At 40.2% G+C, this 144,179-nt stretch overlaps 2 protein-coding genes across 3 annotated transcripts; both read right to left on the bottom strand.

The window, feature by feature from the left end:
• Nucleotides 1–63,941: 63,941 nt before the first annotated feature.
• On the bottom strand, nucleotides 63,942–92,372 carry LOC101870121 (solute carrier family 22 member 15-like). Of its 2 annotated transcripts, XM_031053204.2 has the most exons (12): nucleotides 92,175–92,372; nucleotides 89,200–89,346; nucleotides 82,629–82,761; nucleotides 81,799–81,963; nucleotides 80,148–80,277; nucleotides 78,202–78,423; nucleotides 77,114–77,254; nucleotides 75,308–75,393; nucleotides 71,556–71,664; nucleotides 67,157–67,229; nucleotides 66,521–66,679; nucleotides 63,942–65,422 (listed from the first exon to the last, which is right to left on the bottom strand). In XM_031053204.2, exons 1-12 carry the CDS (start codon nucleotides 92,247–92,249, stop codon nucleotides 65,399–65,401), a joined length of 1,464 nt encoding a protein of 487 aa, XP_030909064.2. In that variant the 5' UTR covers nucleotides 92,250–92,372; the 3' UTR covers nucleotides 63,942–65,398. The 2 variants fall into 2 exon arrangements, with proteins under 2 accessions (XP_030909064.2, XP_030909065.2); XM_031053205.2 differs by lacking the exons at nucleotides 89,200–89,346; nucleotides 92,175–92,372 and adding an exon at nucleotides 83,872–84,010.
• A 1,194-nt stretch (nucleotides 92,373–93,566) lies between these two features.
• REEP3 (receptor accessory protein 3) lies at nucleotides 93,567–136,899 on the bottom strand. Its single transcript, XM_005153667.4, has 8 exons — nucleotides 136,828–136,899; nucleotides 115,086–115,158; nucleotides 110,575–110,651; nucleotides 109,940–110,060; nucleotides 108,365–108,478; nucleotides 100,998–101,145; nucleotides 98,380–98,531; nucleotides 93,567–97,603 (listed from the first exon to the last, which is right to left on the bottom strand). The coding sequence occupies exons 1-8, from the start codon at nucleotides 136,857–136,859 to the stop codon at nucleotides 97,547–97,549; spliced, it is 774 nt and encodes a 257-aa protein (XP_005153724.2). The 5' UTR covers nucleotides 136,860–136,899; the 3' UTR covers nucleotides 93,567–97,546.
• Between the last annotated feature and the right edge of the window lie 7,280 nt (nucleotides 136,900–144,179).

Genomic DNA, 144,179 nt, shown 5'->3' with positions numbered 1-144,179 from the left:
GGCTCTGGGAGAGCTTGCTTGGTCCCCAGAAGCAACGTAAGTGTACTAATAAAGCATGAGAAGCTGAGATACCTCTTGCCAATACTATATTTTGCCATACTGATACATCACTTGGAACACCATCAGTCTGCTGCCCATCATGGTTAGGGCAAATGATAATCCTACCACATTTAGTACAATATGTCTACAATTGCTACATCACCACTACTGAAAGGAAAATATAATTTGGCTGGTGTACACAAAAGAGTCTTGAACCTGCAATGTCAGGCAGTCAGTGCGACACAACTGTACCTACAGCATTGTCAAAAAGTGCACAGCAGGATTAGACTAAAATGCATTTAAAAAATCAGTAGTTGCAAGCAGGTTTTAGAGTCAATGTGCACACTAGCAATTCCCCTGGTGCTCCTCTCTGCCTGCAAAGTCAGCATAACAATACATGTGGGAAAGCATTACTTCTACAAAGGAAAATCACCATCTTTTTTTTGTTTTAATTCATGAAACACAAATAAAAATAGAGTCCCATGAGAGACCAGGAAAGTCTACATTACAATAGCTTAATAATAATTATTATTATTATAATTTATAATTAATTATAATAATGCTTATTATTATTTTAAAAATGCACAAAAAGGGAGAAAGGTTTGATCCTGCAAAGTTAAAAGCATTCTACCCTTGAATTAACAAAGCATTTCTGTCTTTACTCTGTCTTTAAGTTCATGAATATTCCTCACAGAACTCAGCTTAGAGGTAAATACATGCTTAAGTGCTGTGCTGGGTGAGAAACAGCAGTTTGAGCTCTGCAGAATCAAGGATTATGTTTAAATCTTCAGTGGCTGATTTTGTGCTAGTGCTTACCTGAATGTCTTATTGTTTCATTCATTTCTGATACATTAGAAATGCATATAGTTATATTGAAGACTAAATACATGCTCCTATGTATCACAATTGCAGACTTCATGATAAAGGAGAAGAAGGCTTTTACAAGGCTTGGAACTACTCATTTCTTGACCTTATTTCTAGTATTATAAGCTGAAAACTTTTTGCCACTGGCAGAATCAGTGCACATTCTCTGTATAATTTCAGTTTTCTAGCAAAAGACTTTTATAAAGGAGTAAAAATTATTCTGTTTCTAAACATTAGAGATAGTCAACTTGCATGCTAATTCCTTTTCCTACTTTCATTTTGGTTTGCACTGAACTGATACTGAAGCTATAGTGTGCCCACAAACCATCTAATTTCCATAGAAGATACCCATGCCCTGGATACACATGTAAAAAGAAACTGAAGTAGATGTTTTCCTCTGCACAATGAGGATGAAATCACATGGTTCTTTGATAGCTACACAGCTGAAGCACACTTTCATCTCAGAAGAAAGTATTCAGTAGCAAACAGAGCTACCAATGCTAGCATTCTAGCTACTTACTACTGCACAGAAAAATAAGCCAAATACAAGCAGAGAAAAATGCCACAACTGATAAACCAGTTACAGTTGATAAATCACATGAACAAAGATAAGCAAAGGCAACAGTAATGTCATTACTACTCTGACATTGCCCTTGTATTGTCTGTACATACTCACTTTTAATACACAGTTTCTTTCTGAAGAAAACTTCAGTCTTCACTGATGGCTGATTGAAGAAAAGCAAAAGGAGACTTAGACTCATGCTATTTTACCTTAATATTAAATAAATATTCAGGCAACAGGAAAGCTACCTTACAACCATGTTATCAGCCTCCCAGACTTGAATTCCTTTATTGTAGCTGAACATAGTAGGTTGCGTATTTTTGTTTGGTTGGGGTTTTTTATATATGTGGACTTATAAGAAACCTGCAACTAGTTAACTTATTATAAAGGTTCTCAATGCCTGTAAGGAAAAGACTTACAAGAATGAAAAGAGTGAGAAAATGCAATGCACATAGGGTCAAGTTTGAGCCTTGAGGTGCTTAATGCATATGAAAAGAATATTTGCGAAGAAAACTGAATTTATATTCTAATTTTTCAGTGTTACAAGGAATGAAACAGGAATGCACTCAAACAGTGACCACCTTGTTAAAAATGCAAACTTGTCACACATTGCAAGTTGAATAAATTACTGAATGTGTGGCTGGTGCCACACACTGCTCTTATCCCCATGATTTGAATAAAGATTCAACCAAAGGCCCAGACCTGTGAAGTCGGCAAAAATGCCATGCAGAATTCCATAAACTACATGCACGTACACTTAGAGAAGATGCCAAAGTCAACCTGCATAGATACCTGAAAACACTAAAGGTCTGGAAAAGTTAGCCTTTTTAACTTATATTATTCTACAATGTTTTAATTCCCAAGCAAAATAGTTGTTCCAATATCCTTGTAGCCTATTTTCCATGAGCAGTGCCTGTAGAGTCAAAGATGCCTCACTCTTTGATGGGATTGTAAGTTTTGCTGATAAACACAAAAGCAGAAATACAATATATTCTGAATTCTGTAAGGTTTTTAAAGTTCTAAAGTATATAGTTAATGAATTAAATACTGACTAAAAGACTTGTTGAAAACAAAAAAGAAATTTTAAAAGAAAAAAACTGTTAGAGGTAATCATGGCTCAACTAAAGTCAATTCCATTGACAACAGAGGATTTACACTCTGGAGGTAAATACCACATCTCTGCAAATACAACCAGCAGCAGACAAAATCAGACTGATAAACAATGAGAAGGAGAGGGTATTCATGGACGCAGATGTTTTTTAAGCTGAATTTACACAAAAAACCTGTGAAGTTCTAATGAACCCCAATTTAAAGTTATAAATCTGTGAATGAAGACTGTAATCCACACCTACAGAGTAGGGAACCCAGCCTTGCACAACAGCAACTCTAAAATAAGTGCCAAGTTCCAGTGTGACCTTTGGTTGAATGAAAGAGAAGTAACACGAGATCAGGAAGTCATTCTGCTCACCTCTGAAGCACTGTTGAGATCCATAACAAAATACTGCACATGCACTTCTTATGTTTTAAGGACATTGAAAAATTCAGAAGGATACACAGAAGAGGTTTTAGGAATCAAACTAAGGGACAAAGAATAAAATATAAAATAGCTGCTTTAAATATGCTTTAAAAAAAAGGAGAAAATACCTGTTATCATGGCTCTTAAATCCTGCAAAATAAGACTAACAAGACCCAGTGACAACAACAAATGTGAGACACATTGAAATTAGATAAAGCTGCTAATAGTAAGAATAATAAACTATCAAAATAAGAGAAGAAATGGCAAGCTCCTGGTTCCCAACATCTTCAAATGACTGAACACTTTTCTATTAATGCTGCTTTTCTCAAACATGATGATCACTAGGTCAAACATGGCCTGTATTCCCAGGAGGTTGGAAAATTGGTCTAACTATAGACACTAACATAAGAGGTGATTTCAGCAGTTCACAGCCAACAATGTGAGCTTCCTTTTTTATGTCAGCTCTATAACTGATCCTGTGGGCAGTTAGAAAAACTGCCACCTGAAATTGAGTTTGAACTAAGCAAAAATTTTCTCTCTCCCCCTTCTCCTTAACTCTACTACCACAGAGTTTCTCTGTGCCCTCTCCAAACCATCTTACTCCCCACAGCTTTGCTCAGACAACTCATCTGCTATTCTGAGACAATAAGTATACATTAAGCTTCTTCAAAATGAGAATCACAGGTGAAGTTTATGAGGTATTTTTAAAAAATATTCATCATACTATTACAACATACTCGGTTTATATTGCAAATGTGTCTCCCTACTCTCAATTTTCTTTAATCATAAACAAATGTAATTTTGCACATTTCTATCTGAATATTCCATTTTATGATGGCCAAGACCAAAACTGTCTTAAAACAGTCAATCATCACAGAATTCTTACTGTTTTGCCTTATTTTTTCCCCACAAATGCACATAATAAAACAGAACTAATACTGGTATGAACCTGGATAACAGAACTTGACTTGAGAGCTTATTTTAGTGAAAGAAATGCTTCATTTCAACACAGCATTTGTGACAACTACCATATAAAAAAAAAGTTAAATTGTGTGATTGTGGCTGTCATGACTTAAAAAGACTTCTTTTCCCTCCTGCAGGTATCATAACATTAGGTAAATCCAGACAGAGAAATTATGTAGACAGAGAGAAACAGTAGCTAAGGAGTTTTCTGAAAATCTCACCAAACTCAGATGAAACTTCCCAGGTATTAGACAAGACCATGTGTCTCAAAGTAGAGTTTACTTCCTGCCTGGTTTTCATCTCATACTTACTGAGATTCTGCACTCAGTAACTGCATTTCAGATTTCTCCCTTGAAGCTGGAGGAGACAGGTCCCAACCAGAGCAAGTGAAAGTGCACTGCTAGCTGCAAGCATTAAAGTATTCCCTAGGGAGCAACAGGGTACTATGTTCCACCTTAGCAGTGTGAGTATTGCTCTCTCTCTCTCTGTGGGAAAGTAGCAGTAAGGCAGCCCTTGCACTGCAAAGAGCTCTCAGATTTCACTGACGTTTGCAGTTCATTGCCAGGAAAGGATAAGAATGTTACATTGTCCAAACAGACTGGTTACTCTTTCATGCTGCTTACAGTAGTAAGCATAGCTAAAGCACACCAAGCTGGTGTTCTCAATACCTATGAGGGAGGACAACCAAGCATCCAGGCACCTTTATGTTTTCCACCTGTTTGGGAAAAGTCTTCAAGGGCATTCCCACATACAATCAAATCCAGACTAGTCACAGAGGGAGCAATCTTCGAGAGCAAACACTATGAGAAATCAATTATAAATATGGTGCCAAAGAAGCGAAGGCATTATGGCTGCCATTACACTTGACTTTTTGGTAGTATTCAAGAAGCCACAAGCATGGTGCACCCACATTCACCTCTCCAGAGCACCCTCAGAGAGTCTGCCTCTCCTGTGACACAGCTACGCTTAGCACCATTCCTCACCTGACCTTTTCTTCACTGATTTCTTGTCTGGTCATTGTCTCTCTCCTTATAGGGCTATCCATTCCCATCTCCTTGATCACCAGCTTCCAGACTTACAAGGGCCTTCTGGACATGTGCCTTTCTTCTCCACTCTTTGCTGTCTTGTTTACTGAAGCCTCATACTTTATTCTCTCTGCTCTTCTCAGAAATTTCTTCCCTCCTTGTGCATTCAAAGGGTTTTCACACTGCCTGATCTGAGTTCTTAAAAAGATCAAAAATAAGGATGAACAGTTATTTACATTTTTTTTGTCTGTGTGTGATTGAAATCTAGATTAAACCACAGAGAAATGACACAAGTAACAGCATCTCCATTCAACAAAATGCCTGTTTATACTCATATACCAAGAAACACAAAATTTATTTGCAAAAAGCAGTACTTCCAAAGCATAGTTCAGTGTTTTTTCTTAAGTTGTGTTTAATTTTATGTCTTTTACTCTAAAATACTTTCCTTTCTTTTTTAGATGTTACCATTATTTTACTATTATGATGTAGTCCTCACTCCTGTCTCACTTGGGAATGATCTTGATTCAAGTCTAACTCGTCAAATTAAGCACAAGCCTGTTAGAAACCAATCCCCCACAAAATTTGTTTACAATAGTTCATTACTTTCCATTACAGGGAAGGGAGATGTGAGAGGGGAAATCTGCTACCTTTTGGGTGCCTAGTTACATCATGCCCTGAAATAAAAGAAATACACATTTTATAGGAAAATACTTCTCCTGCATTCCTCAGATGCATTATTTCTCTATGCCAGACAGACTTTACCAGCTGTCTCTCCAGACTTCCTTGTCTCCATACTGCATTCCTGTTCAGTAATTGAGCAAAACTGTGCTTTTCTTTCTACATAGAGAAGACTGTTACCAGTGCAAAGGCAGCCTGGCCAGGAAGTCCTGAGGGAAAAACACTTTTCTAGTATCACCCCTAATTGTATTACTCAGCAAAGAGCGTTACTTCTCTATGCAGTGTCAGTAGCTCAGATGACTCCTGTTTGCAGTGGAACAGGACTGGAACACAACATTAGGCTTTTTACAAAGACCAACCTCAAGGTCCAAGCAGAAGAGCTGCCAAACCAGCCCTACTTCATGAAGCTTCATGCTTTTCTCGGGAGGATACAAGATCAGTCACTCTGGGCTTGCGCTTCCCAGTGGCCATTCTCCAAGGGCTGCCCTGTACTTGCATGTACAAGGGGTTAGAGAGTAGCACAGAGCAAACCCTTCTTGGCCCATTCATCTCCTGGCTGTCACCAAGTCCTGCTCTTAGACGTTAGTAGAAATGTTCTTCTCTTAGTAGTCCCAAGTTACAGCCTACAGGACACACTGTCCCCTGACAGATTAAAAACAGCATACCAGCCACCTCAGGAAAATGGCTTCTGCCTCAGGCAAACAGCCAGTTCATGCCCACCATACAAAAGGAGCCTCAGACAAATAGCCAACTGGTTCAAATGGTCATCACAAATGGAGAACCTCAGGCAAATATCAGCCTCAGGTAAATGGCCACCACATATGGGTCTCTGCAAGCAAATGGCTGGCTCCAGCAAATGGCCGGCTCCAGCAAATGGCCATCACATGTGGGGCAATACCGGCAAATGCTCGCCTCAGACAAATGTCGACCACATGAGCTCCTACCTTTGCCTATGTACCTTGGAGTACTGAGAACTGCAGGACACACTGAAGTCAGCCAGCCCAAAGAGAGAAGTTCTCCTTTTGTACCTTTCACAACCCCAAACAGCACTTGGAGTCCTGTGCTGGAGCAGCTGTACCCAGTGAGATGCCGGCCACCTCTCCCCTGCCATAGGGCCACCACTGTCACCAGACCCGCTCTGGGCTCACTACCCTGCCTCTGCTCTGCAGACATGCTATCCACGAGTGACTAGCATGATCTCTCCACAGCTGGTTTTTGGGCTGAGGTTTATTTGAGGCAAAAGAGTGACAGGGCTGCCTTGCACACAGGTTTTCCATCACATTTTCAGCTGCAGAGGCACAGTGTGTTTCCTCTCCCTCCTCCTGACTGCCCTGAGGCATCTATCACCAGCGACCAAGCAGCAAGCCACCCTTGTCTGGGAACTGCGCTCAGGAAGTTTGCAGTGTGAAATTAGAAATGGAGAAATAAATTGTGGAGGTATACCCTGCTCCCAGAGGCTAAACCCATAGCCACAGTGATCCCAGAGAAACACAACCCACATCTGAAAGGAGGAGGGAGAGCTGTGCTGTAGATTTTTACAGCCACTCAATATAACTCACTATGAGCAGCACATCCACTGGGCTGGAAAACAGGGGGATGAAGGGGAAATCACATTCCTTTCTCAGGCCATTTTAGTTAATACCTGCTGTGACCATATGTTCGCTTGTAAAAACAATCTCTGCATCAAATATTAAAGTATTTCTATGGAAATCTCTAAGTTCTGTACTTACAGCACTCAATCTTTTTTGTTCATTCTATCACCCCTTCTTGAATAATTAACACCAGGTATAAAATATCTTTTACATTAATTCCTACTACCACTAAAAGAGCAGCTCCATTTAATGTCTATCACTTAGTACCAAGTGATGTACAATGCTGATTTACCCTTTATATTCAAGTTTTTACATAAAGTGCAATATTTTTCTCACGGCTACAACTGAAACCTTCCACCTGAACATGCTTTCAAGAGACTTGCCACCAGAGGACCAATGCCTGGAGAGAGATGGGCATCACAGCTGCCCTCAGCCCTCTGTTCTGTGGCATGGCTAGCTCCTGAGTCTTCAACTATTAGCACTTTCACACCTTTTGTAGCTCTGCATATTCACCTCCAGGCATCTGCCTCCTCTCAGGCACCACCAGCTTTCTGCACACCCCCAGTAGGGCATCAGGTCATTGCCCCAAGGCCAAGTGCTCCTCCAAGAACATGCACTAATCCTTGGGACAGTTCATCAGCTCCTCCTGCTGCCTCTCCCAAGTATTTTCTTTCTTTTACCTTCGCTTTTTGCCTTGGCAACTCCCCGAGGTTGTTGCCATGGAAATCCCCAATTACCATCCCTCCTCAGCCTCTCTGCGCCCCAGTGTCCTGGGTTCAGCAGTAGCAGTCATTTTTCTTCTTCTTGGTGACTGGTGCAGTGCTGTGTTTTGACTTTCGGGTTGGGAGCGGTTACTGGTGGTGCGTACATTTTGAGTTACTGCTTAAATGTTTGGTTTTGTCCAAGGCCTTTTCTAAGCTCATGCTCTGCCAGGGAGGAGGAGAGGCCAGGAGGAGGGAGAGATAGGGAGCCTGGCCTGGGCTAGTCGGGGAGGTATTCCATACCATAGCATGTCATGCTCAGGGAGGTAACTGGAAGTTGGCCGGAAGGGGGGGGGTTAGCTCTCTTCCGGGTCGGGCTCATTTCGGCAGGTGGTATTGTATTCTCTCTCCTTGTTTATTTCCTCTAACATTGATTTATTAGTGGTAGCAGTAGTGATTTGTGTTATACCTTAATTGCTGGATTGGTTTTATCTCAATCTGTGGGAGTTGTATTCCTCCGGTTCTCCTCCCCATCCCTCTGGGAGTGGGGAGATGGGGGGGGGGGGGGGGGGGGGAAAGGGGTGTGTGGTACTGCGAGAGACTGAGGTGGGGTTTTAAACCACAACACCCAGGAACCAGCCCCTGGAAGTTTCTTTCTCCTGCTAGCAGGATGGCCCTGGTTCCTGTGAAGGGGGACCCTGTTTTCCCCCCTGCAGAGCAGCTCTCTTGGTTCAAGATGTACTTTAGTCAGTCCCAGTACTGTTGCAAGACGAACCCCACCCCACATCACAGTCTGTCACTGTACACCATAACAAATAGCTCATATTTTTTCTTACAGCATAGCTGAAATGTAGTTAAAAGTGTTGGATAATTCAGTTTTACCACAATAAAGTAGAAGAGATTTCCAAAAGGAAAAAGAAATGCTAACCTACATACGCCATTGAAAATTTTCCCCATAAATCTTTATTTTGGCTTTCTGCACATTTGATATTGCTGTTGGTGAATTTTGTAAAAAGTATTTGTACTTAAATCAGGTTAAAGAAGTTAATATGAAGGAATAAACCTATATTTTTCAGTAAAAGTACAAATAATATTTTTTAATTTCTTGATTAAAATGTCATAGAATTGAAGAAAATCTTATTTTCAATGCAGTGATGCTAATGCTGTCTCTAAGTAGAATGATACATAATGCAATAGGAAAGACAATAAGAAGTGATCCATATGTATCCACCACAATTCACTGACAGGTGCTTTTTTTTTAACCAATATAGCGTCTAATGGGCACAATAACCAGAATAACAAAAAGCCATTTTCACTTCCAACACACTTTACAATGATGCTTTTGCAATTTAAGTACTATTCTTAATCCATTTTCACAAGCCTTTACCTTAATGCAGCAAAATGAAAGTGACCCTAGGGACATTTTCTCCTCTCCACTACAGACAATACAGGCAAACTATGCAAACTCAAAACCTTGAAGACTGTTGCTCTTAAATGGGACTGTCTCTGTCAGCGCACAGACACAGTTTATAGACAGTGAGGCATAACTATGTATTTACTTTACCACCAGTGTAATTTGCTACACTGTAATTCGTGCTGCAAATGCGGTTTATAAAATCATAGTACAATTATTTAATGCAGTTCAATTTGCAAAACCCTCTTTGGCAACTGGTTAATAACAACTGACTCAATCTGAGCAAAGCACTCTCAATAATCACTGTATTGCCATTTTTTTTCAATTACTTCTTAGTTAAGTGCAAATTTCTTACCTCTGAACAGCTCTACTTGAACTTACTTGATAATGATCACCTTTGCCAGTTACAAAAGCAACATGTTAACTTTTCTTTCTCTTACAGTGAAACATAGCAATTTCCAATGTTACATAATAATAAAGAAACCTAACAGGTATCCAAATGTGAGACACTGCCAAAAGGAAGTAGTTTTAAATTTTCTTCAAACAACTGCCATTGAAAAGCAGTGTAATAGTCAATTATGTAGAGCAACATACAGAAAAAAACACATGTATGCTTTCTTTCAATTAAAATGATACATTTCAGTCATATAAAAAGACAAGATTTGCCAAGCTATTTCACTCACCATAGGAAAAAAAATTGAGGAAAAAAGGGGAGACAGGAAAAAAAAAGAAAAATAATTACAGAAACAGTCATTTCAGAGCATACATTTCAAATTTTGTTTTATATAAACTTATTATGTGGTTACATTTTCATAACTACTAAAAGCTGAAATAAAAACCATTTTATCTAATAATTGTATCTTTTCTCCAATCTCATTTTATAGAAAAAAAAAAAAAAAAAAAAAGCTATTTTAGAATGAACTCTTTTCAGGGTGCTTGCTACCTGGTATAGAAAAAAAAATCTAATTCAAAAGCTGTGTTTAAAAGATATGTGTTTGTCATCTTCAAAGAAAACCTTAACACTTTCTTTTTGCTTTTCATATGACAGTGCTTTGAAAGGACTGAGGCAGAGCTCAGGAGTTTCACATTCCTATCTACTATCTCTATCTAAAAATAATTAAGTAATTATTGTGACCCAGTAGTTTCCTGGGAAACAGGAATTGGTTTGGGAGCTTCAATTAAGAAAGCATGGAAGACAGACCTGCTGTTTATATCCCTATCTCTTTGAGGACTGGTATATATGTATAAATAAAACATATATACATTTTATATGTTTAAATTACCCTTACCCATCATACTTGCATCACTGTTTTCCCCTTGTCTGAAAAACTGAATTGCAAATCCCTACATAGGCACCATGGCGTGGCAGGAGACAGGTACCAAAATCATGATATGCATCAGAAGAATGGTTCGAAGTGTACAAGGCCACTTCATTTCCCCTTTTGGGTGAAACCCGGCTCTCAAGTAGCCAATGAAACATTTTCCCCCTGACTTCAAAAGTAAGATCATGTCCTGCTTCTCATGATCAGGTTCTGGGGATTAAAAATGAAGAATGTACCCATCCCTGTCTGCAATCACAGCAGAGGTGCCAATGAATGAATTAACAGGCAGAGATTAAGCTCCCCTGCTCATCTTTTAAAAATCATTGTGCTACCAGTAAGCAATGCCATCTCTACACCTTTGTCTACATGGCTGTCTGCCATTTGTTACACTGAAGCTGTCAGCAAGTTGAGACAAGGGATGGCAGAAAAGTGGGCCCTAAAATACCCCTTAATTTGGTGTTTGGTCAATGTTCTGACAAAGGTTATCAAACAGGTTGGGTGATATTCATGGTCTGCATGTTGATTAGCAGTTTGACAGAAATAGTGACAGAAAAAAAATCTTTCTCTTGTCACCCTGGATAATGTTAGAGACATCCCTGTGCAGTTTTACTGTCGTGGGATAAGTGATAAATTATGCATATGGCACAACATCATGCTGATTTTGGGGAGGGCATCATGAAGGTGAAATGCATGCCTTCTGCTCTTGAATGTCAATGCAACTGAAGTCTTGGAAATGGATACTGCTGTCAGACTGCTACAAAACAAAAAGGACAGAAGACTGGTTGCCTGGGTGCTTGCCATGAATGAGGACTGAATAGAAACTTCACTGTTGGAAAAAGCAACAATTGGAGATCAAAACAAAACCATGCACACATCTTTCCCTCATGTGTGTTCTTTTATTAATTCTAGTCCCAAGGTCATTTCTCTTATACCAATAATTGTCATTATATGACATAGCAGTAAATTAGTCTGTCCTTTCTAATATTTTTAAACAACTTTCTAGATACTTTGCTGCAAAGTAGAACATTTCATCAGAGAGAAGTTGCTGACAGATCACACAAATGCACATGTTGATACCTGCTTTTGGCACAGACAAGAACATGAATGTAAATACTACCACATCAATAGCACCCTTATGCCACCCCAGGTACCTCCTGCCTGTGACTGGTAGCTGGAACAGAACCCCAGAAGTCAGCTCAGAATGTGACTGTAGGTCACACACAACAGCCTGAGATTTTACTGACCCTGTAGAACCCACATACAGAGCTTTACAACTTAATATTACATTGATTATACAACATGAAAATATACATACAAGGGCTGAAGATAGAAGAAACATTAATATTAGAGGGAAAAGGAATCAAAGACAAAGACAGGATACCACAGAACAACACCTTTAAAAAGTCTAAAATATGCTTGGGAGTTGGGCTTGATTTTATCTTCTGACATTAACAGAAGATGCTGGCATCACTTGATACTACATTCTGTGCAATCAAACATACAGTTGTAGTATCTATGATGCCAAATATCCCTTAAAAGCTTAATCTGACGTGTCACTCATGTGAAAGAATTTTATACAGGCATTGCATATTGAGCTGCACAGACCCATGAATACAGTATCATTGGCAAAAGGTCAGGTTTTACTTCTTTTTATTACCTATGCAGTTTCAAAAAGAGCAGAACAACCACTTTACTAATGTTCTCTACACCTAGGTGTTTCGGTCAAAGAAAGCATATTTGTTTCTTTACCCTTGGTTAAAAAGATATTTTGTGCTCTCAGGAAATGACACAGGACAGAGTCTTCGGATGGCTCTGCCCTTCAAACACAACAGCAGTTCTAAAACCACCTTCACAAAACACATCACCTTTGATTCTGTCATGCAATGTACAAAACAAGACATATCCAGTGTTAGAAAATCCGACAATGTCTGACTGCTCGCTGAACAACAAAACCATTATAGTTCATGGTAGAAGAAAAGGGGTGGGTTCATGTCACAAACTGATCTCCCCACAAGAAAGCTGTTGTAAAAGACTGAGCAGTAGAACCTGAGCTCTAACTAAACATACCTAAAATATGTTTTTAATTGTGATACCAAAGACAGTGAATATGAACCCTGATCAGTGACAGAAATCTTTCTTTTTCTTCCATTATAAGAATATATTTCTTTTCATTACAAATTAAAAAAAAAAAAAAAAAAGAAGAAAAAAACCTAGCCTGAAAGCAAATGGCTTCTAATGGACATCCAAGATTTAAGTAAGTTGTATTGCCTGAGCTTTGTGTGCCTCCATTACAGTCCTTTACAAGATCGAAAGAAATGAAGCTTTTTAGTTCTTTGGTGGTTGGGAGCAGAAGTGAAATAAAAGTATTTAGATCCTCAGGCAAAAGTTTGCATCTCTTCTCTACCTTCTCTGTATATCATGAAAATTAGAGTGAGAAAAGGACAGTGGGTTCCTTATTTCTTAAACAGCATGCTCCAAACAAAGAAGCAGCATCTGTCATCACTACAAAGGAGGAATAATCGTATCAGCTAAATTCCTATTTCTGTGAGCAGTGTTTTTCCTAAACTGAGGTTTTGTAACATTCATTCATTTTTTACTCAAACAATTTACCAAAATTCAGGATCCTGACAATTATTTTTATAAGCAGGATATCGTGATGAAGCCAAATAATTTTCCATTGAAATCATGTTTACTTAGGATGTACAAAGTTCTGTTTCCATGATCACAGGATCAGACACTAGAGCCTGTCCTTGCAGCTTGAAGCGTCATCACAGACAAAGCAAAGTGTTCTTCAGTGCCACAAACTCAGTGACACGTCCCTCTAGTTTTTTGCTCCCTACAACACTCCAGTTATGTAATGTGTGATGTACCTTGCTTTTCTCAGACATTTTTTAGTACAACGCCACCTTCCCTCTTAAACTTGCTAACATGAAAATAAAAGCTCCTTTGGACTGTGTAAGTAAAGCCTTACACCTCCACCCAAAAGGATGAAGTCTGATGGGGCTTCCTGTCACTCACTCTAAAAAGCATCTCCCATGCCTATATTTTACACCCGTTGCTCGCTCCAGCTTTTTTTAGGCTTGTCCTACCTCATAAGTTTAAAATTGTAACAGGTTTTATATGGGATCGAACAGTTCAAATCTTCTCCCAAAACATGTTTCCATTGTTCTAGCTGGAACAGCCATCCCAAGATAAAAGACCTTACATGACCAAGATTTCAGACAGAATATAGAAAAAGCTATTACAGCACGACAAGAATAACAGTTCTGGAAAGGAAGACACTAACATGGGGTCAGCAAATCCAGATAGGAATTTCAGTCTGTTTAGCGATTTTATCCAAAAGGTAAAAAACAGTAAATGAGAATTAAAAAATAGTAATTTCCTTGGGGTTGGGGAAGACAACAGTCATAAAAAAGTACGTCAAATTGGCACCCTACTTGTCAGTGGCGGGGTTGGGTACATCTCAACTACCATTCCTAACAAACATCTGGCCAGCCTTCACAGCACCTCCAGAAGAGAAACCCAGAGCCCTTCTGAGGGATCTATTCCTATTTTCCATCACATTTTCCTAAACTCCAATCTGAACTGATTTCTTCAACATGAAACTGCTGTTTTTCTGTTCTGTCCCAAGTATAAAAAGAGAACAATTAGGTGCCACCCCTTCTATGAAACTCGTTGCAAATTGGGATACTGTTATCCTGTCTATTTTCTTTATATTAAACATTACCACTTCTTTCAAGTTACATTCCACACTTTCTAAACTCTCCTCTGAGGTACCTCAAATTTGTCCACATCTTTATTACGCAATGAAATATGTTTTTTTGCAAGAACACCATCTGACCTATCCTCAGCTATTGTCTACTCCAACACCTTTTCCTGCCATTCACACTGCCCTGGCAGTTACTATTCTCCATTTTTCACTCTGGCTTGACCCTTATTTTTCCTAGGTATAGGTCTTTGAAAAGCTGAACCTGGTATTGTCGATTTAGTACTTTCTTTCAAATTAACAAGACCCTTTTGAATTCCAGTTCTGTCTTCCTCCATCCTAACAGCATAACAGCTTAATGTCCTCTGTGCATTTGACCAATATAACTTCTATTTTACTACCTGAGTCTTTCATGAAAATACTGAATAGAAATGGGCTACTTTCTATATAATGCCCTCTCACTCTGACCGTGACCTACGAGTTTTGAGTGATTTCCACTCCAGTGTGTGCAGTGTTCTTATGCTGGATATACTTCCCTGTGTAATTTATAAAGATATCATGAGAAAAAGTCAAAAGCTTAAGAGAAGTCAAATCACATATCCCACTATGTACTGCATCCATTATCTTGGCCAAGAAAGAAATCAGATTAGTTTGATGTGATTTGTTCTTCACAAACTGTCCTGGGTTCAGCAGTAGCAGTCATTTTTTCTCCTTCTTGGTAGCTGGTACAGCACAGTGTTTTGACTTTCGGCCTGGGAACTGTGCTGATAGCACCAACGTTTTTAGTTACTGCTCAAATGTTTGGTCTAGACAAGGACTTTCTGAGCCTCATGCTCTGACAGGGATGAGGGGAAGCCAGGAGGAAGCAGAGACAGGACACCTGACCCAAACTAGCCAAAGAGGTATTCCATACCGTAGCATGTCATGCCCAGGATGTAACGGAGAGTTACCCAGAAGGGCTAGTGCTTTGAGGGGGTGGAGGAGGTATCGGTCAGTGCTCATGCAAGTGGGGTGGGGTGAGTTATTGGTCTGTGGGTGGTGAGGTGTCGTATTCTCTTCACTTGTTATTTCCTTTATCATTATTATTATTATTATTGGTAGTAGCAGTAGTGATTTGTGTTATACCTTAGTTATTAAACTGTTCTTATCTCAACTCATGGGAGCTGCATTCTTTTGATTCTCTTCCACAGCTCTCCGGGAGTTGAGGGAAGAAGGGGGGGAGTGAGTGAACAAACTGCATGGCTGGGTTTAAACCACAATACAAACCCAGAGGGTTCATAAACTTCAGCAGCTGACAAACTGACTGTTTCATCATTTGTCCCAGAACCTTTCCTGGGGCAGAAGCTGTGCTAACTGCTCCTGTATTTCTCAAGATTAGCCCATTTTTCTGCCTTTATTCCACCTGAAATCTTCAAGTGAGAACTTTGTGAAACTCAACCTATTAATAAAACCAATTATACAAAAAAGATAAATATAACTAATGTCCCAGAAAGAGATCTGCATATAAAGAAAAATACTATTTATCTGAACAATCCCAGGAGTATCACAAAGGACCATGGCTCATCTAGTGAAATTGCCAGAAACCAGGAACAACTGGGACTGCTTATTTTAGTAAGAATATGAATCAGAGGGGACATGCTGGAAGGATACAAATCAGTGCGCAGCATAAAGAAGTTAAGCCAAATGCTCCAGTTAATCCTCCTGTGATGCAAAACAAACAAGCCACCACAACATCTGAAAGGCACACTTTCAAATGATAGAAAGCCCCACGTTCTCCTTTTTAAAAGGACAGTGTATAGACTCTTGTGAAGTGTTGCAACAGTCAACAGAGAGGGAAAATGCCTAGCAGAGAGGATTAGACATTTCTGTTGATAAGAGCCAGAAGCAAATGCCACCCCCTCCACAGAGGATCAGCAAAACATCCGTTTGCTGTTTTGAATCTAAACCAAGAGCGCAGCCATAGGGAATTGCTACAGTGATTAACTCCAGGGTCTCTGCACTGCCCTTGATGCCAAAGTGCTGACTATGCCCACCACAGGCTTGTTCTCCCAGCTTGTTCCTACACTTCTGTTTCTGCCAATGATTGCTGGCTACATTCTTCTTCATCTCTCCCCCTGTTTTCCTGCAGTTTCTTCACCATTTTGCAGCCATATAGAACCTGATCAGCCAGAATCACTCTGCAGGAAGTACTTGCTCTAGGACCAGAAATTTAAGCTACATGACCAGCCCCCAGAAAGCTGTGGTTAAAACTTGCCAAATTGTCCCTTGCTTATGACTTCTGCATTTGGTCTATCATTCACATTTCCATGCATTCACTTCCACAACTCATTTGGCCTTTTCTCCTCCTTCAAAAACCACCCCCTTAACTGAAAAACTGAAGTGAAGGACCCATTTAGGCTGGGAGCACCACCTCAGCTACCATACTGCTCACACCCCTCTACCTCCATAGCAGCCCACTTCTTTGTATGATTAAACCAAAACAGCTTTAAAGCCTTTTATTTCAATATCTTTGCAAAGTCCACCTCAGCACAACTTTTATTTGCATTCTCACTTAGCCCTATATGCCTTGCCCACCAAGACATATTTACTTCACACTGTTCAAAGCTTGCTCCAAAGACAGTTATTAATTTCCTCAGGGCTTTTTATAGCACCTGACAATATTAGCATTTCATAAATATTAGAGATGTTGTGAAATAAATGCCATTAGTTTGAAGGGAGGAGAAGGGGGGCATGGGGATCTTCCCCTACAGACACTTCCAGGCAAGGGACTGACTAAAAACTAGTGCCAATATTACACAGGACATCCTTGTGCCCAAATGAGACACCTCATGCCTGACTTTTTGAACCAGCTAATGCAACATCGTGGTTATCAGTTCAAAGCACATCTACCACTGACATGATCTGCAGCTGCAGGTCAGCACTTCTGCAAATCAGACTCCAGGGTCTGTAATGATGCATTACAGAAAAGATCACACAGGCAATCACAAAGAAAGTGCTTAGCTCACAGAACTTGTTCCATAAGAGTATACTGACAAGGGCACTGACCAAAGCTAGCTCTCTGATGCACTGTTCAGGTCAGCCTTCATTGGGATGGCACTGCCTTGTGCCCTGCAATCTCCAGCTATATACAGCGTAGACCACTGGTCCACTCAACATACTCTCACTTCATTTTTTTTGACTGCCCCTGTATTCCTCAATTTTTTTCATTATCTGCCCCAAGAAACAGCTTGCAACTCACATCCATTATTCATTCTTCCCACTCTGATGCTTCCATTCAGTTTGCAGTTTTATATTTAAAGGCCATTTCAGATGGCTGCATCAAGGTTGCACAAGTTAATGTAAGAGCTTGACTTTTCAAATTTAATGTCTTTTGCAAGTCTGTGGTCACATATGCCTATACTACAGCAGAATTTACAACCAGCCATGCTTTTCACTTTTCTACTTGCTACCTTATAAGAAGCATGGGAAGAGCACCACATATCCAGTGCTCCTTCTCTCACCCTTTTCTTTGTATGCACACACCCCTAGGCTAAGTGGGTTGCAACCTGAGAAAAAGAAGGCAGAGCACAGGACCGTTACAAAGTGGCAAGGCTTCTGTGGTTGGGACCAACATTCAGACACTTAGCCCCACACTCTTCCCATTCTCAGCAGCAGTAATTTTTTCCTTCTCCCTCAGGATTAGGAAAAACAAGAAATACATGACAGACTGCAGCCCCAGCCAGTGCATGGGGTTTGCACATCAGTTTCAGCCCTGCTTCTAAGGCTCAGCCTTGTGCTGGGATCCCACAACCAACTGGGACAGCTCCGCCAGTCAAGCAGAAGTGGTCCTGGGACCAAAATTCACTGCTACAGCTGAACATGTGAGGATGGCCATGTGCTGAAAGGTCCCTCCTTTTGCCTGAGGGATTATGACATCAGCCATCTGTGCCCTACTGCAACTGGGCAACAATTTACATCTCCACAGAGCAGAAAAGCTACAGCAGTTTAGCCCAAAGTTTTCTCTTTTGCTGAATATATCATGCTGTCCATTTCCTCCAGCTCACTGCTGCAGATTCCCAAACCAACTACTGAGTGAAAAGACCAGAAAACATCTAGGTCATGGAGAAAATCAAGCACCACTTAAATAATTCCATTATGTTCAGCAATACCTATATGGAAAACCAACAAAGTTTCCTCTTCACTGCTGCAAAATCCTAAGCTAGTAGGTAAAAATAAAGGGGAATTTTTAAAAAAGGCAAAGAAAAGTGTAGGGGCAATGGACAAGAATTAAACTTGTTTTTACACCCAAGCTTTTAGTGGGAAAAAAAACCTAACAACCCAAAACCAACAAAAAAAGACCCCAACAAACAAAAATTTGCATTGCTCCAAGGGCAAAGACTCATTACTAAGATTGTATATTGCTGGGATGTTTGTGGGGGAATGCGATAGGCAGTCTGGGCTTTAGTTGCAGTTAACCACACCCATCAGCAACCAGTGATTCAGATCATTTTATCCAATAAGCAGCCATGGGTATCTGCTGAAGAGAGACACTGCAGTTTGTGTTTGCAGTGTTGTTTTCGGTACATTGACCTAACATCACTGTACTGCAGACAATCAACATATTTAGAGATTGGCAGAATGATGAGGTTTAATTTTTTCAGTGCCCCAATTCTAACTAGAAAGGCATGTGTGAAAAGCAACTGGCTTTTTTACAAAATATCATTGATTGTGTTATTAAGTGCAGATCTTAGTTATTTGAAGTGGATTTATTTCACTAGAGAAAGGCGGACTTCTCTACTTGGCTACCAACAGAGCGCATGCCCTTGAAACATTAATGTTTGCCTGAGGAATTTTCACATTCCCCAGCTGGAGGCTTTGCTGTCACACCACTGCTTCTGAAGTTCATGCACCATAGTCAGCTGAGAGGCTTGCAGTACACGGCATGTAGTATAGCCAGTACCCCCATGCTCCCAGCAGTTGCACAGGATCCCAGTCTCCATCAAGATCATGTGCATCCAGCCACCACTGAGCAATGCAACCTGTGTGGGAGCTAAGGTGTGTGTTACGGCCCTGCAGTATTCCCCTCTGGTATCTGATGAAACTCAGCTGATGTCAGAATTTCCCTGTTCTCAACAAATCTCACACTGATAAACTCAGTCTCCAAGAAGCTGACCTGGAGATGACTATAGTGGTAAATCCTATTACTTGGATAGCATTATTTGTAAAACATTAATTGAAAGGGCTGTTTATTTTGGAAAAGTAAATACATATATATATACACATACTACAGTGAAACTACTACTGTTGGATAATAAGCACGTATCTTCTATTTAGGCCTTGTGGGAAAAATGGACAAACATTTTTTGGAAGGAAGTGAGACATCACCCTACCAAGATAGCAGTAATTAGCACGATCCTAAAAATACTCCAATATGAGTAATAATCCTTCAGCCAGTGATCTGACAAATCTTATGAACCACTGGTTTAGAGGAAGAAATTGAGGAGCCTGAGCTAGGCAATCTACACAAAATCACATGGTAACTGCAGCCTGGTGCTGAATCCTCAGTTGGCAGATTTACTCTGAAGTTTATTGCGTCTTCTCTATATTTTGTTCTTGAACATAGAATTTAGTTAGCAAAAAGGTATTTACTGCTCACTGGAAGGATACATGAATACTCAGCAACTTGCATCACTGCATGTTTTTACTGTTTATTTCAGTTGTGACACTTACAAAAGCCATTGCTTTTGGCAAGTCAATAAAAAAGCTCCCATCATTCAAAGGTTCAGCCCTTGACTTTGTCAAATCTATTAGAAGATAGATCCTGTCATTTACAGCACTTTTCATCTTGTGTAACCCTAAACACTAGTAGCTAGATTGAGATTGCCTTTTCAGAGTTCACAAGGGACTTTTACTGCTGTCAGATCTAAGCAAGACTTAGAAACTATTTCTCAAAGCAAGATTTATTGGAGTGCTAGCATCTGGTGACAGATGTTGAAGTAATAACAAAATCTTTTGTATTGTGGGGTTTCTTGACCTGCCTATTTATTAATGTTCATCTTTCCTCATAACTCAAAAGCACTGTGTTGTGCTTCTGATACAGACTTATGGAATCAAACAAAAGGCTGCTGCTGCTTCTCCTTGTCCACATCAGAAAAATCAGCTCATTAAAATGTTAGTATAGAAGTTGCCAGTAACTGCATAGCATTGCTCCACAGAAAAACTGATGCCTTCCAGGAGTTAACAGATTATATACTTCTAATATTTCTTAGTTTTCTATTTAGAAGCTTCTTTAGAAGCTTCTGTCATGGACAGGGACACTATGCAAGAGTTCATACCACTGTTACTACATTTCAGCTTCAAAACCTGAGTGAGGGACCTGGCCTGCCATACATGCTGGAAGTTTATGATTGCTAGCAATGCCAGGTTTTCCCTGAATCTTTTACAGGCCCAGTATGCTGAAAGAAAAAAAAAACAAAAGAGACTTTCTGTATGTCCTTATTCAGGCAAAATGACGGAAACTTTTAAGAAGAGTATTCTGCAAGGCTGCTTATCTAGAGTCCAAAAAGGGGTTCAAATCTTCTCCCTTGCTTGTACTTACTAGCTTCCCCTATACACTTTCAGACATTTGTGCCTGGTTTCCAATGTAGAAGAACTTAGTCTAATATGACACCAGCACTGAGGATCCCGGGGCTATATGGCAGTAGCCCTTTGAGTAGCCTACCCTCTTCCTAACAGGACTGTTACTTTGTCATCTGGGGCATGGCCAGAGCAGCGATTTCCACTCTCCCAGACTCCAATGACTGAATTTAGAAGACAAAGCTAAATCAGATCTTCTCAAACCAGCTAATAGGATTGCTGTGCTTCACCAGTCTTGAAGTCCCTCCTCTTCTGTGAATATCTTACTGGGAATAATTCATCAAAATAATACCCTAGATCCAATCACAATTAATCCCTTTGTATAACGCAGGCACATAGTGAAAGCTTTCGTTCTCTCTGTGTTCTTACATCGTTATCAGCCAAAACTGATCACTGCAGCACTTCGGTTCGCACTAGCACACAGCTAGCTGTGCCTTTTAATTGGCTGTAATATTGCTGCTTTCATGGTTTCCAATTTGTATGGGAATAAAATTTGTATTTCTATCTGTGCGTTAGGCATAATATTCATGTCTTGGTCTCTTCAGTGATACACTCACAGACTCCATTCTGTTACAGATGCAAGCATCACAATATTTCAAAAACAAACAAAACAAAAAACCCCACCAAAACATTAATCAAAACTGGTTGGAATTCCTACCTGTTCTACATATATGGCTATCATCTGTACTCACATGCTTCTCTGAGCATCTCCCAGAATAATCTGTTGCCTGGAACCTTCTTAAAAGTAGGTAATTCTAAAGTAAGCCACATATAATACTTAGGGAAATAAAACTTACATTGCAAACAGAATCTGATTCAAGAAAATATTATTTCCCATCAGGAACTGAAAAGAGCTGACATGTACCAGCAGAAACGAACACAACCTGAATTTCAAAATCTTGTTACAAGCTATTTTCAGGCAACCTGTTCTACAAAGACTTGCAGATATGTTTAATTGATGCTCAAGACTAATCCTGTTCTTTTCAAAACATTATATTGTGGCACCAGAGCTCTCTCTCAGGCCACTATTCCACACACTGCTTTTGCAGGGGGACTCACTGTAAAGTTAAGCTCTGATACAAGTTTTGCAAAACCAATTCCTCACACTGGGCAGCAGCATTATACACCAGGGTCTCTCGATGCCCTTATTCAAAATATGGTATAAGGAGTTCCCAGTCCTGGTCTTTGTGAAAAATAAGCCAATCTCAACTCAGAAATATGGCTGAGTTGTTATTGCTTAATTGCATAGTGGTATAAGCAAGTCTTCCTCAACACACTTATGAATCCCTAATAATAAAGGAGTTGACTTATTTGTAATAATTACTAAGCAATTCATGATGACCTAGCAAGTAATTTTAAAATCACCACCTCATTGTTCACTACCTGGAAACTTGTCAACATAAAGAAATAAATTCATCAAAAATTATCCCATATGAATTATCTGAGTAGCCCTGGTAAGTATATGACCTCTTCCTGATTTTATTAAATGCTGCCCAGCTCTCTCACAGAAATGCCAGTGTTGGCATGTGCAATAAATATTAATGGTTCATAAATTAAATAGCATCATTCTTCTTGACATAACACCACTTTGCAAGGCCCCATGGAAAAGGTACAGGTGTTTTGTTGAGCAAGCTCTGATAGAAGAAAAATATGCCTTTGTTTTTACTTTTAAAAGCATTTGTCAGGATTTATAGGGTATATCCAGAAGGCAATTAAGGCAATATTTTACAGAAAGCTACCATATGCCATCAAATAACAAAGAGCAATAAAAAGTGTGATCTGTGAAAACAATTTGATATATAGAATTACCTTTACAAAATGTAGATACTTTCAGGCTAAACAATTTGTATAGGAGGAATTAATGCGTATAGATAACCCAGAATCTTCCTAGGAAATAAGTTGCATTGTTCATACTATAACAGTGCAATAAAGGTTTCATTTTGGGGTGATAAAAGCAAGGTGGCTCTGTCCCCTCAAATACCTTCCTAGAAGACATCAGCACTGGGGCATAGACACAAGCCAGAACAAGCAGAGCACTGGGGTGTCTGCTGTCATGCAGGCATTACTGCTAAGTGGAATTTCAAGGCTAGCCAAGGAGGCACCCAACAGAGCTGCCTTGCTGAGGTTACAAGAAACTTTGCCCACCATGGCAAGAAACATAAAAGGTGAAGCAGGAGGGTGCGAAAGATTGGCAACATCTTCAGGGCAGAAACAAGAGTTAACAACTTCATAGCCTCATGGGGCAGGGCTGGAAGGGTCTTAAAAAGCAAAGGATGACAGTGTATACAGGGAAGGAAAGCAAGCCTTTGGAGAGATGCAAGAAGAGTGATGAAAAGCTTAATTTAAGAGAAGGCAAGAAATCAATCTCAGTAGCAGCATTTTGCACAAATATAAATGGAGCTTGAGCATGAAACCCGAGTCAGAATTTTAGTTGTGCAGATACAGAGATAATGCTGCACAAAACAGAGCAGAACTGGAAATTACAGGTGACTTGGAATTAGGGTGGGAAGATGAGGGAAATAACAGTCTCATTGCAGGCTGGGCCATGACAAAGACACTGGGTAGTCTTGTCTTCAGTACCTGAAGAAGAAAAAAAATGAGAGTGTAACCTTTAACAAGAAAAGGGCAAAAGACCGAATGTTGTTAACTGGAAAGGTTGCCCAAAATGCTACAGCCTTTGCTTGCATTTGCTAAGTGTGCATAGATTCTTGAACCTGAGTCCATTTATGAGCTTTCCAGAGATAGAACATCATAGGAAAAAAGGAAAATATAGTTAGACCTCCACTGAAGATATGTCACTGCTGAAGGTGTTTCAATTTAGAAACAAGGATAAACTGGAAAGTATCTACAATAAGACACCAGAAAGCAGTTTATTTAGCTTTAGGATGAAAGAAGATGGGATGGAGAGAGGGAAATGGACCAAAGGATAGCTGGTTTATTTTAAGGTATAGGAGGTTATGGTGAGATCATACTTTGTGGAAGAGCCTGCAAAATTTTACCAGTTAAGAAAAAGGATATGGAAGGAACTGCTAACTGAGAGGCTTGGGGTACTAACAAGCATATAAAATGTGCTAAAGGGTTTTTTTCAGTCACTCAGAAAGCAAGCTTAGAGTTGCTAAAATAAACAACTCAGTCAAGGGAAATACTGAGTTCTCTGCAACTCTCTCTGCTGTTAGGACGGACCAAACCAGGTCCCTGAGGAATGATCAAGTCACCAGCAAATAAGTTTGACAGTTTATAAGCTGTTCATTCCTCCTTTGAGATGGGACTTGAAGTGGTCAAGAAGACTGCAGACTGAGAGATTAATAAAGAGTAATACAGATATGGAGATATTGGTTCTTTGTCTCCCTTTTTAGCACACACGTAATAAAGGATGGCATTTGCTTTGTATCTCACAAATATTGATTCACTACACACAAGCTGAGTTGGGGATCAGCACATTTGGGAATGTCTGAGGAAAACACGTCTTGCCTTGGGGAAATAGAGGGGGATATTAGGTGCAGAAAACACAGAGAGCACGGAGATATGGAGCTGGAAGACATTTCATATCCAAGCTGAACTCAGAAGCACTTGCTCAACACTAGCACATACTTACAGAGGACACAATGCATTTCCCCTAATATTTTAAAGAATTCTGGCTGCTCTGGTCAATAAGCAAGAGTTCAAGGCTTCATCCTTTCCTAGCGGGTTAATGAGAGGGCTTCAACTGATAAAGCATCTGTGGAGACACTAAGGAGCAGAAAGATCTTGTGCATATAGTAGTGCAAAACTAAAGGATCTTCATACCTTCAGTTTTTATGAAGCTGTTTCTTCTGCTTGCTTAATTTATTTACAGCATTTCAGCAGCCTGTGGGACCGAAAAAGATACTGCCAGACCTGATGAAGAGAAACATCAAGTAACCCTAAATGCTATTTATTTGGACTTAATTTAGTTTCAGGTACTTGACAGTGAATTACAGAGCTTCCCTGACGTCTCTGCTTCTGCAGTTTTACCATGACACCAAACTGGGCTGCAGTGTTGGTACTTTGGCATTTAATTCTTTTATAAATAGAATATTTCCATTTGAATTCACTACCTAGGTCGTAAGTTATGTATTCAGCATACAAAGAATCCCATGTGCCACTGTCATATTTTACAATCAGCAGAAAACACAACACAACTACATTGTAAGTAATGGATATAAAAGTGCAGAACACCTGCTTGCTACAACCACAAAAAACGCCTCACTCTGAACTGATGAAACATGGCAATATTCAGTAATTTATTGAGCAACAAAGACAAAACAGTAGGAGGTTGCACTTTCATGACCAACAAGCCAATAAAACAAAAGAAGGGGAGGAATGTGATTTGAGGTTGTCAGACCAAAAGGGACACAGATATTTCTGCTTCCTGCAGTAAATAAAATATGCTGTGTCAGCTGGAAAAAAGCACTCCAGCAATGCTGTCCATCTTAAAAGAAAGGTAGTAGTGAGGGAAGGTCATCTGCCACAGCTGCAGCATGTTTAATGTGGAGTTTGTTCCTCAGAAGGAGCCTGCACTAAGACAGCCAGGGTCTGACTAGCCACAGGAGCTGTTCCTCATAGCAGCCTTGAGGGCAGCTCAAGGGCAGAGCTTGCACCTGAACATGTGAGAAAAAAACCCAAACCACTATTCCAGAAACTACAAGTTGTTTCCTCATATCATAGCACTGGAAAAGAAAAGAATTAACTTCTTCTAATGTGTCCATGGGGATTTCACTACCTTCACCTTTACACATGCCCTACAAACAGAAGGAAATGTTTTCCCCACACCAAGCATTGTTGATCTTATATCTAGAAATGCTTTCCATCTCACAGCCCAGAGAGAAGTCCATTGATTTTAAGGAGTTTCACCAATATGCAAAACCTGGACAAGATTTCAACACTAGTGCACACAATTTCAGCATAAAGAAAAACCAAATGAATACATCAAATACCTTATAGTTTCCTCCAGCCAACAGAGGAGAGCTTAAGCCATGTGACCTGTACCACCACATCAGCCAGAAATGTATTTATTTCTCATGGCCAAGAAATAACAAATTATCAGAGAGGAATAAGCTGGTATCTTGAACTGCCCAGCCTTTCCTGCAGCCAGGACCTCACTGCTCTGCGTATGTGATGCATTGTCCAAGCTATGGAAGGGTTCCCCAGGCCAGTCTTTATCTAGCCAGTGATTTGCAGGCAGTGGAAAACAAACACACAAACAAATACTAAGATCACAAATTTCCTGAAGCTATGAGAAAAGTAGGCATTGTTTGCATAGTAATTACCCTGGTTCAATCACAGTAAGAATAGTCTTAAAAGAAAAGTTGGTCTCCTTCATCTGGGGGCAAAAATGAGTAAGAAACTATAATTATCTTCCCTACTTATTTCCATGAGAGTTGAAGTATTTCCTGTAGAGGATGAAAAAGACAGTACTTAACAAGAAAATAAGACATTTATTTTCAAGAGATATGAGAAATTCTACACACTGCACCTCTAAAACTTTCTGTTCATTGCCCCTAATGTTCAATAATTTTTATCTAAGAGTAGTACTTCTTCTTAGATAGACTATCAACTGCTCTCCAGTCACATTATTATACACCAGACATGTTAATAAAAACTCGCAGTCATTCTGCTGAGGTCCATGTTCTAAAAGTGGTCTTGATTACTTTTCTATACAGTCTTAGTGTAGTTTCACAGATGACACTGATAGTTCTCATTTACACAGTGAGAATAAATCCCTAAGATCATAACAGTATGCATTTTGATACCTGCAGATGACTTTCCCCAAGAAATTGCACAAATAAATCACCTGAAAGCAATAACAGTGTAGGAAAATTATACAGCTCCAGACAATGTGCAATCAGCCAACGCACACTGTATATATTCCTTTGCCTTTATCACGTCTGACAAGCGTACGGTTTGAGACTGACAACAGAGACTGTCTGCTCATCAGGAACAGGGCAGAATTTATAGAAATACCTCTTGAAAGGAAGCACTCCAGATGGAGTGCCAAATCTCCATGTCAGCTCCGGACCGGTAATAATTCGTGCTCTATTTTCCTATAAAGCAACATTTTCTCATAAGAATATTTGAAGAGCATTTGCAGCTGAGTGAAAATGCTTCAGCTACAGTAATTCTACTAAAATGACATAGCACAACTACAAGGAGAACAAACACAAATGATTCAGGATACAGCAAAGTACATAGAAGTACCTTTTGCCTCTTGCCTTTTGACAGCTGCTGTCAATAGCACAAACCCACCGTTTTTACTATCACTGCCAACCATGGGACTAAAAATTCAGCAGCTCAGCTGAGAGGCCAAGGACTATGCTGCACTTTCATATTCACTGCAGTGATACCTCCCAGGTGTTATCTATACACCATATAATACACATTCGGGCTGTGAGGAGTTCCAGCCTTTGCAGGTAAGAGCTTCCCCAACAGGGGATGCAAAAGTGCATCTTAGCTGTTTGGGGTATTTTGTTGTTGCACCTTTACAAGATTATAGGAAGGTCTGTCCTGCCTTCACATGCCAGTACTACTATGTGTGGGGTACTCCTGAATTCAAGTCTTTCAGACAGACTCCATAACTACAAAATGGCAAAAGAGTTTTTATCTGGCAATGAATGTATGCTCATAGCAGTGAGGCAAGTGGAAGACTGTGGAAACCCCTCTTTGGAGAGAAGCTGACTTTTAGGAAGTAGGTCAGCGCCCAGGTTATTTCTTTGTGGGTCTCTCCATGGCACAGGTCATAGCTCTTAAACATGGGAGCACAAAGGGAATTTGACCTTTTGCAATGCCAGAATCAGTAGCAAGCTGAGAGGTGGCAGGAAAGGACACTCTAGTCTGGTAGCTTTGCACCACAAAGGCTTTTTGTGGCAAGTGTTTCCCTGTGCTGCCCTGACCATGAGCACTAAGCTCTGCTTCATCAAGTTTGAACAGGAGAATCTGAGATAATAAATACGCATGCTCTGGGTCAAATTCTGAAAAGTCACCGCACTAGAAGAAGTACAGGGGAATGCAGTGGCTTGCCAATAAAGGAAATTACATGCTGGGCAAATAAAAGGAGCATCTAAAAAGATTCAAATCCAAACTATCTGCAGACATCCTGCAGGCAAGGTCAGATGGCATTTGCAGGCAGCAGGGAAAAACAGCCTCTACAGCTGTAACCATTCAAGCAGAGGGAAGGAACCACCTTGGGGGAATGCAGCACAGCTCCTAACATCTGCCACCATAGTCCCTGTGAATAGCTGCCCCCAAAAATGTATCTTACAGACACTGACAGATGGCTAAGCAGGAAATTATTGGCCTCAGGACCTGAGCTCAGACTGATGCATGAAAAACACCCACAGAAAATCATCTTAAACAGCTGGAGTTGGAATCAATAACTTATCAACACTACAGAGAAGAACAGGAAAAAATCCCAGCTCTCTCTGTCCTGGTGGTTCTGCTTACTAACTAGGGCTGTTCTGCAGCAGTCAATACTTTTGCAAACCAGATGTAATTCATGCATGAGTACAATATGGACTGAGGGTAGCTGAGGAGAAAGGTAGTAACAGGACAAAAACTGTGCCTGGACAGCATTTGGATATGGAGAAGTACTGAAGCACCTCTATCAGGTGAAATTATTTCTTTTTCTGGGGTAGCCCGGAAGACAATGGTGGGTCACAAGGTCACCATGAACTGTGTTCCCAAAGACAAAAGAAGTGTTGTCATCATCACTGGAGAGGAGAGACAAAAAAACACAAACAAATTTAAGTCCTGCTTTTGCAAGCTCTTTGTTGCAATTGTTATTATAGCTTCCCAATATGTTGTTCAATTCCCATAAGCAAGTATTACGTGTATCTGCTCTGGAAGAATTTTCTGGCATGCTTAAAAAGCACAAAATTCAAAGAGAATTGTTTTTTAAAGGAGTTAATAATGTCTGAAAACTGTTTCCTTTACAGTCCATAGGAAAAACATAAATACCTTATCAACCCTCAAACTGAATGCAATTTGATACACCAGTATCAAGTTAAAAATTACTAATTCTGTGCCTAAAGGAACCAACTCTCACTCGCACTTTATGTTGAGGGTCATTTACAGGAGTTGTGTGGATTTATCCAGATAAGATTATAATACACACTTGCATTAAAAAAAATCATTTTTTGTAATTCTATCAAGTTTTTCATATTGTCAGAGAGACAAATAGGTTCTGTATCCCTGAGCCATGCTGCATTATGCCAGGGGAGCAACGTACATCCACTGAGCTGTGGGGGAGTAAACTCAGTGGGATGGAAAAGGGAAAAAAAAAGAAAAGAAAAACTGATGAAAACCATCAATTCCCAGCTGAGGTTGTGGGTGGGCTCCAGGATATTCTGGTAACTCACTTGCACGATATACTGCTGCAATGTGCAGAAAAGAAATGATGCCAGAGTACTGCAGACACCATGGTTTTAACCTTACGCAAACTGAGTCACACATGTTGGCTGCAGTGTTCACCTGAGTGGTGTGCAGTGATCGAGCAGGGGTGCCCCGTCCTGCTGCCAGTAGCAGGCTGACACAGCAGGCAGCATGCCCCCAGGCTCCACCATGTACAACCCCTACTGCAGCAGCACTGGGAAGTGCCACCATTCCTCATCAGCACAAAACTAAGGGGACACTGCTAAGGCCCTGTGCACCCATAGACTAGCTTAGGTGCCCGTGCTCATCTCTCCAGTGCCAAAACCATGCTGGCAGTGTCCCATGGCTGGCCCTAGGAGAAGTCCAGCTCCCAGGACAGGCCCTTGGCTCCCCCTGCCTCTGCCCAGCACCAAAACTGCACTTGGGGAACTTCCTCTCTATTCAAACCGATGCACACACTGAAAATATAAAACCATCTCCTTACCTGCTCTGGATGTTCTAAGTTACTCTTAGGGAGGTCCAAAAACTCACAAAACCCCACATCCTGCCCAGACATTAATACAGAGTCTCTTGTACACACCTTTGATAACTTTCTGCAGTGAACAGCAGGGACATACATTGCAAAATGTGAAAATGGAATTAAAGAAAATAGCACTTCTGTAATGATGAAAAAGTGGACAGTCAAACACTGCTGTCGCCTATCATTTAATACAGCCTAAAGGAAAGCAGTGTCACAGCATGAGATTACATTTCAATTACAAGATGCACTTGGTGTGTCAACAGCAGTTGCCTCTGTTTGGTCTCAGTATAGTAGTGATACTTGGCTTTTCTACATCATTATCACAGTAATTTTAACCAATGATAAGTACTGGTGTCTGTGAAGTAGAAGTTAGAAGGAATTTATCTGGCTACTAAGTGCAGGTTCAAGGTCCCTTAAGATGTTGTTTCTCACCTTGTAATAGGCGCTTGTTTCCACATCACGAATATTCTAAAATAGCTAGGTGAATCCAGCTTAAGATCATAATCCACTTCTGAGCTCAGAGCCAGACTATCACACTATTAGAATGCCTTTTAGGGATCATTACATGTACTGACAAAAAAACATAAAAGGAGCTATACAAGAGCAGAATGCTCTCAAACTTCTCATCTCAATGAACTTCAGCTATGAGAGAAGAGTGGCTCAACATTGACAGAGAGAAGGCAGTACCATAGAAAGGTGTCCAAACAGAAAACTCTATCCCAAAGTTTCTGTGATGGTCTTACTCAGCCCTGTGGAAAATATTCATATAACTGGTATTCCTAAGTTTGTGACATTCTGATATTTAAAACTCATAACAACTGGACTCAATACAAGTACTTCTAAGTACATGCATGTACCATTTCTTTCAGAGTAATTTTCTTCTATTATTACCAGGATAACTTGTTATGCGTATAACAAAGTCTCTGCGTCAGCACAGTCTAAACCTTACAGGAACAGGATTATACCAGAATTAGGTCTTCCATATCAAATGCATCTTAGAGAGACTCAAGTAAATGAGGTACAAAAGTTTAACATCGTCTGAAACTGAGCACAGTTGTCAGCTGCTGTTTTTCAAATGAGCCATCCAGTACTCTCACTCTCATCCTTGGAAAAACAGACATACAGAGCCAGAGAAATTAACTGTATCCCAAGGGCTTGGAATGGAATGCTTAAGAAAAAAAACAAACCCAACCTTTAAAAAGAAATTACCATGGTTCTTCCTATATAAGAATTCAAGAAGACAGCAGTGAAAATTATTAGAGGCTTGTTTGGAGAAATTTTTGCAACCAAGCAAGTGCATAGAAGATGGCTCATACCAATGAAAATTACTAACATAATAAAAATGAAAATGTTTATATGCTGCATGCAGTTATCAGTAAAACTTCAAAATATACTACCATGGCTGCTTTTAGCAAATATCACCTCTAGTCTCACCAAAAGCTGCTCTTGCTTCCACTGACTTGAACTCACATGAATTTATCAATCTATCTGTCCTAAGATAATAAGACCTTGGAACAACAAACAAACAAACAGAAATCCACAGAAACCCACCCTCCAGTTACAGGATCACAGAGCCAGATCAGAGCCACAGGATGTCCCACACAGCAGTGCATTTCCACCCCCATGCCAGCTCCACTTCCCAGCTTTGCAGTGCTCTGTGGCAGCATGCCAACCTCGAGCAAGCATTGAACAGGATCCAAATACTCACTATTATTCGGTTTCAGCTCATCTTCTATAAAATCATGATACAAAGCAGTTTTTTTGCTGTAGAGAGTTTTCAGCTAATCAGGCCTACAAAGAAATACTGGCGGGGCAGAGAGGGGTGGGGTGGGAAAGCCAAGAAAACAAGGGGAAAACCAAACAAACTAAACAAGAAAGCAATCCCCCCACAAATAAAGCAACTATGTATTCAGCAACAGTACTGCCCATGGCAGGGGGGTTGGAACTAGATGATCTTGAGGTGCTTTCCAAACCTAACTATTCTATGATTCTAAGTAACAGTATTGCCATCGTTTCTGAGAGGGGTGCCAGCAAAGGAGCAGAAAAGATCATCTCTGTTTGGCTGCAGGTTTCTCTCTGTTCCAAGCACCTCACCACATGCAACGTGTACAGAAAAATGCATGGTGTGAAAAGGGAAACCCTGCATAACAACATAGTGGCTTGGCTGATACAGCTTAGCAGTTGTCCATGAAAACAAACAAACAAGCCAGAACTGTGCTTGAGAAATGCCTGCTTGTCAACTTAATTCTTATCATACAGTCATATCAGTCAATTGCAAGCACAGTTACAGATATCTGTAATAAAATATTAATAGCTCTTGTATACTGCTTCCACAAGGTAATATAGTAAAAAATGTACGTTGCTTACGCATTTCCACATTTTCACTGTTACTGCTGAAAGCTTGCAAGTGAGAAAGCCAGTTTACTGCAGCATTATTCCTTCTTTTTTTTTCTGGGCAGTATTTTTCCTTTAAGCCTTAGAGAATAATTGAAATTCCTTGCACAGGACAATGGTAAAGAAGATTAGGGTATGCATTTCAAATGTAGCATACTAATGGCATTTTTGGACTTGGCAATAAATCATCTCTATTCTCTGCAAGCAGTAGAGTAAATGGACAAAATCTCATACATACATCCACATGTACATGTCCCATCATTCTGTCCCATCACAAGTAACATCACTCTGATGTTACCTTTCCACATCTCTTGACTTGCCCAGACATCTTGGTACTGTAGATACAATATTAGCTTTTTTTTATACATCACACAACAAACCTGTAATCTCATTAACTGCAAATACTGTAGGAATGCAGCAGCTTGCTGATACCTGCAAAACCATTTCAGCCTTTGCCAGGGCCGGCTGTCAGCAATAAGCAGCCAAACATACATTGCTCTATCTGATTCACTTTATCACTTGTTTTTACAGTTTCCGTTTAGCACTGTACTGATAGAAGAGGAATGTTTTAGCGTTCAATATGAGTTTCACTTATTTCAATACACTGAAGTTGTTCTGGGTTTGTACTTAACCTTTGGGTGATCTCATCTTTCCCATAGGTTTCTGACATTTATGTTTGTTCTGAGCAGCTGCAGTTTACCCTACTGCAAACAGTAAGATTGTAACTGGGTATTTCCATTATCTGATAGGTTTTCTCTCAGGTTGCTTTTCTTCTTCTTTCCACATAACATTAACACAAACCATTGCTGTTTTCCATTTTTCCCGTGCTATATCACACTGTATCTAGCAAGACAACTATGTATTTTGCTTCTTGGTGCAGACAAATCTGGTTCTCCTGATTAAACTTTGAGTTCAGGTAAACCCCAGCCCTCTGTTAAACCCTGAGGGTGAAATGGCCAGGCCTATGCTATGTCTGATAAGCCCTGTGCTAGTTTGCAAGAAATCCTACTAGTTTTGCATATTAAATATTTCTTAACATTTCTTTCCTCCAGGAATGGCTTTTGGCTAAACAAGGATAACAAATGAATTTCATTTTCAGTTTTCTCAACTAGTAGAAATGAAAAATTAATAAAAGGTTTAGGATATGAAGTGTGAGTCCATTTATTTTAAGAAAACAGAACTTTTTTCTTCCAACAAGCATTCTCCAAACCCCTTTAATTTTCTGCTGTACTTCCCAGATAAGCATTCAGTACTTCTTGGGTTTAGCTCATGCAATCAATATGTATCAGAAAATTCTTACCCTCTAAATGCTAACTTACACACTCTCTTCGATAACTTCAGGCACAGGTTGCTGTGTGGTAGTTTCACAAGGATGAAATCTTTACTATAGACTTCTGTTACTTTACAATCTTTACTACTGAATTTCATGTTCCTGTGGCAATGAAAAGGCTGTCACTTTGGGGCCATCCTTCAGAAAACCTGACCTTATTTATAGCAGCACGAACTGAGGCTGCCAGCTGACTTGTGCCTTGTTTTTGTGTTTGAGGGAAGCTCCTTTTCTGCAAGAGAAGCACCACCAACATCACACCAGCCATCATAACGTGAGGACAGGCACAGACCCCAGTGGGGCTGGCTGAGCTCCCTAAAGCTAGTAACAAGTAGGCAGCTGGAAGCTGTGAAGTTTAGTCAGAAATTTTGATGGAAGTTGCCAAAAAGATAACTGAAAGTTGCTGAGGCTTTTCTTACACCAGGGACTCAGAAGTTCCATTTAAGAGAAAGTGTAGAAGCAAGATCAGCAATTTAGGGAGCTTGAGAATTCGACAGTATGGCAGCTGAAGTATTGTAACAGCAACTCTATCTGAAGCTACCTGAACTACTGAACCACTTCCCAGGTCATCTCAACTGTTCAGGATGTGTCTGTCAGGATGTGTGGAGGATCTTGTTCAGAGAGAGCTGTTAACTATTTTGGGGAAGATTTTATGGCAAGCCAGCAAAGTTTGCAATCAAATGATTTTAACAGAGTTCTCTCACACAATAAACCAATTAAACAGATAAATAAATGCACATTCATTTCCCAAAATACAGCATCCATGAAGTCCTCCCCTAATGGATAACCACAAAAGCAGGTGCCTGAATCATTTCAGTGACTTTCCAGCACAAAGCATTGTTATATACAAGACTTGGTCACAATTTTCAGTTCAGTACTTGGAAAAAGTAGTGACTTGCTTTGAAGGGAAGTCAATCCAATAATTAATAATGGAAGACAAAGTAAAATCTGGCAACGTTAAAACAACATGAGAAGGAAGGTGTTACTGAGGTCCTGTTCACCTAGACACCGGCAGCTCCCAGACAAGCACAAAATTACACATATACAGGCTGGTGTGACAGCCACATGAGCATACTCTGACCCCCTGCCCAAAACCCTGCACCTCTGGGGGTGTCACCACACACTGCCCACAACACTGCACCTCCAGGATTTGTCCACAAAGCTATTCCAGACACAGCAAACCCTACACACTCCTCCTGAAGCAACTCAGCACTCCTTTTTGACCCCCAAACAACCTGATGTTACTCTTGAAGCTATCCAGCTAGCACTCAAGCTCTGAAAAAAACAGATGCGTCACAAACAAAAATCCCTTCGGATGTCCTAAATCACCACAATTTCTTCAATTTGTGATCCAGCCTTACTCATCATCTAGATACAGCACACTTTAACAGCTATAATCCATTTAAATACAAAATATGAATCCAAGCCACTTCTATTTTTCCCCTCCTCAGAGGAAAGCTGTCTCATTTAACTCACTTCATAGCTTAACCTTCTGACCAGACAGCCACACAACTTATCAGAAGGAGCAGAAAAGACAGGAATGAATTAAAACAGAGGCAGAAATAACTCTTCTCAAAAACAAATGCCTGCATTTCTTCCAGAAATTTCAAATGTTATCATTCTCTTATTGCTAGACATCCTGCTCACCTCCTTCTCCATGCAAGTGTGAGCACCAGCAAGTGCACAGGTCTCAGAGGCACTGCACAGAGTGCTGCTTTATAACTGTCGTTTTTGATTACAATCTGCATGTGTATCCATCCCACTCAGGCAAGGCTGGATCTCTCCCCAGGACTGCCATCCGTCTGCATAAGGCCTCTACATAAAAAAAGGGGGGGGAAAAAAAAGGAAGAAATGTTGCAGCTTTTTGTGTTCATCTGGCTCAGCAATGAACATCTAAATATAAAAGGCTTATTGTCATTTAAGGTGAGCTCTGTGTCCCAAGCCAACGCGTTGGCATTCTGCAAAGCCAGGCATATATTCGCAATTGTTGCCATCCAATAGTCTGCACTGTTATGAACAAGATTTAATGGTTACACTCTTTATCCATTACCTATTGAAATTACTCTTCCAGCATGTGAATATTAAACACTGGAAGAGGCAGATGAATTCTTGTACAAAACTGCAGAAGAGTCAAATGAACATTGTTATAACAAAATATTTAATCAAAGTAAGTAGCACTCTGACTCCAGTGGTGTTTCACTCCTCTCTGCCGAGCCCAGAATTGGAGGACATTGTTCCAAACTTGTTAGGCTACTAAATAAAACATCTCTACCCTTAATACTGTCCCATTTGAGTCTTGATTTACAGAGTCAAAATTTTACACATGAAAATATTCTTAAGAAAATCCTACAAATTTGTTCTTCAATCTAAACAGCAATAAAAAAATACCAAACAAACAAAAAACAAAACAAAAAACAAACTAACAAAACACCAAAACAAAATGGGATCACCAAGCTGCTTTTGGTAACTCTTCCCCATAGATTTTACTGCAAACCAGGTGTTCTTCCATGTTTATTTTCAAACCTTTCTTCCATCTTTCAAGCTTTAAAGAAAGAGATTCAACATTTCTGAGCATGATTACTGCACTGAGGAGAGAGGACTTAACTTTCCCCTCAAGTTTGTTTTGGTTTGTTTTTTTTTTAATATGTGGTACCCAGGACATGGACATCTTTCCATAGACTATTTCTAAAGCTGAGTGCTTGGAAGAGTCCTGTCATCAGGACACTGCAGCAGTTGTCCTGTCATTCTGCACTGGAGAGTCCAATCACCAAAAACTTCCTGAGAAATTCTGAAGGAAAAAAAAAAATCCCTATTTTGATTTTAATAGACAACATCGTTAGGAGTAATTAACATCAACTAATCACTCCTTTTATACCAGGCAAATTAAGCTGCCTGTCATAACTACAAAACAGTCTGTAATTATCCCTCATTTTTCTCATTCTCCTCTTTTGCTTCCAGGAGGGAGACATCCCGCTGTAGCTCTGTCATTTCTTCCTTAGCATGGACATCACATATCTTTGTGGCAGCACAGTTAATGTCCTGTGGAGGACAAGTCCAAGTCACCCCACCAAGAGACACTGTAAGGACATGCTGCCATGGCCTATCCCTGCCATGCAAGGAAGAAAAACAAGCCTAAAACATTTTACTACTTAGGATCCCCCTCAAGACAGGGAAGCAGTTTAAAACTGCAAAGTTAATTGTGCAACAGGGATGACAATTCCTTGGTACAAGTCCTGGGCACAAATATCTTTCATAGGACTGGGGTGGGAGAGAATCATCTATCAAGCCCTTCCCCTTATGGATCCTTTAAACTATACCCCTGATCCCTCCTATGTACCCAAACTGCTCATCTGGATTTCTACAGCAGCTGTTTTCACCTGCCATGGGCCTCCTCCCAGCCAAGCTCCCCAGCACTTGCAGAGTTGGCTTTACATCACCAGGCGATCTCTGCCTCCTTTAGTCAATTCTCCTAAATCTACCCTAAAACAACACAAAACAAAACCAACTAATCAAAAAGCAATGAACAAAGATCCTCACATTTGGTCTCTGGTGGATAAGGGCAGGGTGCGGATTATGGGATGACAGATCCTCCATGAACGAAGCCTGCCTGCTTTCTGCTCTCATTTTATGGCACAGCATCGCCTGCTGCTCCTGCCTGGCAGGAGCCACTGCTGTACCACTACTGCACCTCTTACCTATCACCGAAGAAGGAGGCAGGCTCCTGTAGGGCTTGGAGAGATTTTCTAACACATAATGACAGTAATTCCCTTTCTCAGTTACTAATTGAAGTTTGTATTGCAATTTTCCTCTCTGACCTTCAGATTTTTGCAGCACAAGCATCACTGTAAAAAATTCATAGCATTGAAGTATGACCATTACAGGTTCTTATTTTCCACGATGTGCTCCCAGTGTGACCCAGTGACAATCAGCTGATGCAACAAGTGCCAGAAATATCTGTGGTAGCAGATGTCCCCCAGGTTAACAGAGTGGATCAGCCTGGTTTGGTGGGAGACCCTGCTAAACATTGCTAAATGCTTCTCCTCTCTGTACCTCTGATCATGCCCTCATGAGTGCTGTGGTCCCAGGTAACTTTCAGACAACAGGGCTCACAAACCCTGACCCTGGCTGCAGCCCTGTCCTGGGGAGTTGCAGGGGCACACCAGATAAATGTGTGCACACACATGCCACCCTCAGAGATGGGAGCTGCCAAAGTTCCCAATGCTGCAGTGCTCCCCCTCAGGTGCTGGATAAAAGGGTATTTTAAGGTGATTCCAGACAGTCTTGTAGGAAGGAAATACCTTAGAAAATGTCCTAAACATTTATGCAAACACCATCAACCACAGGGAAGTGGTGCATAAGTACATACAGAGATTTTAATCTGCAGCTAAAAAAGACACAAAGCACACACCACCACTCAGAACATTTAGATGGGGGTGAGCTTTCAACTCCTCTGATTTGACAATACCACCCAAAAATAACCCACAACCACCGTACCCTAATGATCATCAGGAAGAAAAATTGAATTTATTTTAAGGCCTCCCCAGTATTAAGTTCCAATCAGATAGTTCAGGCACTATTGCTAAAAATAGATAGAACTCCACTTTTTCTTCTGAAACAAGTGCAATCATTTAAGCTACTGTTAATAATGTTATTGCCAGGTAGTTGCCCTCACAAGCTATCTGACACCGAATCTATTACCATCAGCTTATATTCAACTAAAAATGAGATGCAACATCATTTAAAGCCATATAGATCTCTTTCAGCTGGATAAAAAAGCGCGAATGAAAAGCAAATATGCATTTACTTTGCTTATCTCTCAGTCTGCTTCATACCTCAAGGCCTGCACAGGTTGCAGGGGGTAATTTTTAAAATCCTACGCTTTTCTTGGAGTTTAAACTTTAAGTTAAGAAAAAATAGACTGGAGCTACCAACACTGCAAGATACCGCAGTAATACAGCATCAACAGTCATGCTGTTTCAATCAACGGTATTCCTATTCATGGAAGCACATTTCTGATCTTCAGCCAAATCATGAAAGAGAAAATTGCATTCATACACCCCAGTACTGCTGTCTTGCAGTAATCATTACTGCATTGAAATAGATTGAAAACCCTTTCTCAAGGGCATTTCTTCCATCAGATATTCAGAAGAGGGGCAGAAGGGGCAAAAAGCAGCACATCTCCAGTCCAGTCATACTGAAGATCCTTTACTCACAACTAGGAACAATCACTGAGCTCAGGACATCAGTGACAGAGTACAGCAGTGAAACACCCTCCACACAGAAAAGCCTTCTCACATCTCCAGAAAAATTAAGCCAGACCTGCCTAAAGCTGAAAACAAAGCTGTGAAAATGTTATTCTCTGCAAACCCCAGAGTGCCATTCACTGCAGAGGGAAAGCTCCTGTCTAGCTGCCTGCACAGGCACATACCTGGGACAGAGAGCAGGAATCACAGTTCTGCATCTCAGGCAGGGACACAAGAATCCTCTTCTCTGCCTGATATTCAACATGATGCCAAGTCAGGCAATGTCTGAGAGTCTGAATCATCTCTGATAATCAGAAAGTAGCTTTACCTGCATCTTCCGACCAACAAGCAGACAGCCCCTTCAGCATCTGGGCATTTTGTTGGCAGTCAAAATCTTCATAATCCGGAGACTTCAACTCCAGTTAAAATATTCTACTTACAAACAGCAAATACCTTTAAGTGTTGTAAGTACTGGGAAGGTAAACATCCAGTATCTCTGGAAGAGAGGCAATCCACAATCTGAAGGAAATACAGCATGGCTTCTTCTGACTTCTTCTGTATTTTATACTTAATACATTATTATCAGCCTACAGAATGTGCATGATTTTGGTTCAATAATTAGGCTTTTTCCCCACAGTTATATCTGGGAAGGCAATCTCTTCTGGAAATTGTCTTTTCTGTCAGTAAACAATTAAAGGGGTATTTTAAGCAGGACATTTTTCTCTCGTCCATCATCTTGGGTTTTGTTTTGTGGTTTTTTATAACCAACCTCTTGTTTCCAGCTTTTGTACCTGCCTGTATTTGCACTGTGCTTGGTCAACAACCAAAACCCAGACATCACATTATTTGCAGTCTTGGCAAGTTTTATGGGTTCTGACAAAAGTGTAGCTGAATTTCTAACTAATCTTTGCACAGGACTATAACCCTCAACACCTCTAAAAGCACTTTTACCCTAAATTCCTGGGGCCATGTGCAGAAGAGCACTCCACAAAGCACTTTTAAACCTTTAAATTTTCAGGAAGTACATACAAATTTTATGCCACATTTAAGAAGAAAAAGGGGGTTCAGTAGCAGAGACAAAACAGATAATAATTGGCCAGATGACAGAATTGATTTAGGGTTACAGCAGATCACTGACTGTACCCAAGTCAAAAAACTCAATGAAAACAAAATAAATCTCTTCTTGGACTTATTAGCAAATGTGTCTTCAAAACAGATTTCTCAAACCAAGATCCTAAACCTCAAAAATGTTTGGGGAGTTACATTCCCTCCCCACCACAGGAATATTGCTTCTTGCAGCTCTGTCTTATTTTTAGCTTCCCCCTTTACCACAAGATCACAAGTTTAAAAGACACCAGCACTCTAACACACTAAGATTTCCCCAGGAGCTGTGGCATTAGCACCAAAAGCCATGGTGCTAGTAAAGTCATGAGAGTCGGCAGAACTGATAATCAGTGGAGTTCCCTAAAACTGCCTTTTCCCAGAACCCTGAACACCCCATCCGTGCAGAGAATAAACCAGGCTTATTGCAGAAGCTTCACATTTCTTTCCTATTAACAGGAGCCATGTTGTACAGGGGAGTGGTGGGAGGAGACCCTGAATTTTAAGTCTCCCGAATTCACTGTGGTGCTGCAGTGCTGTAGTCGCATTAAATTCAGGTTTCTTAGGTCACATGTGTAAAATAATCTCAGCCTCATTTAAAACTCCATAGATACTCTGCAACCTCTGATCCATAAAAAGCTTGAAACCACTGCAAATATGTGCTTGCAGGTTCTCGAAGTACACTGGAAAAAAAACAGGTGTTGCTGTGGGTTTTGTTTGATTTTTTCTCTCTTTTTGGTGTGCGTTTTTTTAAAGCACTGCTGTATGTTTGCAAAGGCTTAAGGCCAAAGTACTGTACAGAGCACCATAATTTCATTCTTAAGCAGTAGAACAGTATAAAGAACAGGAGGGAAAGCCAAGGCCCCACATTTTTCTGGATGTTCTGGCAGAGAACTATGTTCCCAACAGAAAATCAATCCCTGTGTTCTATCTTTAAAACCACTTCCACTATGGTCAGGCCAGGGAATTAAAATCTCAGTTAAGATCTGTTCTTAGGGCATGCTTTCACTTCCAAGATGTTCTAGCTAAGCTCATCCTAGGGACCATGCCATACTTAGGAAGCCATTGACTGTTACCTGTCATGTCCAATGGACACGGCCTGACTCATACAGGACTTGCACACACACACCTGCAGCAAGGAGACTGCCTAAGATCGAGCCACACTCATTTAACTTGACAGCTACATCTTCAGCCTTAGGTAAGAGCTCCTCAGGGCTGGTATTTCAGACAAGAACAATTTCTCAGCATGTCTTTCCTCTGGGGAAAGCATTTTTGGTTGGGTTTCTGCTTCCTCGCTTTCCAAATGCTAGTGTTCTCTGCTTAAAGCTGGGGTTTTTTACAAATATGTTGTTCACTGCCCAAATCCCAATTCTGCAGCTTAGCTGCTGGTGGGTGACCCTGGAGATGACAAACCCCACAGAGGCACATCCAGCACACGCAGCCCAGGTTTGCATGGGCTCATACCACCTGTAAAAACAATTTGTTCCACTCTGGTGCATCCTTCTCAAAACTGCTGTAAGTTTAAACAGCTGTAAAGATGCTTTTAGCCATCAAATAATAGAGGCTGTGAGCTTCTTGCTAGAAGGCACAGTGAAAGCTATGCCTACCACTTGAAGACAAATTTCTGTTTCCAGCAGGGGTTCCCCAACTTGCTCTGTTGCATCCTTTCTAAATAGCTATAAATTCAGGTTATTGTAAGACACTTAAAGCTTTCAAGTAGCAAAGTTAAGTTCTGCTCTTCTCTGATATTCACCCTAAAAGCCATACAGGAACATGTAAGGCAGCTTACAGCAGGTCTTCCCAAACTCACTTTGCCAGGTACAAGAACATCCTGAAAATCCTTGTCTGATTGCCTGTTGTCTGCATGATCCCAAAGGGAACATAAAAACAGAGCAGTAAGGAGGAATGGAGAGAGAGAGATGCAGGTGGGATTAGAGAGGGTTTTCCAGGTCATCCTTCACTCATCATACCATTTACTGATTTTTCAGCTCTTGCCACTTTCCTATTCAAGCTTTTACCCCTTTTTTCTCCTTGCTTGTTTCAAGCAGCCATGGATGTTTCCTTACCTGGGCCCAGCATTGTGCCATCAACAACAGTGCTGCACTGCACCCAGCGGCAAGCTGGAATGATTTAGTATTGAACAACAAAACCCTGCAGGAGCTTTCCTATAAGCATCTGTGGTTCTCAATGTCTCATTCTCCATACTATAGCCATCAACCAGCTGTGAAGCAGTGCCTGATACTCCCCCACTCTGCCTTCTCAGCTGTTCTAAGTGGATAATGAGGATGTAGTGATGGTTCCTTCCTGGCCCCTATTAAATACCAACAGAGGGACACTGCGAAGTTCTCACAGCCACATAGCCTCTGCTCTGCCTGCAAAGTTCGCTGTCCAGAAGCCCTTCTGCAACTAGAAGCCAGCAGTACAGACAGACTGCAGGCTGAGAAATGTGGCTGTTTTCTTGCCTTTGATTCATACTGGTCTTTGTTTTGCTGCAGGAGACCTTGCAAACTCCATCTCCTGTGTCACAGCTGCCATCTGCAGGTACCCAAGCTCCTTGCTGGGCAACAGCCTCTCCCAGGCATGGAAACAGCTATGTGTCTGGCAGAAAGGCTTTTCTTCGCCTTCCACATTACTCACTATTTTTCTACCTCCCATCTGTTCATCCCTTCCCCTTTCTTGGCCTCTTTGCTTTCTACATATGCTTCCACCGCTAACATCTCTATTCCTTCTCACCTCCACATATGTCTGTCTGCTGATGCAATGGAGTTGCAGCCTAAGCTTTCAGCCACACCAAGCATCAGAAAGAAATGTAATCTCTCATCCTTTCTTTACCTCTCACTCACCCTCAACAGCACCAAGGAAACCAGCTACCAATGCTGCCCACTTTATACTTCACTGGGACACTACTACTTAGCACAAAACCACCAAAGCCCCTACAATTAACAGGCAATTCCCTCCTATCCTCAGTATTTAAAGTCCTGTTTGAGCACCATCATTTAGCTGTTCCCTAGTGTTAGCACACCAAGCAGAGTTAGGAGCAGTCACTGGAAGCCTCAAAAGCCTCTGAGACTGTTCCACACCTGAGGCCAAAAAGGAAGAGACACCCAGAAATCCAGCTCAGATCCTGCCTACCCCCTAAACTACTCCTTCAGTAAAGATCAATCCCCTCCTCTGTAACAGTGTGTCCTCTCATTGCCTTTCTCAAGCAGAGCACTTTTTAAATTATCTACCTACTTTTGGAAGTGAAGTGCCTATTTAACAAGGCACACACACCACACTACCTTTCATCATCTTGTCAGCAAGCTGAGAGTGGAAACAGCAAAACATGATTCTGTTAGAGGGAAGTGCTCATTGTTGCAGCCCAAAATGTATTCAATTACCTTCTCTCCCTAACTGCAAAACCTAATGAAACATGCAGACCTCAAAGGGAAAGCAGGTCCCTTAGCATATTATAAAAGCAAACAGGCAAATATTGGCCCAATTCCACTTCTAACCATCCTTCTTCACAACCAGATGCTTTTTCTGTGTGTTCATTATGCAACAAGCCTCCCCCTCCCTGAGCAAGTGTTAAAGCGTGAGACAGTTCTACAAACTGCAGTGACAACTACTCTCATTTTCTGCCTCCCCACAATACCACGCACCTCATAACAGGTCTTCTCATAATAAGTAACTCAGAAACATGGTAGATGGCAATTAAACTCCATTATTTCAGTTTGCCTTTGCTCCTCTTCTGGCTTTGAACTCTATTAGGGTAAAGACTTCTGAATAAAGAATTGGCAAAGAATAAAATTCAACATTATAAAGTGCTTGTTTTTGTCAGATAAACCCAAAATATTATCATGACTTATGTTTTCAGTCTCTCTGTCCACTGCCTAAAACTGCTTTTTTTCTGAAGAGATAACAGAGTTATTTGATATTTGTATCTATACCTATTGTGCAGGTTGGAATCATTGAGTCTATCAAATCAAATGTTAACACTCAAAACCAAAGTTGTGTGATCTCTGATTACTATGAATATTCAACAGAGGTAATGTACAACAATGCTCAGCAGTAGCTCTGCCCCTTAAACCTTACTCTTTGCATAATTAAAGATTTTCTTTTGATAGTGAATCAAGGCACTGTGTGGACACTGAAACAAACCTGATATAGTTTGTAACAGCTAGAAAATCACTACCTAATCTAACACAACAGCAGGCAATATTCCTTTTCCTCCTCCATTACCTTAACTATGCAAGGTAAGAGTCATGCTTGAACACCACCAGGAAGCAGCGTATCAGAAGAAATGTGCCCTCCCTAGCATGTCCCCTGGAGCATCTCTCAGATGAGCACTCTGGCTCACCCACACAGGGATCCATCAAGGTATAAAAAAAGAAACAGGGAAAATGACAAAAGCAGAATATATCTCAAAAATTAGCAGAGGAAAGGGAGACCCACAAGGCTTCAACACCACCATCAAGAGAAGCTCACCAACCATATTAACTATATGCCTTGCCACTGCACTGCATGCAAGTACCAAGGGGTGGGAGGACTCCCTACTCAGAAAAAGGGAAAAGAGAGATTAAAGGGGGGGGGAGGGAATATCTATCTATATATATAGCTATAATACATGTTCGCTTAAAACTTCTTTGTAGTGCACAGCTTTTAATTTTCCTCTGGATCTGAACACACTCAAATGGTCAAACGGCCTCATGTCTGCCAGGAGATACACAGTGCCTGCATTCTGTGTCTCCCTCCTGGGGCTCTCCAGGATCACCTGGATTCCTACACAAGCTCATCAAGTCCATCATAATTAAATAGCCTCCTCATTACAAAAGCTCTACTGAACAGAGGTTTATCAGAATGCAGTACCTCTGACTTAATAGTCCTCACCATAAAAGTCACTGCAACCACAGCTGGCAGGAGAACACAAGATGCAAGTGCCTTCTTACACATACAGCAGGTGACCCAAGCAGAAGCTCAGTTAATACTGAGAGCTCTTCAAATAACATTGAACCAAGCTGTACTATATATATATATATATATATATATACACACACACATACACTTCTGCTTTTGTGAGCAGGAGCCAGGTGAAGCTCAGCCCCTGGGTGCAGCTCTCCAATGATGCTAGGAGCTGCCAGCTGGACCTTAACCCCCTGCACCTTAATCCACTGCACCCCCTCCATTAATGCAGCACCTTGGTTCAGCAGTTCACTTGCTGCCTGTCCCCAGCATAGTTGTTATGACAGATTTATTCCAGTTTAATATTAAAGCCTAGAAGACTATTTGCATAATTAAACATTGATCAGTTCTCCCTCTCTGAATGTGCCTCTCATTCATGTGAAATACATTAATTAGGCATCTGCCTCAGGACATAGGTCCTGTAAGACATGATGTGCTGCCTGTCCCCTATGGAAAATTCTATCCATCTTTAGAAAAACATGCTAAACTTTTTTAACATAAAACCAATGCAATAAGCCAGAAGCATTTTTCTTTCTACCAGGGAACAAAGGAAAGGAAACAAAGGGACATGGGGATTAGCCTCCAGGCTGGCACAGAAAAGGGGATATAATTGCTAGGTTTTCCTCCTGCAATGCCCATAATCTTCAGCTGTGGGTATTTGGACAAATCAGCATACCCAGAATACGAATCAAAATAAAAATTTCAAGCAAGAGGGGTATTACAGAGCCAGCTTTCAAAATGTATTGCAAGCTACTAACAGTGGGCATCACTGAACACACTTTTTTGCCCAATGGTATTTCAGAAAATGCTCAGGCAATCCAAAGTAATTCTTTATTATTAAGTATTTTTGACAAACCAGAGGAGCCTGCTTGACAAAAAAGAAATGAGACCCTAAAACCCGTAATTACACAGATATTTATTGGGCTACTACTGGTCAGCATGCTGTCCCACAGCGCACTGTCCTTCCTCGACTGCTTCTCAGTCAGGGGGTGAGTGGTTATTTTGTCCCCTAGCAAAGCAAACCAGACAGTGGTCTAGGAAGATAACTAATACTGCCACAGAAATGCAGTTGGTCACAGATGGGAGTCTTGCAAAATCCTGGGGTAAGCTTACATAGCTTTGCATAGCTAGGGGCATGACAGAATTCAACTGTCATTTTACAGAGAATCAGCCTTAGATTTTCCTCTGGGAGAGAAATTACACCAGCAGAATCAATGACACAGCAGTTCCAGGTGCTCTCAGTAAAAGGAAAGAAGAAATTACAGCCCATGATAGGTGGTGTGGGAGACATATTCTAAATGTATATTAAAGTTAAAATCTCTATGATAGTTCTGTTGCCTAGGCAAAATTTTTGCTATTGTCTTTGTTACTAAAGCAATTCCAATGGGTCACACATACACAGGATCTATGCTGAGAGGGCTCTGCATTTGATAGTGGGAAATTAATAAAATACCTCTCTCTCTCATACGTATAGATGCTGAGAGAAGACAAAACCAAATCTCCATAACCAAATCAGTTGACAAGAAAAACTCAGAGGATCCCTCACAGCAACGCTGGCATCCGGGCAAATCCTTCAATTCCAAAAGAGAGCTGTTCCAAAAGAGAGCTGTCCCAAAGTCACCAAAGTTTGCAAACATCCATCCTCAGAGAGGCATTGCCACCCCACTGTGGCAGCACCTGGCCTCAGCCCCCCAAGAAGCACCAGTGGTTTCCTTCAGCTGCCGGAATTGCCCAGGTTTCACGTTCACCCACAGGCAAAGCATATTGCCTTTGCAGCACAACCTGCTGCAAACTGGAACCAAAGGGGCCGCAAGCTGTTTTCCTTACTCTTTGCAGAACCACGTGATGGGAAGAGAATTTTTGCTCATGCCAGGAAGGGGCTAGGGCAGCTGCCAGGCAGGATGAGAACATAGGTTCTCCATGGGCTACTCCAACAGGCAACCCCAGCAATGCCACTTTGGGGAAATTTCTGTACTGTATGAGATATCATTTGTAAATAAGCAATTTCTCTATGCAAATTGCATAAAATCATTTCACAGAACGCATGAATAGACCTAAGTGCTCAAGTAAATTGCTTAGCATGGGAGGCAACCAGTAAATAGCCAACATTAGTTATTTGAGTTCCAATTTCTATCTTGTGCTACCATAAATTATTTTTGCATTTAAATAACAGACTTGTATTTAAGCTAATCAAGGTTTAACAGTTGAGTCACAGTTGAAAAATATCAGGAGAATCTTACTTTTGCTGCTAGCACTGATTATTCTGTATTTTCAAAAATTGTAATTGGAGGATTGCAACCCTTCCTCCCCTTAGCTATCACAGAAGAAAATTGTGCTGGGTATGTTCCTTTTAAATTATTTTTTTCCTTTATCTGAAATTTTTATGAGACCTATCAGAATGCCTTTTGTCTGCATCAGGCCTTTTACTTTTTACGTATGCTCACATGTATACGTAGTGAGACTGTGGCAAGTAGTTGAGGGATTTGTAAATCTTGTTTTGCCTTTTCTTTTGGTCCCTTGCTTAAAGGTCAACAAGCATCATCACACCTGATCTGACTTGCAATTACCCTAATAAACATGACTGAAGAGATAAATGTCAACACATTTAAGTATATAAGATTAAACACACTACTTTCTGTTCCAAATGTACTAGATAATAAGAAAAACAGAAATATAGAACTTTTCTAGTGCTGATTTGTAAGCCAGGATGAAATGGAATTCATGGGTCTTTCAACTGGCTAGAAACACCCTTTTACCTTCACAGAACACTCCCATTTCTCCTCCCTACTCTTTTTCAGGAGCTGTGGAAGGACAAAAGGAAATAGCTGTTCTGCATGAGCAAGGAAATAACCTAAGCTGCAACAGGTCAGCTCATAATGTAGTAAATCTAGCATATCAGCTTCAAGGGCCCACAGGAATTTTGGCAGTCATCCAATATATTGATCAGATTACCTAGTGACAGTAAAATCCAAAAGATGGATATTTCAGAAGCTTCATGGATAAAGCAAGCCAATGAAGTAACTATCATCACACCCAAACAATGTCATATGCCACCAGATAGCATACCCTTGCCCAAGGTCAGGGTCACCTCCTCCTAGGGGAGGACAGCAATAAATCCGTGAATCTACTTTAGTGAGCTAAGATGAATAAATCAATGAGGAACAGAAGAATATGTGTATAGGGAACACAATAAGGCTATAGGGAGCTTTCCCTAGCACCAGCTGTAGGGCTGGGCAAGAAAAGAGACCTATCACCAAAATGAAGGGAAAGCCACAGGGAGCTCCAGTTTGGAGGCTACCGGCATGAAAAGTCCCTGCTGACTTCTGCTTACGGGAAAAGAAGACCCTAGAGACTACATTGGATGCTTCCCTCCTCAGCCTGCTCAGACACAGCCCTCCTGTTGAGTGAGCTGCAGCAGCATCTTTGCTGGTCTGGCTTCAAAAAATCACATATTGATTTGTCCATGTTCACACCATTCCCAGCCTGTTTTTCCCATATGATCCCTGTAATACCCATAAGGGCCTGCTGTCCCTGGAGTGTCATCCCCTGTAACTTCATACCGGGCAGGTCCACTAAAGCCCAGGCCAACAGCAGCTGCAAGGCTGCATTTCTCATTCAAGCTTTTCTGTGCTATTTTCTCTGCAGGAGGGCAGTGGAATATAATTTCCATACATTAAAAAAATCAAGCAAATAGCAGACAAACCTAAGTTCTTCCGTGAAGCTTCTTCACTCTCTGTGTCTGTAATCAAAATATAATTTTTCAGTAGCATTTGTATTCCTCCTATGAGAATGGAACATAAAAGCAATTCAAAACCCTAACAAAAGGAACCACAGGTTTCTGTGTAAAAACAAATAGCTCTCATCCCACGAAACCCCACAGCTACTGCAAATCACTTGATACAATATCTAATACAAATACCAGACTCCAGTCCCTGACTGAGCCAGGATAAAGAGCCTACTTAAAAAAAGAACCACCATATATATCGCCCCACACACCAATATTAAGTGAAATGAAATAACAAAAGAAAATCTTAATTTCTGAACCACAACTCTTGTCAGAGCCCAGCCTAAGAAAATTGCCAGCCAGTATTTGACTAATACATTAATTTTATTGAGCCCACTAAAGACTGCCGTGAGAGTGTTAATATACTGCACCACTGCCACATGCCAGGATAGAAATAGCTAAATAAGATCAAGACTAGTACATTGTAAGAAATGAAAATCTCCTGTCAATCTACAAAATAACACAGTACTTTCCCCCATGACTCTATCAGACATACAAAGCAGGCACAGTAGGACCACAGGCACATTAATTTCAACATTAAATATCCACTTTCTATGCTATGGTTTGTGTTGGCATGGTATCACCGTTCTCCTTGCCACAGTCACCACTTGCTCAGTACAGATGCAGAAATGGTGCAATCCCTAATGGGCTGTAGTACAGGGTGGCCAAACCGCAGTGAAGGCTGCCAGAGTTTGCTGCCAGCCCTCAACATTTGCCAACAGACCTATATGTGTTATGGAGCCACCGTAAGTTAGGTTCATAACTTCCTACATCACCTACCTCTTACTGATTGCATTACCAGCTGTGCTGGCATTTCACATGGCAATGGCACCTCTCCTATTTCTCTCTTTTTCCAACTGAGTTGCACAGTTATGCTTTGCATTTAATTTACTTATATGCAAGAAGTTTTGCCAAATGGCTGTATTACCAGCATGGCTCCATTATGACACTGACTGGGATTCTTTACCAAGAGCTTGGTGACAAGGGAAATATACATTGACATGTGTACCAAAACTGGAATTGTGCAATTTCCTATACCTCAAAGCTGATGTATGTCAGTCTCACCTTAAGCATCATGAAAACGCATCTACATAGTCTCTATTCAGCTATGCGTGCACTACATCTTACTCAGATTTTGTAGTAAGTATGCATATGCAAAATGTGATTGTTTACACATTACTTAAGTTTTTACATATCCCTAAGAGCTGAACAAATTAATACTTTGATTAACTTAGCCATTTGCTCACATGTGATTATTTTCTAAAATTAACACATTATTTAAGTTAATTCAATAAAATAGCTTCTGGGATGTTTCTTCTCTGGGTTGCTTATAAGCTCTGAAGATCAAACATTCATAATTTGAGCTGTGTGGCTTTGATTATAATTGTTTAGATAAATCACAGGATGCTCCAGTTCTCCCTGGATTGGACAAGTACAGGTGCATTCCTGCACACAAGCCAAATCTGGCACTCAGGGCAGGCAACACAACCTTAACATTTGCTTTCACCAGACATTCAGCCAAATAAGTTCAGACGGATGTTTGTGATAAGGGAATAGGAAGGGTCCATAACTGCAGCTTGTGCTAATTATCTTTAAGCTGTGTTTGAATATGTGCACAGAACACCTCTCTCCCTCCTGAGCCCGCTCCTCAACAGCGGCACACTGACAGTAAAACCTTATATGCACAGTCTGAGATTTCCCAGAATTGTTATAACAGGCAGGAACCATTATTAAAATGCTTCTTGTTCTTTCTTTAATTTATAACGTACTCTCTTTTCTACGTGTCCTAAATAATTGCTTTTTAATAGGTTATACTGTTTGACATCATGCTCTATGCTAGTATTTCCCACCAGAAGGCCAGGACATGCTCTCTAACAGTGTTGGCTCCTGTGTGGAGATTCACTGATGCTCCTTCTCTGACCAGGAACAAGTACACAGATGTATGTGTACTTATAACGTGATATGTTATAAGATGTACGGCTTCTAATCAGCATTTAGTACCAAGGAGAAAGAGTAAGGGGAGAAACAACATCAGAGAGCTTCATGCGAGGGAAAGCTTTCAAAACACATAGGAGTCCTCCACAGTCCAAACTAGCTGTCATCTTTTTTGTGTACATCTGAGAAACTACCAACAAAAGCAATTAGCTCTAGAGAAGTATTTAATTCCCAGCAGTACATTTAAGTACTTTGCTATTGCTCTTTAATTGGAAAACATGCTACCAAGAACGTTTACTGCAGATTTTGAACTGACCTGCCAGTAACAGAATGAGTCCCTCTGGGATGTTCACTTGCTATGGTATAACTTAGTCAGTAACAACAATTAGTACTTTTAAAAACCCCATTCTTCTGTAGTCTGCCTCATCTTGGAGATCAGAAATAGCAGCTTTTTTGAAAAGTTTTACCAGCACAATAATCATCCAGTGCACTGTAACTTAAAAATCACACACACCCCCCACCAGATGATCCCAGCATATATACAGCACATGGGCACACGTCTGTTTATACAATGAGCTGTATGAACCATGCAAGTCCACCTTTATTTCAGTGTATTGTCTCTCTTAAGTTCCCCATGGCATGCAATAAGTGCATTATTTATTACAGCTGAACCAGACAAATACATGTGTGTATCCTAAATGAGAAAGCACTACATGACAGATAACTTCTACACCAAAAATACACAGAGCATGGAGGACACGAGTCTGCTTATTTCTTTGCTAATCCTTGAATTAAGGTCTTCTCAATGACTAGAAACCAAACTGAGCTTGATAAAATCTGTGTTTATGTTTATACAGATCTATTCAAGGTTTTTCTGTGTAACACACCGGACTTCAAAGTCTTATGGTTAAATTACAGCAATTCACTTTCTTCTTAAATTCAAATGGAAGTAATTTTGCATGTGATAAATGTAAGTAATACACTACTTAATTTACTTATCCGATTGGAACAAGGTAAATAAAAGCAGAATTCAATGAGCATTTATATATCAGTGCCCATGCTACAAAACAACCACAAGAATCCCATGCTGGGGGAAGGCAATGCAGGGCATTCCAAAGGGAGCAGAAGTGACATTACAGTTATTGAAAACATTACACCTAAAAGGAGCTGACAAGTCCTTAAAAATATGGAGGTTTGGCTTTAAATGAAGGCTTCTTGCAGAGATTCAAATTTTTGCCATATGCCAAGCTGCTGTGGAGAAAGGAAATTTAATACATTTTTTTTCCATAAAACTTAGCCCCTACTGCCACCTGCAGTTCCCATAAAATACACTCTCTGATCAAATGTTTCCACTTCCGAAGAAACTCTTGCATACCCCTGGGTATGAAACTGGGATGCCATCTCAAACCAGGCAACAGTGAAGCTCACCCTTTCCACAATTAATACTTAACTGTTTTGTACTTCTATGAGAGTTGGCTGCATCCTGTTCTTACTCGCACAACCTCCCTCTTTCAAAACCTATGAAATCAGTGGGGATGCGGCCTAGAGGCATGCCAGGTTAAAGCTCTGCCCTTGCAGTGTTTGCTGTTCCTTGTGCAAGTGAATTGTGCATAGTCAAATATGCAAACCCTGATGACAAACAGCATCTATGCACTTCTCAATTTCTCTCTCTGGCCTTACCAGTCTGGCATGAATTTTGGCAAGGCCATAGTCTCTCCTGCTGCACTCCTGGAAGCTGCACCATGCTCCTTGCCACTCTCCCATGCCACAGCCAACACAATGCTGGACCAAAACCACCTGTTGCAAATAAAAATAAAATTTAAAACCAACCTAAAATACTTTTTAAACATCATTAATATATATGTAAGTGATCCAGGCATTGCTTCAGGGAAGACAATTTAATATCTAAGCATGTATATGGGTTCCTGTACGGTACAATTTGCATACCTGGAGAAAAGTGCCTCAGTGGGCAGCTCCCCATGACCATACACATACTGAAGAGCACAAGAAATCCCAGCAGCAGTCGCTACCAGAACCTCTTCTTCTAAACCCCACTGCAGTTATCTTTAGAAGTCCAGTAAGCATTTTTTCTCTGTGGCAGGTTGACCACAGCTGGCAGCCACATGCCTGCTCACACTCTCACTCCTCCTCCTCAGCAAGGCAGGGGAGAATACACAGTGAAAAAGCTCATGGGTCAAGATACAAAGCAGATATAGACAGGGAGATCCCTTACCAATTACTGTCACAGGTGAAATAGATTCAACTTTAAGAAACTAATTTCTTACCAATTAAACTATGTTTGGGTGATGAGAAACAAAGATAAATTACTCTCCCTTGCCCCCTTTACCCCATCTCACTCTCCCTCTTTAACTCCCAACTCCTCTGTCTCTCCAGGCTCCAGGCAGTGTTTTCTTCTCCTCTCATCTCCATCCGCCTGTGGTGCCATCTGTGGGTCTTAGGGTCTCAGCGGGGCCTATAGCCATGGGGCCACCAGATCTGTCCATGCCAGGCCCAGGGCAGCCCCAGCCTCTCCTCACAGTCTCAGCCCTGCAGCTGCCCCGGGTGCAGGCACCCCCACGTTCCAAAGGCAAAAACAGGGAGTAAAGCACAGGCATTACAGACTTCAGATTCTCTCCTGGGTGCATGAACTCATCTCGTTATTTTAGGAATAATTATGAAGCAGTGTTGCTTGCATGCATAGGTGGCACATTCCCATTTTGAGACACTGAGAGCAAAACTACCCTCTGGCTCAGTGGAGAAGAGGATGAGGCCGAACTGTCACACACCCACTCCTGCTCACCTGCACCCACTGCTATAGTCAGTGGCCTTTATTTTTTTCCCATCTCTCCTTTCTCTGCATGGCCAAATACGGCAATAATCACTGTCTCAAAGTTTTGTTCATTAACTTGAGGCAGAGAGCAAGGTTTCACAAACCTGCCTGTGCATAAACACCTGTTTATGGTAATTCACTTCGTGTTTTCAAGTCATTTTCTTTCATCTTTTACTCAGCCTTTTCCTCAGTCATTAAGTGGCTTCACTACAGCTTCTTCAAGGTTTTCATGTGGTTTATTTTACCTTTCTTTTTTTCTTTCTTTCTTTCCCCAAGCTGTTTTAACAGGCTTCAAGCAAGCAGAACCTTGTGCTTGCTCCAACCTCTTAAGCTGGTCCCAGAAACCTGAAGGCAAAGATCTTGCCCAGAAGACAGCAACTAGCACTAGCATCCTCATTTTACCACCAAAGCTTGCCAAAACAAGAAGGCACCTTTCCTGGAAGAGGGCAAAGAAAAGGAATTGCACACTGCCAATGAGCAAGATCAAAAACAGTAATCCAGCTGTCATACAAAAAGGTACATGCAAATAATCGTCACTGCACATCACTGATCAGGCGAAACCACAGGGCAGGAACAGGGAGAAAACCAGAGTGACACAAAAGCAGGGATTTCATTCTGAAAGCAGTAAGACAAAGCTCAAAGATCAAGCCTGTATCAACAGAAGACTTTTCAAAAGCCACATTTTGAGACTTTCCTTTTTTTAACCCCATCCCATCACACTGTCTTTGCATATAATGCAATTATGGTATAGTGGGAAGCAGAGACCAAAACTGCCACTCATCTGTGAAGGCAAGCAGCTATGTTCCCTATGGAGCAGAGGTGAGGCATAGCCATTGGCATAGCCAGGCTGCAGCCCTGATCAGACAGGGCTAGCAGCCCAGGGGAATCAGAAGCCAGAAAGGAAGGTCCCCTCTACCTAGACCAGGTGATTTATTCCAGACCAGATAAACAGTCTGCCTGAATGGATTTTAAAAATTCATGCAGAAAAATGTGGCTGTCTGGGGTAACGTGTTTGTCTGTAGCATCTGCAGCACAGAAAAACCTTCCAAATGAAAACATACATCAATATATGCATATTAACATAAATGGAGAATCTTCATATTGCTGACAACAGCTAACAAATTACCTAAATGAAAACATCTCAGTGTGATAATGTAAAGGTCATGGCTCACATACAGACTGACAGCCCACCAGCGATGGAGCCCTCATCCGTGTTATTAACAGAGAAGCAGAAACCATCATGCTCTTTTTCTAAGCTAGCCAAATTTTTACACAGTTGTCCCAAAGCTAAGAGCTTCTTCTCCCTGCCTAGTGCTACTCTGATGTGGCCAGAGGTGGGCTACAGCACCAGTAGTGGTCTGAAGATCAAAAGGACATTTACATCCCTTTTCATTTTTTGAGAACAAAGTTACAGTTAGATTAAGTCATAGGGATTCATTCTGGTTTCCCTTGCACAGTTCCATTAAAAGTCTATGTGTTTTAATGCTCTTCAACAAAGCCTCTGAAGTATACAGACCCTTGTATAGGCACAAAGAGAAAACCCACCTTTCCGCCTTTTTGTTGGTTTTCCCCAAACTCAAATTACCTTTTTATATAACAAATGCAAGATGAAGAGACTATCACCACTCAGCACGAGCCTCCTGAAGCACAAATACACTAGGTAATGGGCTGTTCACAAGCTGCAATGGCAATTAAATACACAGAAAACATGGTATGAGGGACAGTACACCATCCTATCTTAATCTCATCAAGGCACAGGCAAACAAGCTCATTATAGTTTGCTTCCAGCTCTGCCATCCTCTTAAAGCCAGAAAAGCCAAGTGAATTTTCCCCCAGCCCCTCTGAACTGAAAAGCTAACAATGCTTAGGGCACAAGTGAATTGATTAACTTTCAAGAGCACTTAAGTAAAGACCAGACACTTAATCAATATTTATTTTGCTCTTTTAGCCTTCTTGTCAGAGACAAGTATAAAACTGCCTAAAAGGCACAGTATAAAATTTTATTTTCATCCTCTTTAATTTCACTGTAATTTGTTGCTCATGAAAAGACAAAATTAATCATAATAACAATAATAAACTTTTTAATGCCACTTCCAGACCTTTATGGCATAGCAACACACATGGGGCTACCAGGAGCCCTGATGAAGAAAGTATTGATTGAGGAGCACATCAGCAGGCACCAGAGAAGTCCCTGTGCTTCGTGCACAGTGCACTCCTATGGGCATCAATGCAGATCCTACAGGTGTCACAGGCAGCTACCCAAACACTAGTAACAGTACAAATTCAGGGCTATCACAGTACCCATCCTGACACTTTGATCTCCCAGGCATTCCCACATACATCATTAGTTTCTTTGACCAACTAACTGTCACTGGAATAAGTCGTTCAAACAAAACTTATTTTTCTAGCAACTGGAAGGGAAATGGACATGAGCCCAACAAGGCCTGGGGCAAGAGCAAAGCTGCTCCACCCAAAAGCCATCTCTGTATTACCTGCAACATGGGAGAAAATGTCTTTTCACCTCAAATGAGAGGCCTTGCCAGGCTGCACACTCACCTGGCACAGCCACACTGGTCCTCAATGCTATATTTGACAGCCCAGATGATTGTCTTGGGCAAGACAGGAAAATTCAATACAAAATTCCAGTTTAATACAGGACACGAAAATTCAAGCAAGTTCATTTCACACAGTGCTCTCCTGTTTTAGGAAAACCCAGAACAGTTATAAATCCATTGCAGTTTTAGTATTTACAGTATATCCTACTGGTGCTAGATGTCTGCACAGAGGTAAATTCCAATTAGAGAAGGAACTGTTCTTACTTTTTGTTGTATACTTGTGCACACAAAAAGAAAGAACAAGACTTGAAATAAAAAAGCACCCAGTTACTTCAATTGACATTCATTTGACTTTATTACTAATGATTAGGCTAACTCATTGATGCCTATGGAAGAAAGAACATGATTCCTTGAGTTGCTTGATATTCTTGTGGATTTCCAGTTGTTGCCTGAAACCACTGTGGATTTGAAATGGCATGGCTGTGAAATTGTGTGCAAAGAGAAGGACTCAGCATACTCCAGTATATTCATCTGGGTACCAGTGACACATCCAAAATACACGAACCAAAAAGCAAGCACTACATTCCCATGAATGCTCAGTAATCATACAATAACCAACTCAAAGTTTACCAAAAAACTCTGTGCTCTGCATCTCAAACAGACAGTGGTAAGCAAATTCATTAGGACATATCTGATGGTCAACAGCATATACATTATGACTGGAAATAAAGATGTTTAAGCAGGAAACATTTCCTTTCTCCAATATGCAAACCACCTGGTCATGCCAAATTAGAAAGCAACCCTGATGCAGCTGTCTCCATAATACTCATCTACAGATTGCCTGAATGTTTTCTATTGTAGAACACAGAAACAAGACCACTGTATTTATTATATAGGTAATGGTATGGGAAATCCTGCAGAATTGACTTCACCTGTCGTTAGCAAAGGTGAGCACTGGTGCTTGGGGACAAGATGCCAACCCTCAGCCCAGGTGTGCTCACACTGGCCTCCATGGCTCCCCCTGTCCCAGGGGCACAGCCATTGGAGTAACCAATGCCTCAGGAGAGGCAAGCACTTCACAACTATGTTAAACCACCACAATCCCTTCACACACTAACACCCATTTTCCTTGGTGTCCCTTTCTCCATGGTTCAAATTAAACAGAGTTTTAATAACAACTAAAGATTAAAATAACCGCTATTACAAGCATAGCACACAGCTTTCCTAACAAAAGCACTCTTCATAATTAAGTGGGACATTTGTCCATCAGGACAGGAATTAAGCCTAAAATAAAAGACTACTACAGAGACCTCGTACATGACAAAGCTATGAGGCACTAATCGAAGGGACAATAACTGACAGCAAAACCAAACCCCAAGCATCAAAGACTTAATTCACATGGTAACTTTTTAAGTCTGAAGAAGGCACAAGCATCTATACTAGCCTGGGACAAGGAAGAGCAGAACACTTTAGGAAGGCGGAGCGGTGGGAGGGCACCGCCGTGACTGAGGGACTGATTAACCGCCCTTATCCTCGCCGCATGTCTCCTCAGCGGCTGCTCCGACCCGTGCCCCGCAGCGCCATCTTGCGGGCAAGCGGCCATTTGCCCCGGGTCACTTACCCTCATCCTCCGCCTGCAGGGACCGGTCGGGGGAAGCCGGTACGAGCCAGTTCGAGACGTGCTGTATTTCACACGCCGCAGTTACCGCATTCAGCAGATTCGGTTCGTTTTAGAGCTGGCTTCAAGTACGACATTGGTGCGGGGGCTGATCCAGGCGGGATGTCAGCAGGATGAGCTCTCTCCACATGCCCTGGCCACGAGTCTGGCTGATAACAATCAGTGCTGCGTGCTTCACACGGGCTTGACAGAGCGGTTTGGGTTGGCAGAGATCTTAAAGCTCACCCGGTTCCAATCCCCTGCCACAGGCAGGGACACCTTGCACTTGACAAGGCTGCTCAAAGCCTCCTCCAACCTGGCCTTGAACACTGCCAGGGATGGGGCAGTCACAGCTTCTCTGGGGAACCTGTGCCAGTGTCTCACCACCATCACAGTAAAGAATTACTTCCTAATATCTAATCTCAATCTCTTTCACTTTAAAGCCATTCCCCCTTGTCCTGTTGCTACATGCCCTTATAAAAGGCCCCTCTCCAGATTTACTGTAGGTCCCTTTGGGCACTGAAAGGCTGTTCTAAGCATCTCCCTGGAGCCTTCTCTCCTCCAGGCTGAACAGCCCCAGCTCTCTCAACCTGTCTTCATAGGAGAGGTGCTCCAGCCCCCTGGTCATCTCTGTGGACCTTCTCTGGACTCCCTCTAACAGCTCCATGTCCTTATTACATTGGGGGCCATCTCCCATCTCCAGCAAAAACACCACAGGAGCCAGGACCCCCAGGAGAGCTCCAGAAACTCATCTCAGAGACTTTCAGTCTACCGGTAAACACCCCATTCTCTCATCAAATCTCTCTGAAGCAGGTGCTAACCAGCAACCTGGAGAACCCAGTGAACACTGATCTTGTATCAAAAGACTTTGCTTCTGCTTTAACATCAGGAGAATTTAAACAGTAAAGAAAAATCAGCTTTTATTAATTCATACAAGACTTACACGTTCAAGTTGCAAATTCTGAGCGGGTCCCCTTCCTTTTCACCTCCCACCATTTTTATGGTTCTTAACTGATCTGTTAATTCAGTATCTCACTACTTTTTCACAGTATATTTCTAGCTTAAAAACACAGCAAACTGTCAAAACCTATATATTAACAAAGAAAGATATGGTAGTGTCTTACAAAAAGCAACTTTTAAAAATTACATACATCTTGCATGATGTGTACCATAAACCCACTAGAAGTGTAATTATGTATAATTAGTTGCATGTCTGTAAACCCAACAGTTTAATCATGTTTAATTAACCACATTGTAATTAGAACATTTGACAGTTAAATGTTGTCTTGCTAAACTGATGAACACCTGGAACACACAATTAGCTCCACCACCAATAAATTAATTTTAACTAAAATCTGTCATTAGTAATTATTTTCCCTCCTTCCTGGTAAACAACTAGGATTAAAGATAATAAACAGTCAAATCAGATCCATAGCGATTTAAGACCATGAGTGCTGGAGCCCTCCTGCTGCCAGTTTTACTTTTGGGTGACATTCAACAGAGGTGAATAACTGCTGCATAAGTCACAGTTCTTGCTTTTTCATTTCAAAGATTCATTTTCACCTGTGCTAGTTTTGGGTTTTTAAAAACTACCAGGTCAAATGTACAAAGTTCCCTCCAGCTGAGAAGTGATCGTCCCCTCAAGCAGCCAACTGTTCAGAGAAATAAGCTGCTGGTTACAAGGTTTTTATTGAACTAGTCCTGCAACTTGTACCCAGAAGGCCCCTGAGGCAGCACAGTACAGTGCACAAGCACACATTGCTCCAGCAAGAGTATTTCCATTTCTACACCCAAAGGATGCTGCAACAGCTGGGACAAACTCTGCAAACCACAGCAGAAGGAACTTTCTCTGGAGCTAAATACCAAGAAATTGTTCGGTAAAAGCTCAATCCCCAGGAAAGCTCAGAAATTTGGCACAGCAGAGCAGACCAGCGATGATAAAAGATGCAGGATCAGGCCAGCCTGGCTGACAGCTGACCCCAGCCTGCTGCCCTGGGGAGTGAGAGCATAGCAAGGGGGGCAGAAGGAGCTGCTTTCCAGGTCTGACCACAACCATCTGGGTCACTATACCCATGGGTTAATCAGTCAAATCTCAGCATTGAAAATGTCCCTCAAATCCCATCAAAGCTTAGGAATTCACCACTGAAGAGCCCCCCTCTTGTTAAAAGGAAGGTTGAGCAATAATTCTCTCAGACACGCTCCTACAAGTCAGAGTAGCCACTCTGACACCCCACAGAGGCCATGCTACTGGTTTATCAGCAGGTCTTAACACAAGTAAAACTGGGCTCATGGTGAGGGAGTTTCTTTACACAAGCACTTTCAGCCATTTGCTTACTCGTTTCAAGGCACACAGATGTAAAAATGAGACACTCTAGAATAGTGTCCATTCAGAGAAGTAATTGGAACATTCTCAAAACAGGAAAAAAAAAAGACAATATAAAACACACAGCATTAAACTGCAGGGTGTAACTTTAAGTCAAGCATCCCTATTTGCTGTCATTCCTATCATTGGTGTCTCCAGTGGAACCAAAAGGTAGCCAATCTAAAACAATAAAGGGAAACAAACATAATGCAATGACAGACTGCTGAATTGTCATATTATATTCTTGAAAACAAGATATCAGGAGACCGTAAAAAAGGGTCAGACATTTGTATTTGAGACAGATGAAATACGTCCAGAGCTGCAACAGAAACTAGTGGAGGGAGCAGAGCATAACATTGCTGCTGCTGCTAGGCTTTCCTGCAGCAGTGCTCAGAGCCAGCTGTCACTGAGTACTGACACCAACATTTATAAAACTGACCAACCATGAGATATGGGATGGTGAAAAGAAATAGCAATTTCTTTCAACCTGGACACATCTGGAGTAACTCCATTTGGTGTAGAGATTCTAGTTTCCTTAGGTGTGCCAGCAATATACTGCAGCCTCTTTCTTTTTATTTGCATGCTGGTACACAGAGATGAGGATTCAACCTTGCCCTGCATCACTGTGGATGGGATAGTAGGGAAAAAAGTACAGTGGAAATCATGCAAGTGAGGCTGTGGCAAACAAATTTGCAGATGCATAATCTCTTTGAAAAAGAATTAACATGCAATGACCAGTTTTTTCCTGGAGCCTTTCATGACAAGGACACTTAAATACACAACAATGTTGGCAGTACTGCTACCTAGCTGACAAAAGCCCAATATAAAAATTTTCAGCACAAGTGACTAAAGCTGGTGAAAAAGTTAGAGCTGGCCAGTCCATTCAGCCTTACCTGCCATTAGCATGATTAGGTTGCTATTACCTAGGAAGATGTCACTAAAGCACTGTTTCATGCACTCTTCCCTTCTGTGAAAGCCATCAGCCTGCACAGCTTCAAACATCTTTGGACCACTGGAGGGAACCACGCTGTCAAACCAGTCCAGGCAGAGCTGTCAAAATTGCTGCACTATGTTTGTTTTCTGGTTTATTCTTCCCAATCCTAGCTTGTTTCCTAAACCAGGAGACTAATCAGAGGAACAGGAATGTATCTGGTATAGAAAGTACTACCACTAATACCAAGTTAAAATGAGGCTGGCATAATTCAGGATCATGTCACAAGTATGCAGGAGTAGTGAATAGTTTGATTGCCAAATCTCTGCTACTCTTCAGCCACATTCCCTTTCCCTCACAAACATCTCCAGCCACGGTGGTCTACCACTCTGCTCAGGTGAGCAGTCAGCGCTCCCACTGCACCTTACAGCCCAAACCTTTCTTCACAGATTCAGAAGTCTTGGTATAAACAAATTGTGCTATGATAAGAAAAGATCATCCCAGATTTGCAGACAGTTTGCCTATAGTTGTACATCTGTCTACTATTTTCACAAATTTAACTCTAATGGAAAGGCTGCATCTATCAGAAGTCATCTCTGGGAAACTTTACATCTCCTGTAGCAAGTGACAGTAAAAAGATGACCTTTCCAATGAACTGCTGATAACTCACTGCAGAGAAAAAAAATAGATCTCTTGCATGCTGTAATACACGACACAGTTATTTGCCTCAAGCAAACTAAAACTTAAATGGCAGAACCAGCTGGTTACAGATGGTAGTGTGAAGAGTTCACCTCCTCCTTTCTCAGCTCTTTAGCTGCACGAGTATTAGTCAACAAAGCAAATGATTATTTGTACTTCACTCAGATTAAAAAGGATAAAATCTAAAAATGAATCCCTAGACTTCACTTCAAGCAATAACACACTGTGCTCCAACAATGGAGGAAACAGCTTTGATGAAACATCAAATGGGGTGATGAAAAAGATCTGAGATGAGCTTAAAATGAATATTGGGCAAAATTTACTCTCCAGGAAAAGGAACTCAAGCCCTGTCTTTATACCTGACCTGCTTTTTAATATAGTGTGTGGGTGTATATTGCTGGCTGATGACAAAATATAAAGCAGAGGATATTTGCCAGCCAGGAAAATGTATATTCAGCTGATTTCCCATTCATTCTCAGTGCCAACTGGGTCACTAGGAGGGCTGTGGAACCACAGAATGTGAAACAAAATACAAAAGACAGCATAAACTGGAGCAACAATGGAAAAATATTTTTGAATATTTAAAATTTATGTTCTTCCTCCGATAAGAGAAAAACTGGGATTTAAGCAAAGCTAACCAAGAATTAAAGGAGAAATACTGTATAATGACAGGAAATGGCATTAAAAGGTAGGTGGCATAAATGAATGTTCAAGCTTTGCCTCTGCTCAGCACTCGTAGCACCTAAAACAAAAAAACAATCCCAGCACTCCTTCAGGAAGAATACAGTGAGATTAAAAGTGAAACACAGAAAGGACTGAAAAAAAACCCCTTAAATTAGTTCAGACTTCCCTTCTCGACAACCTGTATCACAGATGTATTTCAGAACAGTGCAAATCAGCCACCTCTTTTTTTTTCCTAAACCTTGACATTTGCAGCTGAAACATAAAAGCCAGAAAGCAACAGGATTATCTCAAATGCTGAAGTAGAAAGTCTTCAAATCAATTTAAAAACAGATAAAGAAAAAGGCAATTTCACAACTAAGTGCTTAAGCACTGAAGACATTGTTCTAACACAAACAGATGAACAGTACAGATGTAGAATTATAATCAAGTTTCTACACACAAATAAAGCACAGGGGAAGAGCTAGAAGTGGTACTTAAGGATGGTGATTGTGACCTAATGTGTATAATTAAACCACTTAAATTAACTCAGCTGCCTTTGTTCTTTTTACAGAGAAATGGAAAGCAATAGGTAATAGTTCCACACTGAGTAAAGAATTTATTAGGACATCTCTTCCCTAAACTGCTTTGTCTTCATTAAAAAAAATATTAGGAAAAAGAGTTGCTCTAAGTGGAGAATTTCTAACTCTACAAAGTTAAAAGTTTACAATACCTATTCCAAAAAGCAGTTATTTGGCAAAAAAAATGTTGCCTTTTCTGATTTGCTGTGACATATAACAGCAATGAATGACACAGCTGTTTTTTTAACTTTAGGACCTAATGCACTGGTCACATTAGTCCAACTGAAAAAAAATTCTAATATAGCTGCAAATAGTTTCCTTTTTTCTAAACATGTAAAAAAACATGTTTTTCTAATCATGAAAAAAAAAAAAACAACTTTTTTTTTTTTTTTCCTAAATTGCATCTTTTTAGCCAGCAATAGCAAAATGCAGCAAGGATAACTTAAAAATCAAACAAGGTGTTGAATTGAAAAGAAGCAAAAACAGAAGTCAATGTTTCTACCCATATCCTTTTTTCTATCTTGGAAACAAAATATCAAACCAGCTTCCACACTAGCTGCAGGTACCATGAGTAATGCCAGAGTGATGAAAAGATCATTAACTTCTTTTCAGGGGCAGTTTTCAAATTATCAGTCCACAAAATTCACACAAGTCACCATAGGTAAAATTCCAGGTCAAATAAGGCAGAAATAAGGATGTTCAGAATGTAAATTATCTTTGTTACCCATTTTTCACGACGTCAAATAAAATGCAGAGGGAAAATGCCATGGTACAGCCCGATAACATGTGGCAGAAGGGAGACAGACTCCCACCACATAATGGTACCTTTACAATCCTCTTGTTCCAGTCTTATCTCTGCCTTGGGAATACAACTTTATAGCATTCTATTTCTTATTAAATTTTATTTCTTGTAACAGAATTTGAAGTCAACAATAACAAAACTTGCTCTTTACCATATCCCTGCCGACCCAATTATCCTCTGAAGAGGTACAATCAGTTACTGTAGTTATAAATATTCATGCAATGGAAGGCATTAATATTCAGAAAAAGGAAATTCACAGATTTAATTCTAATCCTCATGAAAGTGAAAAATTACAAAAATGATGAATAAATAAATGAGCAGAAGATAAGGGTTTGCAGCATATTCTGTAAGTTGTTTGCCATCAAGCTTCAGCCCCAAAGGTTAAATAAATGTACATGCAATCCTCCTGTACATCAGGATTATCTAAATGTTGTTCTGATTGCCAATTGATTTTCACCTCTTGGGGATCTATCAGGCCATTTGTACAGCACACACAGACACAGCACAGATTTCTTTGAGACATCTCGGTAGAGCAACCTGCTTATTTGTGCATACATGTATGCATAAGTCCACATACACTTGCATGGGTGCATGTTCATTTGCAGAACTATTATATGACTATGGAACTTCCTCGAAATACAGAGGACTTTAATTGACCTTTTCCTATCAGAAACATTAGATAGGGAGCCAAAATCAAAGTAATACAAGTGGTCTTCAAAAAAGTCTGGGTAAACGTCCTGGAAAAAGCAGCACTCATAGTACCCATGTTACATAATTTTCTTTTTTAATAACAAAACTGTGTTGGCTGTCAGGAAATTATAATGTGATGCATCTATTTCAACATATATGTATTAACTGTTAACCAAACACTCCCTCCCCTCTTGCAGGAACAATTTCCAACTCATATGTAAACGTATTGGATTACATATTATTATATATATTATACAATACATGACCTATTCAGTAATTTCTAGTTCCACATTTACAACTCGAATTACATAACCTTTGCCTAGAAAGTTACTCATTCTCTCCTTTAAGCGTCCTCTTAAAGGCCTGACATAATTTTTCCAATATAGTATTATTTTTAACTTTATATATCTTTTCATGTACAACTGTATAAAAAAATTATATACTCCCACAATAAAATCTGTTTATACTCCCCTTTCAGATCTCCTTCTATTCAGGTTTCTTATGCTAGCTACATTAAGGCAAATAACCTATAGAAATCTTTGGTCTCTTCAAGTTGTGAGGTATACTGTAATTTAGAGGAAAAAAAAATCTGTAGAGAAAATTAGTATATACAGGATGCTGTTACTTTTCACGATTACAGCTTGCCTGCATATATAAGGCCATCTAAATTTTAAATTATGCACATAACTTCAATGACAACATTATAGCTTCATCTGAAGCAAGCAATTGCATTTTGTAAAATAAATTAATACTTCATTTTAAGGAGCAGTAAAGAAGTCCAAACATCTCCAGTCTGCCAAGTCATTAATGCACCAATTTGTCATCTTTTCTCACAACCTTTGATCAACTTCTTCCATCTTCTCAATTTGCCTCCACATAAAACTGTTTAACATGCTACAAACAGCATTATGGCACGAGTGCTCCAACATTTCCTGTCAGATACATAGAGCGAGAATCTTGTCAATGGAAGCTGCATTTTCCATCACAGACAAGCCTTCTGAAACTTAAGTGTTTTCTTCTAACACTGCCTGTCAGACAGAAGAAAAAGAATTACTGAAAACCAGTCTGCATGTCTGATTTTTCTTGTCCTATTTTATAGGTTAATATTAAATATGGAAATGAGAAATCTTTTTAAAAAAATGAGAAGTTAAAAACTCATTTTTTCCCATTCCAGCTGAATGCAGATTACTAAAAAAGCAAGCACAAAAGCATGTGTCGTATGACTAAAATGATTAAGTACAATAATTACCAGACAATTAAGCTAACATATAAAGGAAAAACATAAGAAACATATCTACACTAAGCCTACTTAGTTCTAAGCAAACAATTCCTTTCTTTCGGGAATTCCCCTCTCCCTCCCCTTCTTTTAAAAGTAATTATTCTGGGAAGCCATTCCCAAACTTAGGGGGTGTGCTTCACATTTTCTATTCTATTACCTGCTGAAACAAAGAAAACTTTCATTTCCCGCTGCCTAAGTTTTATTTAGTGCATATCAGGAACAGGAAAACACTTTAAATGTGTCTAACCCAGGAGACTAATGAAGGATAAAACACTTCCTCAGGTATATAGATTATGTTCCACTACAAAACAGGCACAATCCAATATATGAAAAATATGCCTAGTTGTTTTACTGTAAAACCCAGGAATGTTGCCAAATATATTGTTCCTACTATTTCAGACTGCCTTTCTACCATTTGTTTTCCTTTAAGGAAACAAAATAACATTAATTTACATGTAATTTAATACATACAGGTGACAGGAGTCAGCCTTTTCATCTTTACAAGCCAAATAAATAAATTTAATCTCCACTGAATGCGAGAGAAACAACTTTACAAAACTTCATGTACACAATCATTCATGCATAATCTAACCAATATGCATTAGATCATATAGGTTTATGTAATAGAATCATAGAATCATAGAACAGTTAGGGTTGGAAAGGACCTTGAGATCATCTAGTTCCAACCCCATTGCCATGGGCAGGGACACCTCACACTAAATCATATCACCCAAGGCTTCATCCAACCTGGTATAGATCATACTAGACTCATGTACAGATCATACTAGGCTCACATAAGATAGAGGGGGAAATAATGTAAAGCTACAGCTGCAAAAAGAAAAATTACCTCTTTACTTTTAAGCACTTGGTATTTGGGGCTCTGGAGTTCTTCAATGCTTTCAGCAATTGGCTTATTCAGTGTTTCTGGCAGAAGGAGAGTCAGGAATCCCGCTGACAGTCCAGTGATTCCAAACACCACAAACGGTACAGAATGACTAAGAGATTTCTATAAATAAAAATTCATAGTAAAAAGCCAGCATTATTTCCTGCTCTTAAAATATATGATCCATATGAGCTCCAGGCAAAACCAGAAGACTACAACTTTTCACTCCAGCAATCTGTGCAATTATTCATATACTCATAGAATAAAAAACCCCAATAAATGTCATTTCACAGAAACAGCCCCATCCCAAAATTTTGTTTACTAAAAGAACTCAGATACTGAGTGAGCTTTAGCAATATTGAATATATTGTGACAATCGTTTCACTAACAGATGAAATATTAAACACAGAACATTATCTGACTTCCAAAAAAAGATAGAATTCAAGGTATTTCTAAACATCTTGTACATTAATTCTTGAAATTGAGTGAATGCTATTTAATTTTTCATAAACCAAATCTTTTTCAAGAAAAAAATCAGCAAAGTGCTTTTGAGACAATTTAATAAATCTGAGTTACATTGTAAGTAGAAAATAATCTTACCATAGATGGCACAAATGGAGCCAAAATGCCTCCAAATCTGCAAGACATGGAACAGACACCCAAGCCAGCATTTCTGTTTCAAACAAAGAGCAAAAGACTTGTAGTTTCACAATACACAACTGAATCACGTATGAACATGTGGTGGCACTGCCAGAACCAACTTACACTATATTAAGTTATCAATGGCCTTTATTTAAAAAAAAAAAAAAAAAAAAAGGTTTTCCAAAGGCCTCCACCAGTTACAATGAAGATTTTCTAAGAGTATTTGCTAGTAAGGTGAATCACTCCCTTTCAAACCCTCATAAAGCCACCCTGTTGTGCAATCCTTCACAAAAGTTTGAACAAAGAGAGGTTTTCAACCTGCCATATAGGGCAATTTAACTGGACATCCCTATGCTGGATGGGGCATAATTTCAAAACCTGGCATGATCTTCAGACAGAAGATCCTGAATGCTATCTCTGGCTCAGGCTGTCAGTGGCAGCCTCTCTTCTGGTTGCACAGATGAAACAACAGTGCTTACCTCCAAACAGAAGCTAATTAATTGCCAGTGTGAAGCCTGCAAACATCTGGCCAGATGTGTTACTGGAGGGGCTGCTGAATTCTGCAATCCCTTCAATTTTCAGCCAAGTTTAAAACAATCCCATCTAGACTGTGATAATCAAAGCCTAGGTTAGAATAGCAGGAGTCTCTTCAAGGGTCCTTTTCAAAGAAAGTTTAAAAAGAAACCAAAACAAACAAACAAACAAAAAAAAAATAAAAACAAAACCGAAAAAAAAAACTTGCTGATAAATACAGAAATCTTCCACCTCTGTATCACTCCTAAATATGGTACTTAAGAGCTCCTTCAGAGACTGGAATTGGCACCAGTCATCACTGAGACAGCAAGAACCAGTTCACAGTGGCTGTTGTTCTCCCTTCATGTCTCAGTTGCTTCCTCTCATTCATCATCATCATCTTCGATCACACCACTGAGCTGAGCTGCTTTGGCTCACCCTCTTTCCTTTTCCTCCTCCAAAGACAGGAAGACAGTCGCAGGATTAAAGATGACAAGCAGAGAGGTGGCATGGGTCACTAGTATACCAAAACCACCCACCTGCACATCCCTTCCTAATGGCCCTTTGCACAGGTTAAAGGAAGCAGATGACAATGAGGAACTTTGAGTGACTTTGCTATAAAAATAAACAGACAAAGCAACCTTCTCTCTTATCAGGTCCTCCTGGGAAAAGGGAATTCGCAACCCACACTTCCTCACATTAAGGCAACATTAACCCAAACCCCAAAAGACAAGGTCAAGCATCTTTCCCTGTCAACAAAATCCCTGAACAGATGACACACCAATCTGCATGTGAACCATTCATTTAGAAGCAACCTTCCCACAGACTCTAAGCCTGTTCATATCTAGAGATGGAGAATTCCACAATTTGGGTTATGCAGAAGAATGCCATGGTACCCAAAGGAAAAATGTTTTGTTGCCCAAAAACTACTAGCAAGTATTCTCGAGATGCTGCACTGCCAACATCTGACCACCCAGTCTTACCTTACTGCCCTGGTTTCACCACTCTCACTAGAGCACCTACTAAACCTGACTGCATCTGCTCCTGCAATCCCATGGAGCACCCTGCTGAGCTAATGCCAGCCAAAATAGCTCTACAACCAGGGTAATCACAGCTCTGCTCAAGCCAGTTATTCCTGCTGCAGCAGCCTGCCAAAGGACACATGCCATGCAGCACTCCTCGAGGGGCATTCCAGCAGAAAAAAATTGCAGGTTGTTTCTTGTAAAGACAACCAGAGATCAAAGGGGCAAGTATTTTAAGGGAATACAAACTTTACTTACTACCATGGACATTATGTGAAAACACAATAGTTTCCCCACTGTGAAAATAGGCAAATGAGCTTTCCAAAGCTACCCTAGACAGTCCAGTGGCCCCACTCCAGTTTAACTCATCACATACAAATATGTCATGAATCATTTTCGCATGGGGAAAAAAAATCCCCAAGACAAACCAAACAAAAACAACAACAAAAACACCCACACCCACAAAACCCAAACAAACAACAACAAAAACCAAACAATCCATGAGTTTGTTCTTAAGTCTATATTATTAGAGCTATGATTACATCTTGTTCCCAAAGACAGTCTTCGCTTCTGTCCAAAATGCAATGGTATTTTTAACTTTTGTTTCTAAACTTTTTGTTCCCCGAAAGGTATTTTAAAGACACGTCAAAAAGGAAAAAAGCCCAAAGCACATACACAATTTCCGGCTCGCAGCACCTCCCCGTTTCTAAGGTGAGGTGTAGCTGTCATTACTCCATGTATCAGTTAAAGATATGCCTAACAGCTCTCACACTTAATGCTGTAAGGAGGCTTAAAGAAGGAGCAGTAATACTGGAGACATTTCATTTTCCTGCAAAACATCCAACTGGATTGAAAAAAAACAAATAAATAAAGTGCATTCCACCTCCCCTCCACTGGCTGTGAACGGTCCGTGTCTCCTCATGCGGCGGGCCTAAGCTCCGCTGTCAGAGCCATCAGGACAAAGCTTTGCAAAGAGCACCAGATGGTGCTAGTGGTTCATTTTAAACACTCACCCATCACTGCTTTTCTTGCATAAACTCCTGATACTTGCAATTACAGTACCAGAGAGATATCAAACATTTTTAAACACATAAGTTGTCACGCGAGGAATTCTCATACGGTTTAAATTAACAGCTTGCCACATTACTAAACATGAGTGGTCTAACAATGTGCAACTTCTCGAACTGCCCTTATTCTTGCACTTTCTCCATTGGCAGTCTGTGTATCTGACACACAAAGTCACTTTTTTTGCCAGAATCTTAGTGCGGATTCTGAAGTGAAACAGACCTTTTCACGATTGATTTTTTTAAAAGAATCTTCCTAATCACAAACACTTGGTTTCAAATGCACAGACACACTTCTGAAATTCCTGCTAGGTTTGAGCTGCCACGTACTTGGCACTGAACATCAGTGTGACTCAGGAAGACCGCACCGCATGGAAACACAGCGAAACAGGCAAAAGTATTTGAAATTATCAAAATATTAAAATATTTTGAGATTTATTTCTCTTGATTCTCAACTCCAGGAAAGCAGAGGGGACAGGAAGAGTCACAAACTGCCCACTTCAAGAAGAGTACAAAAGTTTGGACTGGGAGAATGTAAACAAACCCCCACACCCAAATTCCATCAGTGTGTTTGGGACTTGCATATTAAATCTAAATCTGTGCCAAGAACCACAAGCTCAGTATCTGAAAACAGACAATCCACCTCCACCCTCACAAGTTTGACTGCAAAACACAAAACCTGCATTCAGAGTCTAGCTTTTTATGCCTCCAGAACATATGGCAATTTGTGAACCTCACAAGAGAAAAAAAGCCAATCCAAGGAGTCACCCACATTTTTATCTATACACACCCCACGCCCATACTTTCCCCCATCAAGACCTCAGTGTCATAGAATCAAGTGATTTATGTCACTGCTTTAATTGCTTCTGCAATGCTACAGGACACATCCACCAAGCTGGAATGCTTTCCTACTCCACATCAGCTTTCAACTTTCCTGCTGTCTTTAAAGGACTCAGTTTCTGCAGTAGTTTTGTAGTTGCTGCTTTGGAGCAACTTGTGCAATATGGCTAAAATTTTGAACACAGAGTACAGTTCAGAGAATCGTGTCAAACCAAGATGGGGTGAGAAGAACAACATTCTGTGGTACTGTATTTTCTTGTCTCAGGTTTATCTTGGGACAACAGGAAAGAGAGTAACCTCACAAAGAGTCCAAAAAAACTATGAAAAACAAGGTTTTAGCCCCCTTGTTCATGAATTACATGGTATAAAGCAAATTACTGTCATACATAAGCTAGTAAAATTAGTTACATTATGAATATTTAATTAAATAACAGATACATATCATCACTTCCTTTTTTCAGCAAGGAAACAAACATAATCATATGGGAGATATAAGTACATGGATGTAATGTAAATAGTCCTTACTGCATAGTCTATGTTTATGCTTAAGTCAGCATATACTTTCATCACATAATTATGTTTGGTTCTGCATCCTGTAATTTTATCCCCCAAAATCAATAGTATAAATGAGAAATACAGCACCTAGCATTGCAGTATAAGAAGTTGTTTTTCCTATTTTTATTCCAGATTCAAAGCTAAAGGCAGGTGCCACAAACAGCCCAGGAAACTGCATTGGTGCAAAATGTGTGACTGATACAAAAAACCCATTCAAGCCCTGTCAAGCTGCCTTAATTACAAAAAGAATTCATACCAATATTTCAGGTAAAAGTCATTACACATAAATATTAAAGCACACCAGTAGTCAGTATCACCATGCATGAAAAGGATTTTCATTTACCTAGATGCTCTGCTAATTACCTCAGTACTGTCGGGTACAGTTCAGATGTATAAATATACAAGATGTTGAAAGCAGCACTGACCATCATTTTTCCACACAAAGCTAACAAAGTAGGACTGAAGAGCAGACCTTTCAGAAAAAAAAAGAAAAAAAAACCAATCAAAAAACAGAAAAAGCATAAATATTCTGGTTTCTTACTTAAAAACAAAACAAAATAACTATGTTGAAAAGCATTATTTCAGTTCTTCCCAACCACTTTAAGAGCTAGAATCAGAACTGCTAATAAAATTATACTTAGCACCAAGAAAACTGGACCCATTTTGGTGGGGGAAGTATAAAACTATCACAGCTGTAAATGGAAGGGCTAAGACTTCCAGCTCTGCAGTCAGAATACCTTACCAGGTAACAGCATCTTTTGACAAATACAAACAGACATCATTGCCTCCTTAACTAATTTATTAGAATAAAACCATAAAACTTGATTCACCTCAACAGTTTATTGGCTCCCCAAGGACAACCTTTTGGGGCTTAAAATGCAACAGCTTTGTTGCTGTTGGAAAGAACAAGTGCTAATGCAGCCCAGTTTACTAATAGACAGAGCTACATTGGCTAAACTGAAGTGTGCATCATTTAAAGGCCAAAAGAAATCTGTCTTTCATTATCCTGATTTGATTGCATTAGCATCATCCATTTTAATTAAAAAAAAAAAGATAATTTAATTTATATTTTTTAATCATAAGAAAGAATGAATGCTCTGATTAGCTGCATTTCAGGTTCTCTTCCCCAGCACCAAGTTCAGTATGTTTTGGTTTGGATCAAATTATGTTGATTAAGTAATGGAAAATCTGATTGCTTCTCAACTGACTTTTAATTTTTGCCCTTCTGTTCATCTGATCAAGTCAGATTCTATTTCAACCAAAGCAGAAATTCATTTGTACATAAGCTGAAATCCAGAAACTTTATTTAATGTCTTTAAGTGTGATGCATTTCTGCAGTTATTTCTATAATTCAAGCAAAACAGATACAACATTTTCATCCAAGTTCCCCTTTTGCTCAGTGGAATGTTGCATACAGTCACAAGATGGAGAGGTGTACACCTGGTCCTCAGAGCCTGTCAGAAAGCTGGGATATCCCTTTTCTTCCATCAACCAAGGTGAAATGATGAAGAGATTTGTAATTTTCAAACATGTTTTAAAATTTGCTGTTTCTCTCCCAGGGAGAGTTAAATTAAACACTGCACATCTATATATTAGAAGTGTAGCACTAGTGCACTTGGGAAGTTTTGGTCTTACTATCAAAACAGAAGAAAGAGTCTGTCTAGACAGAGAAATTAGCACTCAAGCTCAGGAGCAAATTTAAAATGCAGTCTTCTCCACGTTCCCTCCCTCAGGGGAGGCTGAAGGCTGGGCACATGGGGAATTATTGCAGGATCAGAACCTGTGTTAAGTCTCTGCACATCGACTTTCCTGGGTAAGCCCAGACATTGACATTACATCTTCCTTAGAGCCTTGGAACACATTTTTTGCAAGTCTTGCGGAGAAAACAAATGGTTACAAAGATGCTGATGTTTAAGGCCTTATGGAATAGGAGTTATGTCATTACTAGTCTCATTTGCAGTGCCATTATGTAGATTCACCCTCTGGCTGTCATCTTCATGAGTAAAAGTTCTTCTAAGAAACTTAAGCAGTACTTCTAAAACTAAGGAAGTCTTTAAATTTACTTCAGAAAAAATATCCACCAAGAAACGGTCGTGCTCAATGCAAAAGGAAATACCTGACATTAACTCAATTTTGTCTCAGCTCTTGTTAAAGAATTACAAATTTTCTTTCTTCAGTGAAAAGTGTATCAATGAAAGTCACAAAAAGTTATGTTTTCAGCATAAGAAGATAAATATAAATTAAAATTAAAATCTATGTACCCCTAGGCTAGAAGTCTCCTTTGCTTGCTATAGCATAACGCAGGCACAAAAAGCGATGTCTTCATGCTTTACAGCAACTTTTGAAAAAGGGTATTACAATTCCATTCCCCCTCCACTGCCACTGTCCCTCACTGTCTTCCAATCTGATACACAAATTAACTGTTGAGTTCTAAGTGATAAGGTAAGAGGAAGCTGAGATATATCAGTTTTACTTAACCACTGAAGAGATTTTTAGTCTCAACCTCAGTACAGATCTTTAATAACAGTGTTCTTGGTTTATTCCACAGGGGAAATTACTTTTATCAGATTCTCAAATCAAGTGAAGGTTACAGACATGAGAGCCAAGTGCCCAATCTCTCATTAAAATCTTAAATCCCTTGTAATAAAACCAAGGATCTTCTTGCTCAGAAGCATACGGACTTAGACAAATGTAAGAAATGCTCTCCTTACTGATAGGAGCATCAGACTAGAGATGCAACAATCCTCACCTATCATCATTCATGCTTGGAGCCAAATTTCTTCCTACTTAATTGACACAGATCACTCTGAGCCAAGAACCAGCTTTACTCATACCACAGTGGAAAGTAAGACGTTTTAATGGGGTTAAAGTTAAGTCAACTGGAAATGACAGATTTCCTGAAATTCAGCAGCTCTTCAGGAATTATTACCCTATCCTGACTAGTCACTACTGCTTTTATTTTGTTTTAAAATATAGAAAAAGAAGCTCAAAGAGCAAACTTGTTGGAACAAAGGAAAAAAACCTCTCAATAAAAGGAGCAGCAAAACATCCAAGGACTTGAATTAATACAAGCATGGCAAACAGGATTACAGCATTTTTTATTTCTCTCTCCCTTTTTTCTTCTTGAGACTTCTAAGATCAGTTTGAACTGGATGCCAGACAGCATTTACAACTGTTAGGGATAAACACAACCTACAGAAGGCTGCCTTGTAATCACATCACTGGTGCTTCTCAGTCAAAACATTTTTATGGTTAAAGAATTTCTACTGAAGCAGTTTTAAACAACATACAAGAAACCACTTCTGTTAGTGTCATACAGACATGAGTTTTCAGTACCTAAGTATTAGTAAAGAAAAACTGTACTTGAAATGGAAAGTGAAAATACAAAACTGAACATGTGTCACTGACAATGTTAAAAAAAAATTGTATTTTGAGATGAGAAATATACTTGATGATAGATACTCCATGTTACCATGACATGTCCTCACAACTGCATAGCGCAGCAATACGCATCATGAGACTCAGAAAGGCAGCAAGCTTCTTGCCATCCCCATGGCTTCCATATTGCAAATCTTCCATTTCTAATTTTCAAGTACCAAATTATTTTTTAAGCTTTCTAGTTGTTTGGGGTTTGTAATGATGAAATAACCTTCTAATGCAGGAAAAATTCCATTCCTGTTTCTATAAATATTACAGGCCACCAAAACAAAATTAAAATTAAGCTCAGCATCCCACATCGTCAAGATCCAATCAAACTAACATTACACTGCACTGCAGTCTGGCTATTAAACCCAGTATTTTAAGATAAGTTGCTTAATAGTGATAAATGAAGGCAGTGACAGTATCTGAGACAGAATGTCATAGCTTGGTCAGACCTTCAAAGAGCCAAGAGTCAGACAAACCTAGTCAACTAACAGGATCAAATTATGCCTGCAACAAGTTAAAAGCAATATAGACAAGACCCTGGCTTCCTGACTAGGCCCAGAAGAAAAAAGAGGTATAAATGGATAGACCTTTAGGCCCTCATATACTTGGTCACAAAATACTCATTAATTTGTTTTGTTAGCTTTTATCTAAATTAACAAACATCTACTTTAGCAGCATTACACACTTACCTGCATTTGTTGGTACAAACATGGTTAATACACAGGCAAATCCTGCAAATATCAGAAAACGTGTCATAGTTTTACGTCTTCCAGACCTAGAATCAAAAGAGCATCCAGACAAAGATGGAAACAAAGTCCTTCTGTATACTTTTAATTTGTATGCAAGATACCAACTAAACCTATTGTAACTTGGTAAGTGCTTCAAATCTTGCATTATTTTCCTAGTTCTGGTACTGAAGTCCTCCCACAAAAGTTTTCTAATTTCTAGCAAAGCTCTGATTTTCAAGCTATTGAATATGTAGCCTTGAGAAGAACCCATCTACTGCAGCAACAAGAGCTCCATCTTTCCTTCTCTATATGGGCAAGGCAATGGACCCTGTCACCAAAAGGGTACTACAGTGCATACATGCAAAGATCAAATTTCATGTTGGTCAAGAAAACGCAGTTCTAATGGTTCCTAATCTGAGTTTCTCTTTTACAACTTCACATAAATATATACAGTCATGACACACAGTAAAGCTGTTTTGTATGCATTTCTGTTTAGTATATGCATAGAAATAAGCAAAGGTTATTTCTACTGCTTACTGCTTTAAAAGACAACAATGGGATGGAAAACCACCAGTCCATCTCCACATCTGCCATATTACAATTTATTTCATTATTTGAAAAGGATCACAAATAGAGATATGCACAGTAATAGTTTGCAGGCATGTAGAAAATAGTATAAATGCTTCTTACTCTGTGAACTCTCACAGCTGTTTCTAACTACTGCCCTACAGTAGCAGAATCACAGCTTATCTATAACAAACAATAATAATTCTAAATATTTTTGCAACAAAAAAAGCTATATTTTAAGGAAAAACTGAATGAAAACAGTGCAGCTGGCTTGTCATATTGTTTTGCATTAAGCACCTAAAACTACACACATCCTTATTTCAGGAAACCAAAAGCTTGCATTTTACAATTACTTCGACAAATTACAAAGGAAATAAAAGGCATAGAATAGGACTTGTGCAGTTTGTGCTTTAAATGCATGTCCTTGACTCAGGCTTCTTGGGCTAGAGGTGAAGGTTGGCTAGCTGTTTTGGTTTTCAGCTTCACAAAGATGACAGATGTTTACTGCCCAAGAAAACCGAAAAGGTGACATCCTCACCTGACTGAAGAAAACAGGATTTTTGCCACTGATCTCAGTGAGACTAGTTACAAAGATACTCAAACTGAAGTTACATAAAACCTTGAATAGCTCTGGGTTGCCAGACTGTTTGGCCTTTGGAAATAGCTACCCACATAAAGGATGGCCTCCAAATAGCACTGAAATGTATGAAAATAACAAGGTAATTGACCATTCATAGCTTAACAAAAACTGAATGGCTCTCACTTCAAAGTTCTCTTTGAAAAGTTTAAGTAAAAATTACCAATGCTGAAAACTGGTTTCAACTACAGTTGATAGGCAGTACAAAAGCAAGTCATTCTGGACAAAATATGTAAGAGATTTACCTAAACTATAGATACTGAAATAACTAGGCTACTCACTTTTTTTCCGTAAACACCAAGCTTTTCTTAAGAGCATTAATCATTTGAAGTACTCAAGAGATAAGCTTTTCAAAGATGAACAAAACTAAAAAAAGAGAAGAGGTAGAAAAAGCAGAATCCAATTCCTGTATCAACTGCCGAAACCCCTGCAGCAGAGCAAGTTAAAAAAAATCAACACTGTTTAGAAAACCAGGGAAGTTTCTTCCTCAGAAAAAGGTTAACATTGTTCTAAGCTATATACAGAAAATATATGCAGAAAACTAGGAAATAAGCTTTTCTTACCAGGATTTCTCAATAAAAAACATGCAGAGAGGAAATGCTGGAACTTCCACAAGACCAGAAAGAGCCACATTTAAATACAGATTTCCTCTTAATTCACCAGCATTTAAAGTTAGTCCATAGTACACAAAGCTGCAGACATACCTAAAAAAAACCCACAGAAGTTACCTTACTAACATAAGTTGTCTTTAGGACTAAGAAAGTATTTAAAAGGGAAATTATGCTGAGTTACAGATTAGCTACATTGAGTTACCTGCTAGGAAGAGAGCTCTTAGTTCCCCCCACAAGAGAAACATGGCAAAAAGAATAGTTGCTATTTAAGTAAACAAAGCAACTTCTTGAAAGAAAAAAAAACATGCATCCATACGCACAGCGCTACTTTCAGAGTTTACTGTTAGCTTGCCTTTTTTCCCCAGATTATTCAGCAAAGCTAATAACTGTAAGCAGCTGATGCTTAACTGTTGTACATACAGATTTCTTTCCTAGGATTGCTTTGCTACCATTGATTTACACAAAGTATCTTCTCCAAACCTTAGAAAGGCTTCCCCAAATTTATTGTCATTTTCCTTGGAAAGAACTATGCCCACACATCCCCACCCCACAGAAAACAACACTGGCTTTTCAAGACAGCACCTAATATAAACCTATGCAATCTGTATTTTATTTGCCTCCAATTTTCCTCCACTGAACCTGTGTAATGTGCTTTTGGGCTATTAATGCTTATTCTTGCTGCAGATCTCTACTCTTGTCTAACCCACACAGTCCTTTTCTTACTAAGGCTGGTTCAAATCCACATCCTCTCAGTAACTCCTGCTTCAGCTTCTCATTTCACTCAATGTAAATATTATGTTCTCATTGGATTACTTCTTAGTAGGTTTTGAAGCAGTTTCTAAGTAACACTGAAAATAAAACACAACAGCTATAATAATAAAACTTCAACTTTAAAACACATCATTTTAGATTATTATTGTCTGCCACCAACTGACAAATTTGATTTAGTTTTGAGGACAGGAGTTTTAAAAGGATAAAAATTTCTAATCACTTCCTTGTGCCTGACTCTGTCACAGCCTCAGTACCTTGTTATTACATACCAGATGTACATCAGTATGACAGTTCGCCACCGAAGGATGGGGTGTTTTACTAAGTTAAGGATACCAGGTGCTGATACATCCTTTCCCAAAGTTCCTGCATTTGGTTTTAATTTTAGATTTAGTCTCTCTTTTCCATTACCAAAGGCAATATATTGCAAAACATCTTCAGCTTCTTCCATTTTCCCTTGGGAATACAACCATCGTGGTGATTCTGGGAGCATACTAACAGGAAAGAACAGAAAAATCAATAATGACAAGTTCATTCCTACTAACACAGCACTCACTGAAGTCAGCCTTTCCACTTTTCAAATCAATTTTTAAAGTATTCACAGAAAATTCTGAGAAATCATTCCAATTACATTGTTTTAACTACCGAATTACACATACTTGAAAATTATACAATCATCTTAGACAAGGATTGTTGGAGATGCTTCGCAAAGCACTAAGGCATGCTAGAGGAGTTTAAATGTAAATCTTGAGTTCTGCTGAACTGACTTCTTAGTAAATGCTACACTAGCATTATGCAGGAAGCATCTTGCAACCTGTCTGAACAGCCCAGGCAGAACTTTCTTTTCATTAAGTGTATTTCAAGATTCTCCATTACGGGAAGGCTGCAAGTTGGAGTGAAGAAAGAAAGAAATCTTAAGGGGAAATTACTTCTCAGGCTCCAGTACCAGCTCATTGGTGCCCACATTAAGTTGTAAATCTCTTATTCTCCAGTATAATCAGAATATCCTTACTTACCACAACTTCGGTTCATGATTACTGATTTGTTTTGGTTGGTTTTTAGGCCAGAGAGTGTGCTGCTACTTTTATGAGCCGTAAAATAAATAATGGATTACTTTTAAGTGAACCTTCATTTTCTCTGGTACTCTTAACAAATATACACCCTACACCCAAACTAAGCTTTCACTACTTTGGAGGATCCCAATGATTTTAGTACTGGGAGAAGTAATTCTACTTCACCAGAAACAGAATACCATAAAGGAAAATACATTATGAAGAACTTCTTTCCTCAGCCCAAAAGCTTTGTTTTCCTTGACTACAGGAAGCAGGGGGTTGGTGGATTTTTGTGTATTCTTTAGACTTATTTCAAGACCAGATCTATCTAAAAAAGAATTGACATTTTTAAAACTGAAATAAAAATTAGGTTTTTTCTGTGCTGTACGCTAAACATTCCCTGTATTAACATGTAGGCAACCTACTGAACTAATACTTTAATATCTTCTACAGCTTTCACTAGTGTCAGAAGCATACAAGGTATATTACTTGATATGCTAGAAGAATATTTTGTAACACACAGTCAAGACATAGCTAGGCACTTGCAATTCCTTAAATACAGATGCATTCCATAATTGTTTTTATGCTCATGACTGTTTAGGAATTCTGAATAGGAGCACCTAAGCACAACAATGCTGGGAACATACACAAGGGACCTCAAAAGCAAGTAGATACATAGCGTATCATGCTAAAAAGGCAATTCCAAGTGCTCTCATTTATTTCCCTTTGCATGCATATGTCTCATGAAAAGAAACTCTAAAATCCCTCTAGGATCACTTCCAAAACTTCTCAAGCGCTGAAACCCTTTCTTGGCAGAAGGCAGTGTTCCTGGCTGATGCTCCAGCTCACAGCCTCTGGCAGGCCTTCCCTTCCCCAAGCAGATTTGTAATCGAGTTTTATTGGGCAGCTGGCACACAGCTGCTCTTTGCAACATTGGCCACCACAATTGTAACAGCATGCAGAAACAAAAGCCTGTCTTCTGAGTAATCCTGACCTACTTCATTTAAAACCACTTCTTCCCCCACAATAGGATTTTGCTCTTGCTTGGTTTGTAAAGCCATACAGAAAAATGTCATCCACCACTCCCTTGAACAATGACAAGAAAAAGTAACTGTTAAATTGCTGCATATTTTTCCTTATCACTATAATTCACATGAATCACTTACAAAGAAAGAAGAAGGAAGATGACCCCTGGGGTATTCGATACCAGGGTAAGGTAGCGCCATTCTCTTACACAGTAACCCAGCAAAGCATAAACAGTAATGCCAACTGCAAATGTCAAATTAGTTAATGAACCTGAAAATACAAGACCAAAGTGGTGACTACAAAAACCATTGGCAAAAGAACACAAAACCAAAAAAAACCCAACCAAAAGAACCCTAGCCCATTATAATTAAGTATAATATGCAATCCCAATGAAGAATAACCTCATATAATGTATGGGGGTTCTCCCTTTCAAAAATATAGGGTGGTACATAGGAGAGAGCAAGGGACGAAAAGAAACCTACAGACTAAAAAGAAAATCTGAGGAGAGGAAAGGAAGTGTTGCAAATGAATGATTTACTTTGGTCTATTATGTTAATCTTCAATAGAGGTAGCAAGCTGGCACAGAAACTGGAAGTTGTAAAGTTCAAGGACAGCTCAGTACAAAACCAGCTGCAAGCCAGAGGTTTATTGCATCAGAATTCTGAAGAAAAAAATAAAGGTGTTAAAAATACAGGATCAACTTGAACTCTAGAAGCCTAAAAACAAACCCTCTGCAGACTAACAAGAGATCTTGTACTAACCCAGAAACTCTTGGCTATCACCCACAAAGCCTAGCTCACAGCCAAAACCTGGGAGAGTGTCTTTAACACAGCTGAGCTCACCCAGCACCTCCCCCTCATTCAGCCCTTCTTTCTCAACAGCTGTGCAAAACTAGAATAAAGCACCTAGAGTGATAAGGAGCAGGACTGTGGTTTTGGTCCATCAGGATGCTGGCCCTGCAGGGAGAAAGGATGGCAAGAGCAGAGAGAAACAACAGGGCAAGGGAGAATGAGGGGCAGAGGAGATAGAGGGTATGAGTCAAAAATTGAACCCAGGAGAAGAAAATAAAGTACTTTAAGTGGGAAGCTATAAGTGAACCACAACTGTCTCATAACTCCCCAGGAGCCCACAGAAGAAATAAGAAAAATAGTAGCATTAGGCAACTGAAGAAATGAGAGAGAAAGAAATATGCTCACAGGCAAAGCAAGTCAGCATTTGGACCGTGTTTTTCCCCATGTTGTGCTAGCCAAGAGGGCGTTACACTCTGAGCTACTCTGGCTTTACAGCACTCTGATGTGCAAGTATTACATTTTTTTAAGTCTTGGCAGTGGCACATGAAAAAGGAGATTTAAAAACACTGGATGGTCAGCACATTCAGCAGTGGAAAAACCACTACCCAGGCACTAAGTCATTTCATGGTCCAGGGAAGCTTCAAAGAACACTTTGAATAATACCTTCCCCAAGATACCATACAACATTGTTCAGAAGGTGGCAGAATCTGCCAAAGCATGTATTCTTTTTTTAATATAATGCACTGTAGAAATTGAGAAATTTTAGGACTCAATGTACTGATTTTTAAACCCCTCCATTTTGCTATTTATCAAACTCAATTCCATCTCCCTCAATTGGCGTACCTTTCCCACACAAAGAAGAGCTTGGATCAATCTCACCACACTCGTCTGACTTATGCTACAACCAGACAACCTTGGTACAAATATAAAATATAAGGTATTGATAGAAGGAACAATACATTGTACAGTAATAAAAAGATTAAATATTCCCAAATCCCACCTGTAAATGACCAAAATGATTTTCCTACATATTCTTGTGTTAGGACAAAAGACACGAGAGCCATTCCACCATTCACAATTCCAACAAAAAAACGTGAAACTGCAAATATGTCGTAACTTGGGGCTAATGCTGTGACATACCCAAAAATGACATCCAAAAATAGACCTGGAGAGAGAAAATAAAATCAGTAATTAGTACTCCTGCTGCAAAGCTTGAACTCAAAAGAAAGGCAGGAACCACAGTCAGTTACTGACTGTAATGAGTAGTCTACAGTACTCTTGTCTCTCATCTCTCACATCTGACTTCCTGAAATCATACCATATGAAAATTACAATCATTTTCGAGTCACACACTTGAGGTTTGCCATGCCGAAGATGATGTTCTCTTGAGCTGATGTTACCATTAAACAAAAACACCCTTCCAGCTGCAAACACAGCTGGGAAACAGAACCCAGGATATGAGTAACACACCCTAAAGATGTTCAGTATTCAGGTATTAATTTTCCTCCACCCCCTCCAAACAAAACCTAATTATTGAGAACAATATGTCTAGGCAGTGTGTGGAATATGGTGCTCCAAAAGTGACAGGCATAGCAAAATCACATTACTTTTCATCTCCCACTGATATTCTACTGACTGCTATGCTGCTTAGCACAGTCATAGAAACCAATCTTAGTGTTGCTCTACTCTATGTGAAAAGCTTCTACAGATCATTGACTCTGTATCACTGAGAGCGCAGGTGACCCATGGGTAGTCTTCAGGTAGAGTGGCCCACGGGCAGCAAAGAAAGAGATGATGTTATCCATACAAAATGCCTTTCAACAATCTTACCTGAGATATATACTGGTTTCCTGCCCAGCTTGTCTGACAAAGGGCCAAACGTGACATTTCCAATAAGCAATCCAGCAAAAAATAGGGATGAAGCAAGGCTTACTTTATAGGCTTCTTGTTCAATTAGGTACCACTGTCAAAAAAAAAAAAGTCCTCATTGTTGAAAGTATCAACACCAAGTTGTTGACCTCCTCAAACAGACAAAAAACCTATCAAAAGCTATTAAAATTCTTCTCTTGCCATTTCCCACTTGCTTTATATCTGATTCAAATTTGTTCAAAGTAAGCCAACAGTAGTCCTGGTTTTTCCGTAATAGACTCTCACATCTCTTTCTACTTTCTCTTCCCCAAGAAATTTCATCACAATATAAACTTTCAACTTAATGGGTGTAATTAGTTATACCCCAATTCCCAAGCTTTGGCAAGGCAATCTATTTTGAGTTATTAAAACAAGGGAAGCCTGAACTGGTACTAGCTTAGCCATTTCTACATTGAACAAGCTTAACTATTTCAATAAGTAGGTAATAAAAATTATTCATTAACAAGAAAAACACATGTGCACTACTTCAGTACTTAGAGAGTTAATGCTGTGCAGCTCTGCTTCCTGAACCATGAGTAATCCCTGGCACCCTTCCTCATCATACACATGTTGAACTGTTGAAGAAAAGCAGGAAGAGATTATGGAAAGATGCCCTTGTTTTGTAGTTATCAACTACTCATTGGTACGTTAGTATCTTACTGTGCACATGCATTGGCAATCAAACAAAAGTTAGAAACAAATGAGGGATTTCTCTATAAAATGTGCTTTTACTTCATCCAAAAGCTAAACCTATGCAGCATAATCAAAAACTGTGAGAAGAAAATAAACTGACAGTTGAAATGAAACTTGCAGTGATTCCTGATGGGGCAAGGCACAGAGGCAGCCCCTCCGCTACAAACAAGGAGAATCAACACTCAGAAATGCACTTCTGAGACTACAAATATTTCTGACATCATGAACTTGGGAAACAATGGCAACCAGAAAATCCCAAGTGATTTTCCAGGAAAATAATTTAACTGTTTAATGCAAAATGTTATCCAAGCCAATATTTAATCACTAAGTATTTCAAGTAATTCCTAGTGTATTTACTGGAAAATTTACTTACAGCAACCTCACAAAACACATGCTTTTACTCAATTGGAACTCACATAATTGTGAAGTACAGAGAAGACATGGCTCCATCCACCCAGCAACCCACCCGTACCTGAGCTCTACCCATCCAGCAACCTGACAGACTTTGGTAGCCGGAGCAGATTCGACACATTTACAGATGCCTTCTTTAGTCAAATGTATCCAGTGTTCCAGCACTTCAGAGTTTTGGGGAACTTCTGGATACTTTGTGGTGGTAAAACTCCTGTGCAGCAACATCTGCAGCTGGTTTCTACTATAACCCAACCCAGTAGTAGATTCTACCCTGTCTCATTGGATAAATATGTAGCCCCAGAACTTAGTCTCTTAACTTTCTGAGGAGACTTTAGTAATTAAATATTTCTGGGCACAAGTCCTCAGGAAACTCCAAGTATAAAAATATCACAGTGTGTGCTCTCCAAGGCACAAAGCACTGCTGGCAATGTCCTTCTCCATGCTAGCACTCCACAGCATGCCAATTTCTTGTCTGGAAAGTGTTTCAGGCTGATACAAAGAAACAAAACAACTTAATGCTCCTGGATATGGCTGCAAAAATCAACTTCTCATAAGTTACTGACCATTTCTACAGCAAATGCAAGACACTCCTGGAGGGGCCTTCCTAAGCACCATCACTTGATAAAGTAAGGGCTGATGCCAGATCAAGAAATAATTTTAACAACTGTATTTTCCACACCCCAAGCCCAACCTGTTATTTGTGAAATCTTAGTTGTGCCAAGATTAATTACAACAATTAGTTCTTGAAGCAGAATGGAAGACCTGCTCTGGAGCATTGTTGAGCTCCAGAGCAGAACAGTGACCCTGCCAAACCAGAACAGAACTGAAAATACTTAGAGATTAAGCTCCTTCACTGTGGACTGGCTGCAAAGCGGTGGACATGTTGTGCCCAATCCCGATGTTTTAGCGTTATAAGATGGCATTTATGATGAGTGCAGGCCACGATCCCAAGTCAGCAAGTGCCTATGTGGAGCTCGACATGAACCGAGGATGAAGAAAGCCGTGGGTAAAGAAGCAAAAGTAACAGTGCAAACAAGATAAGAAGAAACTGGAATGTGCTAAGACACAATAGTGAACTGTTAGCAAGTTTTAAAGGCTAGGTTCCCATATGCTTAATTTAACCAATTGTATACTAGTCACTGTGTGCTACATTGCATATGTATCCACTAATACAGCAAGCTATTGAATATGTATCCAATCTTAATACAGCCAGTTATTGTGTATGTATCCAAGTATAATACACTAAGCTATTGTAAGCAGATGCAGACAACAGTATAAAAAGGATAGATGCTTTGTAATAAATGGCATTCACTTGATCACATTAGTCATTTCTGCGCTGCCTTTAACTCCCGCGTTGTGACAAGTGTCCCCCGAACAGGGATCCTCAGATCAGCATCTTTTCTGTTTCTCAGAGAAGGAAGGCCGGCAGGAAAGAGGGGGTGGTGAGGCAGCCATAGCGAGCACTGTCCCGGTGCTGGAAAAAAGACATCTGCAGACATATCATCTGGGAATCTCGCCCTGATCAGGTGAGCGGCTGGGGAGGAGATGGGGTCCACGCTAACCAAAGAGGAACAAGGAGTGGTGAAGCTCCTCCAACATATTCTCTCCAAAAGAGGACTGCAATATGATGGTGCCGCCTTACAAAGGCTGTTAAAATGGTTCTGTGATCGTGGCTTTATCCCCATAGTGCAATCTGCCTTTGAAGTCCCAGAATGGGAAAAGATAGGCCAGGCTCTGTGGGATGAGATCAGTAAAGGGACTAAAGATGCTAACAGATACTCTATGCTCTGGTGTTTAGTTTTGGAGACACTGCAAGAGATGAAGTCGGAGCAGGCGGCAGCTGCATCTGTCTTTGCCGCTACAGCCCCTGGCACTGCAGGAGGCGACAGTCATGGGGACAAAGTCACCGCAGTTTCTATGACTTTTGCACCACCAGTGGTACCAAGCACGGTCCCAAAACGACCCCTGCCTCGCTTACCTATGCCTGGGGGTCAACCTGGTCCTCGTTATGACGTGAGGCAGCAGAACTGTTCAGGGCATGCTGGCATAGCTGTCCCTGATTTATGAGTTTATAAGGCCAACAACGACGCTGACTGAAAGAGCCTTCAGGGAGATGCTGATGATTTTTCTGAACCGCCGAATGATGATGGATATTCACCTCTCCCTTCTTCTCCCTCCTTGCTTCCTTCATCAGTGTCTGAGTATTCTGTTCAGTTGCAAGCGGCTATGAGCTTGGGCAATGTCCAACTTCAGCAATTACTTAAGAAACTGGAAGCTTTGGAAACATGGATGGGTCATTCATCCTTGCCCTCTGCGTCACTGCCATATCCTCCTAATAATCCTTTTTACCCAAGAGGGAGGGCAAGGTCTGGGGGGAGAAGGGGTGGCAGTGAGGCATTTTAACCCAGAACATCGCTGACCCTGAGAAGAAGCCTGTGCACATTCATCAGTCCACTGTTGCTGATCCTGAGGTTCTGACACCTGATGATTGTCTGGATTTTGTGTTTTAAATATTGTAGTTATGTGGAGTGTGGTTGTGGGATCCCATACGTGTGTGTGTGTGATGAGGGCAGATGGTGTTCTGTGTATTTTTTGTTGTCAGGTTTGCATAAAAGTTTTTAACAGGCAGCAGTTTAACATTTCAGGCAAGAAAGGGTTACCTGCTGGCAGCCGTGCTTTTGCATTATTTGTTGCTGCTGCTGAGCACACAGGCATTTATAGCTGCTGCCCAGCAGGGTGGTGTTTGTAGCTGCCAAAGCAGGGTGAGCAACTTTGGAACACAAACAATCAAACAAACTAACTAAATTTGCAGTTTACTTCTGCTTTACATTCCTTTTGCATCAGAATGCTTCTGCTTTAAGGAATCACTTTAACCTGTCTACTTCTCAAGAACTGATAACCTAGGGGAAGGGGTATATTTGTGTCCTCCTACCTACAGGTCCATGGTGGCTGCCTGCAAAGTTTGTCAAGCCACACTGTGAGCTGGACAGGCAAGTGGAGGAACCCAATGCCTCAGCTACAGATGCTAACTGTGAATACCCCAAGCAAAATGAGATAGAGGAAGAGAAAATGAATGATGGCAAAACATCACTTGGGGGCAACTGAAAAGTAACAACTTGGATATGCGTGCTTGTAAATTATTAGAAGCTGTGATTTTGTGTATTAAACCACCTGTATTTACTAGCCAGTTGCTAATAAGAAACTATACCTTGTATTGTATGGATTTATCACGTGTAAAAGAGATGCTTGTTAGAGCATGCAGATTTGCAGCAGCTGCTAGAAAATGCTAAGGCAAAAGTTACAAAGATTCTGATACAATGGTAGTGTTATGCAGCAGGTAATGGAATAAATTAAGAGGGTGGGAGAACTCCACTGGTAAGAAATTTCTTTGGCTAGTCCCCTGCTGCCATCAGCATCTTCAACATGCTGCTGCACTCTGTAATAGTTACTCTGCTAATGTAAATCTGTGTGCGCTTTGCCATAGTAGTGACTTGTTACTGGATGAAGCAGGTGAAACCCGCATTGACAACAAGGTGCACGGGCTGAGGTTGACCAAATGCCTGCTACCACAGTCAAGGGCAAGACTGGGTTGGCCTGGTGGGTCCTCCGGTAGAACTTCTAAAAATGAATTGCACAAGGCCAGAACGGGAACTCCATGCCCTGGAGCGAGCTTGTAACTATTCAGTTAAACTGATTGGAAAAATAGAAAATGTCCTTGCTAGTATTTTTTGCCCTGGGTGTGCTGTAGCTATAGCCAATGCAAATTTGCAGCAATTAGCCTGCTGGGCAGCTAAACAGGCTAATCTCACTGCTGACATTTTGACTGATCTGACACATCACCAAAATAAGGGAAATAAACTTTGCAAAAACAGCTTCTCTCTCAACACAGAACAAGAGAAAAGATTGCTTTTGCAAACCGTTATTTGTGCTGCTTAGCGTGTTGCTGGAAGACGCTCAGATTTTAGCAAGTCTGGTATAATAATTTGTGAAGAATAACGTTTAAAAGCATGTCTATCTACTTTATTTGCACAAAAGGAACTTGTTAAGTATTTGTCAAAATTAACTGTAGCCTGCCAACACAAATGTTGCCAATTTTGCTATCACCAAAACAGGCATCCTCTCAGCTCTTTAAATCCACATGGAGCTTGATTTAGTTACTAGACCACTAGCACGCAGCGAAATGTTGGCCAACATCGAAAGACTCCATGAAAAGACTATTTAGCAATATATTTTTAAAAACTTAAGTTCAGTTATGTAAATTAAGGGCAACATAAATTTGTTTTGACAACTCTTGAGAATGACTGCATTTTGGAAATGGGGACACTGCCTTTAAAACATAGTATTAGTTAAAACTTGCTGATTTCTGATTATAAATTAAGCACTACCCTGTATCACACATCTTGCTGAGAGTCTGAAACTGAGGGGTGTTCTTGGAAAACAGGCTGTTTCTGACAGGGGACATGATCCAATATTGCCTCACTCCTTATGTCAGGTCACTACATTTTTCCAAGAAAAACATTATACCCTCACATTTGGGATAATGGGAAGGAAGCGAGAATCTGGCACCAGCTACAGCAAGTGCTAACCTGTCTTATCCAAGTTTACTGACAATCACTCCAAGAATTTAAGCAGGAGGACTCTGACAGTTCACGCTACAAGCCAAGCCACCCACACAGTCTTTTTTCTGGCACTGGCAGTGATGCTTAGGTCACTCCTGCTCGCCTGAGTGATTATAGCCCAGGGACTAGCAAAACACAAATGCAGCCTCCCGTGTGGAATACATAAGGCATGAGGATAAAGGTTCAAGCTTCTGTCCCACTCAGCAAACTTCAATCTGTTCTATCTCCTGCTTTCACCAAACATCAAAATACCCAGACCTGTGGTACACGAATTTCACTCTCATACAAGTTTTAATCTTTAAGATACATCTTCTGTTGGAAACTAACACAACCTGGTAAAGTTACATCCGCAGCAGATTGTGGAAACACGCCAAATTGAACCTTTGCCTGGTAGAAAACAGGCACTGGGAGGAACTCATCCTAAATTCCAGAGTTGTAAACTGTAGTTAAATAATCATTCTTCTTTAGTGATGTCTTTGTTCATTAGTAATGAAAGAAAACTGAAAACAAAATAAATAATATACAGAAAGTTTAACATAAATTATTAAGTATTAGATTTATGCTAGGAAAGCTAAACTAATACTTTCTTTTTAAATCTCAAAGTATATAAGTAATGATGAAATAAAAGAGCCAGAGGGGTGAGTTCCAATAATTCTTAACAGCATAAGCAAAACTTTACACTAAGCCCTGCTCAGCTTTTACAAGCAGCACATCCTGCATCTATGACACAAATCCCAGGAAGAAATGGTTAGATGCATGGAATTACTTGCCTCAGTTACTATAGAGGTGAAGTTGTCCACGAAATGAATATGCTTGGAAAGCTCAGCTCTGTTTGCTGGAATTCCTTCTTGGTCTATATGATATTCAGGCACAGCTCCCACAAGCACAATAAGCATTGACTGACAAGCCACATACACCTTAAAACAAGACACAATCATTTACCCCAAACAATCCCAAGAAACATTATGGAATACTGTATGATTTTCATTAAACTGAAAACTGACAATTTCCCTTTACCCAGCACCACAAAGAAAATGCAGTCAGTCTACTGTGTTTAAATTCCCAGATGTGGTCACTGAGGCTGCTGCTAGCAGCAGGTACCACTCCAGAGTACTGGTACATTTCCAGTGAAGACTTCATCTTGATGCCCTCCTTCCTATGGCAAAGTTGTTCCATTTGTTTTTGCAGTTCTGCAGCCAGGCACAGGAAAGGAAGGTATTAAGAACTTCATCACAGCTTCCTAGCTGAGATCTTGAGATCTAACAGTTAGATCAAGATTATTATTAAAGAAAAAACACAACAAAAAATAAAAAACAAACATATAAAAGAAATCTAAGGTTATATTTCTATAAGTCTCCATTTGTTTTTTCCATTGCAGAGACTGAAAACTTAACCTGGTCATTATAAAAAAAAAAAAAAAAAAAACGAATATGCAGGAACAAAAACCATTTTCATAAAGAAACCCTTATGAGAATATTCATTCATCAATATGGGTGTCAAGGTGGTCTGAATATCTTCCACATTTTACATCTGACTTTTTCACTTCACATCTCATTTTTTTTGCTTAAGGTAAGATAATACTAACCTCAAGCATATCCACATATTGGTGACTTTCAGCATGCTACCATTGATGGAAAGGTTTTGAATCTTGAATGGCTCCGTACATTGGGCCACAAGTCTTTGCGTGGTGCTTTTGGTTGGATGTTGGTTTAATTTGCCATTTTATCCTGTGCTTACTCTGGATACTCCTCCAGAAACAACATACAACAAGAACCTGCACACAGCACCATCTCCCTCCCTCACAACCGCAGTACGACTCGAAATGCAGGAGAAAGCTGTTAGGAAGAAACTAAGCAAGTGAAAGTGTTTGCACACCGGGTGTGGGCACTGGTTAAAGGCAGGCCCCGAACACCACGTGTCGCAAGAGATGAAAAAGGGAAAAACCCCAAACCCACAGTTGCTGCGGTCAGAGTCCATTTCCTTCCACTTCGCCGACGCTTAAAAGGCTCTCTTAAAGTGAAGGAGCAAAAATGATGGGCATAGAAACAAGCATCACAAACTCTGCCAAGCTGAGATGTAAGCCAGCACTCGGGAGAGAAAGGGGTTTGAAAGGCAACTCGCAAAATGAACAAACCCCACCAAATCCTTCCTGAAACGCCCACGAGCCTGAAGGGGGTCCCCGAGGGGGTCACTTCTCCGCCCTCCCCAGGACACCAGAGCCCTCTGCACAGCTCCGGCGGGGCGGTCAGCGCCTCCCGCCCCATCCCGCCGCCGGTCCCGATGGGGCACGGGCATCCCGGTGAACACGGAAGGGGCTCTGCAGCCCGCCGCGCCCGGACAGGATGCTGCTGCTCGGGGAGCGAGAATGAAACCAACCCAAGCCCGAACCCACCCAGCGAACAGGGGGAGCGGGACCGCCGCTAGGAGCGGCTCACTCTCACCTGCAGCAGCACCAGGAAGCCGGTGAGGAGCCGCTGTCCGCCGCCGAACTCGCCCACCGCCCCGAAGGCCTCCTCCAGCCCCACAGCCATGGCTGAGCTGGAGCCCCCGCCCCGCCCCTCCCCGCCCTCACCTCAGCTCACCTCAGCTCACCTCAGCTCAGCTCAGCTCAACTCAGCTCAGCTGCGGGGTCTGCGCCCCAAAGCGCCCGCCGGCTGAGCTGAGAGCAGGGACCTGCTTGCAGCAGACACTTCCAGAGCAGCCCCGCTCTAGGCACAAGTATCAAGGCAGCCGCTCCACGGGGTGAAGTGTTCAATCAGTTAAAAAGCGATCCGGAAGGATCACTGCCTCTATGTGCTGGGCAGAGTGGAGAGCATCGGCAGGTGGGGAACAGTCTCACTACCACTCCAGGAAGGAAAGGCTACCAAGATACCGGGTTGCTCAAGGTAGGATGCAAAGGGATATGGCCAGATATCCTCTCCAGCAAAAAGGCACTCGAAGTGGAGCTCCAGGAGACTCCCCTGCGAAGGGCAGAACAGCTCAGCAGCTGCTCCAGAGCTGTTTTAAAATGGGAGCAATTCTCCACCTTTCATGACCTCAACTTTAAGAGAAGCAGGATTTTTCATCAGAATTAATTAGCCTAGTTAATTACAGTTTGCTAGCAAAAGGCAATTTTGCCCTGTAGCCTTCTTCCCCAGGCTGCTGTCTGTGGCCAGGTCTGGTAACTGGGCACCTACCTATAGATCAAGACAGTGCTTCTTGCTGATTCAATAAAAAAATTAAACTGCCGTAAACACTCTGCTCACCCTGTGGCTTCCATTCAGTTTGCAGAGCATCACCTCAATGCTCCACCTCCTACAGACAACAGGAGGAACTCCAGTGAAATTGGCGATTCTAACATTAAGAATAGAGATTAACTATTATTAATTGAACCTGGGGGAAGGGGGTTTGACAAAAGCACAGCAAGCAGCTGCCTTTGGTGTCATTCCATCAAGACCACAGTATATGGGGTTATGTGTTTTTTCTAGCATTACATTTGAAGATGCAACTTCACTGTCACACTAGCTACATACAGGGCTTTTGATTTGATTTGGGGTGTCCTTCTCCCTGATTAACCATATCAAGAAATTCTTTCCTTCGAGGCAGTAAGTTAGGGTGACCTCCCCTTAGTATTCTTACCAAGGAGAACTAAAATTACTAGAAAGACTGGATGGGATGGCACAGCTCACTGAGGAAGCAGTGAGTCCCATGCAACATACAGGATGTTGCCCAGGAAGAGTTAATTGAGGGTCAAAGTGCTGCTTACCTTGAAACTGTGACAGTGTGGATAAGACTTTCCAAAACATTTCTGAGCTTCCTCATCCATGTAGTCACTGTACATTAGCAGGCAGTCGTGAAATCCTAGGCTTTATTGAAGTCCTTACAGTCTCTGCTCCAGCTGCTTTCATGATTCCTACCCTAATTCAAACAGAGCAATCTGCTGCGGAACCTTGGCAACCATGAACAAGACAGGCTCTGTTCTCTTCCTGGGCAGATCTACAGAAAATATGAAATTAATTTTTGAAGTATACTGATTTTAGAGACCTGATAGGTTCCCTCTCATGTTCAATCGTCATACAGAACACTTGGGGTCTGAAAAAAAAAGTGCCCCCGAAAACTGTCACCATTGCTGCATCTGCTTAGTCTTTAACATTTTAGCCTAGGACATAGGTACCAGCACTATTTTAGAACCATCAGATAATCATTCCCTGAGCAGGTCTCATCAGCATCATGTTAAACAGCAGGAAGACAGTTTTTATCCCACATTCACGACTGTTCCTGCTACCTGCAAAACATTATTTGAACAAATAAAGGGGGAAAAAAACACAAAAAAAAACAAAACAGCATTGTTCTCTGACATCCATAGCTTCTTCAGGAAGGGGCTTTGGACTGTATGAACCGTTCTGACATTAGAAACTGAACCCCTGCAAGGTCCCTTACAGTATTTGCTCCTGGGATGTATTTCCATAATGCTTAGGAGACAGTAGCAGTAAATAGTAGTTTTCAAGTCTTCCTCCTCAATTTAACTATATCAAGAAATTCTTCCCTTTGAGAAAATAAGTCAGGAAGCCTTGGGGAAAAAAAAAAGTCCAGAAAAATAGTAACAGAGGGTTTTTTGCTTGGATTTTGCTAGAGGTGTTAACAGCTTACTTGAAGGGAGGCTTGAAAAAGGAAAGGCCCAAGTTCATCCACACATCTCCTCCTTTGGGATACCAGAAGAACTCTTCTTGACAAGGAAATACAAAACAAAATCTGCTTGCTGGCACAAACAACAGTAAAGCCACATCCGTAAAAGAGGCTAGCATTAGAAATAGTTTGATTAAAAAAAAAAAAAACAAGAAAATCCAGCAGTTCCCCAGGAAGCTATGCACTCTTGGGAGACTAAACATCTTAGTTTAAGTTTACTCTGAATTGAACATCTAATCAAAATAAGCAAGGCTACAGCATTTTCAAGTTGCCTTTAGCACATGAAGTTTCATTTATGTCTACATCAGCATCAGGCTCCACAGCAAAACCTCAATGACAGCTTACTTGTACTTCAAACAGTTTCAAAGTTGAGTGGTTCTTTCAGTACTGGAATAATTGTAATAAGTAATAGAATACAGATTACAGTGATTGCTTTGTTAATTGTATTTCAGGTAATAAAATATCCACTGCATCCTACTCAAAGCAGCATTTATTAAGGATAGTATCAAGATAAGTCAATGCATAATGAAGCTTTCCCTCCTACAAATATGTAAACAAGTTGACAGCAAATTATTATTACAATATAAAAATTAAAGCTTACATTGCATTTTGTAAAGCTACTAACTTTAGTTTTAATGTAGACAGTCTCTGGTCTGTAGCATTTAAAAATATAAGTTCTTGAAAAATGTTAAAGTATCAACTTTGCACATACACATTTTTGTAGAAAAATATTTAAAAGACCAACTTCCCATTAACAAAAGCCACACCAAAAATAAAGCACATCTTTTGTCATGAACAGTGTGTTAAATGCATCTAGCATTTACTCCACCAGTCTGTTTAACCAAATTATATGCTGTCCATTTTAAAATTAGTTTGCAAAAAAGTATCATGGATAATATTCAGTTATTTTCAGATAACAAAGCAATTAGCATCAAGTAGCTAATATTGGCAATTACCTTGTAATCAGTCTGACCAAAGCTCACTTGCAACTGAGGCCATTGATTTAATCATCATCACAAGATGTGTATTTTACCATGTACAGTAGGCTCTTGCTAAGAAATCTGAGCTAGTTCAGATGTATTTTAGAAAGGCTCAAAACCTTCATATGGTTTAACAAGCAATACACATTCTCTTTTAAAGCACCTCTGACCTCTAAGTTCTTCTTTCACTATATTAACAGTCCTGCCTAGTGGCAGTCAGTTACTTCTCGGGAAATGCTCTGTTCATAAGATTACATAATGTGACATGAACTACATCTTACACTTGAAAACCAAAAAGCATGTGAAGTTAAATTTTGACTTTTTGTTTAACATTTTTCCAAGAAGTTTACTGGCAAGAGCTAGACTTCTGCAGCTAAGGCAAAAAAGTTTGAAAATTCCTTACACACAAAGTTTAAAAGATTGTGTAATTTTTCAAAACCAAACTAAACTAAATTCAACAAGCAGAGAGAAATACAGGATCATTAGGATGAAAGCTAATCATGCCATTGCGCCCTGCCAAGCATCAGCTGACAATGTACAAGGGAAAACACAAACAAAACCAAACCTTAAGATAATATTGTCAACCAGTTTCAGGATGAGTTCAAAGAACAAAATCAAGCCATCAAGAGAATTTTACAGTAGGGTATTCGACCAAAAAAAACCCACCAGGAAAACACTGGAAATTTTATCACCTAAAATAGTATCTGAGAGAACACATGTACATTTATATGCAAACAGCAATGATATGAGTAAGACTGCCAGCTTTCCTGGTTCCATGCATAGTTAAGAAAAAAAAGAGTTTATTTAGCCTTTGTCACTATTTAATTAGCAAGCTAAGTTTGCCAGAAGTTATAGCCTCAAGTACAAAGTGACACACAGAGCAACTTACTGAACATGAGTGTGGCAGTCTCTAAAATATTCAAATTATCTCTAGTCCTGGAAATGTGAGAAGAACCAGGCCCTGAAACAGGATCTACGCAAACGTGTAACAGGAACTGTAATCCTGAAAGAAGGGCTTACCCTGCTCATTCATGCAGGATTCTGATTTGTAGGAAGATGACAATTTCACTGCCATGCTTGCCAATAAAACAAACATGATGAGTTAAAGCAAGATGTGGTGACATGTGCCCAAGGAGAACACTCAGCTGGACAGTAAGGGTTAAGGGATACCACACAAGGCCCAGGTCAGTCTAATTTTCAGAGCAGAGTGAGATACAATACAAAAGCCTCAGTTTCCTGTAAGGTCTTACATACCTTAACACACAGACAGCCCTCCCTTACTTACAGGGAAACAGATGAAAAGCACGAACACTGCTGGGACACAAGTGACACTTGATCTCATCACTGCCTTCCCCACAGACAACAGCTCTTTATAAAAGCTTGCAGTTTTACACAAATTGCAGTTTTGGCTAGAGGACAGGATTTTTTGCACTACATTCATTTTGCAGAGTGCAGCCTTCCCGTCTTCTGGTATGAAACTGCATCTTCAAGTCAAGTAATACAAGCTTTGGCCTTTAATCAGACATGGACCATTGCAGCTTCTTGATAAAGCATTTAGGTTCTTTGTAGATGCTTGAAGTAAGCATGGTTAAAGCCCTTCCCAAAATCTTCCCTCGCAAAAGGATGGGAATGCTAAAAGCACTGCATCATCATTGTTATATTTGCACTAGGCTTACAGATGCCTACAACAGCAAGTGAGTTACACATGCCAATACAGAGCAGCTGCATTTTTAGCCATATAACTCAAACCCTGGCCCAAGTTCTCAGAAGACTACTTCAAAAGCCAGTATATATTAACAGGCCATTAAGTGTGTACCAACAGTGAACCCGCTATAGCTGTAATATAAACAAGAACAGCGGCAGACCCAAGCCTTAGGCCTATGATTAAAAACACTGCAGTAGACTTGCAGATGACTGTCATACCTGGGAAAAGGCTTAAGGACTGTAGTCCAAGATCCAAGGATAAGAAGGGTCACACATCATTTTCTCTTCAAGAACAGTTAACACCATCTTTCCCCATGCCAAGTAATAAAATGCTATCTATGAAAAGTGTTTTCTCCTGAATCCACAGTAGAAATGTAGTCAAACAGAAAACTAAGCTCAATTCTCAGAACTGCAGAAAATAGAACCAAAGGGGACCTCAGAAAGTCATTTTGACAAGTGTCTGCCTTGAATGACATTCCAAAATTTATCTCTGTGCAAACGGTTATGCCGTGGGATTCTAGGTTCTATGACGGCTGTCTAAATTAGCTAGTCATTTAGAAAGGGCTATTTGTATGTAAATACCTTAGTAATAACTTTAGTAATAAAAGTACTACACAGCCAATATTAGACTCCACATATATATGAAATATACACACAAACATGTTCTAATATATACATATATTCATTCTTAAAGCAATGCTAAGTAAAACCAAACCAGGGCCTGAATATCTATCATATATGACTTCATGTCAGCACAACTTCTAATACACAGCTGATGGGCCAATCAGATCCCTGAGGTCTATCATTGGAATTGCTGCTAGTTTTACTTACCACAGTTTTAACCAAAAACTGACCTAAATCATGTAACATATCTCTAAGTAAAGGAGAAAGAAAGACAAACAAAACAAAACCCACCCACACAGATATAAAACCACACAGCCTTGTAATATATAGAAAGGCACCTGGTAATATTGATGTTAGTAGCAATTATCTACAGCATCTTAAGTGTACATAAGCAATCAGGATAAATTAAGATAAGATCATGAAATACAAGAATTGCTGGCATTCAAAGATAAGTCTGACCTACCTAAGAAGTCATTAAAATGACATGTGCAGCTGTAAATCAGTAAGTGTGCAAAACTATACAGTTTTGCATAAAGTGCTAAATGTACCCTCAGTTTGCACCTATTAGTGTGATGTAAGTTTGTTAAGCTTGGCAATACAATGCAAAAAGATTATAATCTTAAAGATGTACCATATCTACCTTGTCTTTCCTCTCCCTTCCCTACCATCATCAACCATCCTTTAAAATTAACATTTTTTAAATTACACAAAAGCCTTTTCAGGAATTGTAGTTCAAAAAAATATTTCAAGTATGTCTATCTTTCTACGTAAACTTGGGGACACTTTGGGTTCCATTTTCACAAGTTCCAAATACTTACAACTTCTGTCAATTCATTTGGAGTTGTAATTATCTTTGTCCGTTCAGTACCTCTGGAAAAAGACTGTTTCCTGTTACTCATTTAACTCCCACTTAAGAAGTGATGAAATTCATATTACAACTTGTCCAGATTTAAGTCTAAGCAACAAGCAGTTACAGAAAAGCAGAGTAACACTTTATCTGACCATTCAGGTTCATAAAACCAAGTTCTAACATATCTATTCATATAGTCATTATATGAATCATACGCAGATCTTTATCAGTTGACACACTGAATTCAAGTTATTATAATACAGCAGTTTGTCTTGTAGGCATTGTGCAATACACTTAGAAGTATACAGCGGGTCTCTTCTTTACTCTGTATTTCAATGATCCATACCGTATCTGAGGGAAAATAGAAATTAAAACAAAGAGTTGAGATCACTTCAGGCAGAAATATTATTTACCTTTCTGCTAATCCAATCTAGTAAGCATCTTAAATGTACCTTGGACACTCCACAGTTTCAGTAAAAGAATCTGCCTATGACTGAGCAAGATATAGTTTCAACAGAACTGGGCAAAACACGTAAGTCTCTACTTTTTTCCTAGAATTACCCCAAAAGTTTTTATAAGACTCCATAGAAATTTATCTTGAAGTATCCTTAAATCATGTGACACGTGAATATAAAGCACTTTGAATCTACATAGAACCTACTACATAGAATCTTCTCTTTGTGGCTTAAAGTCAAAGTGGGCTATATGTCTATGGGAACTAAAAAATTCTGAGTCTCCAATAACCCAATTGACCACCAGATGTTTAAAGTGTGCACAATCAAGACACACAAATGCAGATGACAATAACACTATCTGCATCCCTTTCAAGGTAAGCAAGTTCCTGGAGTCTGGCCTTGGTGATGCCAGAATTAGCATTACAAGTGCAGAGTCCATTTCATCTCCTTACCCTTTTTCCTCGCTTAGCTCTTGTTGTTCATGTTTTTCCTATAAACACCCCTAAGTACAAAAGCTCCAAGCTCCGATATTGTTACCACATACTTCCTTCTCCATTTAGCATTCTACAACCCAGTTATCATTGATAAACCCTCTAAGATTTAGAAAAAAAAAGTAAATGTTAAGGTACATTGCTAAAACCAGACTCAATACTTAACCAAGATTATACTTGCCTCTTTACGGCCTTTAAGACTTTTCACAGATTTCATGCTCTGAGTTCTTCGAAGGCCTCTTTGAGCAAACATTTCATCCTCTGAATGTGTCCCCTCCATCTCTTCATCTGTTCTATCATCTCCAGGATTTTTTTCCAGTGGAGATTTGTAACCTTCAGAAAATAGTTTTATAACAATGTTTTAAAAGAAGTAACTGTAACTTTTACATTTCTAAGAAAGCCAGGAGTTTCATCTTTAGCACACATCCTTTATTCTTTTAAACAATATGGTCAGTCTGCCAGCTTCTCCGAAACAGTGAAACACCTTGTCTGCCAGGAGCTTGTTGCTTACACTTCTGCCATTTGTAAGTAACAAGCCACTTTGTGCCATCGGTATGTGATGCAGTGGTTCCCCAGTTGTCAAAATTTAAACCATCAGCCTGCATTACACTGAACTGCAAAAACCTCAGTGGTCATCTTGACAAGCATTTAAGGTTTTTGGCCACAATCCCCATGGGAGGAGTGTTTGACAGCGTGATCTTTAAAGGTCCCTTCCAATCCAAAGCGTTCTACGATTCATAGGATCTTTCTTCCACTTGCACACCTCTGGTTATTTAATACCAAAGTCCTTTTCAGATGGATACAACGTCAAAGTACTTACTAGTTAGGGTTGTTTACATCCTGCGAAAATAGGACCAAGATTATTACCAAAGCTTCTCACTAGAGGGCGCAAGCTGCTTAAAAACACGTCCTGAGAAGATCCTTGGGGTCCAAAAGCTTGGAATCCTCATCATAGATATATCATAAAGCCCCCAAATGTACTCTGTTTCTTTCCCCCTCGCTAAGCCCTTCTTTTATAAGATCATACCAAAACCTACAAGATGTAACAGTTAGGGACACCTTTTAGACTCCAAACCCAACTTTATTTAGGCACACTTCATCTTCAGCCAGTTTCCCTTAGGCTTATTTAGATCCTTCTCCTTTGGTCATTTAATTCCTTTCCTGAAATTGGAATCACAATCACCCACTTCACAGCTACTTCACAGAGACTTGACTCTTCTGCCATTGTAGAGACAGCAAGTCTCTGCCTCCAATACAGTTCCAATTCATCTTTTTCAATATGGAAGATTTAAATCTCATCCTGACTAAGGATGTTTGCAGTGACACCAGTACTGCTTTATCTCTAACACCTCTTCTGATGCATCAAAATCATATTTGCCTTCTCCACGGCAAGCATACTGGCAGCTCGGTCATCCTATTATCAATGTCCTTCTAGAACCAAGTCTTTCCACTTAATTTGCAAAGGACCTCCCAGCCCAGACAAAAACACCCACATTCTTCTAAGTGCAACAAAATACTGTTACACAGTGCTCTTAACTCTGTCCGTGGTTTGTTCTTTTCTGAAATCTCTAATGCTGAAAAAGATACTAAGAAATCAGAAAAGGCATGCACCAGATTCAGGTCCAGAAGTAGAAAGAATCAAACTAGTTCTAAGCTCACATTTTTACATGTGAGATTGAACCTTACAAGAAGCGATTATTTACACCAGATAAACTATTAGCTTTCATTTTGGTTTAGTTTTTTGTGGGTTTTTTAATGGATTTTTTAGTATTTCCAAGCTATTTCAGATAGATAACTAATGGTCTCTTACTGAGGAATAGCCCCTACAAAACAGCTGCAGTGACATCACTCCTAATGCACCAGATAAATTCATGGGCTGTATGCCATGTCTAGTGCCCTCTGCCTTTACGCTGACCTGCACAGGATACCTTCTGGGCTCAATTAACAATGCAACTTAGGGCCATTCAGGTGGCCATTTGTTCCTCAGAAACACCAGGGGCTATCATTCAATTCCTGGAATTCCTTGTACTCTATAAGCATCACTCAGTTACCAAAACAGAGGAATGAGAAGAAATGAAGGGCTTAGGTGAAAAGAAAAGAAACAGAACTATTTCTTTTGTGGGAAATAACTACTTTACAGTGTAGCTTCACCTTTGAAAAAGGTACAACCGCCAATGTTCCACTGCAACCTTCCTTCAAAGATCACAGACTCAACAGCAAAGTGATGATGATAACAAATGTAAAGAGTAATAACAAAGTATCTCTGCAAAAATATTGCTCATCACACAATGCACCATCAACTTTTGAGCACTGATCTGCATCAGTCCATTATGACATCTTAATGCCTTAATTATTCCTATCACCACAAGCCATTTCACCTTCTGAACTACCATTAAGACATACTGAATTAATTTCCATTAATTTTCTCTTCAAAATTTATTGAGCTTCCATAAATTTTCATGTTAACTTTTTGTACATTTGTCACAGAAACACCACATAATCACATATTTTTTTACTTCTAATTAAGCTTTGGCAAGGAATTCTCACCACTAATTGGCATAAGTTAGGAGTAACGAGTACGATACGACTACACATTTAGTGGCTGTAATAAAGAAAATAATTCAGGGAGAATTTCCTCAACTGTCACAATATATCTTGCTCAAGTCAAGTCTGTTTACGTGTACTGTAATTCTTAGAGGCCTTTTCCATTTCTACAAGGAATAAATGTATTTCTGCTTTCCCACTTCTGTCTTCAGTAAATTGTTCTTTTAGCTAAGGAAAGAAAAGATAGATACTTACCTGAAGATTCACTTGCAGAGGCTCTGGTTTTCTTTTTTGATTCTGGTAGTGTCTGATATGGTCTCTGTCCCACTGGCTCATCTCCTTGTATAGCAGTCAAATCATGCATACTGAAACTTCTCAGTTTCTCAGTTATGGCACCTTGACTCTGAAATACAGCAACAATATCTTTGAAAACAAAGCAGAGGTTTAACTTTGCTATTCAATTTGGGTCAAGTTGTTTAAGCCCATGCTTCATTTTGCACTACAAAATTCATTTAACGTAAGCATGCAACAGATTTGCCTTTGCTTTACTTCTTTAACTCAGGCTTAACTGTATATTACTCCTAGATGAAAAGGTTACAGAAACTAGCAGTTTCATTACAAATGTCTCATTTCACTCCTTTAATCTGAGCAATGAAAGGTTTTTTTGGTGAGGGGAAGTGTTTCAATGGAGGTGAGGCAGGACACAGCACACATCAAAAACACTGAATTCACTTCAAACATGGTATTTCTCCAGCAGTGCTAGGTATTGTGACAATGCGTTTAACACTTCCGGTTTTAAAAGTATGGTTGAAGGTAAGGATATCCGCTATTTCATATTTTACACTCCACAAATCTGAATATGCATGTGTTAAAAATACACTCTGCAACATTAACTCAAGTAACTGAGAAACTGGCAGCACTACAACAGCTCTAGTTGTCAGAAACTTGAAACCACAAACCAAAGAGGTCCTGTCTGGACTACAGGCTAGCAGGTCCTCATACTAACATAGCTATACTGGCATAATCCCAGCCCAAAATCTAATGCTATGGGTAAAACCAGATGACCACATTTGGACATTAGTGTTGTATTCCTTCTCTGATTGGCTTTACACTTTTTCTACCTAGGACATACAAAAAGTTCCTCTTTGGAAAGAATGGTCATCAAGCGGCTTTTCATCTTACATCAGATAATGTTGTTACTAAAGCACTGAAGATTAGTTTATTGTATAAGCAACTAAAAGTGCAAGCACATTCCTCAATGTCATGTTAAAATAACATTTCATTCTTTCTGGCATATGAGTAAAAAAAAGTAACTGTTTCAGAAGAACATTAACATGCCTATGCATTAATTCTCCTTCGAGCAAGGGCTCAAGATTTCATTTCATTCTTACAAATGAAACAACATTCTTTCATTCTTACAAATGAAGCTTTTAAGTGGAGCAATATGTTAGCTGGCAGCAGCAGCAATACACACACCTTTCTCTGCAACAGTACAAGCATAACGCATTTCTTGCACCACTGGCCAAAGCCATTTGCTCTCACCCTCATGTCAACAACTGTTTGTACATGGTAGACCAGCACACTAAATTATTCCATATTAAAAATAACTGTGTGAAGAGACAGTACTGATACTCCTTAAGCTTATACAGCTACCAAACGGGGGGCAAGGAGAGGAAAGGAACTTAATTTTTTAATTACTAATAATTAGTACAGCATGTAAAACTAGGTGTGCTACACAGGCCATGAGAACTTTAATTCTTGCAAAACCATTCATACATTGCCACTAAGCAATAACAAAAGAAGGTTTTTGTATGAGAGAAGTGGAAGCCTTTCCTTTTCTAGTTCTTTCTGCATACATGTAGGATGACTGATGGATCTCAAGAACATAACTACAGCTCACCTTTGAGTTAAAATGAAGTACAGACAGCATACAGTTTGTGTCTAAGCTATTGTAGAAATTCTTAAGGTAAATTTATTCCCTAAAAGGGCTTATTTAGGGCAGGTCTGCCCTGCCTTAAACCAGGAATCCTGCCCTTCCACTAATCCACCTCTTGCATTGAAAAGCATTTGCACAGTACACCAAATCAGGAACTAGCTATGCCTGAGAACTTACAGTCATCTGCTAGCATACTATAGCAGAGAACTGGAGAGACAGGACTGCTTCTTTTGACAAGTAACAGCTTACAGTATCTGCTACAACACATAAGACAGTTGATCAGTCTATAGCCACTGTGTGAAGATGAACAACTGGATTCAGCTTTCCATCACTGAACACTTAGGAAAGTATAAGATGGATTCAGTTGGTTCTCAGCAGAATCCATAGAAATAATTAGGCACAACCCCACTCACTACGTGTGGACATAATCCTGGATTCTTCCAGAAGCAGAAATATAAAAAGACACTTGCCTAAAAGTTGCACAGTGAGTTCATTCATCATGTTATACACTACAAAAAGACATGTGGAAATTGTACCAGATAATGTAATAAAAATTATAATAACTAACATGCTAAGAAGTCACATTACAAGCCTGTATTTCCTATTCCATTATAAGTATAGTGGCTAGATCCAAGCTAGAAACATCCAGTCTTATTTTTCAGTGCAGCTTTTGGATACAGGATTTTGTTCTTTGAAGAGGGGAAAAAAAGTCAACTATGTGCCATAAAATAACATTGTTTCCTTAACACACTGCACTCTTGCTGAGGCTAGAGCTCCTGTGGTGCACTGCCTCATTCAGGGAGGACAAATGGATTCATACAATGGGCCCTTCGTTCTAAAACTACTTACCAGGATGGAAGGTTTTACTCAAGTTACACACAGCAAATGTTAATAAGTTTGAAAGGATACATATACAAATAAGAGATGCAGCGCACACACACACACACACACACCAAGAGTCAGTAGGAATGGGGACTGTATAACCACACTGCTGTACTGCACAGTCATGGTCACATGTTATGCTAATCCTATGCAAGTACTCCCCACAGTCTCCCTCAGTCTCCTGCCTGAATGCAGTCTCCATCCCAACCCTACAAAGATCCAGTCTAGCCAAATCAAGATTGATTTTTACTTCACACCACTCCAGATCAGCTGGAGGCCCCATTTTAAGGTGTTTCTGTGTGTTTCAATCATGGATTAAAAAAAGCTGCAACAAAACCCAACACATCACTGTGCTCATACAGCACTTATGATTTACAAAGATTCTTTGCTGTTCCATGCCCAGAAGCAGCAGATAATTGCTTTCTGCTGAAACAAAGCATTCCAGATCTGGATTACCACCAGATCAGAATGAATGGCTGAAAAATATTTAATACCCTCTACTGCAGGAAATGTGAAAGTAACATTCACGTTTAGAATATAAATGCATTAAAAAAATTGGTATCTTGTTTCAAAGCTGAGAGAGTTACTAGTCAGAACTTGGAAGGAAGATGTTTGCCTACAGAACAGAAAGTAGAGCAATCCAGCTGTAGATCGACCTGAAAGGGGATCTCCCACAACCACACTCATGCCATGAGCATGACAGCAGCAGTCATCTCTCCCCTGCTGTACACACAGCCCCAGTATGCTGCTCACAAGAAGATGACAGAGCAGTTGCCACACCTGCACTGGTGTCCCATTATTTCAACAGTTCCTACCAGTAAGGAAGAAACACAGCAGGCTGCATCCAGCCCAGAGGCTGCCAACTAAATTACACTACAAAAGATTGAGACACACACACAACTGCAATGCAGGCAAAAAAAGCACAGAATAATTTCAGTGCTCAAGTATCTATGTAAGTGAATGCTCAAGAGATGAACCACAAAATTTGTGTCATCTTAACCAAAAAGCAGGTCTTAAAGAATGAGTTTATTTATTCAACAGTATTTCCTAAAACATACAACACTTTTGAGAGACCACATTCATTAGAAGTGACCAACCTGAAACACTAATTAAAGTTGTAAGAGGTTTCTAAATCCAGTTTTTTATAAATGTAGCCTACTTAAGAGACTCCTTTTGAGACTACTCAGACTCTAGTAAGCTATTAGTATGCAGTCTCATCAGCTGACTCTCATATATGAAATGCCATTCTCTATTTCATTACTGAGCATGTATTTTTATAGTCTACATGCTTAACCCAGGGAAGTTGCTCTAACCAGACACCACAGAGCCTCTGCTGCAGGGACTCCTGTCATTGCTTAAATTGGACTTGCACCCCCTCAGTGGTCAGGATCACTGAATAAAGCTGCTTGCCTTCATTGGACAAGTTCTCAATGGACTCTGCATCCACAGAAATGCTTGGAGCTTTGTGGCTACAGAGCTGCAGTGTGTAGTACCCACATTCCCAGCTGTTCTCTCCCTGATCCAATCAGAGTTGACAGGGGATGACTTCTGTTCCCTCTCAACCTGCAGAGGGACTGCTGTCCCCTGAATGACCTCTGCAGCATGCCAGGCAGTCCCAGAAGGGAGAAGGGATGAAGGCAGTATTGCTAATAAACTGAGCTGTTCATACTGATACTGGCTGTATGCCACAGCTGGCTGCAAGATACCTCCTTCCTCTGCCATGCCCTGAGTGGGAAGAAGAGAGGAAGTCTGTACAAGGCCTTTAGACTAATATTCAACCAGCAAAGAGGCAGCAGATCCAGGATGACTCAAAGACATGCAGAAACACAGCCTTCAAAATGTATTATCATCACCATCACCAAATACTGCTTTACAAATGAACAATAATTGTGTGGCCTCATTAAGAAGGACAGTGCATGTCACAGCTTAATCAGCAGCTGTCCCACATGTGGTGATACAGAAACCAATTTTCGCTAGTAACCCAAAAAGTCAGAATTTATGTGTTGGCAAAAATTGGAATGTACAGGTAACTAGGACCTCAGAAGTTCTGGAAAGCATATGCATCAAAATACAAGATATATCAGTGGAAGTTAGTGTTGTAGATACAATTGCCACATATCCATATACTATTGAGCTGAAAGAGCTCCAACAACTTTCCTGTCATTAAAGGTATCTTGTTGATTATTTTCTATCACAAAGAAAATTTTTATTAATAAACAGGAAAAGTCAGTCCAGACCATACTTCATCTCAAACTTCTGAAAGTGGGATTCTACAAAGGTTTGTTTTCTGTCACAACAGATTAAGTAACACAACTTATTTTGTTCCTGCTATTTAGCAGGTTTTGAAACTCTACATTTTACATGAACAGTGGCTAACTAGTGCCAGCTAAAAATATCAGTATAGGAATGTAAGTTATAAGCCATGACTCCTGCCAATTACATTTCAACTTAACTACAGTGGACCAGGTTTAAACCTATGTCAAATTTCAGTAGACTGACCTGTCTATCTGCTCCAGCCTCCCCTACTGAGCCAGCTAGCCATTTAATTCCTTTGACAGCTCCTGGAGTAAACCACTCTTTCCCACACTTGATCTTGAAAATATTCCAGAGAATTTCAAGCAATTTTATCACCCTCCAAGTTAGCATAAGCAGACATTGTAGCGTCTTTTGCTTGGACACCTTCGTGAACAGAAGCTTTCTTTGGAGCTCTTGTGTTTAGCCTCCCACATTCTCTACTCCTAATTTAAGATCTGTCAGAATAAGCATGCCTGCTCCTGAAAAGTGATGAAAGTGTGTCTCCTTCCCATCAAAACTGATCCCATTAGTAGGATTCCATTCCTGCAATCCTATAGCATGCTCCACCAGCTCATGCTAAAGGAATAATCTTTTCACCTGCTGGAGGCAGCAGTCAACTCTTGAAAAACAGGGAACAAAATCAGGAACACATGCACTGTCTCCATTTGCTTGCATGGAGCAGTCACGCTCAGATTTTTGGAATGACAACTAAAGAGAAGTTTAACATGCCAAAATACAGATTTTGAGAGAGTCTCCTCTTTCATACTGTTTAAATACCACGTCTATTTTAGGTCTTCAGTATTGTGGTGGTCGTTTTACCCAAACATCTCATTGGCACTGAACTAATTCTGTACAAATATTCATGAGCATGTTTAACAAGTTTTAACAAATAGAGCAGGCACCTTGCCAGTCACAGCTGAATGGCAATGAAATCTAAACACACATTTAGGAAAAAGTTACTCATTATTTCAGTAGAAAGTGGGAGGAGATATTTATGTTATTTATTTAACAATATTTCTGTAACACCATAAGGATTAACAAGATATAGAAAAAATCTTAGCCAGACAGCCAGACGCAAGGAAAACGTAAGTATAATTACAGGTGCACACTGTAATAAATCATAATTTGCTGTTTGGCAAAGAATTTGCATTTTAGCATTTAGCCTAGTTCTTAAACATTTCCCCCAGTAGAGTACTTTAAGATTTTGTTTGTTAGGTTTGCTTGGGCTGGGGGAAAGGGGTGTCCTTTTTTTTTAATAGCCTTTTTTCACTGTTAATACTTTCATTCCTTTAGAGGTGTACTCCATTTCATTCTAAATTATTTCATGCCTTGAGGCAATACTGGGAGCTCAAATAACAAAAAAGAACCAGTGATCAAACTGAATTGTATTCTTAGTATTTTAGGCTTATTATGTCCATGTTTTTAAACTGCCAGAAAGTGGCATTTTATGTTGCCACCCACATATATCTTTAAAAAGAGACAGAATGGACAAACAAGAAAGGCATGACTTTTTCCAAACATTTCTGAGACAGCATTTGAAAATGTAGGCTTTTAGGGATGTCTTCGATTCATAAAGTAAGAAGTTCACATACAATCACAGAAATACAAGTTAAATGCTAGCTCTACCTACTTTGACATTCAGGGACCTCTACACAGACCAGCTTTCTGTCATCTACTAACAGTGTTCAAGTTTCCAGCCCTGTTACTACGAACATAGAAGTTTCATTGATCCCCACGAAGAAATTTATCCTGATCACTTTAAGACTATCATTTAACTAATTATACTAATCTTTCTTTCCATACTTATTTTTCATGTTTTGGTTTAAATGAATATTAGGTAGGATACACATTGACTGAAATTATACCCCTTTTGTAGGCCACAGGGTGCTGACAATGTTACTTGCAAGCTTGTATTTTGTTTTTCTCTGAGATTCAACTGAAGGCCATGAGTTTTGTGGGAACAGCAACACGTTACTTCACGATTTCATGGAAACTGGACAAAGCAAGAGTATCCTAAAGAGTAATATGCAAGCTTATGCTTAGTGTATTAATTTAATAATTCAGCCATGAGTTGCAAACAAGTTAATTGTGTCAAGATAACTTTTATCTGTGCTAGCAATCTTTCACGCCTTACTTCGTATCTGGAGTTACCTCAAGTTGATTGGAGAAAAACAGCAGAAAAGCCAGAAATCCTTTAAACAGTTTTTTTACAAACAAGAAAGCATAACAGAGACAGAAAAGAAACAAGTCATCTTTACAAAAAGACTGCATAGAAATCTCCATGGTATCTTTTGAATTACAGTAAACTGATCCCCATTACTGAAGAACAAACTACAACCCATCTTAAAAAACAAATGTAGAATGAGGAATAGAGGACTGCAACCCTTAAGTTGTGCTCCAGGTTTTCGATACATTTGCAGAATAGTTTTGTTAAGGAATGGCAAATCCTCAGTATAATTACACTGGTTTAGATCAAGGAGCAAAGCAATTAATGCAAGCAGAAAGTTACCTTTACAGCTGCTGTCACTGCAGCACTTGCTGCCAAATTCAACCCTTGCCTTCCAAAATTCACCATGGTCTCATACCCTCTTTCTTTGGCCTGTACGATGTACTCATCAATCTCCTAAAAGCAAAACATACTTAAAATTTAGAGGTCTATGCATAAGAGAGTCACATTACCCCACAGTATTATTTTTCCATCAACAAAGAACAGAAGGTACCTTGAAGAAAATATTTAATAGGACAATTACTCTTGCTTTTGTATACTGATGTTTCAGAACTTCTTTACTTGTAAGAGTGACAGAGCACTGGAACAGGTTGCCCAGGGGGGTTGTGGAGTCTCCTATGTTGGAGATATTCAAGGCCTGCCTGGACAAGTTCCTGTGTGATGTACTCTAGGTTACCCTGCTCTTACAGGGGGGTTGGACTAGATGATCTTTCGAGGTCCCTTCCAACCCTTGGGATTCTGTGATTCTGTGATTCACTTATACTCTCTCATTTAAAAGAGGATGTGTGGTCAGAGAAGAAGATAAAATGGATCACTTTTGCCCAGGTTACATAGCAACCTCCCTACAGAGAGTAAGCTTAACTTGTAAGGCAAAAGGTCTTCAAGAAATGCTTCAGATGAAATCAGAGAGCTACTTAGAAAGCAGAGTTGGCTCACAGAGAACTTCTGAAGCCAGAGTTCCGACACAGTTAAGTACCAAGTGGTCATGACATTTATCCCCAGCCGTGGTAAATGCCTAGAGCTGGAGATAAAGACTTCCAGGTAGTTCACAACAGTTAAAAGACTACAGAGAAAAATCCCTTTATTTTATGAATTTGCAAATGGTTTACAGTTCAACCTTCAGAAGGTCAAGATGACCTTACTGTTCATATCAGTGGCAATCATGTAACTACCTGTTTTGCCTAATAAAGGCCAAGCCCAGAACTGACATACATGAATGCCATTTTTTTGTCCTGTGAGGTTTTCCAGTGGTAGTCTGACCACCTTTGCTAATCACTATTTCCACACATCCAAACAGGATATGGAAAAAGAGCTAAGCAGATCTGTGGCCCCGTAATACTTTGGCTGAAGCTAAATATCTTTCAGCTATTTTCTATTCCTGAATGGTCTCCCCTTAAACCTCAGTAGAAAGTCTCTCCTCCTATCCTGTCAGTTCACACACCAGAGAAGTCAATGTCATTTGTCCCGAGAAATGTTATTACTAGGTTGTGCTAGGAAAAGTGGTAACATGAACAGTTGTTAAAACTGCATTCATGCTTCTGCACAAAGTCCTGCATGTTATTCCAGCAGAAAGTCAAACTAAATCACTTCCATTCAACTGGGCTTCCCAAGTGTACTAGGTAGACCAGAGAATACAAAGTTATGTCAACAGAAAGTAGTACATTGTCTGCTCATGCAAGTCAAACTGAAACATATATATAGACAGACATATGCAGTTGTCTATGCTAGTCCAAGTTTACGCTGTCTGGCAAACCAGTAACATCCTGATCTGCTTTTATCATGTATCTAGCAACAATTAGGATTTCAGTATATGGTATTTCCATATTAGGCATTAAAATGTGAGAAGTTATTTCTTACCCTTTCTTTAGAAGAAAGAAGTGGGTGGAGAAATTTTCTGTAGATTAAACTTGCTCCTCTAGTATATGGGGAAAGAAGCCAGATAACAAAAGCTATCTTCAGTTCATAGTACAGTGGAAACCTACAGACAAGGTAAAGGTTGCATGAAATCAACAACTGCATTGAGAAAATGAATGGTAATTAATCACCATTAAGAGATTTCTTCAAAAAACACAATTACATATTAGCATATAGGGTTCTTCACATACAAGAAGTTACATTAGACAAAAGTTAAATATGGGTTTAATTGTTTTAATTGACTGCAACATCATTTAATAAATGGGAAGAGTTAATATACTTGCTTCCCATTATACATTCCTGCACAGAGAAATTACAGTCCATCCTTATAAGAGTTTCATTCTGCTATTCAGTTTCTACAGCAAAGGTGGAAGCTTTATAGTCCCTACTTCCAGTGACACTGTATAGCAAGCTTGGAAACAGATGTTACTTTTCACAAACACCAAGATTTTTTCGGGGGAAAGAAAAAAAGGACTACCATCAAGCACAACTTCTTTATAAAAATTAAGTTATTGCAAATTAAAAACACGAGAAACAAGTATGGTTTCACCCAGAGTTCATAAAAAGCAGGCTCTTACCAAGAGACTGTTAGGTCAGTTATTGTTTCAGTAACTGTATAAAGAGCAAACACAATCCAATACATCATCCAGCGGACCTGAAAATAAAAACACCATCTTCAGTAAGAATCCTGATTTCATCTTTATGCAGAATACACTACACACTGTACAGTCAGTTCAGGGCTGTGGGAGCAAGATATTCAACAGTATCTCAGCCTGCATCAACTGGGTTTGAAGTGAAATCTTATGAAGATCCTAAGGGTTTTCTAGTCTTACATAGAACTGGCAGCAACTACAACAAACTAAGTGAAATGGCTAGGTCACAACCTCACCTAGGGTGGCTTCACATATTTTATTCTGTTGTTATAAAGTTTCAGTGATAGGAAAAGAAAAACCACTGCAAAGACCACCATATTATCACAAATATGCAGTGCAATTCCCACTATAGTGCTAAAGGATATTTCACTCTCTTCCACGCTCATCCATGTTCATACTACACACACGCAAGTCAGCATTAGTATGTCAGGTAGCCTTGCTTTCATTTCACAATATAGATTATTCAGCTACACTCTGCAGTTGAGCTCTACATGTGTGCTTAGCATTACGGTATTAGCATGGGGCAAGGCAGGAAAAAGCATTTTCATGGAGATTTAATTCTATGCATATGCCAAGAATCACAAAATTATTGTTAATAGGAGAGCTCACATGTAAGCATCTTAATGCTTCAGGGGGTTACATTTGTATGCTTTTTGGTTTTAAGATTTACTCTATACATCATTGTTCTGAGATCAGACAACACCAGTAAAACACAGGTTCTAGTTTTGTTTTCTAGCAGTTAACTATATCATTCATTTTCCTTGAACATTTGTTTAAATCTGATTGTCTAAACTGATTACATCTTCCAGAATAAATATTACAGTAGTAGTTCCATGCATTTGTCTTCTGTACAACAACAGTGGCCAAGCGCAATGTATTTCCAAAACAGGTCGGTGCAAACCACCACTAGTTATTCACACTAACTGAACGCCCACATGTTCTTTAAATTCCAACACTACCTCTGCTAGAATAAAACAAAAACAGATAAAACAAACTAAAAAAAAAACCAAACAAACAAAACAAAAAAACCCCACCACCATCCAAAAAACATCATTTCAGTTGAAATATACAGACTACTAACTCTTTGGTATACCCACAAAGCACTAAACTCCGTATTTGTTGAATTCATGGTACCCTCTTTTAAAAGAGGGAACATACCTACTTTCCTATAGAGGACGTTGTTTAGACAGCCTTCACTTTTGAAGCAATCCTTCTTAGAAATGGACTTGAGCACTCAAAAACTAATGCTACACTGCTGCCTGTTTCATAGTCATACATTATGCTTTAAAAATCACTTCCTTTGTCACAACTTGAGACCCATTTATCTTAAATGCTTTTCTGCATTTCAATTTGAAAAGAAGCTCAGTCATGTGATGACATTCTTCACTTCAATCTCTCAAAGGATTTAGATATTTCAGGCTTGAATAAACTAAGACAAGCATACACAACAGCTGAAGTCATCTCTGAGAGGACATGTGACATTTAGACTGGTGACCTTTCCATGAACCAGAGTCAACACCTGAACAAAGATAAAATTAACATCCACCCTTGCTCCATCAACCTAAGCATGATACAATGCAATTTTTAGGACACCATGCAAGACTGATTTCTTCCCCTCCCCCAATATATTTTATCCAGGTTATTAATTCTTGAATCAACATCTATTTATCCAATTTGGAACACTCAAAGTTAAGTTCCTCTTGGGCTGCCAGGAACAGTAAGAAATGCTTTGCAGAGGGGCACATGAGATCATGAGTCCTGCTGAGGTCTGGGCAAAGATTCTCAAAAACACAAGCCAGATCATATTCTAGAACAACTAATGCATTAGGTACCAAAGTATCCTTGACAACAATCCGAGTGACTTACAGGATTTTCATACAAAGAGGTGAAAACAAGAAGAAAACCAGAAGGTCCTATTTGACACTGCCCAGACTATCATCTACTTAACTCTTAAACATGAAGTTACAGAAGCTTTGAAGGAGTTCTGCTTTTTATGCCAGAAGAGAGCTTATAATTTGTTTTGTCGAGCTTTTTTTTCTACCATCCAACTGTTAAATTCATCTTTGGTGGCTTTGGCTGAAGCACATCTTTCCAAGTCAGGATTCTGAAGCCAGGTTTTGAGAAGGCTGGTGGTTGAGACTTGAAAACTACATTTCAGAGGCTTATTACAAGCACTTTGGTGTAACACAGTGAAAAAAGTCTTCAAAAGATATTATTCAACACCATTAAACTAGGGCAATTACAAGAACAAATGCATCTTTTAAAACTAAAGTCTGGAATGGGTTGCCCAGGGAGGTAGTGAATGCTCCATCCCTGGCAGTGTTCAAGACCAAGTTGGATGAAGTCTTGGGCGATATGGTTTAGTGTGAGGTGTCCCTGCCCATGGCAGAGGGGTTGGAAGTAGATGATCTTAAGGTCCTTTCGAACCCTAACTATTCTATGATTCTATGAAATATTTTAGATTACCAAAACCAGAAGTAACTCTTCTCACCCCCTGAAATAATCTTTAAACAATCTGCGGCATCATGACCTGCACAGCAAGTGAAGATATCTGCACTGCATGTTTTTTTGCCAGTGGAAGCAGAGAGTTAAGTAAATAATTTCAATGTCACAAAGCTCTTGCAATCCAGCAGACAAAAACAAGTGGCTCCTGAGCCACATACAACCCTGGAAAGGAAGATGTGCTTGGCCCATTACACAGCTGGCAGCAGAGGTATGCCATTTGGAAGGCTGCATTTAAACCTCCCAGAAAGAAAATTGACCCAGCTGGGAAGATTAAAGCCAAGGATTGTCTTCAAGATATATTTGGACATTCAACCCAACCAGCAATAGAGTGGCAATTCACTGATGAATCAGTGCCATTCCCTGCCTGTGGAAAAGTCACTGTGATGGGTGTCATTCATCTCAGCCTGTCATGGGTTCCCATGAACATACTGATGCAACTGAAAGTTCAGGGACTGCTCAAAGACCACATATGTCTGAAAAGCAGTGTTTTACAATATGAAAATACACAGTTGGAAAAATATGTTTCCAGGCCCTACTACAGCTCTTGTGTAAATGACAGGTATAACTAAAAAAGAATGCCCAAGAAAGACAGCTAAGTCATAGCTAACTGGACAAGAGGTAAGAAAAAAATCTAAGCATTCTACAAACATTTTTTTCCCTAGGAAACACATTACAAGAGGTAATGGTAACCTCTTAGAGTGATTTCTTCTCTTAAGAGTTTGAAACTGCTACCCTCTACTCAGCCTGTGGATCCCTTCTGAGTGAGTGGGGAGGAAAAGCAGATTATAAATTCTTTGTATTATGTACCTTCCTGACAGGAAAAGTAAGCATGAGACAAAAATTTGATTTAATATATTTTTTTAATCTCCCAGAAGCTTCCGTCTGGCACACACCAGCTCTATGTGCACAAGCAAGCTCTAATCAGTTTGTATCCAGAAACCAGAAGTATGAATACAATGTACACTTCGGAGCCCTGATGGAGCAATCAGACTACATACAAGGGGAACAACAACAGCTACTGCATTCTACTACTGCAACCACGTACAAAGCAGAGACATCATACATCCAGACAGCAGCATTAGGTCACAGCTACAGCTGCCAAGTTAAAGTGATGGTACTGACTCCATCCTGAGTCAGGCAGCCAAGTTAAGAACAAGGTTCAGGAGAGAATATAGGTTAGTTGCCAAAAGGGCGCCTCTTGAAACAGGGAAGTAACTCAATGACCAAAAGTTCCTTGTGACTGCAACTGGGTAACATTCTTGTGGTAATCATCATTGCTTACACTGAAAAGCAAATAATTTAACAGATTAATTCTAAACTGCAGTAACTACAGTAATTGTGTTTTTCTCCACCTTACTTTTCTGTCTGTTCTTCCTTCCTCCACATCACCTTTACCAAATCTTTTCCTTCTCTGGGTACATTTTTTCCTCCTCTTTAAGGAACAATAGATTAGCCACAGCCACCTTTTTTTATGGTTGATTTGAATCCCCTACTGAGCTCTATAAAAATTACAATTATACTGCTATTATTCTTCAAGTGGTCACTGAGAATCAATTAGCCACTGCTTATTCTCACCAGAGAACCCTTATTCCACCCCCACACAAAAGCGCATTATTTTGGGCATTTCACTGAAATGCAGTCGATGCTTTAAGGATTATGTTTAAAAATCCTCCTAAGAACATTCATATACAGCATAATGTGTTGGACACATTTCAGCAAAGTCTGTGAGAAAAAGTCTGAGAAACCTTAGCTTAAATTTAGCCCTCCAGACAAAATCCCAGGATTAACACTAGGCTCACACAAGTGTTGTATCTAATACTAAATTAGTCAAATAAAGATTTCATGTGATTTATTGCATTGTGTAATGAAAATTTCACAGTTGTATGTCAGCAGAGGCATGTAATTAAGCAATTAAAAGGAGTGTGACTTACATATTCCTTCACATTTTTTGTCTTCACAGCTTTGTATGAGTAATATGCAGGATACAGCATCCCAAACACCAGCCTATTGGAAAATAAAAAGAGCATTCAATCTGTTATACTGTATATAACAGTGACAATACATTACTTGAGTGATGCAGCCAACCTCATAAAAAGGAATCCCATTCTCTAGTTAGAAAAAAAAAACAAAACAAAATAAACCCAAACAAAAAAACCCCATAATGTTACAGGTCACTTGGAGGAAGTTTAGCAATACACAAAATAGAGCAACATGAACAGAAAGAGGCTGTGTGCCCTGAACAACAAATGGTTTCGTAAGACTGCCTGTAGCAGATAATGTAAAACTAGTAGCTCTTCTGGTTCAGCACAGGTAAAACCAGTCCTGCAATCTCCATACCAAAAGACTATTTACACACTAGCAGTGTTCTCAGACTTAAAGAGACTCTAACAACTATAGGTAGGTAACCAGAATAACCTAATTTTATCAGAGGATAAAAAGCAATTTTAAGACAAGACTAATTACATTATTTAACTTCCATTTGCTGGAACTCTGCAGCAAAAACACATGGAAATGGAAGCAGGTAGGAATTAAACCAGTTTTGCTCAGACAAAAAGTTTCTGCTAAAATTCATCAAAAGTAAGGTGCAGAACAGGGTGAGAGGGTGCCAAGCAACCCATACCAAGAGGAGGATCAGAAAAAAGAGATCTGCTCTAACACAACTTTGTTACAACACAGAATTTTCTAGTTAAGAGTTTTGGATATGGACTTGTGGAACAGTTTTTATGAGAAATCGAACAGCAGTAGTTGACGTACCCTTGACAAATGCAGGATCCCCACCTTTTATTTCACCAGGTTGTTATATTTTGTAAAGTCAATTGCCTGCCCTTAGTTCCAGCAAGCAGCAATTCCACAGAAGTCTGTCTGCATCTTTGCAGCATCACTTACAACTTGCTCAGGAAGAAATTGCGTAAATAAGTGGGGGGGGGGGGGGGGGGGGGAAATTATATTTGTAGGGATATCCAGAGATCTACGAAAATTCGTAACTCTCAAGTAATTCAACTTCCCACCGTTCGGCAAATGAAGGTGCATCACATGGGTTTGGGGTTTTGTTTGTTGTTGGTTTTATTTTGATCAGAGTCTACCTGGGAGAGACCTGATGTGAGATTTCAACTCAAATGGCTGAAGTTTACTGAAGTAAATAACTAAATTTTAAGTTTTTCTTGTGTCAGGTAGCTTTAAATGAGTGGTTCTACCTACAGAGCCACTGCAGAAGACTGCGTGACTCTACCAAGCTTTACTTTACTGTTAAATCCAGAAAAGAATTCTAAGAACTCGTAGCCTACTCTAGTGTTTGGTTGTTGTTGGCTTTTTATAAGCAACTACTCAGACTTCATCTTCTACAAGATGTTACTTGCGAAGACTACCACAGAACTTCCCTAGTCTGCAAAACATCAATGTGATCTGAATTTAATAGGTTTGATACATATAATTTTCCAAGCACTACTCTGCTATGTAGGTACAAGTTTTCTGCTTCGTAGGAAACCAATTTTGAGTACTAAAGTCATCTCCATGTACTTACATACGCAAGTGAGAAAAAAAAACAAACCAACATAGGGAATTGTTAACAGCAAAGGTGAGATAATTTCTTCAGCATCACAGATACCATAGAGGACATTTCTCCATCTTGAGTGCAAGACAAACACAGGAGAGGAAGCCTGTTGCAGGGGCAGGGGAATACTGGCAGAGGTACTAATGTTAAGTTATAAATGCCACAAGTTAGGAAGGAGGATGAAATTATGGAAGCATAATTGCAGAGCCCTCTATGTTTGAAAGGGCCTTGTGAAGTCATACATTCCCATCTTCTGCTCAAGCAAAAGTCAGCATCAGATTTGGACCAGGCTACTTAAGGGTTTGGCCACACAGGTCTTGTAGATTTCCAAAGAAGTATTTCACATCCTCTCTGGGCAACCTGTTCCAATGCTTAATGAACCTCCTAGTGCAAAGTTTCAATTATATCCAGTCAGAACCAGAAGTTTATAACCACTGTCTCTCTTGACTGAGTAGCACAGCAAGAAAATGTACCTGACTCTTGTTAACTCAAAAAAGCTGCATAAGATTGTTAACAAATCTCCCTTCTCTCTTCTGGCTGAACAAGCCCAGTTCATTCAGACTCCCCTCAGAAGCCATCTGCTATGACTATCTTGGTGGCCTCCACTGAACTTCCTCAAATAAATTAATAGCTTTCTTGCACTAAGAAGCTCAAACATGGACACAGTCAAATGCATAAAACCTCACATTTACATCCTCATCCTCTCCTGAATGTGTAATATATGTATGTTTTCCTCATATTTTCCTCATTATCTGATTTTAAAATTCAACTTCAGAAGAATCCCCAAACACTGAAACATGTATTTTCTTACCTTTAAAGAATAAAAAAAGATTATAAGAAAAATAATTTGCTGTATTTTAGGACAATAAACAAATCAGTACCTGATTATAAGTAAGAGTCAAAGCTAGTTAATCATGTATAGCTCTTTTCTACGATGCATTCACTTCTACAACACAAGACTAGACGAGAACTATCTTCTGGGACACATTTGCAATTTCTGCATACTTGGGTCTTTACCCATACAACAGAGTTTAAACAGCTGATAGCAGCAGAGAAGCTAAAGGGCACTTCAAGCAGTCATCCACAAGGTAAGATTCCTCTGTAGTGAGGATGGACAATGCACTGCAGATTACTTGAAACAATACTGATATGAAAAAGCATAACTGGTGTACCACAGCAGCAATTTAAAACCTGGATATGGAAGCTCAGAATTTCACAAATTACACTAAACTAGAGTTTACATAAGATGGATCCTGAAGCTGCTATGGATAGGCAAGCTACTATCCACTGCAGTGAAGTTTACCTACATGTTTCAGGTGTTGAAATGCCTTCTGAAAGAGTCCAGACTACTTGAATTCCAGTTCAGCTAATCTGTAGAACCCTATCCAAATACAGCCTTACTACAATCCAAAGACCTTTCATCCTAAGGTCAAGAAAAACAATAGTCAGAAAACCCCAAATGGATTTATTCTCAACTATGAAAATAGCCTGACAATACAGGTTAGAAACCTCACTTCACCCAAATAACAGATCTGGAAACAGAAGGAACATTAGACCAAACACTTTTTGTATTAATAAAATTATTTAGACAACAGCTTTTCCCTTGTTCTGGTTGGTTGGTTGTTTTTTTTTGGCCCTGTGGAATACCCTGCTCAGTAACCCATCATCTCTAACAGCTCTTCTCACCTTTCCCTGTTCTCCTGGCTGAAATTATAACCATTAAGTATCAGAGATTAGGAAAGCCTTGATAATCCTAATAACTTCATAAAGTTATGACTTCATAAAGGGAACAAATTCACCTGTTCAACAAAAAGATATAGAAGAGGCTCCTGAACACCATAACCACTACCAGCTGTCAGATGGCATAGTTACATGCCAGCAGTTACTGGTCATCTATGCACATCCCCACATTGTCAAAAACAGTCCAAAATTATTTAAATAGCTACCAGTGGCCTGCACATGTTAGTCTCTTGCTATGAAGCATACAATATAGAAATAGTTTGAATCTTTCACTTAACAGATTTTTTGTCTGTACTTTTCCACTTGCTGCAATGTCTGGTGCCATCACTTCTACTGAGAAAGGGGGAAAAAAAAACCCCGTATTTTTAAATTTAAACTGCAATTTATCCTCTGAATGTGCCACCCTCTCAAATCCGGTAGAAACAAGAAATTGGACAGAATGGAATTTTGAGAACACTGCTTTGGAAACAAGTCATTCTCAAGCAGAAAGGGTATTACAGTAACAGTAAAAAAAAATAAATCACAAGAATAAGCTAAGATGACTTCAAGTTAAATGAGAACGCTAGCAGAAGATAAATACAAAGCATCTGGTTCTCCACAAGTAGTTTAATTTTTATGTTACTTAATACTGGTTAAATCAGGAGTCAGTATGATCCCTATTTTAGCACTTATGACTTATTAGTGTTCAACACTGCTGTAACACAGAACTGTTGGGATAAATGTCACTTGCTCACTAGAAGTGCTTAGACAGTATTAATATGAAAAACATCAACACATTTCACCAGCAATAATAGGAACCAGTATCCAAAAGTTTTTACTTCCTAACTGCCAGATTTGAAGTGTGACATGATGCTGCTGCCAGGTCTGACATCATTACCTCCTTCACGTGGGCAAAATCATCTAACCTCAGTTAAAGCTACCAGGAAATTTAACAGTAGAAAAGCCCATGAGTGTAGCTGAAGGTCAACAAATTCACTTTTAAGCTCAATCTATACAGGACGGATTAGCATACAGGCAAAAGAGACATCACTGAAGCTGCCTGAAGAGGAGCAGGCAGCCTGGACACAAGTCAGTATCGTTGACATAGAAAGCTACAACAGTGGAGTATCTTATAGTAGTTCATATAGTAGCATCAAAAATCTCAATGTTGTTAGCAACACCTACTGCTACACATTATAAGAGCATCCCTCCTCTGCTATTTCTAATGTAACTGTACAACATGGCCCATTATTCCAAGGATTGACAAATTTAAAAGCTTAAAGTGTTCTTTTTAAAAGTGCAGTTTGTATTTCACACTAGGTATCTACACACTGCACTAACGTAGCAGACAAAAACAAGGCCAGTTTCCACAGATGGAAACAGATTTCAGCTGAGTGTGATGTCACTCACTTTTACTAGTAGATATATGAATAATACTGTTTGCCAATGTAATTTCACTGCCAGCTGTAGGCCTAGCTATTTCACTTTTTCAGCTGTACTCAGTAACTAATGTAGCATTCCAGCTTTGGTACAGCCTCTTCCTCTACAGACATTTTGCTCCTTTAAAGAGAAATGTTTCTCAAATACACCAGAAGATTAAAACAAAAATGCAATGACAGAAAAAAAATAAATCAAAAAGCCTTGAAAACTGAATAAAACAATGTATTTGTGTATCTGTATAGCTGTATTGAAACAAACATAGCCTATTGCCTGTATCATCACATAATCTACAGTCTCACAGTTTAAACAGCTTTATAGTGCACAACTATTTGAGAAACTGGTTTTTGAAACAAAGCAACTGAGTTTTTATTTGACTGACAACTGGAAAAAAAAACAGACACCTGTACAAACCCTGCTCTGGCACCGAGGGTGTTCAACCTGGACAGCCAACAACTCTAAAGCTAATGATAAAAAAAGGGAGAAAAAAACCCAAAAGGAAAAAACCAAACCAAATGAAAGCCACCAAATCTTCAAAAGGACTACTTGATTTCAGACTCCCAAAACACTAAGCCATTAAAGTAACAGTGCATTTAAGACTTCAGTCTGTTCTCATTGCCAGAGTTGCCAAGCAGTAAGAAATAGTATTTAGCACTTTATTCTTTTGTTCCTCTGAAATGCAGAAAGACAAGGGCCACAGGTGTTCCCTAGCAGTAAAAGCCATTCAGCAAACACTGTTCGGTAAGAGATACTTTAGAGACAAGTATCTCCCTGCTAAGCTCCCTTTCCTTAACAAATTTGGCAGCAGAGATGACACTGATTTGTCCACCCACTGACAGACAGACCATCTTGGCACAGACTGGTAGAGAGCGAGACGTCTGCTAATGCGTGCATCTACAGAGGAAATATGTACCTACATCCTGAAGTACCACGTGATAGCACTTGGCAGGCTGGAGAATAAAAGAATCCTCCTCAAGCCCACAAAATGAATATAAACACCAACATCTGACACACTTCCTTACTTCGCTGACCATGCCCAGTTCCCCTTTCCAATACTAGTCTTTACTGCAAGTTATGATAGGAGCATCTTCAATTCTTGCCATATACACACAAAAGCTTTTCTAAAAGCTGGTCAGCCACCATGAAAACATCAGAAGTAACACAGATGACTCACAGCTGTTTGTGGTATAAAAGCCTTAAATGTACTGCAGTATCTATGCAGAAGTTAAGCCTGATGTTGTCAGCATGCCCTTGTTTCAACTGGGACAGTTATTTTTTTCTTCCTAATAGCTGGTGCAAGCTGTGGTTTGGCTTTAGTCTGAGAACACTGTTGATAGCAATAACTAAAACATAAGTATGTTAAGCAGCTCTTACCCTGATCACGGACTTTTCAGTCTATCATGCTCTGCCAGTGAGGAGAGGCACAAGAAGCCAGGACAGAGCAGACAGGACACCTGACCCAAACCAGCCAAAGGGGCATTCCATACCACAGCACACCATGCCCAACTAGGGAGAGTTATCTGGAAGGGACTCATATCCACTCAGGCTGGGCTGGGTATCAGTCAGCTGGTAGTGAGCAATTGTATTGTGCATCACTTGGCTTTATTGTTTTTGCCTTTCCCCCTTTTGGTTTTGTATTTTTCCCCTTGTTATTCCCTTTATCCTTACTAGTATTATACTGTACTTTAGTTATTCATCTGTTCTTATCTAAACCTGTGGGGTTTACATTCTTTAAATTCTCCTCACCCTGCCATTTTTGTCTTGAATTTCGTGAAAGGCACTAGACAAAACTGAAGTTTTTCTCTCCAGCACTTGACCGAATTTAGTTCCCTTTTGCTACCATAAAACTATACAACACTAACCACAATCTACATGTATTCAAGTACTTAAAAATACATTCAGAGCAAAATGCTAGTCTATTACAGAGACAGGAGAGCCTGAAGACAAGATCCTGAACCTCACACCAAATTGTATCCTACTTTTTCTTCCAGCCCTCACCTTGAGCAAGGAGCAGGGGACATAAATCCCACTAAAAGAACATATCTGCTAAGAGTAGCAAAGCTTAAACTCAGTAATTCCTTTAGCAGATTACAGTTACCAGAAGGCAGGAATGCCATCAGAAACAAGTCCATTAAAATCTTCATAGCATTCTTACATACAGAATATCCCAAAAAGCCATAGAGAAGACGTCTTAACAGTTAAAGAATATACCCAGAAGCTCTGACAGATCTGAATAAAGCACATTCTTGAACACAGCAAGAAGGCTATTAACCTTTCAGCTTCGGAAGCTGGAATTCTCCAAAGCAACTGCCAGATTCTTGCAAGGCACAAAATAACCAAAAGTAATTACTTATTAAAATCACCTTAAAGTTTTAAGGGGAAAAGTGACCTTCCTACGAATCCCACTAGAAAGCTGAACTTTCCTCTGTCACAAACATTTAATAAGTCCTAAGTACAATAATTGCAAGCAGTCTGATCAGAGACAATTAAGCTTTTTTTCTAATGCTGAGCTTCAGGCTCCATTACATGTATCCTATCCACTTGCATATATGGAATACTACTTCGCTTCCAGAATAGGGAACCTGTTGACAGATACTCTTCAAGTTGTGTCAGTACAGAAATAGCCCTGGCTGAACCTAGAAAGAAGTCTATAAAGAGCACACCAAAACAATTAGAAACAACTATCTTCTGTAATGGATGCTGTGTACTGAAATCTGTGCGGAAGTACTGACATACTTACAGGCAAGATACACCAGTAAGATTGATAGCTTATTCACACAGGCTCACTGAGTTTCTCTCTGAGAAAATAACATTTGGTTGCCAAAAGAATATTCAAACCTTTAGCCCTTTCCTCTACAAAGAGATTTCTTTGAGTTAAAAATTAAGACTTTCATTTCCTACTGTTATCTCAAGCAGGATTCACCTATAAATGCATCCTCCCAAGAATTCACATTTGTTTTCTCCATATGTTAAAAAAAAAAAAAAAAAGCTGAAAGCACTGGAAACTTTCATGGCATTTTCTGCATTGCATGTTACTCATTCTACCTGCTACTACAAAACCCTACATAACACACTAAAGATCAGAGAGCACCTTTAACTAACAGTTACCTCCACAGCTAAATACAAATTAGATAGGCTACCTCTTCAAGTGAGAATTAACTTTGAATTTCCAGCTCACAGTCCACATGTGTCTTGCAGACTATTAGGCCAGTTCAGTCAGTTAACAATATACACCAAACTCAAGCCACCTTGGGTTCCACTCTTCCAGTATCAAGCCTCCTGCATGCACGTCGTAACAGCCTTCTTTCAGCGGCCTGCGGCAGTCCGGAACAAGGTACTGCCAAAAAACAACTCCTGAAGAAAAATTCAGGCTACACTCTCTAACAAGTCAGCCTAGAAACTGCTCTTCACAAGGACAACCTATATCAGTGCTCTAACAACACAGCTCTCCTACTCACTCTCTTCTCAGAGAGTTACAAGTCATTATTGGTGCAAAAACTCTGTGAAACAACTCTTTTCATGTGTAGATCACATACAGTGCAAAAAGGCCTGGAGAGAAACTACTGCACATCAAGCCCACCAGAAAAATCTGTCTATGTCTAAAGATGGGGTACAAACCTCATGTTCAGCACTGACCAACTTTTCTTGTGCTGCTGGATTGGTTACATATTTTAACAGAAGGGTATAAGCCATCACTATGTCATTTAAAAAAAAATTAACAAAATCAAACAACAGCTCTTAAATCTTGTTAAAAATGTACAGTCAAAAGGCCCAACAAACCCAGTAGTACAGAAAAATCCAAAAAGCTAGTACAGAAAAGCAAAATAGAAAATCTAGTAGGAATAAAAATTGTTATAAAACTCTTAGTCACTTCTTTGCATGCCTATCTATTCATTAATTTATTTTAACATACATGTCTGACAACTACTATAATAGCATTCTGACTATCCCAGTACCATTTCCTGTTTACAGACTTACTAAGCTTAACCACGTGTGTGGAACAGTCAGCAGGTGAGCTCCTAAGTTCCAGCACCCCCACAGAGGAACTGAAACAGAACGCATCTCTAACACTTCCACGTGACATAGAGCAAACACTGAAGGCTTTCAATACAGAGTAACCCTTATTAGGGAACTCTAATATTTTGCCTAGCTCTTAGCTCAAGCTCAATCACAGATGTTCATCCCTGCTGGAGAAGTATTTCCAGGCTACTTCCAGAAGTAAACTGCTCACGCTTAGCATAAGTAAGTTATCTTCTTTCACATTACCTTAAACAGTCCCTGATTTCACCCATTGCTATGACCATTTACCACTGGAAGCAAGATACTTGTGGCCTCACAGCAGACACCTGTGGCATCAGGCAGGACCACAACTGAACACTGAGAATTGACACAGCTCTTGAAAGAACCCAGCATGACTGTTCAATGAAAATCATATGTGCTTTTCTTTTAACGATCACCAAGGACTAACAGCTGGAATAAACATTCCAGGAGAGACAAACTGACTAATTTGTTAGTTTCCATTTGAAAAAAAATAAAATAAAAACACACAAACCAACCCTAGGTTTCAGCAGATATTTTCTATTTGTATTTAGTACCTGCAAGAATGAGCTTACTCCATGGAGCAGGTGAAAAAGAAAACAATTAGAACCACAACTATTTTTTCAGTTTAAAGATGGAAGCCTACCATGGGTGTTTAAAGAAACTATCACATAATATAAACTTCATTTTAGGTGATTACACTTAAAAAGAGTTTACATAATAAAGGTAATTGACAGGGGATAACATTTAAGAGCTTCCCTGGTTTTGAAAAAAGTTCTTTATGCTTATTATTATTAGAGGTACTACAGCCTCTACACACAGAGTTTCCATGAGCAACACAATCCTCTCAACTTAGGATACTTCTGATGAGCTTCTAAGACACCAGTAATTTAATGCAGGTGAAGTGCTGAACAAGAGCAACATGAACATTACAAATCCAAGGTGCTTAATTTTGTCATGAGGTTTAAAGTTATATAATGTATTTGATACTTAGTTTCCTGGCTGTGATAAACTGAAGTAAAACCTTACTAGCCTTTTCATTTACCTACTTAGTAATCTTAGCTTTGTGTCTAGCACCTTCAAAACAATTTTTGAATAAGACCAGAAAGTTGTGCTCATCCTCAACCATTTCTGGAACCTAAAGCTTTCTTCAGCTTTGGAAAGTAACTTTAAGTTTAGCCACTGCATTGGAGTTTCCCCATCCTGGCCTCAGCCATCACTTAAGAGTCTAGACCCATTCCCTCTAATACTTCAGAATACCACATAGTTAACAAAAAGAGATTTCCACTTGTATTTTTACTTTCTTAACTTTGCTTTTTCACCTTACATTGATTTCCTAGAGACTTTGGAGAATCCAGACTAACAGAACAGTTAGGGTTGGAAAGGACCTTAAGATCATCTAGTTCCAACACCCCTGCCATGGGCAGGAACACCTCACACTAAACCATGGTACCTAAGGCTCTGTCCAGCCTGGCCTTGAACACCACCAGGGATGGAGCAATCACGATTTCCTCAGGCAACACATTCAGTGCCTCACCACCCTTAAACAACTTCCTCCTTATATCCAATCTAAACTCCCCCTGTTTAAGTTTAAACCCATTACCCTTTGTCCTATCTCTACAGTCCCTAACGAAGAGTCCCTCCACAGCATCCTTACAGGCCCCCTGCAGATACTGGAAGGCTGCTATGAGGTCTCCACGCAGCCTTCTCTTCTCCAGGCTGAACAGCCCCAACTTTCTCAGCCTGTCTTCATATGGAAGGTGCTCCAGTCTCCTGATCATCCTCGTGGCCTCCTCTGGACTTGTTCCAACAGTTCCATGTCCTTTCTATGTTGAGGACACCAGAACTGAACACAATACTCCAAGTGAGGTCTAATGAGAGCAGAGTAGAGGGGCAGGATCACCTCCTTCGACCTGCCGGTCACGCTCCTTTGATGCAGCCCAGGATACACTCGGCTTTCTGGACTGCGAGTGCACACTGAAGCTGGCTCATGCTCATTTTCTTATCAACCAACACCCCCAAGTCCTTCTCCACAGAGCTGCTCTGAATCTCTTCTCTGCCCAACCTGTAGCTGTGCCTGAGATTGCTCCGACCCAGGTGTAGGACCTTGCACTTGTCATGGTTAAACTTCATGAGGTTGGCATCAGCCCACCTCACAAGCATGTCAAGGTCCCTCTGAATGGCATTCCTTCCCTCCAGCATATCAACCGAACCACACAGCTTGGTGTCATCGGCAAAGTTGCTGAGGGCACATTCAATCCCACTGTCCATGTCACTGACAAAGATGCTGAATAAGACCGGTCCCAACACTGATCCCTGAGGGACACCACTCGTTACTGGTCTCTAGCTGGACATTGAGCCATTGACCACAACTTTTTTCATGTGTCCATCCAGCCAGTTCTTTATCCACCGAGTGGTCCACCTATCAAACTGATGTCTCTCCAATTTAGAGACAAGGATGTCATGTGGGACAGTGTTGAAGGTTTTGCACAAGTCCAGGTAGATGACACCCACTGCTCTGCCCCTGTCCATCAGTTCCGTAGCCCCATCATAGAAGGCCACCAAATTGGTCAGGCAGGATTTCCCCTTAGTGAAGCCATGCTGGCTGTCACCAAGCACCTTGTTGTTTTTCATGTGCCTTAGCGTGCCTTCCAAGAGAATCTGCTCCAAGATTTTGCCAGGCACAGAGGTGAGACTGACTGGTCTGTAATTCCCTGGGTCATCCATTTTCCCCTTCTTGAAAATGGGGGTTATATTTCCCTTTTTCCAGTCATTGGGAACTTCGCCTGCCTGCCATGATTTTTCAAATGTGATGGCCAGTGGCTTTGCAACTTCATTTGCCAGCTCCTTCAGGACCCGTGGATGGATTTCATCAGGTCCCATGGACTTGTGCACATTCAGGTTCTTAAGATGGTCTGGAACCAGATCCTCTCCTACAGTGGGCCCGAAGTCTTCATTCTCACAGTCCCTGTGTCTGCCTTCCAAGACTTGGGTGGTGTGGTCAGAGGCTTTGCCAGTGAAAACCGAGGCAAAGAAGTTATTAAGAACTTCAGCCTTCTCCAAATCCAGGGCAACCAGTTCTACTGATAGCTTCTGGAGAGGACCTGCATTGTCCCTAAATCTTTTATTTGCAATGTACCTACAGATTCCCTTCCTATTATCTTTAACATCCCTAGCCAAGTTTAATTCTAACTGGGCCTTAGCTTTCCTAACCTGGTCCCTAGCTTCCCAGACAACATCCCTGTATTCTTCCCAAGCAGCCTGTCCTTGCTTTCATAAGCCTCTTTTTTCCTTTGAAGTTTCCTCAGCAGCTCCTTATCCATCCAAGGAGGTCTCCTGACCTTCCTGCTGCACTTCCTTCTAGTTGGGATGCAACACTCCTGAGCTTATAGCAGGTGATCCTTGAATATTAACCAAGAGTCTTGGGCCCCCCTGCCCTCTAGGGCTATATCCCATGGAACCTTGCTAAGCAGGTTCCTGAAGAGGCCAATCTGCTCTCTTGCAGTCCAGGGCAGTGAACTTGCTGCACACTCTTCTCACTGTCCTGAGGACCTCTAATTCAACCATCTCGTGATCACGCCATCCAAGACTTCCCTGGAGCATCACATTTCCAACCAGCCCTTCCCTGTTGGTGAGCACGAGGTCAAGCAGGGCACCTCTCCTTGTCAGCTCCTCTATTGCTTGCAGAACGAAGTTGTCTTCCACACAATCGGGGAACCTCCTGGATTGCTTGTGCCGGCCTGTACTGTCCCTCCAACAGATGTCAGGGTGGTTGAAGTCCCCCATGAGAACAAGGGCCTGTGAGTGTGAGGCTTTTCCTATTTGTCTGTAGAGCGCTTCATCCACAGGTTCCTCTTGATCAGGCGGTCTGTAACAGATCCCCACAGTAATGTCTCACATCACTGTTCTTCCTTTAGCCCTTCCATACTCTCCATACTCTCCAGCCTATCCCTAACATAAATAGCAAGTCTCCTTATCCACCTGCCGGGCCTGTCTTTTCTAAAAAGCCTGTAACCTTCCCTTCCAACACTCCAGTCAAATGAGCCATCCCACCATGTTTCTGTGATGCCTATTATATCATAGCCCCGTAGACATGCACACATCTCTACTTCTACTCCTCTGGTTTGTTCCCCATGCTACAGGCATTTGTATAGAGGCATCTGAACCGAGCTCCAAATGAAGCCAGCTCATTAGCTGGAGTGGCTGGAAGATCTCTACATTGCTCCAAGCATTTATTATAGGTGCTGGCAAACTGACTGGGAGTGCTGGGATGGAATTATGCCCCCCTTCCCCAACACATCTAGTTTGAAGCCTTCTTGACCAGCCTGGCAAGCCTCCTACCAAAACCGCTTTTCCCCTTCATTGCCAGACCAGCTCCACCGGCCTCCAGCAGATCTGGTCTCCCAGATCAAGTCACAAGTTAAAACCCACAATCATGCCATCATTTGCTGGTCTAAGAGAGCATCTTCCCTCAACATTCTTGGAGCACATCAACATCAAAATAACTAGCTATAGAAAACTAACATTTAAATAGGAGTGGTCCCAACTAAGAATCACTTCTGCTTGTTCCAAGAAAAACCACATTTTATTTTTGTGCCATTTGTAAGTGAAAGACAAACCACACTGCATGTAACCATACATTCATCATGTGAGTTGCATTTTATTTTTAAATTAAAAAACCTACAACACCGCTGCAGGCCACACTGGAATATTGCTCTAGCTAGCTGGTTTTAGAGAGAAAAGGAAAGGTCTTAAGCTGAAGGCCTGGAAAGCTCCTACTTAATGCCTGCAAATCCTAGAAGTTCAAGGTGTTGCTGCAGACCAGCCTCAAGGTCTTGCACTCCCCCAAAAATGCTACAGATTCACACGAATTTGAGCAAAGAATAAGAGTGTAACCACACAACACCAACTCTAAGTAAAAATTAGCTTGTATTACCTCTTCCCCAGACAACAGGGTTTCTTGTTTTGACCATCACAAGTTATTTGCATCTCAGGTTTTGCCTTGAAGATCATGATTTCCAATTCTGTTAACTCTTATGACCCAGAAAAGTACTTCTGAAGCCTCTTTTTGAGCATTCAGAAAACAAACTTGTACACAGGAAAACACTTCTTCTATGAAATTCATAATTAGCAGATACCACTGAGATAACATCTGGACTTGTGATTCTGAATCATACAAGTTTCCTCAACTATAATCAGTACATAGAGAACTCTGTGAATATGCTGTTAGACACCAAGTCAGGAACTGACAAAACGCTAAATCTCTACCAAACTTATTCATATAGTTGTACTAGTAACTTAACCTTAATGTCAAAAATACCATGCTAAAAAATACTGCCATTTCCTCCCTTCTGAACCCAAATCATTTACTGGCTTTTATTTCGCACTAGTTTGAGAGGTAGGTTTGGTTCTTAAATACATATAATGCACGCTATATTAATTAAACAAAAGTTCATTTTTGAGATAATACTGTTAAAACAACTACATTTTATTGGTAATATGCAAACAGGCTAAGAAACCAGAAAATACAGAGCAAATATGTGCTTTTCCAAAAAGGTGAAAGGTAATTTGCTGATTCGCATTACCCTCTTTACACAAACGTAAAATCCATTTTGTCTCAAGCATTCAAGGTTACATTTTATTCAAGAAAAAAACCCAAAGTTCTATATGTAGAACAGTAAACCAAACACTGCTTATACTGCATATATGGCAAACTAATGACTGACAAATACACATGTTAAATGAATGTGTATTTTATGTTTCTGAGGGTATATTGTCTTCAAGTAAACTTTCAGCTGTTGGCTGCTGGAAAATGCGAATAGGTCAGCATCTTCTGACTTCTGAAAGTCTAATAGTAAACACACTTCACCTAGACATTCTCTGAGACATAAAGGAAACCATGCGTTCCAGAACAAAGCTCTAGTCTGAGGAAAAAGATTAGCAGACAAAAGTGAACAAGAGCACAAAGCCAAATAACCTTTTTTTATTGTAACTGTTTAAGATAATGTTACTATACTATCAAAACTAATCAAGATATCTCTAACCCAGTGACCACTTTCCTCACCCTCCACGGCTCTGATCAGTGAGCTATAAAACTGGGTGGGGGAGGAAATAACATAACCAGAAAGTGGTAGGAAGGCACAAGCACAAACTGTTCTCTGATTTTCCCCTTGGACCACTGCAAGTTCCAACAGCTTTATTAGCAGAAAATAATAAAGCATTATGCCAGATTCTGCACTTCAGGAAAAATACTGCTTTGTGAATCCTTGCATTTAAATGCTGGGTTAAAGGCTTTTCAAAGAAACTGCACTTAGTTTTCAACACCAAATACAAGTTCCAACTGTCTTCAGGATATGTGAGCAATATTTCAAAGATGATAAACACAGGTAAAGCATTCATCTAGTTAAACCCACTTCCATGTCAATGCTTGCAGACTAGCTGTCAGACACAACAGAAACAGAATTAATGCCCTATTATTTTGTCAGTGAAACATGGAACCAGAAAGTGACAGTGACAGCTGACAAAGGCTCAATACAGCATCAGCCACAATGGAATGTTTTATTTTCCTGTATGTCCAAAAGCATCTTATCAGATTGCTTCTTCAGTGCCATCATGACCCATTATGTTTGAAGTCAGACTGATTACCAAAAACCTTGCAATATCTTTCCTATCTAGACTACGTACCTCATCTCATTCATTCAGCAGTAAATTGCGAGAATCTGTTCTGGTGGGTCTTTAAAATTTGAAAGATTCACAACAGAGAGATCATATTGTTTTCAGCTGTAATATTTTCTTCTCTAAAAACCTAATACTTTTATATACTAGTATAGGATTTGAAATTCCAAAATTTCCAAAGCAGAATAAAAAGGTTCAAAAAGGTTAGAGAAAACTTCTTTACACATGAAGCACCAAAACTTTCTGCCAGACATGGTTTTACATATATTTTTCAATAATTTCTTAGCAAGGATTAAAAGTTATTGAGCCAAAACAACTTTTTTTTTTAATATATCAGAATTTGGCTTTGGATCTTCCTCAGCCTTACATGTTTGTATGTAGGAGTTGGCTCTACATACAAAATAACCAGGGAAGACAAGCCATTCCATTTAAATTGCAGAAAGGCTCAAGAGCCTAAAATATGTTCAGTTGAAGCAGACATTGGTTTGTTGGACTTGCAAGAGTGGAGGTTGTCTGCTTTAATTAGAAACATCCTTTAGTGCCAGACCATGAAGGTTTTGGTATTTCTTTATCTACAATACATAGGACACAGATGTGGATTTCAGCACGTTTTGTAACAGAGTATATGCCAAGATCATTAAGAAAGAATGTCAGACTCCACAGTATGCCTCTAGTTGTGCTCCATCTGTTTCGAGCAAGCTTTAGTCCACCCGCTTGTCATGGGCTGTGAACACTGACCACGCATGCTCTGAATCTACACTATCCCAAAACACAAGAGAGAAAAGAGTAGCTAGACTGCATAGTGAACATTACGTTACAAAAACAGTGTGCTAGGCAGGCAGCGGAGACACCTACTCCTAACAATTTGTCAGAGCCAGTCATTTTGCACTGCACTAACTTACAGAATAGGTATTACCAATCAAGTTTAGAGAGCAGACCCTTTTTGCTGTACATATTAGGACTGACTGAGAAGCTGCACTACTGGACAGAAGTGCTCTGATGATTTCACTGCTCAATTATGTAAATGTTTTTAAACTTTCACACAGACAATACACTTAATCCCTAGATTTACATATGCTCACAGATTTCAGCCTATAAACTTTAGGACCCTTTAAAAAAATCTGACACCTTGTTTGGTTAGAAGAGCTTACAACAGCTGCACCATTATTACTGGAACTAGTTTCACCACAAAAAAGAATAAGCAGCAATGTGCATGTGAAGTATATGGTTTCAGAGCACACGTTAACCAGTCTGGTAATACGCTGATGTCAGAAACAATGCTGGTTTTGTCCTGCAACTTTTCATTCTCAACACACACTTACCTAGCAACTACATGAGCTGACACAGTTCACTGCAACAAGCAAAAGACTGACTGCTTTCAAGCATGCTAATTTTCATTTGGGTTGACAAAAAAAAACAGACACAACCTTTGGACCCTCTGAAAAATGGAATGAGGACAGCATACGGCAGAGTGAAGGGCAGGATAGCCAATCCCAGAAACAAATGAGCCATATCTGTTTAAGCATAGTATGAAGTGCCAAGGATAACTGATACATGGTGACTGAATCTTTGCAGTTCTGCGGTAAGACAGACATTTCAGCACATCTATCCATCTCGGTCATTCACACTATAACAGCAACTCCTTTTCCCTCACAGATGCAGCAGCAATTTATGGGCCTTTAAACTGGAAGGATACCAGCAAGCATTCAGCATCCAGCAGCATATGACATCCTTCGTACTTCAGCTGGAACCATCCTGCCAGGAGAAGAGCAGGCTGCAAACAGTCAAACTCTCCCACAAATGGTCCTTCTGACTTGAAGATAAGGTTGTATATAGCTACTCCATCCATGCAGCATGTGGTGGTATTGTTATTTAATTTCATCTGATAAATTATGCGTGTTTCAAGACAGCATATTGATTAGCAAACACGAGGGTGTTTCTGTACTTACTTTTTCTAACTAAAATATCTGTATTCCAAGAGCAAGACCCAATCCAGGTTTACAATCAAAGCATAGACAGTTACATAAAACATCACCACCACACTAAGCCAGATACTCCTGATGACAATCCAATCAGTACTGAAGCTATGGCTTCAGCCACCTATTCTCAGATTTCTAGTAATTCTAGCAGCAGCTGGACATCTGGAAATGGTTGAACAACAATATTCGAGGTATTAAAAGTAGAGTAAGAAGATGCCTTGGAAACTACTATGAAAGAAACAGCTCCAATCTAAAGAGACTAACACTACTACCTACCTTCAGGTCACCTCCTGTGTGCCTCAGTCTTTGACTCACTTATTGCAGTTACAGTTACAAACTAATATTAGAACCAAGCAACACTTGCTAAATCTTTAACTTGTACATCTTTTGCTCCTTGCAAGGCTCTAAAATGGAGGTGGGGAAGGCAGGCATTATATGTACAAGCAGACAGAAAAGTAACTACTAGTACCCAAGACAAATACAACTTCCTGTGGACCATTTACAACTCTGCCTTCCACCAGTCATGACCACTGACCAACTTTACTGGAAAAAAACCCAACATACATAAACACGAGGGTTAAGCAAGTGTTACAAACCAACACAGATGGGGGAACTTTCATTTTTAAGTGAGGACAGAAAATATAAAAGCTAACAGATTACAGCAGACAGTCTGCTTTAACAGATTGCAAGAACAAAATGGCCATCTACTTTGTATTTAGGATGCTTCACATCTTTGCTTGGCACAAGAGGATAGTCTGATCTCATCCATACCAGGCTGTGACTGACAAGTACTCAGCATGTTTACTATTAAATACTGCCTCAGCAACTGACATGTACACAATTGCTCAGACCTCACAAATGATAAGAACGAGTAATCAAAGCAGACCAGAAGTCAGGCAAAGGCTCTATTAGAAGTTACCAAGATGGGAAGCACAAGGTTTTAAAAAGCTATTCCCATTGTTAAAAACTAAGAACTAGAGAAGCTATACCATTTTGAGAAGCTTTCTGAGCCTCTGAGAGAAATCACTATCTGTTTGTTGGTTTTGGAAGCGAAGAAATGAAAAACCTTGCAGTAATCATTCTGAGAATTGCTGCAATAGCCAGTGTGTTCTAAAGTTAGTAACAACCCATACTTACTGCAACAGCACCCCATACACACAAAGCTTTAAAATAAAAAGATGTTTTAATTATGTGCTTCAAGTCTCCTGCTTCTTGACCAAAACAAGACATGCAATTAGTACAAGGTATTTCACATGTTTAGATGCCCAAGTATAATAGCATCTATAAACAAAAGGGGGGAGGGGGGAGGGAATCATTAAGATGAAGTTCTGCCCAAGATTATTATGGGGAACAGTGAATTTGAACAACTCTCTGTTTCCCGTGCATTACTCTGAGACAATTCAATGCAATTAAGAACTGTAATTCTCTACTAGTTCCATTACCTAGTTCCTTAGAGCTTTACCCAAACTGTTCTAGGGGAGTTGATTAACCTCAAATTGCAAGCTCTCAAACTGAATCAGAAGTCAAGTTTGCCTCGGACATGCATGTCAGAACAAATCCCTCAAATCAAAAGTCAGCAGAGGGCACTGTGGCACACTTACAAATTCATATTTTGCTGCTCTTTTTGCCCTGAAAATTACTAGGTTAGTCAGGAGAGAATTCTGCTGCAGCCTGAACAACTGCTGCTGCTTCCAGTCTAGACAATAAGTATTCCTGCTGGCTGCCCAACAGGGATTCGTGGACTTGCTATGGACAATGTAGGATATCCCTCACTCTCCTATACAACAGGACTCGCCACACCTAAACTATAAGACTACATAAGAGACAACCCCAGGTCTCAGCAGCTACATGGTGATTAAAAATACTTCTATCTTTCTTGTGGTCTTTAAGGAAAAGGTAGTACATGCCTTCTGAACTCATGACAAACAAGTTAGAGAAACAAAGCCACTGGAACAGGTACGTCTAGAAAGAGACCAGGAAGAAAAACGGATCAAATTGAGGAAGATTACATAGTGGACACTAAGAGAAGGGTCAAGGAGGACAGCCTCAAAACCACTGAAATTAAAATCTCTTATATCACACCACAGCTATTTCTGTGCTACTTCCCACCTTCCTTTTTCACGTGAATTTTGCACCATTAAGCAAAGTTAAACAATAGCCTCAAACCTATCTAAGTTCTCACTGAACACTTTCCCCTTCCTGGGAAGCTGAACACTGGCAAACTAGTTAAGTCCCACAGCTACGAAACAAGGACACAAAAAGGTGGAAAAGATTTAGAAATAATATTAAGGACTCCTTTCTTAGCAAAAATAATTAGGACACACAAATGACTGACCAAGAGCAACCAGAAAACCAAACTACATAGAACTGCACAGTACATTGTCCTTTATTGCCTCTTGCAGTGAACCCAGGGATAGCAGTAGCTATTCTCTTCATTCCCTGTCTATTGATTTAGGCCCACAGAGGATTTAATCCTCAAAATTCAAGTACAACCCTTAGCAACCCATTTCAGGGGAAAAGTAACTAACTTCACTAGAATACAGTCATAACTTGGCATGGCTGGTGTCATCCTTAGAATCAACACAGGCTAAGTTGTTAAAATAAAAACTCTCTGGCTGGTGCTTTTACGTAACAAAGCAGAAACAGGTTCAGCAGCTACATTTGATATACACAAAGTCAGTGTATGCTTCTTCCCTGCAATGCTTGTGTACTGGCCATGGGAAGACCACACTGACAAAGTGCACCAACAGCAATTCTTCTCACAGCTTCTCTCTTCCAAACCAATATCATGCTTTGCCAATCCTGGAACATGATGCTCTATTAACAAGTTTCAACTATCTGACAAATCTCAGAGAGGGCAGGGAGAGGGACAGTGACTGCTACTTATGTAGGTAGCTAAATTACAGAAGGAAAATGTATGTGACAGTATAAGAACGCTTCCTGACAACAAAGTTTTCAGATGAAATTACACCAGACAGCTTAAGAGGAATGTTTGTCCCAATAGAACAGGGAAACCCTATTAGGCCCTGCTTTGGATCATACAGTTCTGCTCCATACTTTGCACTAATTCAGATATTTGTTGGACTGCTTTGTGAGCAGATTCACTTCATTTGCCTAGCAAAAAGTCACACACAGCAAACCTCTGCTCCAGCAACCCAATAAGCAGTGGGGCCCCCACAGTCACAAAGTTACTCAGCAAGGAGCACAAGGAAGACTCAGCTGCTCAAATATTACTCAACATTTATTGGGGAATATTATTTAAATGAGCAAAATAACCCATCAGTTTCATGAACAAACAGTACAATGCATAAGAAAAAGATTAGAGGCTGCACTGGAGTTTACCTTTTCTCTAATAAAACTTGGACAACACATAAGATGGTACTTCTCATCTAAGGAAGTTTGCCCCTTTGGGTGTTAAAAACTCAGCTTTACAAAGACCAGTACACAGTAACACTGTCAGTCTACCTGATGACCTATACTCACCATAGACACCCATTTCCCCACTGTTCTCCTAGCCCTTTCAGCTCTGGCACAAGTTAAACAGAAAAACAGTTACCAAACAGATTTTATAGGTTCACGTGAATCAATTTACAAGCAATACTCACTATTTATGTGACAGGCACCAGAAGCCTAAGCTTCTTGCCTCTACAGCCCTAGGAAACATGCCCTTATAGCAAGACACAAGGTGTGACCAGGACAACCTACGCTCTCTGGGAGCCCGGTGCTGGTTCTGTGGGCACTTCCAGGAGCGAAACGACCTTCTGAGGCACCAGACAGCTCAACCGCTGCCAGGTAAGTCTAAGTGTCACTCTCGAGCAGAACCAGAGCCCACTACCTCGCCCATTTCGGGGGTCCGGGGAGGGGAGAGAGGAGGAAGAGGGAAGGGAATAGGTTGCTCCTCATTAAACTCCTAAAGGAGGACTAGTTTATTTAAACACAGCACTTCTAAGCCGTGGGCTGACGCAGAACCTCAGCACTTCGGCTCAGGCGCCCGCTCCCCCCACCGCACCGGAGGAAGCCGCCCCACCTGCGGCGGGAGTGCCGAAACCAGCCACTCTGTGTCCCGCGGTCCAACAGCGGCTCGACGGCCGCCCAACGGGGCCAAGGCGCCCAACTGAGAGGGACGGGGGAAGGGGAGAACGAGTTAAGGGGGGAAAGGCGCCTCCCTCCCACCACCCTCGGCCCAGCCCCGCCGGAGGAAGCCCCGGGCCCGCCCACGACCGGCCGACAATCCGCTCCCTCCGCCACAGCCGGTCCCCGCAGCCCGGCACTCACACCACGGCCCGAGAGATCATCCAGGAGACCATCGCGGCTGCAGCGCGTCCCCTCCGCCAGCCCGGCCCGAATGGCGTGGCCCCGCCCCCGCCAGCCTCATTGGCTCAGCGGACTCGCGCATGCGCCCTGGCGGCGGCGCGGGCCCGTGTGAGGCGGGAGGTGCGGGCGGGGGGGAGTGGGGCGAGTCTGTGCGTGTGGCGGAGGTGTGGGTGCAGGCGAGTAGGGGCGGTGTTGTCCCTCGGGCAGGGCTCGGCACGGCTCTGCGTGTACGGGGAGTGCTGCGGTGAGGGGCTAGCCTGCCAGCTCGGTGAGTTTGTTCCGCAGCGCTGCTGCCTGGTTTAGACTACCATGGGAACACAGCCTTTGCCTTTTGACCAGCCGTGTCCACGAAGGAGAAAGATGTAGATACAGTGAATTAAGAATGCAATAAGGTACCCTTTCTCCTCTCATCCCTTCGGAGCACAGTCACCAGCTCCAGAAGGAATGCAGGTTGGGACCCGTTGCCATTGCCTTTTACTTGCCTTTCCCATGCGTTCATATCCTGTGTGCTGTAGGATGTCTCAGTACATTGATTTCACACATTCAGGTCTCTCTGCTGTGGGATAGATCAATGCCCAGCCACTTGTGCATACGCTGAAGGGGTTAGATAAGGGCGCAGCACTTTACCTGGTTGAAGCCCTCACTTTAAGAGCAGAGCTGAGGAGCCGGCTGACTTCTCAGGGCTGCAGCACCCGTATAAACTGCCACAGGTACGTGCTTCTCCATACTTGTTTACAGGCACTCAGTCCCAAAGGCTGCCTAAGGACACATCCTTACATAGGCTGTGCAGACTGCTACGTGTAGTTGATCCAAAACTTCAGGTAACTCTAAGGACAGGAGAGTACATGTGGGAAGGATTAGTGCCAGTGTGCCTTATTACATTTGTTCTTTCCTTAGACATCACATTAGCAGCTACTGCCCAAGGCATGACAATGGGCAAGACAGTGCACAGCATGACACAGCCTAGATACTCCTGTCAAACTCATAGTCTGGCAGGCCAAGACATGCAGAGGAAACTGACTACTCCTTTATGCCTTAGCTAATCCATTGCAATCCAACTCTGCATACCAGTTTTACATGTAATGTGTAACTGTTTGTACATGTAATGAGACAATTATTTTTTCCAAAACAGACTGCTTTATCTTTTCTCTGAAGAGGAGGTTGTAGAATGTTCTGTCTGTACCATTGCTGGAAACATTCAACTTTACTCTTTTCATACCAACAAATGTAACAGAGTGGTACCCAAAGCAATAGCTGCCAATGCTACTGAGCGTGCCAATCAGCAGTTCAGGCAGAGAAAGAAGAGGTTGCTGTTTTCAACACCATTCCTGCTGACTCTGTCACAGTGAATGACGTACCAAGGTCAGCACCACAATATATAGCAATATATAGCAGAAATCAGTTCTACATATATGTAAGTGAGGATAATATGTAGTTTTCCTGCCTGCCATACAGCGAGAAGAAACAGCTTAATCTTTGTAACCTATTGTTTTATTCCAATGAGAGGTGCAAAGTGAGCACAGGGTAGTTTCTGTTCCACAGGCAAGCACAGAATTCCTCACCTCCTCAAACAGGTAAAATCCAAGCACAGGCATTTTAGTTCTTCTGCAGTCTTGAAACACAACAGATGCAGTCAAAAGGCTAAAAGTGACTTGGGAAAGAAAGAAGAGAGTGAATAAACAAACATGGAACATTTCAGCAATGATTGTTTGAAAACTGTCACTGTAGTTCTATACTGTGACATTTTAAGCTTGACATGAGAAAGGATACAATAATATAAAAATAAAGTTTATTTTTACCATTCAGGGGTTTGGGTCTTGAAAATAATAACACCAACCATCTTTGGTCTCTTCTTACCTCAACCTCTGTAGGGGCTAACAGATGCAGAAAGAGATGAAAGTTTGTTTGTAGGCAACTTAAAGTACACCACTCATCAATCTTATTTTTTAAACCTAACCTGAATGCATTCCTCAATTGCATTCAATGAAAGGAGAAATTTTAACTACTACTCATATGCCCCTTGAATAACAAACCTCTCCAGTGGTAGACTGTACAAAGCAAACTTGCACACCAAGGCATTTGAAATATAAATTACTTAGGAGAGATTACATTTTAGACTCTAGTTCTGTAAACTTGTGCAGAGGTAGGTCCTGCTGCCTGCATAGTACTCTGCTGAAGACTGTAGCACTCCAGTCCATGTAGAGCCAACTGCAAAATGAGGGCTCTAGTTTATAGCATAAGTACACAATGTGTTTTTGTGCAAGCAATTGTACTTTTGATTCTGTCTCAGAGAACCATTTCAGAAAAAGACTGATACTCTTTTTTACTGTCTGAGGTTGTGTATACATTAATTCCATAGCTGCATACTTTATTTCATGTGAAGTATGTTTAAAAGGAAAAAAAACCCACACTTTGTTTTGTATAAAGACATTTATTTTTTCTTGCATTTGTTGCCATGGCAATACTGTGTCTGGTGGAAAGCTAAATTTACATTTAAAGAGGCATTTTTTAAAGGGTAAAGGCAGGTGGCTCCTAACAGTATTTTATCTTGCTATGAAGATTATGCTTTATTTCATAGAATGTTTTGAGACTTAATTCAGCTGAAGAAGCTGGGTGGTGTTTGCTGGGCCCCCAGCAGAAAGGCAGAAGGGTGCCACATGGACTTCCTTGTATTTCAGTTCACAGAGTGATAATCCATGCTCCTGCATGGCAGAAACACAGGGAGCAGCATGACAATTAAATCCATGCCATGTACTTATTCAAACCTGGGATGTCTTACTCATATGTCTGTCTATTTTTATATAAGGAAAAGACCTACAGCTCTCTCATTATGGGATAATTTTAAGCCCCCCTCTCCAAAGCCACTTACTATAGTTAAAAGTTGCTTTAAATAGTTGTAAGAGTGTTTTGAAAATCACTTGTAAAAGTCTCCTGTCATCAATTTTAACTTTGGTATAATTCAGTGTATGCATACAAGCATTGATGTTTAACTTTCACCTTTAGAAGTAAACAAACATTTTTCCTACTTTGCAGCTGCAATAACAGCAATTGTGCAACATCTAGGAAAACACTGGCTAGTTTTTGACAGCTTTCAATGGTGACTGTGGGCCCCCTGCACTAGGAGGATGAGTTCCCCAGAGACAGTACCACTTTCAGGCTGCTTCTGGAAATTCATGTATCTTAGTGCTGGATTTTTCTTAACTTGCTGGTTTGTATGAATGTTCTAAATTAGTCTCAAATATAGAACAGCTTGAAAAAAAAATTACAGAATTCTGTCAGTTACTGAATCATACCAAAGACGTTTTTGGAGCCAGAATATGGAACATTATTTGTTCCATATTCTCAGTTTATTTGTTGAGACAACAGAACACAGAACAGGTGAAGATGACTGTTTCTTAGAATACTCTAAGCTGATGTGATTCTCATAACTGATTATTAATGAATATAGTTGAAATTTATGGTTTATGCTACCTTCCGCTATTGAACTCTTCATGGATCTTTCCTGTGCATGAAGTGACAGCAAAGGTAGGCTCTGATCACAAGATACACAGCCTGGTAGTCCTACTGCCTTGATGAGATTTCTTCTTAGACTGATCACTGGACAATACTGAGGACATTTTCTGAAAATCAAGCCTCTAAGGCTTTTGTGCAGAATTCTGGGCGCACCACTTCTTGCTGTGAAGTGTGTTCCAACCTCCCAGTGCAGCATCTCCCTGGAGAGCATGGCAAAGCCAGTTGGTGTTTAACACGACTGTGTCTCGAGTGATTTTCCCCCCCAAAATCCAGAGACAGACACAGTATACCAAGAGGCTGTAAGTTGCTTTGTTTTTCAGAAATATCCTTGTGTGCAATTAGGAGGTGAAGCATCTAAATGAATGAAAAAAAAAAAAAAGTTCAAAATGGCTGTTTAGGTATTTCTGCCTTTTTTAACTTGGTAGGTTTAACTACTGTTGTTCTCAAAGTTTTATTACACAGTGTCACGTTCCTTTTTAAGCTCTTGCTTCTTTATACTAATATTATTACTTCTTGCTATATTACTAGGCAAAATCCTTAGGTTTTGAATAATTTCTTCCTCTTACATTAGCAGATATACCTGCAAAAACTCAAAAAGCAACAGGAACATAAAATTAATGGTTTGGGGGAGAGTTTATTGAAGCCAGTTTCCTGACTTGTGGGGCCCTGACAATTTCAGTTAGTTCTTAATCTTTAGTAGTACAGAATTTGGAGATAAAAAAGGCATCTGGCTGGCACTGTGGGATGACTGAACTACACCATAGAGGGAAATCTTTGCAAGCAGGGAAAGTAGCAAATGAAAGAGCAGGCCCAGAGGTTTCCCAGCACCCAGACTACAAAAGACAGGTCTAGCTGTTACTTCAGCAGAGGTCAGAGAAACTAGGTAAGGCCACAATGACAGAGCACTGAAAGAAATGCATAGCAGCCCTGTCAATAAAAAGTCAAAGCATTTTCATCACTCCACCACTAGCCTGTTTTGACTGCAGCATAATAGAAGGAGGCAACTCAGAAATTCAAACAGAACCAAATTAATCTGATTAAAAGTGCAAATAATAAAAAGGTACTTCTCTCTCTCTCTCCCCCCCCCCCCCCCCCTTTTTTTTTTCTTTTAAAAAAATCCACCATGCTATGAAAAGGCTTCTCATGCAACTGTTGATTGGTTTATCAGGTTTTAAAGACTGGTTACAATGGGTTAAATGCCTCTGGTTCCTTTCTTTCTCAGCAGACACATAAGAGCACTCCCCTAGGTTTTTTCTTAAGGAAATGTGATCTAAAGAGGAAGGGGAAAGTTCAGAAAAGTTCCATCTGAGACTTGCTCTCCTGGCAGCATTCATATGTCCATCCTACCTTATTGCTTCCATTTGGAGTTGAAATCATACAGGATACAGCCCCACAAGGGCAAGCAGAGGCAACAAAGAAGCTGATTTACAGATCATTGAGAGTACCTGAGAGACTCCCATAAAGCAGCAGTGTTGTTCCTGTTGCTCCTCTACTTCTGTTTTGTTAAGTTTTAAACACAAAGTTTTTTGACAGGTATTGCACATGAACCTGCAAGAATTACTCTGTAGGTAAATCTAACCGCACACCAGTGCATCTTATTAAGGCAGTTCAAGGAACAGATTTGCATAGTTTAATCTTCCCCTGTTCCCAAGTAGAGTGGCATTAAAGCTGTTAACTTGTTCAAAAGTTGCAGCTGTGTGTTACAGTAAATATATGCCTCTCTTATGATAGCAAACCTATTTTAAATGATGGGCTACACATACTGATGTATCTGATGATCCACACTCTCTGAGTTTTGAAATCTGTATACAGAGACACAGACCAAAGCCATATTATGTCTTCCTGTCTGGGTAATATCATGTCAGCTATATTCCATCACTTCTTGTGATGCATCACATTTAATAATTATAACAATCTGCTGGAAGGTTGGTTTTGTTTTTTTTTAAATACACTTTCTGCTTTTGATGTTTCTGATCACTATGGAAAGCTTATGTTATTTTATAGTCTGCTGACTAAGCTCATATGCACACCAGCTGCATTTTATCAGGGAACAATGTTTGCCTTTTAAACTGGTTGATAGATTTTACTTAGAATCAAGAGATGTACATTCTTTGGCAAAACTTAGAACCTTGTTCAGCACAATATCCATTTGCAGAAAGTCATAGCCTCCAGCTAAACAGTGCACCACCCCATGGCCATCAGCCCAAAAGAAGCAGGGGAAAAAAAAATAAAAAATAAAGACTCTTACAGCCAGGAATCACCCCAAGTTTATCTGCATCGTAACAAAACCAGGGTCACCCTATGTCATTTGGACAGATGTTTTGTCCTACCTGTTCCTGAAGCCTTTCAGCAGAGGTCACACACCTTTTCTTAGCTATCTTTACTAGTCCTTCATTACCCTCCTGGGAAGCTTTGCCTTGTATCAAGAAGTTAGTGAGTTAAAGGATATTCAGGAGCTTTTAATCCCATCTCTTTCAATTATTGAAGGAAAAGTGTTAATTTCCTTTTGCAGCAACTTTAAAAACTGAAACCAGTACTTAAGCTATTACATATTCCCTTGAAGAAACAAGCCAAGTTCCTTATGGCACATTTTCTACACCTTTAGATTCTCTCTATTACATCCACCTCTATTGAAATGCAGAGCCCAAACTCCCACACACAGCTCCAGAGGAGCCTAATCAGTACCAAGAGCTGAAGGACTACATCATACATTATCCAGCAAGTCAAAAGGCTGCCAAAGGACACTGAGCGATCAGATTTCCTTTCCTTCTTTACCTCTCCCACTCTCCCAGGGCATAACTGCATGATTAGCTGGGAGAGCTACTCAGAAGGACCACTGCTTTAAGCCAGCATAGCAATTCCTATGTACAACTAAGTTAGTCTTCAGCCAGCTGACTTAGCTATGCCTTCCTTGTTCATCCTATGAATGACAGGTGTATTCAAAAATACTGACCAAAAATGCATTTAAGGAGGCTGTTTTGTAGACTAATATCTTTTTTTTTTCTTGGAGCAATGTTTTCTGTCTCTTCATTGCTTGGGTTCCTTTTCTCCCAAGAATTATCCTCTCTTTGCATTCTCCCCCAAATTGGGGAAGGGATCTTGTTTTACAGATTTTTAAAACTGTAAGGTAGTATCAAATCATTTCATCTGACTTAAACCCAAGACACAGAAATCCAGAAATCATTAATGCAGCAGACAACCAGTGTTTTCTAGGAGCAGTGCTGCCAACAAAGGGTATTAATTTGAAGGTATCAGAACTTTAGGGTTTTGTTATTTGTTTTTGGTTTTTTTCTTTTTTTTTTAAATTTTCACTAGTGAATTGTTTTTTCCCTATAGGAAAAAGGGCACATGCTTTAGTTTCCAGTCATTGGTTCTTGCTATACTCTTAAGTGATAAAGAGCTCTTTTGTACTCATTTTCTCTCCACAAGGATTTATGCATGCTTAAATCACGTTTCAATCTCTTGACAAATTAAACTGCAACATTCTTTAAATGACTTTTTTTCTAGTCCCCAAATGCTTTATGGTAGATTTCTAGCTCTGACCCACATTTCTTTTTCAGTACTTTCATGTACTGAATGTTGTAACCAAATTTTTGTTAACTCTATATGACTTTGAATGGCATAAGACAGTAAATCTGCCACCTACCTTTTATTGTCATTAATACAGATAAAAATGTTACCCCCTTTTAATCGCTCCATCTAGTGGGTGTTCACATTCAGTTGTTGTCTTTTTTCATCTGGGCATCTTGTGTGCTGCTTCTCAATACCCTGGCCACTGATCTGAAGGCTTTGTTGATATT

The sequence above is a fragment of the Melopsittacus undulatus genome, chromosome 4 (genome assembly GCF_012275295.1).
Source record: "Melopsittacus undulatus isolate bMelUnd1 chromosome 4, bMelUnd1.mat.Z, whole genome shotgun sequence".
In the NCBI taxonomy this organism is placed as follows: Eukaryota; Metazoa; Chordata; class Aves; order Psittaciformes; family Psittaculidae; genus Melopsittacus; species Melopsittacus undulatus.
The sequence above is the reverse complement of the archived record's forward strand: the minus strand, read 5'-3'. Positions and strand labels throughout refer to the sequence as shown.

Coding starts and splice junctions, on each gene's coding strand:
- REEP3 (XM_005153667.4), bottom strand. CDS start 136,859: ATGGTCTCCTGGATGATCTCTCGGGCCGTGGT. Junction 115,159..136,827: donor ATGATCTCTCGGGCCGTGGT/GTGAGTGCCGGG, acceptor ATTTTCCAATAG/GCTGGTGTTTGGGATGCTGT. Junction 110,061..110,574: donor ACTGACCTAACAGTCTCTTG/GTAAGAGCCTGC, acceptor CCTTGTCTGTAG/GTTTCCACTGTACTATGAAC.
- LOC101870121 (XM_031053204.2), bottom strand. CDS start 92,249: ATGTACAGTGACTACATGGATGAGGAAGCTCAGAAATGTTTTGGAAAG. Junction 81,964..82,628: donor GAAACCAGTATATATCTCAG/GTAAGATTGTTG, acceptor TTCTCTCTCCAG/GTCTATTTTTGGATGTCATT. Junction 67,230..71,555: donor CTGTACCCGACAGTACTGAG/GTAATTAGCAGA, acceptor TGTTTGAAACAG/AAATGCTGGCTTGGGTGTCT.